Source organism: Saccopteryx leptura, chromosome 2, assembly GCF_036850995.1.
Source record: "Saccopteryx leptura isolate mSacLep1 chromosome 2, mSacLep1_pri_phased_curated, whole genome shotgun sequence".
NCBI lineage: Eukaryota > Metazoa > Chordata > Mammalia > Chiroptera > Emballonuridae > Saccopteryx > Saccopteryx leptura.
This window is the reverse complement of record NC_089504.1, coordinates 163,463,243-163,607,421: the sequence shown is the minus strand read 5'-3', so window position 1 is coordinate 163,607,421 and position 144,179 is coordinate 163,463,243. Positions and strand designations below refer to the sequence as shown.

Sequence of the window (144,179 nt, the reverse complement as noted above, 5' to 3'; positions counted from 1 at the left end):
TATGTATACATGTATATATATATAATTTTAGCAAGTGAGTGAGAGAGACAGAGACAGGAAGGGAGGAAGAGAGATAAGAATCACCAACTCATAGTTATGGTACTTTAGTTGTTCATTGATTGCTTCTCATATGTGCCTTGACAAGGGTGTGGAGGCTCAAGCTAAGCCAGTGATCTTGGGCTTCAAGGCAGCAACCTTGAACTTCAAGCCAGGGACCCTTGGGCTTAAGCCAGGGACCATGGGATCATGTTGATGATCCTGCACTCATGTTGGAGACCCTGTGCTCAAGCTGGTGAGCATGTGCTCAAGTTGGATGATTCCACACTTAACCCTGCAACCTCAGGGTTTTGAACCTGTGACCTCAGCATCCCAGGTCGATGCTCTATCCACTTTGTCACCACCAGCCAGGAAAGGCTGAGATATTAAACAGTAATAAAATGAAATTGTCCAGTCAAAGCTTAATATTACAAAATATTTTCTTAGTAGAGCGAACTGCATTTTTAAGCCATCTTGACCAAATAGATGAACATCTGTCTTGGTAGGAGAGAATTTTTATAGCTTTCTTCTCTGGTTGAAGATGCCCAATGATTTCTCGGTATCCTTAGCCCCTATATCAGTGTTTTGGGGGCTGCCATAACAAATGAGTATAAGCTGAATGACTTAAGAAACATGTTCTCTCATGATTCTAGAAGCTATAAGTGTGAAATTAATGTGACCACAAAGCCTCTAAAGCAGGGGTCGGGAACCTATAGCTCGCAAGCCAGATGTGGCTCTTTTGATGGCTGCATCTGGCTTGCAGACAAATCTTTAATAAAAAAATAATAACATTAAAAATATAAAACATTCTCATGTATTACAATCCATTCATTTCCTATCGCTCATGTTTATGGTTGCGGGTGGCTGGAGCCAATCACAGCTGTCCTCTGGGACAACACCAAATTTTTATTGGATAATGCATAACGTACACAGGTCATTGTTTGGATCTCATGGAATTACATTTTAAGATATGTGGCATTCATGGCTCTCTCAGCCAAAAAGTTTCCTGACCCTTTTAAGGCTCTAAGGAAGGTGTTTCTTGGCTTTTAACTATGTCACTGTCCAACCTCTGCCTTTATCATCACATGGCTGTCTTCTGTTTGTGCCAGTGTGTCTGTGTCCAGATTGTTTTCTTCTTTATCTTACAAAGATACCAGTCTTGGGTTTGGGTCCACTTCAGTCAACTATGACCTTATATTGATTATATCTGCAAGACTCTGTTTCCAAATAAAGTCACACTCACCAGTACTTGAACATCTTTTTGGAGGGCACAATTCAACTTACAACAGTCCCTATACATATGAATGCATACATACACATATATACATATAAAAACACATACACATACATATATACACACACATGCTGGTCATTGATTTTAGCCTCAATAAAATTAGCAAGGAATAGTCGACTACAGGGAGAGCCTGAGGTGCAACAGAAAAAATAACATTGCTCTGACCCTTGGTCCTTCCCAGTTCTCCAAAGAGCAGATGGGATGAGCTCTGAGAAAGATCAAAGACAACTTGGGACCAGAGGTCAGAGTGATGGGCACACTGGACACCAATAGGTTATAAATCACATCTAGTTGTTTTAAGTTGCTTCTTATGCCTTTTCTCTCCTACCACTCTTTTTTCTCCTTCCCTTAGCTTTTCTATTTTACATCCATTCTCTCTCTCAACCCAAAAGCAGAGGAGAAATATGTGATGTGATCAAAGAACTTCCAAAGGACACTTTGCATTTTCCCTATTAGGTTATAAGTGTTATATCTTTTACGAACAAAACAATCTAAATCCAGTATTCTGACCACAAATCATAGGGTAGAGTTAGTAAATGCCTTCATGCTTGTTGTTAGCCAAGGTTTGATTGAATTGATTTTTCTCATTCTGTCTTATCAAGTTCCACAGCACATGGCAGCAATTACAACATCTTAGTCAATATATAGATATAAAAATCAATTGAGAAAACAGAAAGGACATCTTAACATTTCCTGAAGAGCTGACTCATGGTATAGGTTTATCTATTCTGATTTTCTTTCTTTTTTTAAAAATTTATTTATTAAATTTAATGCAGTGACATTGATAAATCAGGGTACATATGATGAGAGAAAACATCTCTAGATTATTTTGACATTTGATTGTGCTGTATACCCCTCCCCCAAAGTTAAATTGTCTTCTGTCACCTTCTATCTGGTTTTCTTTGTGCCCCTCCCCTCCCCCAACCCCTCTCTCCTTCTTCACCCCCTCCCCCCTCCCCACCCCCCACCCCTGTTGCCATCACATTCTTGTTCATGTCTCTGAGTCTCATTTTTATGTCCCTTTTATGTATGGATTCATATAGTTCTTAGTTTTTATTTCTGATTTACTTATTTCACTCCGTATAATGTTATCAAGGTCCATCCATGTTATTGTAAATGATCCAATGTCATCATTTCTTATGGCTGAGTAGTCTTCCATAGTATATATGTACCAAAGCTTTTTAATTTACTCGTCCTCTAACAGACACTTGGGCTGTTTCCAGATGTTCGCTATTGTGAACAATGCTGCCACAAACATGGGGGTGCATTTCTCCTTTTGGAGCCGTTCTATGGTGTCCTTGGGGTATATTCCTAAAAGTGGGATAGCTGGGTCAAAAGGCAGTTCGATTTTCAGTTTTTTGAGGAATCTCCATACTGTTTTCCACAGAGGCTGCACCAGTCTGCATTCCCACCAGCAGTGCAGGAGGGTTCCCTTTTCTCCACATCCTTGCCAGCACTTATTCTGTGTTGTTTTGTTGATGAGCGCCATTCTGACTGGTGTGAGGTGATATCTCATTGTGGTTTTAATTTGCATTTCTCTAATGATTAGTGATGTTGAGCATTTTTTCATATGCCTGTTGGCCATCTGTATGTCCTCTTTGGAGAAGTGTCTATTCATCTCTTTTGCCCATTTTTGGATTGGATTGTTTGTCTTCCTGGTGTTGAGATTTACAAGTTCTTTATAAATTTTGGTTATTAACCCCTTATCAGACGTATTGTCAAATATGTTCTCCCATTGTGTAGTTTGTCTTTTTATTCTGTTCTTGTTGTCTTTAGCTGTGCAAAAGCTTTTTAGTTTGATATAGTCCCATTTGTTTATCCTGTTTTTTATTTCACTTCCCCGTGGAGATAAATCAGCAAATATATTGCTCCGAGAGATGTCCGAGAGCTTACTGCCTATGTTTTCTTCTAAGATGCTTATGGTTTCATGGCTCACATTTAAGTCTTTTATCCATTTTGAATTTATTTTTGTGAGTGGTGTAAGCTGGTGATCTAGTTTCATTTTTTTGCAGATTTCTGTCCAATTTTCCCAACACCATTTGTTAAAGAGGCTGTCTTTACTCCATTGTATTTCCTTACTTCCTTTGTCAAATATCAGTTGTCCATAGAACTGTGGGTTTATTTCTGGGTTCTCTGTTCTGTTCCATTGATCTATATGCCTGTTCTTATGCCAGTACCAGGCTGTTTTGAGTACAATGGCCTTGTAGTATAACTTGATATCAGGAAGTGTGATACCTCCCACTTTATTCTTCTTTTTTAAGATTGTTGAGGCTATTCGTGTTCTCTTTTGGTTCCATATAAATTTTTGGAATATGTGTTCTATATCTTTGAAGTATGTCATTGGTATTTTAATTGGTATTGCATTGAATTTATAGATTGCTTTGGGTAATATAGACATTTTAATGATGTTTATTCTTCCTAACCATGAGTACGGTATATGCTTCCACTTGTTTGTATCTTCCTTGATTTCTTTTATTAATGCTTTGTAATTTTCCGAGTACAAGTCTTTAGTCTCCTTGGTTAAGTTTAATCCTAGGAACTTTGTTTTTTTGGTTGTAATAGTAAAGGGGATTGATTCCTTAATTTCTCTTTCTGACTGTTCATTGTTGGTGTATAAAAATGCCTCTGATTTCTGAGTATTGATTTTTATATCCTGCCACTTTGCTGAATTCATTTATCAGGTCCAGTAGCTTTTTGACTGAGACTTCAGGATTTTCTATATACAATATCATATCGTCTGCAAATAATGATAGTTTTACTTCTTCTTTTCCAACTTGAATGCCTTTTATTTCTTCTTCTTGTCTGATTGCTGTGGCTAGGACTTCCAGGACCATGTTAAATAAGAGTGGTGAAAGGGGGCACCCCTGCCTTGTTCCTGATCTTAAGGGTATTGCTTTTAATTTTTGCCCATTAAGTATGATGTTGGCTGTGGGTTTGTCATAGATGGCTTTTATCATGTTGAGGTATGTTCCCTGTATTCCCACTTTGCTGAGAGTTTTGATCATGAATGGGTACTGGATTTTATCAAATGCTTTTTCTGCATCTATTGAAATTATCATATGATTTTTCTCCTTCTTTTTGTTTATGTGATGAATCACATTGATTGATTTACGAATATTGTACCATCCTTGCCTCCCCAGAATAAATCCCACTTGATCATGGTGTATGATTTTTTCCATATATTGTTGGATCCGGTTTGCTAATATTTTGTTGAGGATTTTAGCATCTATATTTATTCATCAGAGATATTGGCCTATAATTTTCTTTCTTTGTGTTGTCTTTGCCTGGTTTTGGAATCAGAATTATGCTCGCCTCATAAAAGGAGCTTGGAAGTCTTCCTTCCTCTTGAATTTTTTGAAATAGTTTGAGAAGGATAGGAGTTAGTTCTTCTTTGAATATTTAGTAGAATTCCGTTGTGAAGCCATCGGGCCCTGGACTTTTCTTTGTTGGGAGTTTTTTGATAACTGTTTCAATCTCATTTGTTGTAATCGGTCTGTTTAGGTTTTCTGATTCTTCCAGACTGATTTTTGGAAGATTATATGTTTCAAGGAATTTGTCCATTTTGTCTAGGTTGTCTAGTTTTTTGGCATACAGTTCTTCATAGTATTTTCTTACAATATTTTGTATTTCTGTTGTGTCAGTTGTTATTTCTCCTCTCTCATTTCTAATTTTATTTATTTGAGTCCTCTCTCTCTTTTTCTTGGTGAGTCTAGTAAAAGGTTCATCAATCTCGTTTACCTTTTCAAAAAACCAGCTCCTAGTTTCATTGATCCTCTGTATTGTTTCTTTAGCCTCTATGTCATTTATTTCTGCTCTGATCTTTATTATTTCCTTCCTTCTACTACATTTGGGCTTTACTTGCTGTTCTTTTTCTAATTCTTTTAGATGCAGGGTTAAGTTGTTTATTTGAGCTTTTTCTAGCTCCTTAAAGTGTGCCTGTAGTGCTATGAACTTCCCTGTCAGTACTGCTTTCACTGTGTCCCATAAATTTTGAGTTGTTGTATGCTCATTGTCATTCATTTCTAGGAATTTTTTTATTTCTTCTTTGATCTCATTCTTAATCCATTCATTATTTAACAACCTGCTATTTAGTTTCCATGTGTTTGAGAATTTTTGAGCTTTTCTGTTGTGGTTCATTTCTAGTTTCATGCCGTTGTGATCGGAGAAAGTGCTTCATATGATTTCAGTCTTCTTAAATTTGTTGAGAGCACTTTTGTGCCCTAACATGTGGTCTATCCTAGAGAATGTACCATGAGCACTTGAAAAGAATGTATATTCTGCTGCTTTAGGGTGAAAGGTTCTGAAGATATCTATTAAATCGAGTTGATCTAGTGTTTCCAATAAGTCTGCTGTTTCTTTGTTAATTTTCTTTCTTGAGGATCTATCTAGTGATGTTAGTGGGGTATTGAAATCCCCTACTATTATAGTATTGCTGTTGATCTCGCCCTTTAAATCCATCAAAGTCTGTTTTATATATTTGGGTGCTCCTATATTAGGTGCATAGATATTTATAATAGTTATATCTTCCTGTTGGATTACTCCCTTTATCATTATGTAGTGGCCTTCTTTATCTCTTACTATATCCTTTGTTTTTAAAGTCCAGTTTGTCTGATATAAGTATTGCTACCCCAGCTTTTTTTTCATTTCCGTTTGCATGAAATGTTTTTTCCATCCTTTTACCTTCAATCTATGTGTGTCTTTTGTTCTAAGGTGTGTCTCTTGTAGACAGCATATGCATGGGTCCTGTTTTCTTATCCATGCAGCTACCCTATGTCTTTTGATTGGATCATTTAATCCATTTACATTTAAGGTTATTATTGATATGTAGTTGTTTATTGTAATTTTCATCTTTAAATGTGTATTTCTTTTTTGCTATATTCTTTTCCCACCTTGATCTGTTTACAACAGGCCCCTTAACTTTTCCTGCAGCATTGGTTTGGTTGTAATGAATTCCTTGAGTTGTTTTTTGTCTGGGAAGCTTTTTATTTCTCCTTCGATTTTAAACGATAGCCTTGCTGGATAAAGTAGTCTTGGTTGTAGGTTCTTGTTCTGCATTACTTTGAATATTTCTTGCCATTCCCTTCTGGCCTCAAGTGTTTCTGTTGAGAAGTCAGATGTCATCCTTATGGGGGCTCCTTTGTAGGTGATAACTTTTTTTTCTCTTGCAGCTTTTAATATTTTCTCTTTATCGCTTAGCTTTGGTATTTTAATTATGATGTGTCTTGGTGTAGGTTTCTTTGGGTTTCTCTTTAATGGAGTCCTCTGTGCTTCTTGGACTTGTCAGAGTTTCTCTTGCATTAATTTAGGGAAGTTTTCAGCTATGATATGATTGAACAAAGTCTCTATCCCTTGTTCTTTTTCTTCTTCTTCAGGAATCCCTATGATGCAAATGTTATTTCTCTTCATGTTGTCACAGAGCTCTCTAAGAGTTTCCTCTGACTTTTTGAATCTCTTTTCTCTTTTCTTCTCTGCTTTCATGCCTTCATTCCAGTTGTCCTCTAACTCACTGATTCGATCCTCTGCTCTATCTATCCTGTTTTTAATTCCTTCCATTGTGGTCTTTATTTCTGATATTGTATTTGTCATCTCCGACTGATTCTTTTTTATACTTGCTATTTCTTTATTTAGGTTTTCATAATGACCATCCATTGTTGTTCTAAGATCCCTAAACATCCTTACAATCATTATTTTGAACTTCGCATATGGAAGTTTGATTATTTCCATATCACTCAGTTCATCTCATGAAGGTGTCTCTTGTGGTTTCATTTGGATTGCACTTCTTTGTCTTCTCATTGTCTGTTTTTGGGTGTTTTATTTGTAGAGTTGATTGAGTCTAGGCTTGGTGTTGTCTGCCTCCAGTTTTCAGTTGTGTTATTTCTAGGTCTTCTTGGGTTGGTATCAGCTGTTATCTGTAATCCACTTTCGGATTTGGGCAGCTTTGAAGTCTTGATTTGTTTGTTTTCTTAACAGGTGATTGTCTTGTTTACTGATCTCAGCAGGGGGCTTCCTTGAAACTGTATCCAGGAATGCGATGGGTGTAACCTGAGACTCTGAAGGCCTCTTTAGCCAGCTAATCTCACTGGGGGCAGGGTGTTTTCTCAGCTTCAGTAGGGGGAGGTGTATCTCAGATCTCCATGGAGACCTGAGTTACTGCCCCTCCTCCCCACTTCTTGTTTTCAGCTGTGTCTTGTTGTGCTGATTGGAGCTGGAGAGATGTCCGGAGATCTCTGATCCGGAAGCACTTCAGCTCTGTTTTGTGAAAGGTTCAGTCCCTCCCCCAGCTATGGCCACCTCCAGCACGGATGAGTAAGCTTTTTTAGTTCGTTTACTGCATTCCTTAGCCCCTCACAGTCTGTCCCTCTCCCTGTCCTTTCCACTTGGGAGATAAGCTGGTCTTTTCAATGCACCTCGCTCCCTGGTCACCAGGCAAGTGGCTGTGAGCAGTAGTTTCTGCTCTTTTCCCTCTGAGATCCTCTCTGGACTCTCAGCCTCCCCCCCCCCCCGTTCCGGTAAGCAGAGGAGGTTCAGGCACTCACTCCCAGGATTGTTGTGGTTTCTTCTTTGCTTCTTGGTTTTTGAGAGCTGTTCTTGCAGTTCAGAGTTGGTTTTTCATGCTGATTTTTCCTAAATTGATTTGTATTCCAGTTTGGTGGTGAGAGCTGGGCGTCTGTGCATCCGCCTACTCCGCTGCCATCTTTTTTCTCTTCTATTCTGATTTTCATGAGGCCTTTGATCCTATTACAAATATTTATAAAGTGCTCACTATGAACATAGGATTTTGCTAGAATTTGTGGATGATGCAGAAATAAATATGACATAGTCCCTGTTTTTAGTAAAATTTCTTTAAGATATTTTTAATTGATTTTAGAAAGAGAGGGAGGGCGAGAAGATGGGAGGGAGAGAGCGAGAGCAAGATCCTAGTTGCTTCACTTTATTTTATTTTATTTTTTTTGTGATGGAGGCAGAGAGAGAGAGACAGAGAGAGGGACAGATAGGAACAGATAGACAGGAAGGGAGAGAGATGAGAAGCATCAATTCTTCATTGCGGCACCTTAGTTACTCATTGATTACTTTCTCACATGTGCCTTTAGTGGGGGGCTACAGTGTACTGAGTGACTCCTTGCTCAAGCCAGCGATCTTGGGCTCAAGCTGGCGAGCCTTGCTCAAACCAGATGAGCCCAAGCTCGAGCTGGGGACCTTGGGGTTTCGAACATGTTCCTCTGTGTCCCTGTCCTATGCTCTATCCACTGCACCACTGCCTGGTCAGACTTCACGTTATTTATTTATTTATTTATTTATTTATTTATTTTAGTGAGAGGAAGGGAGGCAGAGACAGACTGCTGCATGTGCCCCTACCAAGACTCACCCTGGCAAAGCCCTCTACCAGGCAATGCTCTGCCCATCTGGGGCTGTGGCTCCGATGGTCACTTCTCCTGTGTACCTTGATTGGAATCGAACCCAGCTCTTCCAGATGCCATCTGATGCTCTATCCCTGAGCCAATGGCCAGGGCCTATTTGTTTATTTTTCAGTGAAGTAAGAGCCAGGGAGGCAGAGAGACAGACTCCCATATTCACCCCTTCCAAGATCTACTCTGGCAAACCCCCTACTGGGTGATGCTTTGCCCATCTGGGGCTGCTGCTCTGATGGTCGCTTCTCCTGTGTGCCCTGAATGGAATTGAATTCGAGACTTCCACATGCTGGGCCGACACTACCGCTCAGTCAACCAGCTAGGGCCATTTGCGTCACATTAGTTGTTCATTGATTGTTTCTCTTATGTGCCTTGACCGGGCAAGTCCAGGGTTTAGAACTGGCGACCTTGGTGTTTCAGGTTGATGCTCTGTCCATTGCACCATCACAGATCATGCCACAGTCCCTGTTTTTAAGAAGTTTCCAGTGTAGTGGGAGAGAGATTTATTACTTTGAAATAAGGTAAAATGGGGGAAAATACTGCATAAAATTCAGGTTCAGAGTGTTTGGTAAGGATTTGGGGAAAGAAGGATTAATTATGACTGGGAATGCTTTTAGTAATGGTAACAGAGTTTGTACTAGAATTCAAGAATGGGGAGTATGTCAACCAGCAGATATTCCTTGAAGGACATCATCATCGGAATACTTCAGTAGATGTGTTGAGGCAGAACAGAGCAAGGTATGCTCTGAAAGAATACCAACTGTACTGTGTAGTTAAAGGGAAGTAGAGTGGAAAATAGGCTGAAAAGAAGTTTAAAGATCCCAAAGTAAAAGCTTTTTCTTTGAATTCTAGATTGAAGTGTTTGGGCTTCATTCTGTGTTTACTGGAGACTTACTTAAGTTTCTCATCAGAGTACTAGAAGGTCTGTTAGAAAGCTGTTGAGCCTGACCAGGCGGTGGCGCAGTGGATAGAGCGTCATTGGACTGGGATGCGGAGGACCCAAGTTTGAGACCCTGAGGTTGCCAGCTTGAGCGTGGGCTCATCTGATTTGAGCAAAGCTCACCAGCTTGGACCCAAGGTCTCTGGCTAGAGCAAGGGGTTACTCGGTCTGCTGAAGGCCCACAGTCAAGGCACATATGAGAAAGCAATCAATGAACAACTAAGGTGTCGCAAGGAAAAACTGATGATTGATGCTTCTCATCTCTCTCTGTTCCAGTCTGTCTGTCCCTATCTATCCCTCTCTCTGTCTTTGTAAAAAAAAAAAAAGCTGTTGAGAAGGTTCAGGAATCAGGAAATAAAGATCTGACCTAGGAAAGGAACACAGGATATGGAGACTAGGTGAATTTAGATGCAGGTAAAAATGGAATCAAAAGAGTCTGGCAGCTGATAAGGTGTTTAAGATGAGGGAAAACATGGAGGAATTGGAGTCAGGCAATGCTATGAAAAAGACAGAAGCCTTGAAGAGACCGTTTCTTCAGGGAAAAGGGATGTGGTGAATGGGAGAGTGAAAATTCTATCTTGGTCTTGTGGTATTTTTGAAACGTAGATGTAGGGAAGTCGAGCAGGTAATGAAAATGTGTGCTTGGAGTTTTGAAGAGCAATCAGAGCAAGTGTTCCTGAGTGCAGAGATGAGCATTATTAACTAAGGAATAGATTTTATTTATTTACTTTTGGTTTGAGCTTTTTTTGTGTGTGTGACAGAGACAGAGAGAGGGATGGATAGGGATAGACAGAAAAGAAGGGAGAGAGATGAGAAGTATCAATTCTTCATTGCAGCTCCTTAGTCTCCTTAGTTGTTCATTGATTTCTTTCTCATATGTGCCTTGACCTGGGGCTACAGCAGAGCGAATGACCCCTTGCTCAAGCCAGCAACCTTTGGGCTCAGCCAGTGACCATGGGGTCATGTCTATGATCCCATGCTCAAGCCAGCAACCCCATGCTCAAGCTGGTGAACCTATGCTCAAGCTGGTGACCGCAGGGTTTTGAACCTGGGTCCTTTGCATCCCAGTCCAATGCTCTATCCACTACGCCACTGCCTGGTCTGGCTGGTTTGAGATTTTTTTTTTTTTGCATTTTTCTGAAGTGAGAAGCAGGGGGCAGCAGAAAGACAGACAGACTTCCACATGTGCCAACGGGGATCCACCAGGCATGCCCAACAGGGGCAATGCTTGGCCCCTCTGGAGCATTGCTCCGCTGCAGTCGGAGCTATACTAGTGCCTGAGGTGGAGGCCATGGAGCCATCTTCAGCTCCCGGATCAACTTTGCTCCAATGGAGCCTTGGCTGCGGGAGCAGAAGAGAGAGATAGAGAGGGAGGAGAGGTGGAAGGGTGAAGAAGTAGATGGGTGCTTCTCCTGTGTGCCCTGACCAAGAATCAAACCTGGGACTTGCATGTGCGGGGCCGATGCTCTACTGCTGAGCCAACTGGCCAGGACCCGGTTTGAGATATTTAATATCATAAATCAGTGTGTTGCCTGCCTCTCACTGCCAGGCCCTTTCTCTGTCCTTCTGTGCTTCTATTGCCTGTGCGAGGGCTTCCACCATCCCCTAGGAAGGATCCGGCACCAGCCTGAGAGGGGAGGTAGCAGCAGCTAAGAGTGGGGGAGGGGGAAGAGACAGAAGCTTGTGCATGTGTGTGTGTAGTGTGTGTGTGTGTGTGTGTATGTACGTACATGTGAGTACCAACTTACCTGTGTGAACACAGGTGAAGTGTTAGGTTTTCAGTTCCTGGCTCAGGAAAGGAGCAGATATAAGGCAAGGAGAAGTACATGGTTTCTCCCTGGTGCCCCAGCCTCGCCCTGTCCATGGAGTAAGTGGGACACCCATCACTGGACTAAGGGTGGAGTCACAGATCCAGTCTTTGTGGACCCTATGTCTGTCTTCTTTGCAAGCGCTGAGAGTGTGGGAAGGAAGAAGTGGAACTTGAGGCTGGCCCTGGCTGGTGGTGGTCTCTGCTGTCCTCTGGCTGCAGGGCCTCAGCATCCCTAGCATAGTGGCCTCCTCCAGCCCCCAACTTGAGTCTTCCCCATGGGGCAGGCCACACATGCTGAATGGAGCTGTTCTGGCCACTCCTGGAAACCCACTGATAGATATGAGTGTCCCCATTCTCCTGGCCTCCACCACAGGACTAGGGAGCCAGATGTGTCCTTCTCCACCCACTTGGGTCCCCTCTCTTTTTCGGTTCCTCCAGCAACCTGGGTTGCCTCCACAGGGGTGAGGAGTGGGTTTTTCTGGATTTCTGATTCTGTTGTGCTGGACTGTCCCTGCCTATGGTACAGGCCAGCGCCAGTGGGTGCCAGCAGCCAGCTGCTTCTGACTGGCCAGAAGCCATGCCACCACCACTCTATTTGGAACTAGGCACTGCTGGAGCATCGCAGCAAACCCAGAGCCTCTTGCAGCCGACTCGGTCTGTGTTTGGCACTCGGGGCTGGGTCAGGTCCTTTCGGGAGAGGGGCAGCCTAAGCTGAGGTCTTCCTCTTGGGCCCGTCCGTGCTATTATTGTACAGATCCATATGGTTTGAAGCAGAAAGGAGTCCCAGGAAGCCTTCCTCATCAACCCAAGAAGGATCGTGACTTCTCAAAGCTGCAGTTTGTTAGCAGACTGAAGGTAGAACCACAGGCCTGGGACCCACAAGGTGTGTCCCCACCGGCTCGGCTGCTCTCAGCACGATCACCTGTATCGCTTGCGCGTTACAGTCCCCAGCCTTCTCAAACCTAAGTCCTCTGACACCACCATTCCTCAGGGTTCTGCAGCACCCGTGAGAGTGTTGCTTTCACTGCTGGGAACATCGCTACTGCAGTGACTGGGAGCGGCTGCCTGGACCGCAGCCACCGCCTCTCTGCCCTCCCATGACCTAGCTCCTTATGTGAGTCCCGAATCCCTCTGGCCTGCCTGGCGCCATCCCCAGCTTGATGACCTCTGCAGACCTGCCTGTCGGTCAGTCCCCAGACCAGAGTCGTTGCTTCCTGCCCACCATCCTCCTTTCCCCATCCCCACCCCATTAACTAAGGAATAGATTTAGAGAAAAAATTTCTATACTACAGAAATGCTATGTTACTTACACTTAAAGTAAATGTATTACTTTGGGGAAACTCTTAGAAAAAAAAAGCATTACCATTTACTAAACGTAAGTGCATCTAAAGAGAAAATATATATCAAATAGAAAACAACAATGGATAAGTAAAGACTTAAGGATTCTAGGGAAAGAAGTATCTAACTACCTCAGGGCCTAGCTGAATGATTTGTTGATTGAAGGAAGTCTTGTTATTGAGGGATTTTACATTTTATAGTGGTTTAGAAATGTAGACTTACCTACATGAAAGTTATAATCTTAATATTTGGATATGACAGAATAGAGAGCTGTACAGGCAGCCAATTAACTGGAAAATAATCAGGGGGCATTTCTAGTATTTTTTTTTTTTTTTTTTTTTTTTAGTAACACACACACATATACACGTACATACGGACAGATAGACAGGAAGGGACAGAGATGAGAAACATTAACTCACTTGCTGTGCCATAGTTGTTCACTGGTTGCTTCCTCATATGTGCCTTGACTGAAGGGCTGCAGCTGAGCCAGTGACTCCATACTCAAGCCAGTGACCTTGGGCTTCAAGCCAGAGACCTTTGGGCTCAAGCCAGCACCATGAGTCATGTTCCCACGCTCAAGCTGGCAAATCCTTGCTCAAGCTGGTAAACTAGCACTCAAGCCAGGAACCTGGGGGTTTTGAACTTGGCTCCTCAGTGTCCCAGGCTGATACTCTTATCTATTGCGCCACTGCCTGCTCAGGCTCTAGTGTTATTTGAAGATAGATTTCCCCACAGTAATATGTACCCAATAATGGAACACGGTTCTTCAGGAGACCTTAAACTTCCCACTGAGGAAGTGTTCAAGAAAATTATGATTGGCCATCTGTTGAGGCAATTTCAAAAAGCACTTTTGCTTTGGGAGGGAAGTTGGCCTGGGAAGTTGGCCTGGATAGCACCCTAAGACTGCATGAGCTCTTGATACTACCTGCAGGATTAGAAGTTAAAGATTCTGTCAGCCACTGCACTGTTAGAGGCTGATTGTTGCCCCTGATTCTAAGCACTTTATTGCTGTAGAATCTAGAGTTGAAAGAAGCACAGGAGATGGTAAATAACCGTACTGCCTTTCATCTTTTCTCATGATTCTTGTTTTCTCACCTTTTAACATTTTCAGTTCCTGGGTGTTTATAGTAAGAATGAAATGTTTGAATTTCTAAGGTGGACTCGAAGCGAAGCTTTATTTCAAAATTATATCCTTAAAATTTATTTCAAGCTAACTCTTAGAGTTTAAATGGAAAAAAAGCTATCAAAGTTTATTTATGTTATAACTGAAGCCTTGGTATCAATACAAAATACTTTTAAATTTTTGAATTGACTGTATGTAACACTGGCAATTTTGTCTATACAGTCAATTATTTAACTTGTTTTTTCATTTGAATCTTTTTTATTATTATTTTTTTTAGATTAAGTGAGAGGAAGGGAAGCAGAGAGACAGACTCCGGCATGCACCATGACTAGGATCCACCTGGCATATCCCCTACAGGGAGATGCTCTGTCTATCTGGGGCTGCTGCTCCGTCATTCAGCAACCGAGCTAATTTAGCACCTGAGGGAGACTATGGAGCCATCCTCAGCCCCTGGGGCCAGCTTGCTTGAACCGTTCAAGCCATGGCTGTAGGAGGAGAAAGAGAGAGAGAGAGAGAGAGAGAGGGAGAGAAAGAGAGAGAGAAGGGGTGGTGGAGGGGTGGAGAAGCAGATGGTTGCTTCTTATGTGTGCCCTGACCAGGAATTGAACCCAGGACTTCCACATGCCAGGCTGACACTCTACCACTGAGCCAACTGGCTGGGGCCTCATTTGAATCTTAATTCCTTTTTTGTAGTATTTGGAATATGTGCTTATGCTTAATATTATTATAAAATTAATCCAATTGAACAATGCAAAAATGAAAATAACGTTTGTGAATCTTAAATAAAAACTGATGAAATATAACTACTTAGTAATTTCTCTCACTACAGTAGTGTTTTGTAATAGAATAAAATAAGTTTGCGGTTCTATCCATTGGTAGTTTTTATTTTTTTATTTTTCTGAATTGAGAAGTGGGGAAGCAGAGAGACAGACTCCCACATGTGCCTAACTGGGATCCACCCAGCAAGCCCACTAGGGGGCGATGCTTTGCCCATCTGGGGTGTTGCTCTCTTGCAATCAGAGCCATTCTAGCACCTGAAGCAGAGGCTATGGAGCCATCCTTAGCGCCCAGGCCAACTTGGCTCCAATGAAGCCTTGGCTATGAGAGGGGAGGGAAGAGAGAGAGAGAGAGAGAGAGAGAGAGAGAGAGAGAGAGAGAAAGGAAAAGGGGAAGGGTGGAGAAGCAGATGGGCACTTCTCCTGCATGCTCTGACTGAGACTTGAACCCAGGACATCCACATGCTGGGCCGACGCTCTACCACTGAGTCAACTGGCCAGGGCCCGTTGGTAGTTTTAAAGCCTGTATTCCAGTTTCTACTCATTAGCAAGAGTCCTAGTCACATATATGTTTTCACCAATAGATGGCACTATATACAGGCATCTCATCTGTATTGAACCCAACAGAAATTTTAATAGATGAGAGGGAAATGTAAGATATTCAAAATGTTAGAAAATCAGGAATTCACTTCTGATAAACACAACTGTGTTGGCAGCCATGTGAGATAAAAGTAGTTCTTGAGCAGGAAGACACATAAGGACATGAACATTGGTGCCTAAACATATGTGGTAGTTGGTTCTTCTGTTGAGGAGAACAATGAAAACTAGCACTCTTGGAGAATGTCTAACCAGAAAAATCTAATTTCTCAAAAAATATATATATTTTTTGAGAGAGAGACAAACAGGAAGGGAGAGAGATAAGAAGCATCAACATGTAGTTGTGGCACTTTAGTTGTTCATTGATTGCTTCTTACATGTGCATTGACTGGCGGGCTCAAGCCAAGTTAGTGACCCCTTGCTCAGGCTGGTGACCCTGAGCTCAAGCCAGCAACCTTGGGATTTCAAACCTGGGACCTCAGTGTCCCAGGTCAACACTCTATCCACTGCACCACCACCGGTCAGGTCCAAAATAAATTAAAAAGAATGGAACAAATTAAGAATTCTATTTGTGCATCTCACTGTAATACTGTCAGGGGTAGAAGATGTAGAAGAGTGTGGGAAGGAAAAAAAGAAGTTTAGGAAGAGAAAGATACTGCATTCAAAACTCCCCTCAAAAAGGGCAGTATGTACTGTTTGCCCCTTTCTTTCTATAAACTAAAATTCTGATGACCACATAGATGTCTAAGAAAATGTCCTCTGGGACCATGGAGATGAAGAATTGAGTATAATCCTAAGATATTTGTACTTAATTTAAAGTTTTCCATTTGCAAAGCTAGCACACATGAAACTTTTATTAAATTCCACATACAATGCATTGCAATTTGGGTGTTTATCAACAGATTGATACAAACCACAGTCAAACAAAAACTCTTCAAATAAGCTAAATTTAATTTAATAAAAATTAAAGCACATAAAAATCTAATTGCTATTAAGGTTTTTCTTTAAACAAATTTTTATTAAAATAAAAGCACAACAATTAAAGGATTCATTTAATAACTTAGTCTCCCTTTATTTATTTTTATTTATTTTTACTTAGTGAGAGGAGAAGAGGCAGAGACAGACTCTGCATGTGCCCCGACTGGGATCCACCTAGCAAGCCCATTAGGGGGTGATGCTCTCTGCCCATCTGGGGCTCTTGCTCAGTTGCAACTGGAGCCATTTTCTACTGCCTGAGGCAGAGCCCATGGAGTCATCCTCAGCACCGGGGCCAACTTGGTCTAATTGATTAATGGTTGCTGGAGGGGAAGAGGAAGAGGAGGAGGAGGAGAGAGAGAGAGAGAGGAGAGGGGGAGGGGTGGAGCAGATGGGTGCTTCTCCTGTGTGCCCTGACCGCAATTCAATCCCGGAACATCCACATGCTGGGTGGACACTCTACCATTGAGCCAAATGGCCAAGACTCTTTTTATTTATTTATTTTATATTAACTGTTGATTGTATTATGTGCCCATCATCCAAAGTTAAATCATTTTCTGTCACCATTTATTTGTCCCCTCCCCCTGGTAACCACTTAATTTTTATCTATGTCCCTCAGTCTCAGTTGTGGGTCTCCCTTTTCTTACTGGTAAAATATAAGAGCCAGATTATATTTATTTATTTATTTTTAAAGAAGTGTTGTTTTTTTTTAAAGCTTAGTTTTTTTATTTATTAGTTTTAGAGAGGAGAGGGAGAGAGAGAGAGAGAGAGAGAGAGAGAGAGAGAGAGAGAGAGGAGACAGAGAGAGAGAAGGGGGGGAGGAGCTGGAAGCGTCAACTCCATGTGTGCCTTGACCAGGCAAGCCCAGGTTTTATTTCCCTGGTGTCCTATGATATTGCATATAAGAACAATATATGACTTAGAGTAAGATTTAAAGAAATATTTACACCCAAGGTACAACTAAGTATTTATTATTAATGCTTTAAAGTTAATCCTTTAAATTTTTCCTACTAGTTGTAACTTGAAAAACTTATTTTGAATCTTTTCTAATGTCAAAATCATAGGCAGTGCTCTGGCTGGTTGGCTCAGTAGATAGAGCATTAACCTGGTGTGCGGACATCCTGAGTTTGATTCCCCTCAGGGCACACATGAGAAACAATTATCTGCTTCTCTTTCCCTCATTCTCCCCCTTCTCTCCCTTCACCTCTCACATCCAGTGTCTTGATTGGTTCTAATGCTAGCCTCAGGCACTGAGGATAGCTTGGTTGGTCTGAGCATTGGCCCCAGGCACTGAGGATAGCTTGGTTGGTCTGAGAGTTGGTCTCAGGCACTGAGGATAGCTCGGTTGATTCAAACATTGGACCCATTAGGGTGCATGTGAGAGTCTATCTCCCCTCCTCTCACTTAAAAAAAGAAATCAGGCATATAGTTCAGTTTAATTGTTCCTAGATTTCCATAGTCTTTGGAGTAAAAATATATTGCATTTGATAAGTTATAATATCCGTTTATGTTTAAAACACTCAATAAAATAGGTATAGATAGAAAGTACCTCAACATAATAAAGGCTATATATAACAAACCATCAGCCAACATCATACTAAATGGTGAAAAACTGAAAGCTTTTCCTCTAAAATCAGGAATAAGGCAAGGCTGCCCATTTTCTCCATTCCTATTCAACATAGTGCTGGAAGTTTTAGCCAGAGCAATCAGGCAAGAGAAAGAAATAAAAGGCATCTGTAATGGCAAAGAATAAGTAAAGGTATCACTTTTTGCAGATGAAATGATCCTGTATATAGAAAACTTCAACTCCACTGAAAACTATTAGAAACAATAAATAAATATAGTAAAGTCATAAAATGCAAAATCAATATACAGAAGACTACTGCTTTCCTATCTATCAACAATGAGACTTCAGAAACAGTTCCTTTTACAATTGCAACAACAACAACAACAAAATACCTAGGAATAAACTTAACAAAAGATGTGAAGGACCTTTATACTGAAAACTACAAAGCATTATTAAAAGAAATAGAAAAAAACATAATGAAGTGGAAAAATATTCCATGTTCATGGATCAGAAAAATCAACATAGTTACAATGGCCATATTACCCAAAGCAATATACAAATTTAATGCAATCCCTATTAAAATCCCAATGTCATTTTTTAAAGAAATATAACAAAAAATCACCTGATTTATATGGAACCATAAAAGACTCTGAATAGCCAAAGCAATCCTAAGAAAAAAGAATGAAGCTAGAGGTATCACACTATCTGACTTCAAATTATACTACAAAGCTACAATAATCAAAACAGCACAGCACTGGCAGAAAAACAGACATAGAGACCAATGGAACAGAATTGAGAGCCCAGAAATAAAACCACATATATAGGGACAAATAATCTTTGACAAAGGAGCCAAAACCACACAATGGAGAAAAGAAAGGTTCTTCAATAAATGGTGCTGGGAAAATTGGAAAGCTGCATACAAAAGAATGAAACTTGATTATAGTTTGTCCCCCTGCACAAAAGTTAATTCAAAATGGATCAGAGGCTGTAGAGACCATTTTATGAATTTGGTCCAAAGACAATTATAAAGGCAAAAATAAATGAAAGGGACTATATCAAACTAAAAAAGCTTCTGCACAGCAAAAGAAACTGAAAACAAAACAAAAAAGGGTGTCAACCAAATGGGAAGTGAGATTCACAAACAACAGCCCTATAAGGGGTTGATATCCAAAATACATAAAAAACTCACAAAGCTCAGTAACAAGTAAGCAAACAATTCAATTAAAAATGGGGAGAGGCCCTGAAGAGGAACTTCTCCCAAGAAGATATACAAATGGCCAACAGATTTTTGAAAAGATGCTCAGCTTTGCTAGCTATTAGAGAAATACAAATCAAAACTACAGTGAGATACCATGCCATACCTGTTAGATTGGCTGTTATCAACAAGACAGGTAATACCAAGTGTTGAAGAGGCTGTGGAGAAAAAGTAATCCCCATTCACTGCTGGTGGGAATGTAAACTGGCACAGCCATTATACAGTGTGTCCATAAAGTCATGGTGCACTTTTGACCGGCACAGGAAAGCAACAAAAGATGATAGGAATGTGAAATCTGCACCAAATAAAAGGAAAACCCTCCCAGTTTCTGTAGGGTGATGATGTAACACCGTGTATACAGCGGAGCAGCCCACGGCCATACCAGTCAAGATGTGGACGGTACAGAGGAAAGTTCAGTGTGTTCTGTGGCTCGCTAAATTCGAATCTGTGACCAAAGTGCAATGTGAATATCGGCACGTTTATAACGAAGCACCACCACATAGGAATAACATTATTCGGTGGGATAAGCAGTTGAAGGAAACCAGCAGTTTGGTGGAGAAACCCTGTTCTGGTAGGCCATCAGTCAGTGACGAGTCTGTAGAGGCTATACGGGATAGCTACCTAAGGAGCCCTAAAAAATCTGTGCGTAAGTCCACATTGAACTGCACTGAATAGGTATGAAACTGGGAGAGTTTTCCTTTTATTTGGTGCAGATTTCACATTTCTATCGTCTTTTGTTGCTTTCTTGTGACCGGTCAAAAGTGCACCATGACTTTACGGACACACTGTATATAGTCTTATTGATCAGTGTTACCCTGTACAATTTAATTTTCTTTTTTTTATTAAATTTTATTTATTTATTTTAGAGAGTGGGGAGAGAAAGAAAGAAAGAAAGAGAGAGAAAGAGAGGAGGAGCAGGAAGCATCAACCCCCTTATATGCTTTGACTGGACAAGCCCAGGGTCTTGAACCAGTGACTTCAGCATGCCAGGTCGATGCTCTATCTACTACACCACCACAGGTCAGGCCGAATTTAATTTTCTAAGAAAAAAATTCTTTATCTTTAACCTTTGGCATTTTAATTATGATGTGTCTTGATGTAGGCCTTTTTGGGTTCATCTTGTTTGGGATTCTCTGCACTCCATGATGTGAATGTTGCTATTCTTGATGTTGTCCCAGAAGTCCCTTAGACTTTGTTCATTTTTATTTTTATATTTTATTTATTTTAATTTTTATTTATTTATTTTTTGTGACAGAGACAGAAAGACAGAGAAAGAGAGAAAGAGATAGAGACAGATAGACAGGAAGGAAGAGAGATAAGAAGCATCAAGTCTTTGTTGTGGCACCTTAGTTCTTCATTGATTGCTTTCTCATATGTGCCTTAACTGGAGGGCTACAGTGGAACAAGTGACCCCTTTCTCAAGCCAGTAACCTTGGCCTCAAGTCAAATACCTTGGACTTCAAGCCAGTGATCTTTGGACTCAAGCCAGTGACTATGGGGTCATGTTTATGATCTACGCTCAAGCCAGCGACCCCTTGCTTAAGCTGGCGACCTTGGGCTCAAGCCAGTTACCTTTGGGTTCAAGTCAGTGACCATGAGGTCATGTTTATGATTCCACACTTATTCCAGTAACCCTGCGCTCAAGCTGGTGAGCCCACACTTAAGCCCGATGAGCCTGCACTCAAGTCAACGACTTTGGGGTTTCGAACCTGGATTCTCTGTGTCCCAGTCCAATGCTCTATTTATTGCACCACTGACTGGTCAGGCTTATATTTTTATTATATCTATCTATCTATCTATCTATCATCTATTTATCCAAGTAAGAGGAGGGGAAATAGAGAGACTGATTCCCACATGCACCCCGACCGGGATCTACCCAGCAACCTTTTTTGGATCTGATGCTCTGCCCATCTGGGGCCATGCTTGCAACTAGCTATTTTTAGCACCTGAGGTGAGGCTCCACAAAGCTGTCCTCAGCGCTCGGGACTGATGTGCTTCAGCCACACTGTTCATTGTTCATAGCTGCATCTACTGGGCCTCAGTGTACATGCAAGGGGCCAAGCTCTGTACAAAGGTCAGCTTCCTCCAGCTCTGAGCCATTGGCAGATCAATAAAAGGTCCAAGTATCCCTGAGGTTGCCTGGACCTCCTCCAGAGCCTTCTCAAGACCAACAGACCCTTTCACAAGCTGGAGCTTGTTAAAGTAGGGTTAGTCAGTCTCTTGCTTGTGAGCATGAAGTCAGTCACTCAATGGGAGGAGGGTATGGTAATTGGTGCCTACTCAGAGCCAAACCAGCCAGTCTCTGCCAGAGTCTCCAACCCTAGTTCCTCCAGGAGGAGGGCACCACAGGTTCAAGTTGGGTGCAGCCAGGTCTTCCCTCTGCAGGAGAAAGCTCATCATGGCAAAGCCACTGTGACTGAGGAGGACAGATCAAAAGAGTCTCCTGTTGGGGATGGTGCTGGCTGATCCTTCCCAGGGTGGGGGATGGTGGTAAAAGTATCCCCTCCCCCCCTTGTGCTGAAACGCGCATATGGGTAGTAATGTAAATTTCTGACATTCTTTAGTGTTTAGCTTTTAGGTTTATTCTGATTTTGATTATTCATCTTTTCTTTTTGGTTTTGTGATTTTTGTTTAGAAGCTCATATTTGGCGTATCTTTATATCTGGAAAACTTGCGGATATAAATTGAGAATGTTTATTTCTTCTGGAAGCCAGGGGTTTCACTGGACTCTTGAGTCCCTGGCTAAATCTTTGTGTCTTTATTTCAACTCCCCTCCCTTCATTTTTTTTTTTTTTGACAGAGACAGAGAGATACAGAGAGAGGGACAAATAAGGACAGACAGGAAGGGAGAGAGATGAGAAGCATCAATTCTTCATTGCGGCACCTTAGTTGTTCATTGATTGCTTTCTCATATGTGCCTTGACCTTGGGTCTTCAGCAGACCGAGTGACCCCTTGCTCAAGCCAGCGACCTTGGGTCCAAGCTGGTGAGCCTTGCTCAAACCAGATGAGCCCACGCTCAAGCTGGCGACCTCAGAGTTTTGAACCTGGGTCCTCCACATCCTAGTCCAATGCTCTATCCACTGTGCCACTGCCTGGTCAGGCTCAACTCCCTCCCTTCTTGGTGGCTATGTTTATATTAACATTTATCACTAGGGCAATGCAGTCCTTTATCTCTGTTTCTACCTTACATAGATAAATGCTTACTTTTTTTTTTCCCTTATAAGTTTACATTATGAATTAGAATAGGCTAGGCTACATAGTGTTAACAGACAATTAGAAAAGTCTCAGTGGTTTAAAACAGAAAAAGTTGATATTTCACCCACATTAGGCCTGCTTCAGGCCAGAATACCTGCCTGTCGAGGGCACCTGCCCTCCATGCTCTGACTAAGCAGCCCAGTTATCTTGTTCTTACAGTCCCACTGTCTCAGAGTGAGGCCTTTGCCTTCATGATATGAAAGGAAGAGAGAGCATAGAGAATTATACGTGACACCTTTATTCCATTAACTGGCAGTGATACCTGTCACCTGGCTCATATTTATTGGGGAGTTATGTGACTCCCTACCTCCCAGCTGCCGAGGACCTGGGACATGCTTTCTTCCACATGCCTGAGAAGGAAAGGAGAGCCGGACATTGGTGAGCCCTAGTAATGGCTACACATTTTAATTCCTGAAATCCTAGCAGTACAGCAAAATAGTATTTTATGTGAGTGCCTTTGTTCCACATTGAAAGGGCCTGTCTGACATCTAGACTGTGGCTCTGCTTGCTTGTGCCCTGAGATTGGAGGGCCACTAAGTCACAAATCCTACTTTGAGTGTTTAAAACTCAGTTTACTAATTTTGATGAGGTGTATGGAATAATTAGATGTTTCTTAATTTTATTTACACAAGAAGAAATACTTTTATTCTTTAAATGCAGTGAAATAGAATATAGTAGGTATGAGCTTGGATAGAGGCAGTTCAGAGTATTGCATATAAATAAAAAAGAAGATATTTGAAGAAATATAGGTCAAACAAGATTGAGAAAGGTAAGTGATTTTTGGAAAGATGTATAAGATACACAAGCTATCAAGTCACTATTGGTTCTTTGAAGCAACTGGTAAGTATCAATAATGCTACTCAATAAAATGATCAGGTTTGGAAAGTTTAGGATGTGTAACAGTACAATTAGTTCTTTTTGATTCTTACTAGAATGATTAATTTTTTGCTTCTTTTACTGATAAATTTTTTACTATTTGTTTAGAAATTAAATTTAAAGGAGTGACATTGGTCAATAAGAGTACATAGGTTTCAGGTGAACATCTTCATAGCATCTGAACTGTTGATTGTGTTGTGGATAGTTTTCTTTTTAACGTGGTGTTATAATGGAGAGCTTATATATATTTTTGTTTCTGAGCTCTGAAATGAGCTGAATGAAGAAGCATAATAAAATATGTCAAGATTAACAATGTTAACTGATATATTTTACTGCAGTTGCTAGGAAGATTTATTAGGATCTTTGTATCTAAGGCTAATGTGAGTTACAGAGTTTTGAGTAATTGCTGTGTATGCAGCTGGAAGAAGCAATTGAAACAGGAAAGAAATCTATTAGGTCACAACACCATTATGGAAACAAATATAGCATTACTAGTGTTGAAATCTATTTTCAGTATTGTAAATTATATGTTGCATGAAAATACTAAACTTGAAGAAGCCTATTGAGTCTCTAGTTTCTTTGAGAAGATGCCAAGGGCTAATGATTATAAAGGAGTATTATTATTGTTAATAATAATAATAATTAATAGTAAAGTTTATCTTAAAATGTGATGCTTTTAAAAAGAATATTGAAGATGACAAAGTGTATATATATTTTCCTCCTCAGTAAAGTTTTAGATTGTAAAACTACATTATAATTATTGTTTCCTATAAAACACATTGTATTTTAACTGGGATTATTTCTTGTAGTCAAGATATTTAAAAGGAATGCATGTGAAAAATGCACCAAACTCTTTGGGAAAAGAGGTGCTCTCTAAATAGAGAAAAAGATATCATTATCTTAATATCTATACTGATGACAAGGGAAAAGGACCAATCTGTTTCTTCCTGCAGTCATGAATGTTTGACTTCTCTAGAAGTTCATTTTATTTTTGAATGGCTCTTTGAGCTCAAAATTTTAAAATACTTTTTTTTTTATGATACATTTTGGTATGAGATTTTGCAAATTTTTCAAGTACTGATAAACACTTTTTTTCTTAGAACTTAATTGTGATGTAAAATGGCCAACACAAATGATACACATGCCAGGCACCTGAACTAGTACTCAGTATTCATGAGCTCACTGAATGTCCCCAGCAACCAAGGAGTGAGTCGCTCTACTTGATTGAAGAGGCTTGGAGATGTTAGGCTGTGGTGAGGTTTAGATTCAGAAGAAAGCTTCTGAAATGATTTATTAACTCTAATTTTACAAAGGAGATAAATTAAACCCAGAGACTTGAAGTTTTGTGCTGGATCTAGCAAAATACAACCCAGGTGTACTGACCCCTAGTGAAGCACTTTCTTTCGTCTAAGTCAAGATTTTCCTTTTTTTTTTTTTTTTTTTTTAAAAGTACACTATCTTGCTATTAGGCTTTAATAGTTTGGCATTCTAAATACAGACTAGCAAAAACAAAGGCTGCCTGTTAGGTTGTTAATGATGGAAGTCTTGTTTACTTCTTACCAAGTAATCATGAAGTATATTTCCAAACTTCAACGTTTTTTCTTACCTGTCGTTACTCATTCTTACATAATATGTATGCAGTTTCTCTAAATGAAAGGTGACCAGAGGGTGAATCTACTGCTTTTCATTTACAATAAGAAATGGTGATATTTTAAAAATGCTCTAGAATATACATGAAAATGTCTTCAGAAATGTTTTCCTTGTAGGTATCCTGTTGGAAGGTAAGAGGGACATCAGTTCCTTAGTTTGTGGTTATCAGCTGATAGCATGGTAACAATGTTTTGGAGGATAGTTTACACATCACAGTTTATATTCTATGTCAGTCTATTTAGTAGTAGCATTGTTTCTCTGGGCTGAATTGTAAGCAGCTTCTCAAACTTACCATTGCCCTGTCTCTAGCACCCTATGAGCCCTGCTATAGCTCATAATAGCTTTTCTCTGGCACTGGTCTGACTCCTCTGCGACAGCAGCAGTGCTGGGACTTGAGGGTATCTACAGCAGTGGCAGCAGTATGCCACAGGGAAATGCTTACCTCAAATCATGGAAGCCACACAGATATTACTAGTGTATGAACCCACATTTATGCTGGTTTTGGAATTGTGGGATAATAGGAAGACCAACAGCTGTGACAGCAGAGGGCCAGAATGACACAAACTTATGAAGTGCCTACTCAGTGCCAGTATTGTTTCATTCAGTCATTCAGATGTAAGTGATGGCAGTGGTCGGACCAGGCAGGTTTGCATTGAATTTGGGCAGATGGTAAAGGAACTGCGGAGCTGGAAAGTGTTGGGCCAGTCTCATTTATTGGAGGCTCGCAGAGATGGGCAAGCGAATAAGCAAAGGAAAACCACTTTTCTTGGTGGAGGGCAAGGGATCAGGAACACCGCCCCTCATGGTGGGGGCTGAGGGAATCAGGGAACCACACCTTGTGGTGGCAGGAGACCGATCTGGGGTAATCACCCCCAAGGGAAAGCACTCATAGCTTTTTGTAGAGACACACACGTGGTTTTCTGCCATGTGCTCAGACACTAATCATGCACAGTGCTTGCAGCCAGGAAGCCAGTGAGCTGTTTTCCCACAATGTATAAGCTCTGTTTTCTACAGTGCAAAATCCATGCCTGTGAGGTCAGGTTACTTGACCTGGGTTTTCTAGCTTATAGGAGCAAAACCGGGGCTTGATAGTATTGGTGTGGCTCACCTGGGCCTGTTGCCTGTGGCCTCTCATTGCTCTGCTTACCCTCGCAAGCTGCATTCCTAAGCTCCCATGTCAGGGGCTTCTACATCAACTAGCTTAAAAGAAGGTTCTGGTGGAGGTTGGGAGGGAAGGAAGAAGCCAGGGCATTTCTTTCTTCCCTCTCCTGCTGCTGCTCTGCCAGGCCTGCAGTGGGTCCAGCTCCCACCAAGAGATGCCGGGCTCCAATAGCATACTTTCCCCTAAAAGGGGAACTGTGAACTAAAAGTTCACAGTTTTGCTGGTGCCCAGGTTGCCTCACTTCACAGTTCTATCACCTCTGAACACCTCTCTTCCAAGTTCAATTAACTTTGAGGTTGATATTTGAAAAAAAAAAAATCTGAATTATGTCCTGGAGCTGCCCACTATCACCTGACTCCTTTTCTCTAAAAGTGAGTGAAAACTTTCTCCTTGGGTTGTTTGAGGCTGGAATGGGGCAGCAGAGAGGAAACTTTTGTAGTGAGATGTGTTGTTATTATGTGTTTCTGTCACTGAGGCTGATGACCCACACAGGCAAGAGCCCCAGACTTCTGTCTACAAAATCTTCTGTCTGGGGAGCTCCAGACATCTCTGCAGCCTGCAGGCCACCCACAGGTCCTCATCTTGGTTGTGTATGGGTGGTTGTGATGGGCAGGCAGTTAAGGAGAGAAGCAGCTTTATGTCAGTGGTTCTTGACAGGTAGTCCTCAGATGAGTGCATCAGCATGACCTGGGACTTTGTTAGAGATGCCCATATTTGAGTCCCACCTGGACCTGCTGAGTCAGGACTCTAGAGTGAGGCCTAGCCATCTGGCTTAACAAGCCCTCCAGGTGAGTCTGATGTCCGCTCAGGTTGGGATGTGGCAGAGGGAGGAGGGTGCATGTTCTGTACCCTCAGAGGGTTAACTGCCCCTTGCCTTTCCCTCCTTCCACCCCTGTTCTCCTGGGGCTAATGAATGGGCACCCCTGCAATCCCAGCCACAGTTCTGGGTGCTTTCTGTCCTGTGCATGCACTGCTTACATGGCTCTCCCAGTGGCTGTCTCTAGCAAGCCGAATTTGGACCTTGGGATGTTGAAGTGGAATTTATTTGTGCGGCACCTGGGTATTATGTACCCACTGCATGCCAGGAACCATGCAGGGCCCTGGGAATGCCCTCATAGATGGAGAAGAAGATCTCCGCCCTCATAGCACTTGCAGTGCAAGCAGAGACCACCAAGCCACTGAGTAGCTAAAATCTGCTACCACAGTGCTGAGGAAGAGCTCCTGCCCGGTGGGATTTCCAAACATGAGATCAGCACTGTCATGCTCCCAGCTCCCAGCGGGTTTTCTTTTTCACACAATGAAGGTAAGACACACGCAAGTGTCTGACAAAGGGAGGACACTCATTTCATTAGGTGTATAGTCATAAGGCTATGATGGCTTCAGGCCCTGAAAGGTCAGGACCTGAAGTGAGACCAGCAGGGAGGTTCTGGGTAGGAAAGCCCTGAGGGCGTTCCCTGGCTTGGGAATGCTTAGGTGGGTATCCCGAGATTTGGGGAGGCAAGGCCACAGGTCGTGCAGACTATGAGACTGACGCCTTTGTCTAGCAGGACATGTTTTCACTTGAGCAATAGTTAGGAAGGCCACTGTCTTCAAAAGTGCTGCACGACTTGGGGGACCTATTCTGTTTTGGGTAGTCGAGCCATTCGAAGTGGCGGTGCTCGCTCTCTCCACAAGAGGGCGCCTGTATTCTTTGCTTTCATTTTCCATCTGGCCCCAATAAACAGGACAGTGACTTAGGTTTTTTTGCTTTTTTGCAGAGCCGATTTCATGTAATCTTTAAAGTTTTATTACCTTCTAAGTGGTTACAATTTTGCTTTTGCATTGGTACTTTGGGATGTTAGATTAGCACGTCAGAAAAGTAAGGGCTGTGGTTCTCCTGACAGTATCTGTATGTTATGTGGACTCCATCTGTGAAAACGTTTCCTTCGTGAATACCTACAAATGAGACCTGTCAGTAAAGTAATAGTCTTCAAAATATGACCCTGCATGTTTCAAAGAATACCTACATAACACAGAAAACAGGAGGTTGGTCCATTTGAAATCACCAGTGCCACCAGTGAATGAAACATGTTATTATTGTTCACACACAGTTACAGCCTGTGGAGGCATAGAAAGTAGTAAGTTCAGGTGCTACACTTTCAGATCACACCCAGGAACTCAGAGGCGCTGGGGACATGTGTAGACCAACACACAGACTCCTTGCAGTGGCCAGAAAGGGTGTGTGGAAAAAGATGACTGTTAAAAAACTGTGGCTTCTGAACTGAGTGTGATGTTGAAGCAAAGATAATTAACCGAGCAGATAAGACAGTAAAAATTTTAATGACAGTAGACAAAAAAGTACACAAAAAGTGGGCCCTGTGGCCCAGAGGCTCAGCTGTGCCTGGTGGTCTAACCCACTGCCATGGGCCACTGTGCCATTTGTACGGCAGGTTCATGCAGTTTCTGTTTCCTGGGAGACAGTTCCCTCTCTGCCTCTTAGCTTCTGCTTCTGAACAATCTGATGCGGGGAAAGGGCTATCCAGGTCAAGCTCTGTGTTCTGTGTGGTTTTCTGCAGAGAGGAGATGCAAAAACTTCAGAGACTAATGATTTTTCTCAGTGTGCTCTGAGATTTTCTTTGTGAGAATGAAGAACAAAACAAAACCTTTCTATACCACTTTTATTACGTTCAGCATTTTCTCTGAAAGTCTCAAATGTAGATAAAAATTCCCAGCTCTTCAATGAATGTGACCGGTGTTCCCATGGCTGATTATGTCAACTCGCCTGCCTGTGGGAAGTTTATTTCTTTGGACATAATCAACAGAGACCATGAATGGGAGGACTGGTCGAGAAGCCCTGAACATGTCCAGTGTGCTCCGTGTTCTGTCATTATCTCGGGGTAATTGGAGTTGAGAGGGTAGGGCCTCTAATGAGCGGCTTCTCTCCCCTAATGGATGGGGGCCTGGAAATTAGCGCAGCTCCTGCTGTTCCCGTCTCTTCAGGAAGTTTGAGGCAACTGCCTAATGGTGGCCTCACTAATGGCAACAATTATGGAATAGCCTTTTTACTAAGACCATGTGCGTGGGTTAGAGACTAATCTCATTGAGTGACCATAGGCCGGTGGCAATGTCCATTTAGGGACTTCACCGTTGTTGTCCAGAAGTGGTTTTCGTGTCTCTTGAGAAAGCCAAACTAGACATAAGTGACACGGACCCCTTCCCCTCTGTGGAAACAATGCTGGAAGAGTGAGTGAGGGAAGAGGCAGGTTTTCTCTCAAAACCCATCTTCTGCCAAGGTGGTCCCTTTGGTATCCATGACATTTCATGTGACACATGCAGGGCAGTCAGGGGAAGCAGAGCCTTGTGCCTCCTGCTCCCTCTCCCCCCTTCTGATTTACCTGTAATGATGGTTCAGGAGGAGAAATGAGAGAACAAAAGGCAGAAGCGTGTTCTGGTGACGAGAATTTGTCTAGACAGCTGGACTTTCTCTAGCTGTGAGTCATGCTGTGTCACGTCATGAACCAGGTCACTGTCACAGGTTTTAACACCATGAGGGTGATAGAGTTGGGGCACCCAGGCCTGGCTGCGACAGGCACTGTACGTTAAGGTTACATGGTTTGGCTTTATCAAATCTGTTATAATGACCAGACTTGCCTACTCGTGGCAGCACAGACTTGACCCCGGGAAGCCCTGGATTTGGGGCAGGGAGTGCAGGAAGGGAACACTCAGGATGCCACCAGTGCAGGGTCAGCTCCCTTGAGTGCGGCTCTTTTAGCCTTGGCATCACAGATGACTCACCTGCGTCCCAGCCCCAGCCCCGAGAAGAGCCACTTTAGTTTTGATCACGAGCTCTCTTCCTCTGAATGACCTGATTATCTTGACTGAATTTAATACATTTGGACAGAATGAGGCATATGTAGATCTGTACACTAAACTCTTCTGTGTAGAAAGACAGGTGTGAAATGAGTCGCACGATATTTTTGAAATAGGAAAATTATGTAAGAAGAAAATTTAAGACAATAATCTGTTTACTGGGTGGATTCACAAATAATCTGAGTGTTTTTCATCACCATAATTTTTCTTGAGCAGAGTTGATGGATTCATGTCTGGACATTTTTGTCAGGGAAAAGAAAAATGAGGGTTTGTTTTAGGTTTCTTTGAATTTGTGCATGTGTGATAGCTGCTGAAGTGGTCATCTTAGAAAAGTGAGGACCAGAGGAAATGACAAACATATTTAGTGTCCAAAGTTTTAAAAAGCACTGTTGTTTTCCTGTTTTAGGGTTAAGCGTGTGTTTCAGCTGTAACATGCAGACACAAAATGGCTTGTAAAATATAATTTCACTGGAAGATGATCCCTTATCCAGTCAAAATGAGAGCTAGTGCTGAGTTCAGCTCACAAGTGACTGATTTAACTCACATTATTTGTGCGTGAAAGTGACTGCAGCTGCAAAAAGGGAGGGAACCTTGTAAATAGCTGGCCTCTGGTGTGCTGGGGCAGTCATGCCCTGTTAGGTTGGGTCCTGTAATGCTTCTTGTCTGCTTTGGTTGAGTCATACCCAGGACTTGCAGCTTTAAAGAGGAGGCAGCGCAAGGAAGAATACACACAGAACAATGCTTGAAATGAGAGTTTTCTATTGACTAATTTTATTCTTTTCATTGCAGAATTTAGGGAGAATGAGCAGTTCACAAAGCACCTGTTTCCCAGTTTGAAATACAAGTTGTGGTTTCCTACTTGTTCTACCTTTGCTATACTTGTAAGATGCTCTGTGTGAGAGCTGATAAAGGGTTTGTAGTGTAATGGTTGTTGAAGAGTTCTCACATTCCCTCATGGAACTAATTTTTTTGTTTCTTTTCCAATTAGAACAGGAGTCTGCCAAAGATGGCAGCGGTTTCTAAATCAAAAGTGGGTTTAGGATACGACGTCACTTTTCTGTGTGGTTTTGAGTTAAGAAGAAAAGTCCTTACTTTGAAGACTCAGACAATTGCTTTACTATAGAGAAATAAAGAAATGGACCTGGTAAATATCCTTGTCTCACACTGATTCAGTCTGTAGAGTGGGACTTAATCCATAACTAAATGGCACTGGTGGAAGGTGATAGGGTCAGGTCAGCAGACTGATTGCCAGCCATTATGATCAGGCCACAGAAACATGGAAACATGCCAATCACCGAGGAAGACAAACACAGCAATTTCTATACACAGATAACAGAGTGCATAGATTTTTAAATTTAGCACATTTTTGCTGCTCAATAAATACATAACAATAATTACATTTTTATTGGATACTGTGCACTTATGAGTGAGCTTGGTGGTCTCTTTGGGTCTCTGTCAAGGTCTAATGGAGCGTTGAAACCTTCAGACTTATTCAGATTCCTCTGGTAGGGTTTCCTCTTTCCTGCATAATCTGAGGAACAGCAGCAAACCTACCTACACAAAGGAAAAGTAATGGAGGTGACTTTTATCTGAGAGTCAATCTGCTCCCACATTTCTAAGCCAAAGACGTTATTTTAGAAATCACTGAAGTAGAGCAGGAAATAATCAGTCACTAAGGAAAAAAGTGTTAGCATTAGCCTTTTGTTCAAAGACTGGTTTTCTGATCCAAGTGTCAATGTCATTGACCTGCAATGCCAGATAGAATGGCTACTCATCAATAATGGCAGAGCATGGGCCAGGCACAAAAAATCCCCCTGTCTTTTAGAAACCAGAAGTGAGATACTGTTGAAGGCAAAGTTTATGCTGCACTATCAGGGATAATGCCTATTAAAAGCCTTGAGTGAGTGAGGACAATTTTGGAAAATAGTCACGAGTATTATTTTATAGAACTTGGAGGTATTTTCCCTGTGTTCAAGCAGATGGTTGTACAGTGTCATCACACATCCTGACAACCTGTACAATTGTGATTAGGAGAGGAGAATTTCATTTTGGGACATATACCTCACTTATCTGATATACTCCAACTTTGAACATAGAAAGATGAATGAGGAACATTCGTCCAGTTTGTCAACAAAGCTCTATTGAGCACCTGAGATGGACCTGCTTCCCACCTTGAACTCATCTGCAGAGCTCACACCCGGGTGGTGTTGGGAGCAGATCCTACTGAATATAAAGGGTGGAGAAAATCCAGAAATAACAGCGTCAGTTTGGAAGGCAAGGAAAAAGTGAAATAAAGAAATTACTATGAGGCCCTGGCCGGTTGGCCCAGCGGTAGAGCGTCGGCCTAGCGTGCGGAGGACCCGGGTTCGATTCCCGGCCAGGGCACACAGGAGAAGCGCCCATTTGCTTCTCCACCCCTCTGCCGCACTTTCCTCTCTGTCTCTCTCTTCCCCTCCTGCAGCCAAGGCTCCATTGGAGCAAAGATGGCCCGGGCGCTGGGGATGGCTCTGTGACCTCTGCCTCAGGCGCTAGAGTGGCTCTGGTCGCAACATGGTGACGCCCAGGATGGGCAGATTATCGCCCACTGGTGGGCAGAGCGTTGCCCCATGGTGGGCGTGCCGGGTGGATCCCGGTCGGGCGCATGCGGGAGTCTGTCTGACTGTCTCTCCCCGTTTCCAGCTTCAGAAAAATGAAAAAAAAATAAATAAATAAAAAAAAGAAAAAGAAATTACTGTGATTTAGTTAGCATGGGAAAGCAGTTGAAACTAGATTTATTGATGGCATTAATGTATATGAAGAGTTGTTATCTTGGAGAAGATGGTGACCATCTCCACTGAGGAGAGGAAACAAGCCAACTGCTAGGAAAGAAATCTTAATTTGAAGATGTGAAAGAACAAAATGTCCCTTCCTGTGGAAGGAACACCGAGTCTTCCATGAAACTGGTCATGAACTATCTTAAACAAAACTTATTTACCTGACCAGGTGGTGGCGCAGTGGATAGAGCATCAGACTGGAATGCAGAGGACCCAGGTTCAAAACCCTGAGGTTGCTGGCTTGAGCCCAGAAGGAGCTGGCTTGAAGCCCAAGGTCGCTGGCTAGAGCAAGGGGCCACTTGCTCTGCTGGAGACCCTGGGTTAAGGCACACATGAGAAAGCAATCAATGAACAACTAAGGAAACTGAGGAGCCTCTCTTTGTTCCTGTATTTCTGTCCCTATCTGTCCCTCTCTCTGTCATGCGCGCACATGCACACACACACACACACACAAGCACACACACACACAATTTATTATTAAACTATAGTTGATGTACAATATTATACATTTTTTATTGATTTTAATTTATGTTTACATGGATTCTAGTGTTGCCCCAAATGCATCCCTCTCCCCCATATTCCCCTCAAAATCTGCCTTGACCTCCTCCCCATAGTGCCCTACCCCCCATCCCTTCAGGTTTATCCCATCCTATCATCCCCTTTCCCTCTGTTCTCTTTTCCTCTGGTCCCTTTGATCCCTCCTCTGTCTCAATTTCGTTTCTCAGTTCTCATTGTTCATTGGATTCCTCAAATGAGTGAGGTCATATGATATTTTTCTTTTTCTGCCTGGCTTATTTCACTTAACATAGTAGTTTCCAGGTCCCTCCATGTTGTTGCAAAAGGTAAGATTTTCTTTTTTTTTCATGGCCCCATAGTATTCCATTGTATTTATGTACCAAGGCTTTTTAATCCATTTGTCCACTGATGAACACTTAGGCTGTTTCCAGGTCTTCACTATTGTGACAATGCTGCCATAAACGTGGGGGTGCATTTCTCCTTTCGGAACAGTGCTATGGTGTTCTTGGGGTATATTCCTAAAAGTGAGATAGCTGGGTCAAAAGCGGTTCGATTTCTAATTTTTTTTTTTTTTTTTCTGAAGCTGGAAACGGGGAGAGACAGTCAGACAGACGCCTGCATGCGCCCGGCCGGGATCCACCCAGCATGCCCACCAGGGGGCAACACTCTGCGCACCAGGGGGCGATGCTCTGCCCCTCCGGGGCGTTGCTCTGTTGCAACCAGAGCCATTCTAGCGCCTGGGGCAGAGGCCAAGGAGCCATCCCCAGCTCCCGGGCCATCTTTGCTCCAATGGAGCCTCGCTGCAGGAAGGGAAGAGAGAGACAGAGAGAAAGGAGAGGGGGAGGGGTGGAGAAGCAGATGGGCGCTTCTCCTATGTGCCCTGGCCGGGAATCGAACCCAGGACTTCTGCATGCCAGGCCGACGCTCTACCACTGAGCCAACCGGCCAGGGCTGATTTAATGTTTTGAGGCATCTCCATACTGTTTTCCACAGTGGCTGCACCAGTCTGCATTCCCACCAGCAGTGCAGGAGGGTTCCTTTTTCTCCACATCCTCAGCAGCACTTATTCTGTGTTGTTTTGTTGATGAGCGTCATTCTGACTGGTGTGAGGTGATATCTCATTGTGGTTTTAATTTGCATTTCTCTAATGATTAGTGATGGTGAGCATTTTCTCATATGCCTATTGGCCATCTGTATGTCCTCTTTGGAGAAGTATTTATTTATTTCTTTTGCCCATTTTTGATTGGATTGTTTATCTTCTTTGTGTTGAGATTTACAAGTTCTTTATAAATTTTGGTTATTAACCCCTTATCAGATGTATTGTGGAATATGTTCTCCCATTGTGTAGTTTGTCTTTTTATTTTGTTCTTATTGTCTTTAGCTGTGCAAAATCTTTTTAGTTTGATATAGTCCCATTTGTTTATCCTGTCTTTTATTTCACTTGCCCGCAGAGATAAATCAGCAAATATAGTGCTGCGCTAGGTGTTGGAGAGCTTACTGCCTATGTTTTCTTCTAAGATGCTTATGGTTTCATGGCTCACATTTAAGTCTTTTATCCAGTTTGAGTTTATTTTTGTGAATGGTGTAAGTTGGTGGTCTAATTTCATTTTTTTGCAGGTAGCTGTCCAATTTTCCCAACACCATTTGTTAAAGAGGCTGTCTTTACTCCATTGTATGCTCTTACCTCCTTTGTCAAATATCAGTAGTTCATAAAGGTGTGGGTTTATTTCTGGGTTCTCTGTTCTGTTCCATTGATCTATATGCCTGTTCTTATGCCAGTACCAAGCTGTTTTGAGTACAATGACCTTGTAGTATAACTTGATATCAGGAAGTGTGATACCTCCCACTTTATTCTTCCTTTTAAAGATTGCTGAGGCTATTCATGTTCTTTTTTGGTTCCATATAAAATTTTGGAATATGTGATCTATATCTTTGAAGTATGTCATTGGTATTTTAATTGGCATTGCATTGAATTTATATAAATTGCTTTGGTAATATAGACATTTTAAGAATGTTTATTTTTCTTAACCATGAGCATGGTATATGCTTCCACTTGTTTGTATCTTCCTTGATTTCTTTAATCAGTGTTTTATAATTTTCCAAGTATAAGTCTTTAATGTCCTTGGTTAAATTTACTCCTAGGTACTTAATTTTTTTTTGTTGCAAGAGTGAAGGAGATTGTTTCCTTAATTTCTCTTTCTGACAGTTCATTGTTGGTGTATAAAAATGCCTTTGATTTCTGAGTATTAATTTTTATCCTGCCATCTTGCTCAATTCCTTTATCAGGTCCAGTAGTTTTTTGACTGAAACTTTAGGGTTTTCAATATACAATATCATATCATCTGCAAATAATGATAGTTTTACTTCTTCTTTTCCAATTTGGATGCCTTTTATTTTTTCTTGTTGTCTGATTACTATGGCTAGGACTTCCAGAACTATGTTGAATAAGAGTGGTTAAAGGGGGCACACCTGCCTTGTTCCTGATCTTAAGGGGATTGCTTTTAATTTTTGCCCATTGATATGATGTGGCTCTGGGTTTATCATAGATCGCTTTTATCATGTTGAGGTATGTTCTCTGTATTCCCACTTTGCTGAGAGTTTTGATCATGAATGGGTACTTGATTTTATCAAATACTTTTCCTGCATCTATTGAAATACTCATGTAGTTTTTCTCCTTTCTTTTGTTTATGTGATGAATCACATTGATTGATTTACAAATATTGTATCAGCCTTGCCTCCCCAGAATAAATTCCACTTGATCATGGTGTATGATTTTTTTCATATATTGTTGGATCCGGTTGGCTAATATTTTGTTGAAGATTTTAGCAACTAGATTCATCAGGGATATTGGCCTATAATTTTCTTTTTTTTGTGTTGTCTTTGCCTGGTTTTGGAATCAGAATTATGCTCGCCTCATAAAAGGAGCTTGGAAGTCTTCCTTCCTCTTGAATTTTTTTTTTAATTTTATTTTTTTAATGGGGCGACATCAATAAATCAGGATACATATATTCAAAGATAACATGTCCAGGTTATCTTGTCGTTCAATTATGTTGCATACCCATCACCCAAAGTCAGATTGTACTCTGTCACCTTCTATCTAGTTTTCTTCGTGCCCCTCCCTCTCCCCCTTTCCCTCTCCCTCTCCCCCCTCCCCCTGTAACCACCACACTCTTATCAATGTCTCTTATTCTCACTTTTATGTCCCTCCTACGTATGGAATAATGCAGTTCCTGTTTTTTTCTGATTTACTTATTTCACTTCATATAATGTTATCAAGATCCCACCATTTTGCTGTAAATGATCCGATGTCATCATTTCTTATGGCTGAGTAGTATTCCATAGTGTATACATGCCACATCTTCTTTATCCAGTCTTCTATTGAAGGGCTTTTTGGTTGTTTCCATGTCCTGGCCACTGTGAACAATGCTGCAATAAACATGGGGCTGCATGTGTCTTTACATATCAATGTTTCTGGGTTTTTGGGGTATATACCCAGTAGAGGGATTGCTAGGTCATAAGGTAGTTCTATTTGCAGTTTTTTGAGGAACCGCCATACTTTCTTCCACAATGGTTTTACTACTTTACATTCCCACCAACAGTGGATGAGGGTTCCTTTTTCTCCACAGCCTCTCCAACATTTGCTATTACCTGTCTTGTTAATAATGGCTAATCTAACAGGTGTGAGGTGGTATCTCATTGCTGTTTTGATTTGGATTTCTCTAATAACTAAAGAATATGAGCATCTTTTCATATATCTGTTGGCCATTTGTATTTCTTCCTGGGAGAAGTGTCTGTTCATGTCCTCTTCCCATTTTTTATTGGATTGTTTGTTTGTTTGTTGTTGAGTTTTATGAGTTCTTTGTATATTTTGGATTATTAGGCCCTTATCTGAGCTGTTGTTTGAAAATATCATTTCCCATTTAGTTGGCTGTCTGTATATTTTGTTATCAGTTTCTCTTGCTGTGCAAAATCTTCTTAGTCTGATGTAGTCCTATTCATTAATTTTTGCCTTCACTTCTCTTGCTTTTGGAGTCAAATTCATAAAATGCTCTTTAAAACCCAGGTCCATGAGTTTAATACCTATGTCTTCTTCTATGTACTTTATTGTTTCAGGTCTTATGTTTAGATCTTTGATCCATTTTGAGTTAATTTTAGTACAGGGGGACAAACTGTAGTCCAGTTTTATTCTTTTGCATGTGGCTTTCCAGTTTTCCCAGCACCATTTATTGAAGAGGCTTTCTTTTCTCCATTGTGTGTTGTTGGCCCCTTTATCAAAAATTATTTGACTATATATATATGGTTTTATTTCTGGGTTTTCTATTCTGTTCCATTGGTCTGAGTGTCTATTTTTCTGCCAATACCATGCTGTTTTGATTGTCGTGGCCCTATAATATAGTTTGATGTCAGGTATTGTTATGCCCCCAGCTTCATTCTTTTTCTTTAGGATTGCTTTGGCTATTCGGGGATTTTTATAGTTCCATATAAATCTGATGATTTTTTGCTCCATTTCTTTAAAAAATGTCATTGGAAGTTTGATGGGAATTGCATTAAATTTGTATATTGCTTTGGGTAATATGGCCATCTTGATTATATTTATTCTTCCTAACCAAGAACAAGGAATATTCTTCCATCTCATATCTTTTTCAATTTCCCTTAACAATGGTTTGTAGTTTTCATTATATAAGTCCTTTACATTCTTTGTTATGTTTATTCCTAGGTATTTTATTTTTTTTGTTGCAATCGTGAAGGGGAATATTCTTTTGAGTTTGTTCTCAAATGTTTCATTGTTGGCATATAGAAAGGCTATTGACTTCTGTATGTTAATTTTGTATCCTGCGACCTCACTCTATTGGCTTATTGTTTCTAGTAGTCTTTTTGTGGATTCTTTCGGGTTTTCGATGTATAGGATCATGTCATCTGCAAAAAGTGATACCTTTACTTCTTCTTTTCCGATATGGATGCCTTTTATTTCTTTGTCTTGTCTGATTGCTCTGGCTAGAACCTCTAGTACCACATTAAATAAGATTTGAGAGAGTGGACAACCCTGTCTTGTTCCTGATTTAAGGGGGAAAGCTTTCAGTTTTATGCCATTTAATATGATGTTAGCTGATGGTTTATCATATATGGCCTTTATCATGTTGAGATATTTTCCTTCTATACCCATTTTGTTGAGAGTCTTAAACATAAAATTGTGTTGTATTTTATCAAATGCCTTTTCTGCATCTATTGATAAGATCATGTGGTTTTTGTTCTTTGTTTTGTTGATATGGTGTATTACGTTAACTGTTTTACCTATGTTGAACCATCCTTGAGATTCTGGGATGAATCCCACTTGATCATGATGTATTATTTTTTTAATATGTTGTTGTATTCGATTTGCTAGTATTTTGTTTAGTATTTTAGCATCTGTATTCATTAGAGATATTGGTCTGTAGTTTTCTTTTTTTGTGCCATCCTTGCCTGGTTTTGGTATGAGGATTATGTTGGCCTCATAAAATGTGTTTGGAAGTATTGCTTCGTCTTCAATTTTTTGGAAGACTTTGAGTAGAATAGGAACCAAGTCTTCTTTGAATGTTTGATAAAATTCACTGGTATAGCCGTCTGGGCCTGGACTTTTATTTTTGGGGAGGTTTTTAATGTTTTTTTTCTATTTCTTCTCTAGTAATAGGTCTGTTTAGGCTTTCTGCTTCTTCTTGACTCAGTCTAGGAAGGTTGTATTGTTCTAGGAATTTATCCATTTCTTCTAGGTTGTTGAATTTAGTGGCATAAAGATTTCATAGTATTCTACAATAATTCTTTGTATATCTATGGTGTCCGTGGTGATTTCTCCTCTTTCATTTTGGATTTTGTTTATATGAGTTCTTTCTCTTTTTTCCTTGGTGAGTCTTGCCAAGGGTTTGTCAATTTTGTTGATGTTTTCAAAGAAGCAGCTCCTTGTCTATTAATTTTTTCTATAGTTTTTCTGTTCTCTATTTCATTTATTTCTGCTCTGATTTTTATTATCTCCTTTCTTTGGCTGATTTTGGGTTGTCTTTGTTCTTCTTTTTCTAGTTCCTTAAGGTGTGAAGTTAAGTGGTTCACTTGGGTTCTCTCTTGTTTGTTCATATATGCCTGAAGTGATATGCACTTCCCTCTTATCACTGCTTTTGCTGCATCCCATAGATTCTGATATGTCATATTGTCATTTTCATTTGTCTATATATATCTTTTGATCTCTGCACTTATTTCTTCTTTGACCCATTCATTTTTTAGAAGTATGTTGTTTAGTTTCCACATTTTTGTGGGATATTTTTTCCTCTTTTTTGCAGTTGAATTCTAGTTTCAAGGCTTTATGATCAGAAAATATGCTTGGTACAACTTCAATTTTTCTGAATTGGCTGATGGTCAGCCAATTTTGTGGCCCAACATATGGTCAATTGTTGAGAATGATCCATGTTCACTGGAGAAAAATATATACTCAGTCACTTTGGGATGAAATGTCCTGTAGATGTCTATCATATCCAGGTGCTCTAGTGTTTTGTTTAAGGCCAATATATCTTTGTTGATTCTCTGTTTGGATGACCAATCTAGAGCCATCAGCGATGTATTGAGGTGTCCACGTATGATTGTATTTTTGTCAGTTTTTGTTTTAAGGTCAATAAGTAGCTGTCTTATATATTTTGGTGCTCCTTGGTTTGGTGCATATATATTAAGAATTGTTATGTCTTCTTGATTCAGTGTCCCCTTAGCCATTATGAAATGGCCATTTTTGTCTCTGAGTACTTTTGCTGTCTTGTAGTCAGCATTATCAGATATGAGAATTGCTATGGCTGCTTTTTATTGGATGTTATTTGCTTGGAGTATTGTTTTCCAGCCTTTCACTTTGAATTTGTTTTTATCCTTGTTACTTAGATGAGTTTCTTGTAGGCAGCATACAGTTGGATTTTCTTTTTTAATCCATTCTACTACTCTGTGCCTTTTTATTGATGAGTGTATCTGTTTATATTTAGTGTAATTATTGACACTTGTGAGTTCCCTATTGTTATTTTATACATTGCTTTCTGTTAGTTTTGTGTCTTGTTTGATCCTTCTCTTTCATTTTTCTATCTTTTGTTTTTATTTGGTTGTATTTCATACATCTTTCCTCTGTTGCTATCTTTTTTAAAATCATGTGCTTCTGTGGTGGTTTTTTCAATGGTCGTTACCTTTAAGTAATGAAAAGGGTTCCTACCCTGTTCATTGTAGTGCACTATTTTATGAGTACTTTTGCACTCCATTGTCCTTTGCTACTGTTAATCTCCATCCTCCCCCCTTTCTCTTTGTTGTTGTCACAGTTTAAATTTGGTTTTATTGTGTTCTTCTTGGAGCTTTTACTTGTGGCTCTGTTTTTTTTTTGTTCTTTGTATCTGATTGGAGAACCCCCTTTAGTAATTCCTGGAGTGGGGTTTTTCTGATGATAAATTCCCTCATCTTTTCTGTATCTGTGAATGTTTTCATTTCTCCTTCATATTTGAAGGATAGCTTTGATGGGTATAGTATTCATGGCTGAAAGTTCCTCTCTTTCAGGACTTTAAATATTGGGGTCCACTCTCTTCTAGCTTGTAGAGTTTCTGCTGAGAAATCGGATGATAATCTAATGGGCTTTCCTTTATATGTTGTATTCTTCTTTTCCCTGGCTGCCTTGAGAATTTTTTCTTTGCCGTTGATTTGTGCCAGTTTCATTATGATGTGCCTTGGAGTAGGTTTGTTGGGGTTAAGAAAACTCGGAGTTCTGTTTGCTTCTTGAATTTGAGGCTTTAGTTCTTTCCACAGGCTTGGGAAGTTCTCATCTATTATTTGTTTGAGTATGTTCTCCATTCCATTTTCTCTCTCTTCTCCCTCTGATATACCTATTATTCTTATGTTATTCTTTTTGATAGAGTCAGATAATTCCTGTAGGGCTATCTCATTTTTAAAAATTTTTGTGTCTCTTTCTTCTTCTCTCTGTTGTGCCTCAAGTTGCTTGTCTTCTATTTCACTAACCCTACCTTCTATCTGGCCTGTTCTATTAGCTAAGCTTGTTTCCTCATTTTTCAGCTCATGAATTGAGTTTTTCATCTCTGGTTTGTTTTTATAGTTTCAACTTCCTTGGAAATATATTCTTTGTGTTCATTGAGTTGTTTTCTGAGCTCCCTAAATTGCCTTTCTGTGTTTTCTTGTATATCTCTGAGTATTTTTAGGATTTCTATTTTAAATTCTCTGTCGTTTAACTCCAAGGTTTCCAATATATTAAATTTTTTCTCCATAGATTTTTCCTCATCTATCTGTGTTACCTCTCTTTCTTTTGTATCCATGATATTCTATTTTCTCATCTTAATGGCTTCTGAGGGTGGTTTTCTTGATAGTATTAATGAGATTTAATAAAGAATAAAGAGTTAAAAAAATAAAAAAATCAAAGAGTTGTTTTTTTGAAATTAATAATTAAATAAATAAAAATAAAATGAAATAAAAATTAAAAAAAAAGAAATTATTCCCCCCCTCCTTTTTTCTTCTCCTCTCCTTTCTTCTCTTTTTTGAGAAAATCTTATGATGAACTGTGAATTATATTGTACTAAATAGAACAAACAATGCTTGTAATGGAGGGCCTGAATTGTGGAGAAGTAATAAAGGGGCAAAAAAAAAAAGGGGGTAATGACCCACAAAAAGCAAATAAGAAAAAAATTTGGGTCAAGAATAAAATGATTTACTTTTAAATGTTGGTTGACTAAGAGTTATGATGAGAGGAATAACAGGGAAACAGGAAAATGGGGGACAAATTAAAAAATTACTATTGTATTTAGTGGAACAAGAACTAGATAAAATGGAGAGCCAGGGATGGGAGCACTGCTAGTGAGTTAAAAAGGTGAAGTAAAAAACCCCCAAAATGCCAGAAACATAAGTTTGAGTCCCAGATAAGATAATTTGTTCATTATTGAGGTTTGAATGAGAGGAGACATAAAAGAGAAAGAAAGAAACTAATATGGAGGGAGAATAGAAAGAGAGAGAGAGAGAGAAAAAGAGGGAACCACTAGAAGAAGAAAAAAGAAAAAAGGAGAGAGAGAGTGTTAAGGGTTTTGGAGTGCAACCCTCATAGAGAGAAAGGAAGAAGAAAGAAAAGATAATGGGAGATGTAACACTTATGGGTAGTGTAGTTCAAGGAGAGGAGAGAGTAAGACTGGCAGAGAGTTAAACGACCAAATTTTAGGAGGAAAAAAAAAAATTAAGAATGAAGATAAGAGAAAAAAATGAACAAATATAATAAAATGGGATAGGTTATAAAGTCTGTGGATTATTCTTGATTTTGAGAGATTATCTTCCTGCTTTTTCTTTTCTCTCCCTCTTCCTGGTCGGTGACTCTGTACCCAGGTTCTTCCCCTTTGGCACGCTCAGTTAGAGGTTTGCAGTTGATAAGTCTCTATGGCGATATCATGTATTGTGCTTCAGTCTCGTTGGCAGTCGAGGCTCATTAGCATTTATAGGCTCCGATAATGAGAGAGTCCGTGTTCCTGGAGCCTCTCTCCTAGTCTTTCCTTCCTGAATTAGTAGCCTGATAATCCAGCTATGGGGTTGCTGCTGCCTCTGCCTGGATAGTACGAGGCTCAAAGAGCTGGCAACTCCCTTCTCTATTCCCATTCAGCACAGGGCTCTGGGTAAGGCTCAGTCAGTCAGAGTTGCTAGCATAATCCGGCGGGGCTTCCTCCCAATCAAAGACCTCTGGCTCGCCCTGGCCGGTTGGCTCAGGGGTAGAGCATCGGCCTAGCGTGCGGAGGACCCAGGTTCGATTCCCGGCCAGGGCACACAGGAGAAGCGCCCATTTGCTTCTCCACCCCTCCGCCGCGTCTTCCTCTCTGTCTCTCTCTTCCCCTCCCGCAGCCAAGGCTCCATTGGAGCAAAGATGGCCCGGGCGCTGGGGATGGCTCTGTGGCCTCTGCCTCAGGCGCTAGAGTGGCTCTGGTCACAACATGGCGACGCCCAGGATGGGCAGAGCATTGCCCCCTGGTGGGCAGAGCATCGCCCCATGGTGGGCGTGCCGGGTGGATCCCGGTCGGGTGCATGTGGGAGTCTGTCTGACTGTCTCTCCCTGTTTCCAGCTTCAGAAAAATGCAAAAAAAAAAAAAGAAAAAAAAAAAAAAGACCTCTGGCTCTGCCACTCTGTTCAGGAACACGGGTGTGTGCCCACTCCTGGGGCGCATGAGGAAACTCTTGCTCACTATCTGTGCACAGACCAGGATATCAGGCCAGCAGTCTCACACTGTGAGAGAAACCCCCGCCCGCACGGAAAAGTTCCAGTGTTGGAATTGGCTCTCGCTCCCTCCCCATGCGTGACTTTTCCAGGGCACTGGGGTGGCCTGAAGATTCCGCTTTTGGTCCACACAGAGGCCTCTGACTCTGCCCCTCTGTAGGATAACATGGGCGCCCACTCCTGAGGTGCTCGGAGGAATCTCTTGCCCACTCTCCGTGCGCGCCGACCAGGATATGAGGCTGGCCGCCTCACAGTTTGAATGAATCCCCCACCCGCACGGAAAATTTCCAGCGTTGGAATTGGCTCTCGGTCCCTCCCCGTGCGTGGCTTTTTCAGGGCGCTGGGGCGGCCCGAGATTCCACTTTTAGCCCACAGAAAGGCCCCTGACTGTGCCCCTCTATGGGATAACATGGGCGCTCACTCCCGGGGCTTTCGAAGGAATCTCTCGCCCACTATCTGCGCGTGCCGACCAGAAGATCGGGGAAAATGGCTGCCCCACTTGTCTTTCTTTGTCTGGGTTTGTCGCGAGTCTTAGCTTGTATTGCCTGGGTTGCCCCAGGCACAGTTTTTCTTCGGCTTGGATCTCCGTTCCACAGCCTGGTTCGGCCGTTTGTGCCGAAGCCTGGATCTATTCACCCCCTTTGCCCGCCTTAGTTTCTATATTCTCAGTTCCCAGTGAAAGCAGCTGTATTTATGTTAGTGAGGAAGGTGGAGCATTTCTTACTCCCTATTTCCTTCGGGGTTTGATTATATATTTAGCCAATTTTTTGCTCAACCATACCTTCGGGTGTATTGTGAAACATCTGGAGGCTCCAAGGATAGGTTTTTCTGTTTCTGGTTGAAGATCTTGTTGAGTTTTGGGGGAGATTTATCGGTATCGCTTCCTACCGTGCCATTACTCTGACGTCATCTCTCTTGAATTTTTTGAAATAGCTTAAGAAGGATAGGAGTTAGTTTTTCTTTGAATGTTTGGTAGAATTCACCTGTGAAGCCATCGGGCCCCCGGTTTTTGTTTGTTGGGAGTTTTTTGATAACTCTTTTGATCTCATTTTTTGTATTCGGTCTGTTTAGGTTTTCTGATTCTTCCAGATTGATTTTTAAAGATTATATGTTTTAAGAAATTTGTCCATTTCATGTAGGTTGTCTAATTTTTTGGCATACAGTTCTTCATAGTATTTTCTTATAATCCTTTGTATTTCTGGTGTGTCAGTTGTTATTTCTCCACTCTCATTTCTAATTTTATTTATTTGAGTCCTCTCTCTTTTTTTCTTGGTGAGTCTGGCTAAAGGTTCATCAATCTTGTTTACCTTTTCAAAGAACCAACTCCTTCTTTCATTGATCCTCCGTATTGTTTCTTTATCCTCATGTCATTTATTTCCACTCTGATCTTTATTATTTTCTTCCTTCTGCTACCTCTGGGCTTTACTTGATGTTCTTTTTCTAGTTCTTTTAGATGCAGGGTTAAATTGTTTATTTGAGCTTTTTCTATCTTCTTAAGGTATGCCTGTTATGCTATTAACTCGCCTCTCAGTACCGCTTTTGCTGTGTTACATAAATTTTGAGTTGTTGTATGCTCATTATCATTCATTTCCAGGAATTTTTTATTTCTTCTTTGATCTCATTTTTAACCCATTTGTTACTTAATAACATGCTATTTAGTTTCCAAGTGTTTGAGTATTTCTCAGTTTTCTGTTGTGATTGATTTCTAGTTTCATGCCATTGTGATCAGAGAAAATGCTTGGTATGATTTCAATCTTCTTAAATTTGTTGAGACCACTTTTGTGCCCTAACATGTGTTCTCTCCTAGAGAATGTACCATGAGCATTTGAAAAGAATGGTGAAAGGTTCTGAAGATATCTATTAAATCAAGTTGATCTATTGTGTCTTTTAAGTCTGCTGTTTTTTTGTTAATTTTCTTTCTTGAGGATCTATTTAGTGATGTTAATGGGGTATTGAAATCCCCTACTATTATAGTATTGCTGTTGATCTCACCCTTTAAATCCATCAAAATCTGCTTTATATATTTAGATGCTCCTATATTAGGTATATAGATATTTATAATGATTATGTGTTCTTGTTGGATTGCTCCCTTTATCATTATGTAGTGACCTTCTTTATCTCTTACTATATCCTTTGTTTTAAAGTCCATTTTGTCTGATATAAGTATTGCTACCCCAGCTTTTTTAGCAAGCAATACTTTTTTATTTTATTTTATTTATTTCAGAGACAGAGTGAGAGTCAGAGAGAGGGATAGACAGGGACAGACAGACAGGAACGGAGAGAGATGAGAAGCATCAATTATCAGTTTTTCATTGCAACACCTTAGTTGTTCATTGATTGCTTTCTCATATGTGCCTTGACTGCGGGCCTTCAGCAGACCAAGTAACCCCTTGCTCGAGTCAGCGACCTTGGGTCCAAGCTGGTGAGCTTTTTGCTCACACCAGATGAACTCACGCTCAAGCTAGAGCACGACCTTGGGGTCTCGAACCTGGGTCCTTCTGCATCCCAGTCCGACACTCTATCCACTGCGCCACCACCTGGTCAGGCTACCCCAGCTTTTTTATTATTTCCATTTGCATGGAATACTTTTTTCCATCGTTTTACCTTCAGCCTATGTGCATCTTTTGTTTTAAGGTGTGTCTCCTGTAGGCAGCATATGAATGGGTCCTGTTTTCTTATCCATGCAGCTACCCTATGTCTTTTGATTGGATCATTTAATCCATTTACATTTAAGGTTATTACTGATATGTAGTTGTTTATTGCCATTTTATTCTTTAAAGCTGTGTTCCTCTTTTGCTATATATTTTTTCCCCTTTGATCTGTTTACAACAGACCCCTTAGCATTTCTTGCAGCATTGGTTTGGTTGTAGTGAATTTCTTGATTTTTTTTTTGTCTGGGAAGCTTTTTGTTTCTCCTTTAATTTTAAATGATAGCCTTGTAAGATAAAATAATCTTGGTTGTAGGCTCTTGTTTTGCATTACTTTGAATATTTTTTGCCATTCCCTTCTGGCCTCAAGTGTTTCTGTTGAGAAGTCAGATGTCATCCTTATAGGGGCTCCTTTGTAGTTGCTAGCCCTTTTTTCTCTAGCAGCTTTTAATATTTTTTTAAGCTCTTTATTACTTAGCTTTGGTATTTTAATTATGATGTGTCTTGGTGTAGATTTCTTTGGATTTCTCTTAATGGAGTTCTTTGTGCTTCTTGAACTTGTGAGATTTTTTTTGCATCAATTTAGGGAAGTTTTCAGCTATGATCTGATTGAACAAAGTCTCTATACCTTGTTCTTTCTCTTTGTCTTCAGGAATCCCTATGATGTAGATGTTATTTCTCTTCATGTTGTCACAGAGCTCTCTTAGATTTTCCTCTGACTTTTTGAGTCTCTTCTTTTTTCTGCTCTGCTTCTGTGCCTTCATTTATCTTGTCCTGTAACTCACTGATTCGATCCTCAGCTTCATCCATCCTTTTAATTCCTTCCATTGTGATCTTAATTTCTGATACTGTATTTGTCATTTCTGACTTATTATTTTTTATTATTTCAATGTCCTTTTTTATATTTGCTATCTCTTTCTTTAGAAGTTTGTAATGACCATCTATTGTTGTTCTAAGATCTTTGAGTATCCTAACTATTGTCATTTTAAACTCTGCATCAGGTAATTTGGTTATATCTGACTCATTCAGGTCCTTTCCTGGGGATTTCTTTTGATTCATTTGGGTTGTATTTCTCTGCCTTTTCATTTTGTCTGTGTATAAGAAGGGTTTGGCCACTGGAATCCAATGGGTGTGGCTTCTTTGTTCCCTAGGTGTGGTCTGTCCGCAGGCCCACTACCCCCTTTGCTGCTGCCTAGGGTGTTCAGGTATGGGCATTGCCTGCAGTGGCCTGCTTCAGCTGTCTCTGTGGTTTCTGCCTCTCCTCCATGGGAGGGTCTGCATTCGAATGCCTGGGTCTGTAAGCCTCAGCCAACCTTGGCCTTCGCCCTGCCCCCATGGGTGGGGTTTTGCGCCACGCTGTGCTGCAGGCCTCTGCACCACAGGCAGGGGTGAGCACCTTTGCTCAGCTGCGGGTCTCCACTTGTTCCCAGGCCCCTGACCTTCCCCCACTGGAGAAGCTGGCTTGCAGGTTGGCTGCAATCCTTGGCTCTGTGGGCCAGACGGGGCTATGCGCCTACTCTCAGTTGCCGGTCTCTGCCTGTTACCAGGCTTCTACCCCGCCCCTGTGGGAGGAGTTGGCTCGTGCCTTGGGCTGCAAGCCTCTGCTCTGTGGGCTGGGTGAGGCTGTGCGCCCTGGTGCACTTGCTCATAATCGGGTCTCCACCTGTTCAGGGGCTCCTGCCCTTCCCCTGCAGGCAGGATTGCAAGTGGGCCTGCAGCCGGACTAGACTGCTATCGCTTGTCCCTTCTATCCCCACTGGGCAAGACTGAGCTCACACCCGGGCCTCAGTCGTGGCCAACCAGCTTCTGCCCTTGCCAACGGAACTGCGCTTTCATGTCCCGCTGCCGCCTGACCTCCAGCGAGCCCTCAGCCATGTGGGTGGTGGTGCTGCAGTTCAGATTCTAACACTCAATACTGTAGTCCTGAAAGCTCCCTCGTTCTAAGTGACTCTGCTCTGAGTGCCGTGGGAGAGCTTGTTTGGCTGGTGTCCTGCTTTCCTTTGCTAGTATTACTGGTTCTAGGGGAAATATTCACTTCAGATTTGGGGAGTAACTCAGTCCAGGGGTTAGGGTGGCTGTCCCTCAAAGTGTTTCTCCCTGTGCCTCCTAGATTACACTCTCTTCCGGCTACTCCAGTCCTCTCCTCTCTCCCCATCTCCTGGAGCCCCAGGTGAGTGGTTGTGAAAGAGGTTATCTGCACAGTCCCTTTAAGAAGAGTCCTGGGTCTGAGAAATCTGTCTCTTTCTCAGAAACAGTATCCTGACTTGTTTTCAGGTAAATACTGTTCATATGCCTCTTCTAGGCTCTGGGGCTGCAGGCTGGGCCTTTGTTCCTGGGGCTCAGGACCCTCCCCTCTCTGCTAAACTCACTCCTGCCACGCGAGTCTCTCCGGGCTACCATTTGCTCCGGGGAGCTTGGCAGCCCTCTCCATGTTTCTGCTTTTCCTACCAGTTCAGTGTGGCTTCTTCAGTGTTCCTTGGTTGAAGAGTCCTCTTAGTTTAGTCCAGAGTTGGTTTTTCCAGATGATGGTTCTTAAAATTAAGTTGTAATTTACTTTGGTTCTGGGAGGTGGAAGTTGGTATGTCCGCCTACTCCAGTGCCATCTTGCCATCTTGATGTACAATATTATATTAGTTTAAGGTGTACAACCTTGTGTTATACATTTATATAACCCATAAAGTGATCGCTGATAAAGCTAGCATTCCTCTGACAGTATATATAGTCATTACAAATTATTAAATATATTTCCTATGCTATACTTTACATCCCTGTGACTATTCTGTATAGACCAATTTGTACTTCTTAATCCCTTTTCACCCATTTCCCAATACTCCTCTCATATGGGAACTGTCAAATTGTTTTCTTTAGCTATGAGTCTGTTTCTGTTCTGCTTGTTATTTTGTTTTGTAGATTCCACATATGAATGAAATATGATATTTGTCTTTCTCTGTCTGACTTATTTCACTCAGCACAATACCCTCTAGTCCATCCATGGTGTTGGAGATGGGAAGATTTCATTGTTTTTTATGGCTGAGTCATATTCCACTGTATCTATGCACCCTTTCTTCTTTATCCATTAATCTGTTCATGAATACCTAGGTTGCTTCCATATCTTGGCAATTGTAAATAATGCTGCAATGAACATATGGATGTATATGTCTTTTCAACTTATTGCTTTGGGTTTCTTTGGATTAAATACCCAGTGGTGGAGTTGCTGAGTCCTTGTTTCTTGTTACAGCCTTTGTTTTCAAGTCTGTTTTGTCTGGTATAAATACTGCTACCCCAGCTTTTTTGTTTTGTTTCTATTTTAATGAAATATATTTTTAAAGTCTTTTACTTTCAGCCTGTGTGTATCTTTCAAGCTGAAGTGAATCTCTTGTAGACAGCATATGTAAGGGTCTGTTTTATTATTCAGTCAGTCACTGCATGCCTTTTGATTAGAGTATTTAATCCACTTCCATTTAAAATTATTGTTGATATATATTTGTTACCATTTTATTATACATATTTTTTATCTTCTTCCTCCTCTTCCTCCCCTTTTCTCCCTCTCCTTTCCTCCTCTCCTTCCCCCTTCCTCCTTATCTCTGCCTCCCCCCTCCTCCTTACCTCTGCCTTCCCCCTTCTCTTTTTCTTCCCTCTCCTCCCCCCTCCTTCTACTTCTTTCTGACCCTTTAACATTTCTTGTCATGCTGGTTTGGTGATGATGAACTTGTTTAGCTTTTTCTTATCCTAGAAGCTCTTTATCTGTCCTTCATTTCTAACTGATAGCCTTGCTGGGTAGAGTAATCTTGGTTGTAGGTCTTTGCTTTTCATCACTTGGAACATTTCAGGACATTCTCTTTTGGTATGTAAAGTTTCTGTTGAGAAATTACCTGACAGTCTTATGGAAGCTCCCTTATAGGTAACTAACTGCCTCTTTCTTGCTGCTTTTAAGATTCTCTGTCTTTAGCCTTTGGCGTTTTTAAAAAAGATTTTATTTATTCATTTTAGAGAGGAGAGAGAAGAGAGAGACAGAGAGAGAGAAGGGGGGAGGAGCAGGAAGCATCAACTTTCATATGTGCCCTGACTAAGCAAGCCTAGGGTTTCGAACCGGCGATCCCAGCACTCCAGGTCGATGCTCCATCCACTGTGCCACCACAGGTCAGGCACCTTTGACATTTTAATTACAGTGTGTCATGGTGTGGGCCTCTTTGGATTCATCTTGTTTGGGACTCTCTGTGCTTCCTGGACTTGCATGTCTATTTCCTTCACCAGGTTAGGGAAGTATTTTGTCATCATTTTTTCAAATAGGTTTTTAATTTCTTGCTCTTGCTCTTCTTCCATCATCCCCTTCATGCGAACGTTGGTACAGTTGAAGTTGTGCCAGAGGTTATTTAAACTATCATTTTTAAAATTTTTTTTCTTTTTTGTTGTTCTATTTGGGTGTTTTTAGCTTCCTTATATTCCAAATTGCTGATTTGATCCTCTGCTTCATCTATTCTACTGTTGACTTCCTGTAATTTATTCTTTATTTCAGTTAGTGTATCCTTCATTTCTGACTGGTTCTTTTTTATGGTTTTTATGTCTTCATTTAGTTCCTTGAGCATCATTATAACCAGTGTTTTAAACTGTGCATTTGATAGCTTGAGGACCTCTATTTCAGTTAGTTCTTTTTCTGAAGTGTTTTCCTGTTCTTTTGCTTGGTACTTGTTTCTTTGTCTCCTCATTTTTTCTGCTTCCCTATGTTTGTTTCTATCTATTAGGTAGAGCTTCTACATCTCCCAGACTTGGTAGAGTGGCCTTGTATAGTAGGTGTCCCACAGGACCCAGTGGCACAGCCTCCCTAGTCACCTGAGCTGGTGCTCTAGGTATGCCCCTGTGTGAACTGTGTGCACTGTCCTATAGTAGTTGAGCCTTGTTTGCTGTTGATGTCACTGGGAGGGATCAGTTGGCTGTGAGAACCAGCTACTACAACTACAGCAGAGAGGCTGCTGTGCAGGAATTGACCCTATGGAGCAGGACCTCAATTCTAAATGCAAGAAATTAAAACCTATTTGAAAAGCTTTAGTGGGGCTTTGGTGCTCACTGACTCTGCCCCTTGAGTGTGTTGCTCATGGAGGTGGCAGAGTTGTAATCCAGTGTGGTCTGAAGCTATTCACTGGGTGCACTGCTTCTGGGACCTCCTAGGAGGATCAAGTTTAGCCACCATGTGTGCCCTTCCTGGTACCACCTGGCATGATCTACAGAGTGATCTGCAGGTGGCTGGTACTTCTGCTGGCCTTAGAGGTGTCCAGGAGAGGCCACACTGTGAACCAAGGCTGGCTGCTGCTAGTGCTAAGCCTGGGGCCACTTAGCAAGAGGTCAGGGTACACAGAGGCCTGATGCTGCTTGAGAGATTTTAGGAAAGTCTGAAGTGTGAGATAAGAAAGGTCATTTGTATGAAAAAGCCACTGAGCTCACAAGTTGGGCTGGGTGGGGTCTCAAGGAATCACCAGAGTGGGGTGAACAGTGTGAACCAGGTTGATGGAGACTCAGAGATAGCACCCTCTATTGGCTTTGTGGGGGGTGGGCTCAGAAAAGGAACACTGACTTCTGCTAGCACTTCTGTCTGGCAGAAAGCTGTTCTTCAGTTCTCATCCTGAAGCCAGACAATCTAGTTCCTCCCTGTTGGTCTCTGGTGCCTTTTTAACTGCTGCCCCAGTCCTGGAGCTCAGAGGGAGTGAGTCCTAGTGAGTTCATTTGTGGTTCATTTAAGAGGAACTGTTTGGGACTCTAGCACCTTGTGTCTCACTCAGCCTCTGTCCCTGCTGGTTTTTACAGCCAGACGTTAGGGGTCTTCTCTTCCTGGCTCTGGAACCCTGGGCTGGGGAACCTCATGTGAGGCTGGGATGCCTCACTTCCCAGGGGTGACCACCACAAACAGTATATCCCTTCTGAATTTATACCACTACATGTGAGTGTGGGACTGGCTCATTCTGTATCTCTACCCTTCCTACAAGTCTCAGTGTGGCTTCTTCATCATATCCTTAGTTGTAGGACCTCCTGTTCAGCTAGATTTCTGGCCGTTCTGAATGATGGTTGTTCTGTAGTTTAGTTGTAATCTTGATGTGGTTGTGGGAGATTCTGAGTACCATGTTTACTTATGTTGCCATCTTGACCCGAAGTCCTGTCATGAACTGTTTTGATGCTTTATTTTTCTTTAAAACTTGAATCATCCATTAACATAATGAGAAATTATCTTACAGAGAGAAACACAGATTAGTTCTGAACCATACACAGGCCCATACGCTTGAGAACAAAGCTTGCACAGAGGGAACACAAGTGGTGTGACTAGGACATGTGAGGCTGGTTTGTCACTTCTAGGCACATCGTATATAGTATATGCACACCACATCATCATACCTCCACATGCAACCCATGTGTATGTAATAGATGTTTGTTGTTTATCATTTTTTTCAACACATATAGTCAACATATTAACATGTCATTCAGAGAAGAAAGGGTTAAGTGTTCCTAGATTGATTTCATCTCTTGAAAGGTAGGCAGGTGCTAAGAGAGAAGAGGGCATAACTAGTAACAGCATAGGTCAAGATCAGGATCTGGTGAGACCATCACACCTGCCTCTGCTCTCCCTCTGCTCTTTGTGACTATTACTAGATTGGCACTTTGATGGTATCATTGAGGTCAAGGGCCATATCTCATATACTGTTGAATCCTAGCATCTAGCACAGGGCTGTGTACTTGGTAGGAGCTCAATCTGTGTTCATTGGATGGACTTGAACATTATAAACAGGAAGAAAGGCTCAAAGAGAGAGCTATGATGTCACAGATTTTGCTGGGGGCTACTGCTCAGGGCTGGTCTGTCTCTGTCTCCAGGGCATGGCTTCACCTTTCCCCAGCATGCACCCCATGTCATACAAGGAGGGGCTAGCATCCACATGAACTGCATTGAGTTTGAGGAAGGTTCATTGTGGCACTGTCTATAAGACTGACAGTGCAGACATCCATCAAACAGGAGGAAATTGTTTGATGATTCTGTGGGAAATGAAGGGGTACATGTCTGTGTGTTCTGACCGAGGAGGGTCCATAGTATAGCACTAATTTTCAAAAAGTTTATCAACGTGTAATTTGTTCTCATTTAAAGAAACAACCCTATACCTATATGTAGGTACTTAAAAGAGGTCTGGAAGGATACACTAGTGAGCGCTTATGAGTGGATGGAGAGTTTTAAAAAAATTTTTACTTCATATAATTCTGAGTTGTTTGAATGTTTCCCAGCAAGCTTGTGTTGATTTTTTCAGTAACATTTGTGTTATGTATGTATGTATGTATATATGTACATATATATAACAGGGACTTGTCTTCTGCATGAGAACTGTTGGGCTCTAATAGCCAAGAATTAACATATAATTTACATATTAAGTACTTATTAAATTATTATTATTATTATTTTTCTGAAGTGAGAAGCAGGGAGGCAGAGAGACAGACTCCCACATGCACCCGACCAGGATCCACCCGGCATGCTTTGTCCATCTGGGGCATTAATCTCTTGCAACCAGAGCCATTCTAGTGCCTGAGGTAGAGGCCATGGAGCCATCCTCAGCACCCAGGCCAACTTTGCTCCAATGGAGCCTTGGCTGTGGGAGGGGAAGAGAGAGGTAAAGAGAAAGGAGAGGGGGAAGGGTGGAGAAGCAGATGGGCGCTTCTCCTGTGTGCCCTGGCTAGAAATTGAACCTGGAACTTCCACATGCTAGACTGATGTTTTACAACTGAGCCAACCGGCCAGGGCACTTATTAACTATTGATTTATCCTTGGGAGCTGAAGCACAACAGTCTTCACAAGGGAGAGAGACCATGCTTTACTAGGAAGAAATTTCCATTTTCTGTGACTGAAAGTCCTATCTTTCCGTTGGGCTTGTATTTCTTTCAGTGAGGAGTATAGGACAATGTCCCTAACGCTCCTCTCTGAATGTGTGTCAGAAGGACTTTTTCCTCCTTATTATGAAAATTCTTATCTCCGTGACCTAGCTAACCCTCTGGCATGGGCTCCTGGCCATGGGAGACTTGTCAGGTGCTACAGTTAGAGATGAGATTGTTACAGTCAGGTTGAAGACCACTGACTGGACCCTCAATCTGGACTGCCATCTGGGAACCTCACAAAAATGCACCCATGTGGGCTCCACCTAAAAATTTCAGTTTACTCAGAAATTTTGAGGGTTGTGCCTGGCTCCTCAATGATCCCAGTGGTCACCCAAGGTTGGGAACCACTGAGGAAAACTAAACGAGGGAATAAGAACCATCAGAAAAGCCACTGCAGGTGAAACAAGCCAAAGATGTCACGGCACTGCAGAACCCTCCAGGTGTGAGCTCATTGACGATACCTGCAGTCACTTGAGTTACACATTAAAAATGTGAATGTTTTGGTCCCATCCCAGACATACTTGATCTCAGGGATGTGCATTTCAAACAAGGATCCCAACTCATTTTCAAGTCAAGTTCTGGGGCCCCTGGTGCCTAGACCTGGCTGTGAACTTGGCAGCCAGTTACAGGGAGCTCTTCATGTGGCAAGGAGGGCCTTTGATGCGTAATTGAAACATGATTGAGTTATGTAGAAAAGTTAACTCATCAACCTTCCCAGTAGAGGTGATGCATCTCAGTAAGTGCTTTTGCCAAACAAAAGGAAAAATTTCTGCTTATGTTGATGACTGTAGCTGTAATGCTGTGGCTTCAGAGTTTGTATCGACATGGTACCTTTGACCCTATTATCTCAGTGTATTTTATAGGCATTCTTCACCTCATGGTTTTGACTGTTTGTAAATGTTAGGGTCCTCGCTTTTCAGTCCATGAGTAGCAGATTCATAATTAAAAGTCACCTCTTGGAAATAAGAACTAGTATTTCTGTGGAGTTGGTTGCAGTTCGCACACACCAAATAGTACCAGAAGAATATTTTTTGTCATGAATATCAGAGCTTTAAACTCTAATGGGGTGGCATTCTACCTTTAAATATTGCTAACAGGTAGATAGATGTATTATACATTTATTTATAACGATTCTGAAAGGCTGGTCCCAGACATGAAGTTAAAATCAATACTCTAATTGTTTTACTTTTTTTTTCTTCTCATTTTTCTGAAGCTGGAAACAGGGAGAGACAGTCAGACAGACTCCCGCATGCACCCGACCGGGATCCACCCGGCACGCCCACCAGGGGCGACGCTCTGCCCACCAGGGGGCGATGCTCTGCCCATCCTGGGCGTCGCCATGTTGTGACCAGAGCCACTCTAGCGCCTGAGGCAGAGGCCACAGAGCCATCCCCAGCGCCCGGGCCATCTTTGCTCCAATGGAGCCTTGGCTGCAGGAGGGGAAGAGAGAGACAGAGAGGAAAGCGCGGCGGAGGGGTGGAGAAGCAAATGGGCGCTTCTCCTGTGTGCCCTGGCCGGGAATCGAACCCGGGTCCTCCGCATGCTAGGCCGACGCTCTACCGCTGAGCCAACCGGCCAGGGCTGTTTTACTTTTTTTGTGTAACTTTATAAATGATGTTATCAAAACTTTCTCTAATACTGAACTTTATTTCAGAGGTGGGAAACAGTAGCTATGAAAATACTGTTTCTGAAATTGTAGGCCTGTTTTTTATTTTGAATCATAATTTGCATGTTCAGTCACCCTCCCTCCCCCCTTTTTTTTGCATTTTGCTCTGGGCATATCTGAATAAAGCAAGTCAAAAGTTTGAGTAAAGCTCTAGTTCCGCATTCTCACCAGAAGTGGAGGGAAATCCTAGCGGTAAGTACATGATGTGTCCCAACAACTACTTTATACTGAGGAGCCATAATTTTGAGACTTCCTTGAATGGTAACACTATTCTGTGTAATATTGCACTAGACAGCTTTAAATGTATAGGCTTGGATGAGTAATGTTTCAGGGTACTATAAGAATTCACTGATACAATGACAGAGCCTATTCAATGGTATTTAGAAAACTTTTCCATGATCCTAAACACTCTTTTGCCTCACCAAAAAATAAATAAAAAAATAAAAAAATGGTTTATGTATCTCAGCATGGGGCTGAATTAGTCTTTTAACTGATTTCCATTTATTTATTTAAAATTTTTTTCCAAAGTTAGAAGTGGGGAGGCAATCAGACAGACTCCCACATGCGTGCGATGGGGATCCACCCAGCATGCCCACCAGGGGACAATACTCTGCTCATCTGGGGTGTTGCTCCATTGTAGCCAGAGCCATTCTAGCACCTGAGGTGGAGGCCATGGAGCCATCCTCAGTGCCCAGGCCAACTTTGCTCCAATGGAGCCTTGGCTGCAGGAGGGGAAGAGAGAGATAGAGAAGAAGGAGAGACGGAAGGGTGGAGAAGCTAATGGGCACTTCTCCTGTGTGCCCTGGCTGGAAATTGAACCCGGGACTTCCACACGCCTGGCCGATGCTCTACCGCTGAGACAACCGGCCAGGACCCTGATTTTCTATTAATGAACATTTAACTTATTTGTAATTTTTCTTCCTTTTGGCTGGTGTAGGGAAAAAAATCTGTGTTAGGCTTGCTTGCTTGGACTTAGCATGATTAGTGTTTGAGCACGTGGCAGAAAGCCACGTGTGTGTGTATGTAGGCTATGTAAAACTATGGGAACTTTCCCTTGGTGCAGATCACTTGTTTGTCTCTTTGAGACTATTAAACAGGAATGGCTCAATGCTTTCTAGCTCCACAGTTCCTCTCCCCTCTGCCCAATTCCAATGTGAACCTGCCTGGCCTTGGCTACTGGCATTACAGCTGCTGTCTTTATTTTTTTATTTTTTTCTTCAATGAGTGTGTGGGTGTCAGTGTATATGCCATATATTTGGCAAAACATTATTCTGGGTGTTTCTGTGGGGATGGTTTTGGATGGGGCTAACATTTTTTATCAGGGTATGGAGTAAAGCCGACGGCCTTCCAGGAGGAGCCTCATCCACTCAGCTGAGGGCCTGGATAGAACACAAGGCCAACTCTGCCCTAAGTAAGAGAGCTTTCTGCCTGATGGCCTTCCAAATAGGACATTGGCTTGTGCTGATTCTACAGCAGCTTCCAGCCTTTGGACTTGAACTGGGGCATGGGCTCTGCAGATTTTGGACTTCCCAGCCGCTATAATGACATAAGACAGTTTTCTATAATAAATCTTCTATTTATGTATATTTCTCTCTCTCTCTGTGTCTCCCTCTCTATTATATATATAGACTCACACACACACATATCACATTGATTCTACATCTCTGGAGAACACTGAATAATACAATGGACAATGAAAAACACATGATTTTTAGTGTATTTTTACACTTTTTTAAAGTAGGTACAAAGCTTTTATTATTGCTATCATATACAAGCCAATGAAAAGTACAGTGGTTCCTCGTCTTTCGTGGAGGTTAGGTTCCAGAACCCCCCGCGATAGGTGAAAATCCGCAAAGTAGCGACTTTATGTTCATCATTTATATATATTTTAAGGCTTTATAAACCCTCCCTACACTCTGTTATTAATCTTTCCCACACTGTTATTAATCTTTCCCACACTTATTTTGCTTATTTTACTGCAAAAACAATTAATAAATATATAAGAATACCTATATACCTCAAAATTCCATGATATAGTGAAAAACCCGTGATTCAAAATTAGATATATACAATTTAAAAATCCATGATACAGTGAGACGAAAAGTGAATTGTGATATGGCGAGGGACGACTGTACAGCCTTTTCTATTCTAAATTATAAAACTGCTTATTTTATGGATCAAAGACCTAAATATAAGACCTGAAACAATAAAGTACATAGAAGAAGACATAGGTTCTAAACTCATGGACCTTGGTTTTAAAGAGCATTTTATGAATTTGACTCCAAAGGCAAGAGAAGTGAAGGCAAAAATAAATGAATGGGACTACATCAGACTAAGAAGTTTTTGCTCAGCAAGAGAAACTGACTACAAAATAAACAGATATTCAACTAAATGGGAATTGATATTTTCAAACAACAGCTCAGATAAGGGCCTAATATCCAAAATATATAAAGAACTCATAAAACTCAACAACAAACAAACAAACAATCCAATAAAAAAATGGGAAGAGGACATGAACAGACACTTCTCCCAGGAAGAAATACAAATGGCCAACAGATATATGAAAAGATGCTCATTTTCATTAGTTATGAGAGAAATGCAAATCAAAACTGCAGTGAGATACCACCTCACACCTGTTAGATTAGCTATTATTAACAAGACAGGTAATAGCAAATGTTGGAGAGGCTGTGGAGAAAAAGGAACCCTCATTCAGTGTTGGTGGGAAGGTAAAGTAGTACAACCATTATGGAAGAAAGTATGGTGGTTCCTCAAAAAACTGAAAATAGAACTACCTTATGACCCAGCAATCCATCTACTGCAGCGGTTCTCAACCTGTGGGTTGCGACCCCGGCGGGGGTTGAACGACCAAAACACAGGGGTCACCTAAAGCCATCGGATTGAGAACCACTGCTCTACTGGGTATATACCTCCAAAACTCAGAAACATTGATATGTAAAGACACATGCAGCCCCATGTTCATTGCAGCATTGTTCACAGTGGCCAAGACATGGAAACAACCAAAAAGCCCTTCAATAGAAGACTGGATAAAGAAGATGTGGCACATATACACTATGGAATACTACTCAGCCATAAGAAATGATGACATCGGATCATTTACAACAAAATGGTGGGATCTTGATAACATTATACGAAGTGAAATAAGTAAATCAGAAAAAACCAAGAACTGTATTATTCCATATGTAGGTGGGACATAAAAATGAGACTAAGAGACATTGATAAGAATGTGGTGGTTACGGGGGGGGGGAGGGAGAGGGAAAGGGGGAGGGGGAGGGGCACAAAGAAAACTAGATAGAAGGTGACGGAGGACAATCTGAGTTTGGGTGATGGGTATGCAACATAATTGATTGACAAGATAACCTGGACATGTTATCTTTGAACATATGTACCCTGATTTATTGATGTCACCCTAGTAAAATTAATAATAAAAAACCCTGCTTATTTTAGAGAGTAGAGTTGCTCCAATAAATCACTTCCAGTGAACCCCAGTCATGATAAACGATCTAGCCTCTGAGTTTCATTAGTTGGCTGTCACCATCTTGTTAATAGGCAAACTCCACCATCTCCATTTTCCATAGAATAAAACTGTAATAAGTGTTGGTCATTTTCTAGTTCAATCTCTGTGCCATGCATTTTGGACTCATATGACAATGGAAAGTCTGACACTCTAACTTTGAGAAGAGGTGACAGCAATCCTTTTGCCTTGAATTGTCATGGAATCTGGCCCTTGTTTCTCTAGTAGGACTTTCTGATCAAGGTGATTAGGATCTTTTATCTTCAGTATTAGTAGCTGCTTTCTGAGCAAAAATAGTTGTTGTAGTTTGAGTTCCCCATCCTCAAGGTGCACCATATTTGAGGCAGAGTGACTGGCATCTGGACTGGGGTGCCAGGAACTCCTCGTTTGGCCTGTTTCTGTCTGGATCCTGATGCCCACCCGCCTTTTTCTATTCATTTCCAAATGCTTTCCCATAGTCCAGCTTAGCCAAATGCCTCTCCTCTGGAAAAGTCTTACATTTGTTCAGGGTCTCCAACTGACCAATCTTGGTGATAATGAACTGGTGGGTGGTCTCCACTCTGCTCCCCTCAGTCAGGGTTTTGTAGCAGGACAAAGCATGCAAACTCTGAAACTCATCCAGCTTGTTGATAAATGACTGTTGCGGTATCTGATTGTCACTAACAAGGTATACTGGGAAGGAAGCATTGATGTGTTGTGCCCCATCCAGCACCTGGGAAACGTAGAGAAGACATCTCAGTGCCAGAAAGGATTAGTTGTTCTGATCTGGGTGGATAAGCTATTAGAGGCAGTTGATTTTCATAAATTAATCGATTAGAGGAAAGGTCGAACAACTTGCCCATATTTAGAATGTCAGCTGGACTTTCTGAAATGGAAAGATTGTTAGACTCCTGGAGGACCAACCACCTAGTGGCATGCCAGAACAACTCGGTCCCTGTTATTCCTGTTTGGTTAAGGACTAAAACCATGAGTGTAAAAAACGTTCTGGTTTGAGGTGGTAAGCCAGGGGGAAATTCCAGTTTATTTTCACTGAGGTGAAGGATTTCCAGGTGTCTGAGCTGATGAGCAATATCTGTCGACAGCATGGGTTTTTTTTTGTTGACAAATCTGCATTTCAAATATTAGGACATTCTTTGGCAATGTCTTCTTTGTCATCAGTACAATTTATTGCACATTTCCTCTAAAAAAATTCTTGTAACTGGGGGACCTGAAGATGGCAGTGGAGTAGGCAGATGCACAGACTCCCAGCTCACACCACCGAAATGGATTATAAACTAATTTATGAACAATCAGTGTGAAAAACCAAATCTGGACTACAAGAACAGCCTTCAAAAATCAAGGAGCGCCTGACCAGGTGGTGGCGCAGTGGATAGAGCGTCGGACTGGGATGCGGAAGGACCCAGGTTCAAGACCCCAAGCTCGCCAGCTTGAGCGCGGGCTCATCTGGCTTGAGCAAAGAGGTCACCAGCTTGGACCCAAGGTCGCTGGCTCCAGCAGGGGGTTACTCGGTCTGCTGAAGGCCCACAGTCAAGGCACATGTGAGAAAGCAATCAATGAACAACTAAGAAGTCGCAACGCACAACGAGAAACTGATGATTGATGCTTCTCATCTCTCTCCGTTCCTGTCTGTCTGTCCCTGTCTATCTCTGCCTCTGTAAAAAAAAAAAAAAAAAAAAAATCAAGGAGCAAAGAAGAAGCCACAATAAACCTGGTAGGGAGTGCCTGAATATCCCCTGCTTACAGGAATGGGGGGGGGGAGGCTGGGCTCTCACTCCAAGGAAAAGAGCCGTAAATACGGCTCACAGCTATTTGCCTGGTGACCAGGGAGCGAGGTGTGTTGAAAGGGCCCACTTGTCTTCCAAAAAGAAAGAAGAAAGAGAGAGACGGATGGTGAGGGGGAGAGGAATATAGGTGATGACATAAAAAGCTGACTCATTCAGTGTTGGAGGCGGCCATAACTGGGGGAGGGGCTGATCCTTCCACAAAGCAAAATACAAAAGTACTTCCAGGTCACTGAGATACAGACATCTCTCCAGCTCCAATCAGCGCAACAAGACACAGCTGAAAACAAGAAGTGGGGAGGAGGGGCAGTAACTCAGGTCTCCATGGAGATCTGAGATACACCTCCCCCTACTGAAGCTGAGAAAGCAACCTACCCCCAGAGAGATTAACTGGCAGAAGAGGACTTCAGAGCCTCAGGTCACACCCACCGCATTCCTGGATACCGGTTCAAATAAGCCCCCTGCTGAGATCAGCAAACAAGACAATCACCTGTTAAGAAAACAAACAAATCAAGACTTCTAAGAAGCCCGAATCCTAACGCAGATTACAAATAATAGCTGATGCCAACCCAAGAAGACTTAGAAACAACACAAGCAAAAACTAGAGGCAGACAACACCAAGCCTAGATTCAACTAGCTCTACAAAGAAAACACCCAGACACCCAGGCACAATGACAAGACAAAGAAGTGCAATCCAAATGAAACCACAAGAGAGACCTTCAGGAGATGAACTGAGTGATATGGAAATAATCAAACTTCCGGATGTGGAGTTTAAAATAATGATTGTAATGATGCTTAGGGATCTTAGAACAACAATAGATGGTCATCATGAACACCTAAATAAAGAAATAGCAAATATAAAAAAGGATATTGAAATATTAAAAAAGAATCAATTGGAGATGACAAATACAATATCAGAAATGAAGACCACAATGGAAGGAATTAAAAACAGGATGGATGGAGCTGAGGATTGAATCAGCAAGTTGGAGGACAACTGAAATGAAGGCATGAAAGCAGAGAAGAAAAAAGAAAGACTCAAAAAGTCTGAGGAAACTCTTAGAGAGCTCTGTGACAACATAAAGAGAAATAACATCCGCATCATAGGGGTTCCTGAAGAAGAAGAGAAAGAACAAGGGATAGAGGCTTTATTCAATCATATCATAGCTGAAAACTTCCTTAAATTAATGCAGGAGAAACTCTCACAAATTCAAGAAGCACAGAGAATGCCACTAAAAAGAAACCCAAAGAAACCTACACCAAGACACATCATAATTAAAATACCAAAGCTAAGTGATAAAGAGAAAATATTCAAAGCTGTAAGAGAAAAAAAGGCTATCACTTACAAAGGAGCCCCCATAAGGATGACATCTGACTTCTCAACAGAAACACTTGAGGCCAGAAGGGAATGGCAAGAAATATTCAAAGTAATGCGGAACAAGAACCTACAACCAAGACTACTTTATCCAGCAAGGCTATCGTTTAAAATCGAAGGAGAAATAAAAAGCTTCCCAGACAAAAAAAACTCACGGAATTCATTACAACCAAACCAATGCTGCAGGAAATGTTAAGGGGCATGGTGTAAACAGATCAAAGTGTGAAAAGAATATAGCAAAAGAGGAATACAGCTTTAAAGAATAAAATGGCAACAAACAACTACATGTCAATAATAACCTTAAATGTAAATGGATTAAATGATCCAATCAAAAGACATAGGGTAGCTGCATGGATAAGAAAATAGGACCCATACATATGCTGTCTACAAGAGACATACCTTAAAACAAAAGATACACATAGGTTGAAGATAAAAGGATGGAAAAAAACATTTCATGCAAACGGAAATGAAAAAAAAGCTGGGGTAGCAATACTTATATCAGACAAAATGGACTTTAAAAAAAGAATATAGTAAGAGATAAAGAAGGCCACAACATAATGATAAAGGGAGCAATCCAACAGGAAGATATAACTATTATAAATATCTACGCACCTAATATAGGAGCACCTAAATATATAAAGCAGACTTTGATGGATATAAAGAGTGAGATCAACAGCAACACTATAATAGTAGGGGATTTTAGTACCCCACTAACATCATTAGATAGATCCTCAAGAAAGAAAATTAACAAAGCAACAGCAGACTTAAAAGACACACTAGATCAACTGGATTTAATAGATATGCACAGAACCTTTCACCCTAAAGCAGCAGAATATACATTCTTTTCAAGTGCTCATGGTACATTCTCTAGGATAGACCACATGTTAGGGCACAAAAGTGCTCTCAACAAATTTAAGAAGACTGAAATCATATCAAGCACTTTCTCTGATCACAACGGCATGAAACTGGAAATCAACCACAACAGAAAAGCTCAAAAAATTTTCAAACACATGGAAACTAAATAGCAGGTTGTTAAGTAATGAATGGATCAAGAATGAGATCAAAGAAGAAATAAAAAATTCCTAGAAATGAATGATAACAAGCATACAACAACTCAAAATTTATGGGACACAGCAAAAGCAGTACTGAGAGGGAAGTTCATAGCACTACAGGCACACTTTCAGAAGCTAGAAAAAGCTCAAATAAACAACTTAACCCTGCATCTAAAAGAACTAGAAAAAGAACAGCAAGTAAAGCCTAAATGTAGTAGAAGGAAGGAAATAATAAAGATCAGAGCAGAAATAAATTATATAGAGACTAAAGAACAATACAGAGGATCAATGAAACTAGGAGCTGGTTTTTTGAAAAGGTAAACAAGATTGATGAACCTTTTACTAGACTCACCAAGAAAAAGAGAGAGAGGACTCAAATAAATAAAATTAGAAATGAGAGTGGAGAAATAACAACTGACACAACAGAAATACAAAGGATTGTAAGAAAATACTATGAAGAACTGTATGCCAAAAAACTAGACAACCTAGATGAAATGGACAAAGTCCTTGAAACACACAATCTTCCAAAAATCAGTCTGGAAGAATCAGAAAACCTAAACAGACCGATTACACCAAATGAGATCAAAACAGTTATGAAAAAACTCCCAACAAAGAAAAGTCCTGGGCCTGATGGCTTCACAAGTGAATTCTACCAACTATTCAAAGAAGAACTAACTCCTATTCTTCTCAAGCTATTTCAAAAAATTCAAGAGGAAGGAAGACTTCCAAGCTCCTTTTATGAGGCGAGCATAATTCTGATTCCAAAACCAGGCAAAGACAACACAAAGAAAGAAAATTATAGGCCAATATCCCTGATGAATATAGATGCTAAAATCCTCAACAAAATATTAGCAAACCAGATCCAACAATATATGGAAAAAATCATACACCATGATCAAGTGGGATTTATTCTGGGGAGGCAAGGCTCGTAGAATATTTGCAAATCTATCAATGTTATTCATCACATAAATGAAAGGAAGGAGAAAAACCACATGATAATTTCAATAGATGCAGAAAAAGCATTTGATAAAATCCAGCACCCATTCATAGTCAAAACTCTCAGCAAAGTGGGAATACAGGGAACATACCTCAACATGATAAAAGCCATCTATGACAAACCCACAGCCAACATCATACTCAATGGGCAAAAATTAAAAACAATCCTCTTAAGATCAGGAACAAGGCAAGGGTGCCCCCTTTCACCACTCTTATTCAACATAGTCCTGGAAGTCCTAGCTGTAGCAATCAGACAAGAAGAAGAAATAAAAGGCATTCAAGTTGGAAAAGAAGAAGTGAAGCTATCATTATTTGCAGATGATATGATATAGTATATAGAAAATCCTAAAGTCTCAGTCAAAAAACTACTAGACCTGATAAATGAATTCAGCAAGGTGGCAGGATATAAAATTAATACTCAGAAATCAGAGGCATTTTTATACACCAACAATGAACAGTCATAAAGAGAAATTAAGGAAACAATCCCCTTCACTATTACAACCAAAAAAATAAAGTACTTAGGAGTATATTTAACCAAGGAGACTAAAGACTTGTACTCGGAAAATTATAAAACATTGATAAAAGAAATCAAGGAAGATACAAACAAGTGGAAGCACATACCATGCTCATGGTTAGGAAGAGTAAACATCATTAAAATGTCTATATTACCCAAAGTAATTTATAAATTCAATGCAGTGCCAATTAAAATACCAATGACATATTTTAAAGATATATATCACATATTCCAAAAATTTATATGGAACCAAAAGTGAACATGAATAGCCTCAGCAATCTTGAAAAGGAAGAATAAAGTGGGAGGTATCACACTTCCTGATATCAAGCTATACTACAAGGCCATTGTACTCAAAACAGCCTGGTACTGGCATAAGAACAGGCACATAGATCAATGGAACAGAACGGAGAACCCAGAAATAAACCCACAGCTCTATGGACAACTGATGTTTGACAAAGGAGGTAAGGAAATACAATGGAGTAAGGACAGCCTCTTTAACAAATGGTGTTGGGAAAATTGGACAGAAATCTGCAAAAAAATGAAACTAGACCACCAACTTACACCACTTACAAAAATAAACTCAAAATGGATAAAAGACTTAAATGTAAGGCATGAAACCATAAGCATCTTAGAAGAAAACATAGGCAGTAAGCTCTCCGTTATCTCTTGCAGTGATATATTTGCTGATTTATCTCCACGAGCAAGGGAAATAAAAGACAGGATAAACAAATGGGACTATATCAAACTAAAAAGCTTTTGCACTGCCAAAGACAATAAGAACAGAATAAAAAGACAAACTACACAATGGGAGAACATATTTGACAGTATGTCTGATAAGGGGTTAATAACCAAAATTTATAAAGAACTTGTAAATCTCAACACCAGAAAGACAAACAATCCAATCAAAAATGGGCAAAAGAAATGAATAGACACTTCTCCAAAGAGGACGTACAGATGGCCAACAGGCATATGAAAAAATGCTCAACATCATTAATCATTAGAGAAATGCAAATTAAAGCCACAATGAGATATCACCTCACACGGTTAGAATGGCGCTCATCAACAAAACAACACAGAATAAGTGCTGGCGAGGATGTGGAGAAAAGGGAACCCTCCTGCATTGCTGGTGGAAATGCAGACTGGTGCAGCCTCTGTGGAAAACAATATGGAGATACCTCAAAAAATTGAAAATTGAACTGCCTTTTGACCCAGCCATTCCACTTTTTGGAATATACCCCAAGGACACCATAGAATGATTCCAGAAGGAGAAATGCACCCGCATGTTTATACTAGCATTGTTCACAATGGCGAAGATCTGGAAACAGCCCAAGTGTCCATCAGAGGACGAATGGATTAAAAAGCTTTGGTACATATATACATGGAATACTACTCAGTCATAAGAAATGATGACATCGGATCATTTACAATAACATGAATGGACCTTGATAATATTATACAGAGTGAAATAAGTAAATCATAAAAAAACTAAGAACTATATGAACCCATGCATAGATGGGACATAAAAACGAGACTCAGAGACATGGACAAGAATGTGATGGTAACGGAGTGGGGTGGAGGGGTGGGGAGGGGGCGAGGAAGGAGAGGGAGGTAGTGGGGGGAGGGTAGGGGCACAAAGTAAACCAGATAGAAGGTGACGGAGGACGATTTGACTTTTATGGGGGGTATGCAGCATAATCAAAGGTCAAAATAATCTGGAGATGTTTTCTTGGAACATATGTACCCTGATTTATCAATGTCACTGCATTAAAATGAATAAAAATAAGATTTAAAAAAGTTAAAAAAATAAAAAATAAAAAAAGAATAAATTAAAAAAAAAATTCTTGTAACTTGCATGGCTGACTTTGCTGTTTTATACCAGTCTCAAAACTAATAGTTTCCAGTTTTGTTACCAGTTGTAACAATTTGCTCTTTTTCATTTTCCTCCATCATTTTTTTTTTGTGTGTGTGTGTGACAAAAACAGACAGAGAGAGGGACAGATAGGGACAGACAGGAAGGGAGAGAGATGAGAAGCATCAATTCTTCATTGCAGTACCTCAGTTCATTGATTGCTTTCTCATATGTGCTTTGACCCTGGGGCTACAGCAGAGCGAGTGACCCTTGCTCAAGCTAGTGTCTCTGGGCTTCAGGCCAGTGACCTTTGGGCGCAAGTAAGCGATCATGGGGTCATGTCTATGATCTCACGCTCTGGACACAGACCCTGCCTTCAAGTTGGTGAGCCCATGCTCAAGCTGGATGGGCCCGTGCTCAAGCTGGTGACCTTGGGGTTTTGAACCTGGGTCCTCTGCATCCCAGTCTGACAGTCTGTCTACTCTGCCACTGTCTGGTCAGGTATCTTCTTTCATCTTTTAACACATAGTGGTTCTTTATTGCAGTAAGAAAGCTCTATTCCAAAGTTTACTCTGCTTGGACAGTATTAAAGGATCCTCCTGCTGGGTGCCTGCATTTAACATACCCGGTCCCCTCATGGCTTCTGTCATGCTTGCCTCTCTCTCTCTGGGGATTGTTTTATTCTGCTCCTGACCAGAGGCTCATACTCACTTGCTCTGAACTTCAGTGCTGGGACACAAGCAACATACGGTGAGGAACTGAGCTGTCCGACATTAGGATGTGGACTAGAGGGCCATTTTATCCCATACAGAAGTGCTGGCAGAGGCCATTGTTCTTTTTCTGAGCCCATGCCCACAGAGCTGACAGGAAGATGCCATATTTGAGTTTCCATTAACTGGGCCAGTGATTCCCTGAGACCCTCCTCAAACTTTTTTTTCAATGTCAAATATATATTGGATTGTCAACAGGAAAACCTAGCTGTGTAACTTGTGTTACATGAGAATTCTATGGTTACAATTTAGAAGATTTTCTCTGACTCCATTTTTTTGAGGTGAAATAGAATTTGAAAGGATCAAGTGATATTTAATGTAAATTCAGTTAATGAATAAGTGAAAATTGCCTGACCAGTGGTGGCGCAATGGCTAGAGTATCCTATTGGGATGCTGAGGTCCCCAGTTAGAAGTTCTGAGGTTGCCAGTTAGAGAGTGCAAGCTCATTGGCTTGAGTGGGGGCTTGCCATCTTGAGTGCAGGATTATCAACATGATTCCTGGGTCACTGGCTTGAGCCCAAAGCTCCCTGGCTTGAAGCCCAAGGTTGCTGGCTTGAGCCCACAGTCACTGGCTTGAGCAAGGGGTCACTGGCTTGGTTTAAGCCTCCCAGTCAAGGCATGTATGAGAAGCAGTCAATGAACAACTAAGGTGCTGCAACTACGAGTTGATGCTTCTCATCTATCTCCCACTTCCTATCTCTCTCTCTCAAAATGAAAAAAATAAAAAAGTAAAAAGTGAATAAATCACTTGACATATATTATTTTAAAAATTAATACCATACAGTATGTCTCACAGTAAACAATAGTATTGTAGACACCCTATACATATGATTATATTTAAAGCTTTAGTAGTTTAACTGTAACCAGTAGCAATAAATCTCAGAACATTAAAATTTTTAGATATTTAGAAAGTAGACATATTTTCTTTAAAAATCACTAAAAATCCTTGCATAATTTTAAAGGGTAATTTCAGCAAAGTCTGGCAACTAATGGTTAACAAAATTTATTTATTTATTTATTGAATTTAGAGATAGAGAGGTAGAGGTAGGGCAGAGACACACAGAGAGAAACATCAGTTTGTTGTTCCACTTATTTATGAAAACATTCGTTGATTCTTGTATGTGCCCTGACTGGGGAATGAACACGCGACCTTGGTCTGTGTGTGAATGATGCTCTAACCAACTGAGTTACTTGGCCAGGGCAAGGTTAAGAATATCTAACAAGCTTTTTTTTCATAATAGATCTAGTTTTTGAGGATCTTGATTGGAATTTATGATAGAATTCTCACTAGTATGATCTAGACCAGAGTCCTTAACCTTGGCACCATGGGCATTTGGGGCTGGATAATTCTTTGTGTGGTCCTATCTTGTACATTGTAGGGTATTCAGTGGCACTTTGGCCTCCACCCTTTAGATCTCTGTAGCCCTCCCTGCTTCCTACCCCCACCCAATTGTGTCAACCAACCAACCAATGTTTCCTCTCATTGCCTACAGTCCCCTGGGAGGCAAAACTGTCCTAATTGAGGACCACTGGGGATTAAGATACATATGGCATGAGTGAGGCCAGCTATGTAAATAAGTAAAGGACCATAGCCTAAAATAAATTTAAATAAGAGATTGTCTAATAAAAATAAAGTTCAACAAAGGACAACTGTCACAAAACATTTGGAGCCCACAGTGTGGGACACACAGCCAGTCTCTACCTTTTGTCTACTGACATTTGATGTTATGGTGAATGGGAAGTGGATTTTGCTTTTCATTGACTTTTCTAATGCCCCCCTCTTTTGGCTTTGACCAAGATTAAAGCAGCAGCCTGCCCAAAATAAGAATATTGTCCTAATTGGTCAAGGCATTCAATAGCTTTTTTTTTTTTTGACAGAAACAGAGAGACAGAGAGAGACAGATAGGGACAGACAGGAAGGGAGAGAGAAGAGAAGCATCAATTCATCATTGCAGCACCTTAGTTGTTCATTGATTGCTTTCTCATATATACCTTGACCAGGGGGCTTACAGCAGAGCAAGTGACCCCTTGCTCAAGTCAGTGACCTTGGGCTCAAGCTGGGGAGCTTAGCTCAAACAAGATGAGCCTGCGCTCAAGCCAGTGACTTTGGGGTTTCGAACCTGGGTCCTCTGCATCCCAGTTCAATTCTCTAACTACTGCGCCACCACCTGGTCAGGTGGCATTCACTAGCTTTTAAGTTTCAGTAGTAATGACCCGGAGTTATGAGTTGATGGTGGTTGAGCTTGGTGTAACTTTCCAGTCCACCCAAGTATTGTGTCAAGCTGGCTTGGGGAAGGACGATGGGGTGCAGATCGGATGGTGTTTCCCAAGTGTGCTCTTTTTGGTGGGGTCGGCAGTAAGCTGAGATACTGGTGGCTTCAAGTAAACTAGAAAGTGGAACATAAAGACTGGAATGTTGAGTGATTGTGAAGTTGGATGTATCCACTTGGCTAGGCTACAGACTCCAGTTCTTCAGCTAGATGCCGCTAGGTGAACAAGATTATCCTAGATAAGTGGGTGGGCCTGATCTCATCAGTTTTATGGCATTAAAAGTGGAACTTAGGCTTCCCTGAGGTAAGAGACATTCAGAGTCTAGCATACACGCCTGCCCTACAGATTTTGAATTTGCCCTGCCAGCCTCCCCAGTTCCTTGAAGTATATCTTTCTTTCCTCCTCCCATTCCCTTTCTGTTTCCCCTTAAGCTTTAATGAACAAACTGATTTACAACAGGAGAACCACCACCATTGTTAGCATTAAGGGACATAATGAGAACTGGGGCCCTGTCGAATTTATTTTGTGACCTCCCAGAGTCTGGCATGAAGCTCTTGATAAGTAATGAATGGAATGAAACCATTATTAGCAATCATGTGAAACAGCTCTGGAGTCTATAGAACAGTATTTTGAATGCCTCTGCTAAGGAGGAGGTAATGATTATGAGGAAGGGCATCATTTAGCTTTCAAAATTCAAAAAAAGTGGATATTTTTTTCATTATATAAATAACATTAGGTGCACTATTGAGTATCTGACAATAAAGGACAAAAACATTAGTGAGTTTATGATCATCAGCCCTGATGCCAGCATTTTGGTGTACTTCCTCAGGCCCTGCTCCCCAACCCTCAACCCATGCAAATATAGTTTCTGTATAATAGTAATGATATTGTATTTAAGTTTTTTTTTTTCCTGCTTTTCCCTTTGTTATCACTTAGTCTTTATAAATACTATTTTCCAGTGGTGGGATTCAGCCAGTTCACACTGGTTCAGCAGAACCAATGCCTAATCTTTTGTTGAGTTTTGCGAGTTGTTACAATGGCACTTGTAATCAGGGTTCTCTCTAAGGTGTGGGTCTGGGCAGTCACCCAATGTGTAAATCAGACAATTAAATTCCTTATTGTTTTGTAACATTCATCTGCACAACAGCGTATTCTAAGCGCCTGTAGTAATGTTTATTCTGTCCATAAGTGAAAAAAATAGCAAGTGAGGATGCCAATCAAGAAGCAGTATGGAAATATCTTAAATAATGATTTTATTGTTTTTTTTGTCAGGTATTATTTAATATTTTTTCATTAATATTTTAAAAGTTCTTATTACCTAGTTTTGTGTACCTCTTTTATTGTTCTTATTTAAGTATTAAATGCATGAAATAAAAAACTACCTTTCGGTATATATTTATTCTTAAAATGGTCATTAGGGCAGAGAACCTGTTGTTAAATTATTTGAATCCCATCATTGCTATTTTCTCTTTATTTTTCCCCATTGAAAATGCTTTACCATTTAGGAAACATTAGTTTATGCTCACAAATAAAATGCACTTTTAATGAGCTCTTTTTAGGTACCAGGCATTTGACCTGGTCTGTCTCTTTTTATCCTCAAAGCAGGTGTGTTGCAGGTATTATTATCATCCTTACTGTACAGATGAAGAAATTAGTCCTGGAGCTGCTGACAGGCCTCCCCAGTCTGGCCACAGAGCCTTTGAGGGATCTGCTTTTTTTCTGCTTTGCTGTACTCTCTTGCTTTGCACATTTCCATGGTACCTTTTCTTTGATGGATAAAGGGATTCATGAATTGTGGGACAGCATTCCCTTTCATCTTGTTCTGTGGGAAAGAATTTTGCAAAGGCCCAGTGGCTGGCTCCATGTTGTAGTATGCAGTGTGTTTTCTAAAACTCAACAGAGGGATCCAGGCCTTTTTTTCTTTCAAGTACATGACTATCGATGCTTATGCTTTCAAATTTATTTATTTTTTTAAATGTTTATGTTATTGATTTTAGAGGGAAGGGAGAGAGCAGGAGAGAAACCAGAACATCTGTTCTCGTGTGTGCCCTGATCGGGGACTGAACTGCCTCAGGACGATGCTCTAACATATGGAGCTATCCAGCCAGGGCTATGTTTTCAAATATAGTTCACATTCCATCATTCTAGGCTTTGGTTTGGTCACTAGTAACCAGCCCACTCAAGATCCACATAGTCAGGTACATACTGGAAAGTAACAGAAAAAGTACTGTGTGGTTCTCTGACCCAACTGGAAGGCTGAGAAAATAAATAAGTGAGTAAGAAAGGTGGTAAGTAAAACCCTGCTATCATTCAAGACATGTTCAAGGATTCAGACCACCCATTGCCATTGGATCTGCTGGGAGTTTTTCATGTGAGAACTGATTCAAAATACAGCATTCTCTCCCTATAGTTGGGCATGCTCAGGCACCTAAGAAATTATTTTTTGTCCTTTTAGTGTGTGTTAAACATGATGTAAACAAGACCACACTGAATATCCCCAGATATGGTCAGTCAGTTAAAACACGTCAATAATCCAGTCACAGCAGAGTGAAGAAGGAGGCATCACCACTGTCAGCATTTTAAAACATGCTTTTGCTTCCTTTGCCCTCAAGGAGCTCCTGTATATTGAAAATAAAAATGCCTCACCAGTCGTAACTGTCCATAGCGATTTGGTAGGCCAGGCGTGGCCACCATTCCATAGCTTTCTCTGAACTCATGCTATTTAATCATTTTTTATATTAACAGGTCTTCTACTGGCCTAGCTGTTTTGTGAATAAGACCCATTCCTTTCTCCCCTCTGATTTTTTAAAAAAAATGCATTATTTTTTCTTTTATTTAGAAAATTAAATTTAACAGGGTGACATTGATCCATAAGAGGACATAGGTTTCAAGTGAACATTTCTGTAGCATTAAAACTGTTGATTATGGGCCCTGGGCAGTCGGCTCAGTGGTAGAGCGTTGGCCTGGCGTGTAGGAGTCCCAGGTTCGATTCCTGGCCAGGGCACACAGGAGAAGTGCCCATCTGCTTCTCCACCCCTCCCCCTCTCCTTCCTCTCTGTCTCTCTCTTCCTCTCCTGTAGCCAAGGCTCCATTGGAGCAAAGTTTCCCTGGGCACTGAGGATGGCTCCATGGCCTCTGCCTCAGGCGCTAGAATGGCCCTGGTTGCAACAGAGCTATGCCCCAGATGGGCAGAGCATCGCCCCCTGGTGGGCATGCCTGGTGGATCCCGGTTGGGCACATGCAGGAGTCTGTCTGACTGCCTCCCCGTTTCCAACTTCAGAAAAATACAAAAAACCTCCACAAAATAACCCCCCCCCCCAAAAAAAAAAAACACCTCTTGATTATGTTGTATACCCATCACCCAAAGTCAGATCATTTTCTGTCTTCTGATATTGGTGCCTCTTCACATGCTTCCCCCACCCCTTCCCTGATATACCCCTCTCCCTGATAACCACTTCGTTTTTATCTATGTCCATGAGTCTCAACTTATATCCCACCTATGTGTAAGATTGTATAGTTCTTAGCTTTTTCTGATTTACTTATTTCACTCAGTATAATGTTCTCAAGGTCCATCCATGTTGTCATAAATGGCACTATGTCATCATTTCTTATGGCTGAATAGAATTTCATTGTATAATTAATGAGAAGTTTTGGGCATAGGGACTTTCTGGATGTCCTTCAGAGGATACCAGCACAGCTGAACAGCAATGACTCTGTCACAGCAAAAGGAACGTTGTTGAGTTGCTACAACTGTCTAGAAGAATCTGCTTAAAGATGTTGCACAAACACAGCTTTAAAAGGCCAGCCTGATAGAGCCATCCAGAGGGATGGCAAGAACAAACACATCTTTCCAACTCTGTCACATTGAGAAGCCAGCATAGTTTTCTGGAGGTGAGTTTATATATAGAGCCATCCAGAGGGATGGCAAGAACAAACACATCTTTCCAACTCTGTCACATTGAGAAGCCAGCATAGTTTTCTGGAGGTGAGTTTATATATACCAGTATATTCATAGAATTAATGTGCCAGGAGGTTCACATAAGGTATGATTTTACCGCTATATCTATCCTTAGAAAAATTTGGAACATTATTTTTGATTTTGTGTTTTTTACCATTAGTGGAAAATGTTGTCTGAGGCGATTGTTCCATAAGTGTTGTAAACCCACCTGAATAAAGATCTGAAATGGTGCTTCACTGATAATTTTAAATCTTATCTTGAATCTGTCTGCCTCATGCAGGCTTGTAAATGAAGACTAACAAGTCAGTTGTTGTAGACTGTTGTTTAGCCCGGTGACTAGGCAACCATTAATTTTTGTCCTTAAATTAGAGCGTAGACAATTTAGGTCTCCAAAGAACTTGGTCTCCAAAAGGCCTTTCCTGTGGACAGTCATGCCGAGGTAGGTAGTAGGTCTTCAGAGAGTCAGATACCCTATTTTGCCTATGTCATGGCTTTGGTACAAATTTAATTGAGACAGTAGATGTGTAAGACTTTTGAAAACTAGAAAACACTATGAAATGGAGGTAGAATCCTTGATATAGTAATTCTTATAATTTCAAAAATAAAATATGAAACAGGTTGGTAGTTCTACTGCAACAGTTAGGAAAAACTGGAGACATTACAAATATGTTTGTGTGTGTGTGTGTGTGTGTGTATTTAGAAAGGAAGGGAGAGACAGAGATGAGAAGCATCAACTCATAGTAGCTTCACTTTATTTTTATGAAATTTTAAAATTTATTATGCTAACATGGATTCAAGTATCCCACTCAATATAACACCTTCACCCCCCAACACCATGCCCCCATTACACCCACTTTACGTGCCTCCTCCTGACTCCTTCCTCTCTTCCCTCTGGGATTTGCTGTTCTGTTATCCGTATCTTTGTGTTATGTATATATAGTTTCACTAATCCCTTCACCTTCTCTAATCGTATCCCCTCGTCCCCCTTCCCTCTGACAGCTGTCCCTCTGCTCCCTGTGATCCCGCCTCTGCCTCTGTTCTGTTCTTAGATTCCACATATAAGTGAGATTTTATGAGATTTGTCTCTGCCTAGCTTATTTCACTTAGCATAATAATCTCCAGGTTCATTCATGCCATCACAAAAGGTAAGATTTCTTGCTTTTTCACAGCCATGTAGTATTCCATTGTGTATATGTACCACAGCTTTTTAATCCACTCGTCCACTGATGGACACTTGGGCTGTTTCCAGATCTTGGCTATTGTAAACAGTGCTGCAGTACATATGGGAGGGGGTGCATATCTTCTTTTGAATCAGTGTTTTGGGATTCTTAAGCTATATTCCTAAAAGTGGGATAGTTGTCTCAAAAGGCAGTTCCATTTTTTAATTTTTTGAGAAAACTCCCTACTGTTTTCCATGGTAGCTTCACAAGTCTGCATTCCCACCAACAATGCAGGAGCGTTTCCTTTTCTCCACACCCTCGCCAGCACTTATTGCGTGTTGTTTTGTTGATGAGCACCATTCTGACAGGTGTGAGGTACTATCTCATTGTGGTTTTGATTTGCATCACTCTGATGATTAGTGATGTTGAGCATTTTTTCATATGCCTGTTGACCATCTGTATGTCATCTTTGGAGAAGTGTCTATCCTGTTCCTTTGCTCTTTTTTAAAATTGGATTGTTTACCTTCCTGGTGTTGAGGTTTAGAAGTTCTTTATAAATTTTGGTTATTGATCCCTTATCAGACAAAACAGTGAATACAGTGGTCTCTTGTCTATCGTGGGGGTTAGGTTCCAGAACCTGCTGCAATTGGCAAAAATCTGCAAAGTAGCAACCTTATATTTATTTTATAATTTATATAAATTTTAAGGCTTTATAAACCCTCCCCACACTCTTGTAAACCTTTCCCACACCATTATTAACTTTTCCCAAACTCTTATAAACACTTCCTGTTCTCTTAAACACTTTCTATACTATTAAGTCTATGTAAAATCTCGCGATATAGCGAAAAATCCACGATACAAAATTAGATATATACAATTTAAAAATCCCCAATACAGTGAGTCTGTGAAAAGTGAACCGCAATATGGTGAGGGACGACTGTATGTTGTCCCATTGTATGGGTTGTCTTTTTATTTTGTTCAAGGTGTCTTTTGCTGTTCAAAAGCTTTTTTGTTAGATATAGTCCCATTTGTTTATTTTGACCTTTATTTCATTTGCCTGTAGAGATATATCAGCAAAAATATTGCTATGAGAGATATCGGAGAGTTTATTGCTTATGTTTTCTTCCAGGATTTTTATGGTTTCGCAACTTACATTTGAGTCTTTTATCTATTTTGTGTTTATTTTTGTGAATAGTGTAAGTTGGTGGTCTAGTTTCATTTTTTTTTATGTACCTGTCCACTTTTCTTAACACCATTTATTAAAGAGACTGTCTTTACTCCATTACATACTTTTGCCTCCTTTGTCAAATATCAATTGACCATAAAGGCATGAGTTTATTTCTGGGTTCTCTCTTCTGTTCCTTTGATCTGTATGCCTATTTTTATGCCAGTACCAAGCTGTTTTGATTACAATGGCCTTGTAGTATAACTTGATGTCAGGAAGTGTGATACCTCTCACTTTATTCTTCATTTTCAAGATTGTTAAAACTATTTGTGATCTTTTTTTGTTCCATATACATTTTTGGAGTATTTGTTCTAGATCTATTAAGTATGCCATTGGTATTTTAATAGGAATTGCATTGAATGTATAGATTGCTTTGGATAATATGGACATTTTAATGATGTTTATTCTTTCTATCCATGAATACGGTATATGCTTCTACTTGTTTCTATCTTCCTTGATTTCTTTTTTCAATGTCTTATAATTTTCCAAGTACAAGTGTTTTGCCTTCTTGGTTAAATTTATTCCTAGATAGTTAATATTTTTTTTTGTTGCAATAGTGAAGGGGATTGTTTCCTTAATTTTTCTTTCAGAGAGTTTATTGTTGGTGTATAAAAATGCCATTGATTTCTGAATATTAATTTTATATTCTGCCACCTTGCTGAATTAATTTACCAGGTCTAATAGTTTTTTGACTGAGACTTTAGGGCTTTTTATGTGCAATATCATGCCATCAGCAAATAAAAATAGTTTTACTTCTGCTTTTTCAATTTAGATGCTTTTTTATTTCTTCTTGTCTGATTGCTGTGGCTAGGACTTCCAAAACTATGTTGAATAGGAGTGGTGAAAGAGGGCACCCCGACCTTGTTCCTGATCTTAAGGGGATTGCTTTTAATTTTTGCCCTTTGAGTATGATGTTGGATGTCAGTTTGTCATAGATGGCCTTTATCATGTTTAGGTATGTTCCCTGTATTCCCACTTTGCTGAGAGTTTTAATCATGAATGGGTGCTGGATTATATCAAATGCTTTTTCTGCATCTATTGAAATTATTGTGTGATTTTTGTCTTTCATTTTGTTTATGTGATGAATTACCTTTATTGATTTATGAATATTGTACTAGCTTTGCCTCCTTGGAATAAATCCTACTTGATCATGATGTATGAGCTTTTTAATGTATTGCTGGATCTGGTTTGCTAATATTTTGTTGAGAATTTTAGCATCTATGTTCATCAGGAATATTGGTCTCTAGTTTTCTTTCTTTGAAGTGTCTTTACCTGGCTTTGGAATGAGGATAATGCTTGCCTCATAAAATGAATTTGGAAGTCTTCCCTCCTCTGGAGTTTTTTGGAAAAGCTTGAGAAGGATAGGAGTTAGTTCTTTGAATGGTAAATTTCACCTGTGAAGCCATCTGGTCCAGGACTTTTGTTTGTTGGAAGTTTTTTCATGACTGTTTCAATTTCATTTGTTGTAATCTGTCTGTTCAGGTTTTCTGATTTCTTCCAGATTGAGTTTTGGAAGATTGTATGTTTCTAGGAATTTATGCATTTTGCCTAGGCTGTCAATTGTTTGGCATGTAGTTCTTCATAGTATTTTCTTACAATCCTTTGTATTTCTGTGGTGTCAGTTGTTACTTCTCCACTTTCATTTCTAATTTTATTTATTTGGGTCCTCTCTCTTCTTTTCTTGATGAGTCTGGTTAAATGTTCATCAATCTTGTTTACCTTTTCAAAGATCCAGTCTTTGCTTTCATTGATCTTTTGTATTTTTTTTTTAGCCTCTATGTCATTTCTTTCTGCTCTGATCTTTATTATTTCCGTCCTTCTCCTTTCTCTGGGCTTTATTTGTTGGTCTTTTTCTAATTCTTTTAGGTGTAGGGTTAGGTTGTTTACTTGAGCTTTTTCTTCTTTTTTGTGTGTGACAGAGACAGAGAGAGACAGAGAGAGGAAGGGACAGATAGAACAGACAGACGGGAAGGGAGAGAGATGAGAAGCAGCAATTCTTCGTTGTGGTATTTTAGCTGTTCATCGATTACTTTCTCATATGTGCCTTGACAGGAGGGCTATAGCAGACTGAGTGAACCCTTGCTTAAGCCAGCGACCTTGGACTCAAGCTGGTGACCTTGAGGTTTCAAACCTCAGTCATCTCCATCCCTACTGATGCTCTATCCACTGTGCCACTTCTTGGTCAGGCTTTCTTTCAAGGTATGCTTGTAATACTATGAACTTTCCCTCTCAGAACTGTTTTTGCTGTGTCCCACAAATTTTGGGTTGTTGTATGTTTATTTTCAAGGAAATTTTGATTTTTTTTCCTTGATCTCATAGTTAACTCATTTGTTATTTAATAGTTTGCTATTTAGCCTCCAAGTGTTTGAATATTTTTCAGTTTTCCTATTGTAGTTGATTTCTAGTTTCATTCCATTGTGGTCAGAGAAGATGGTTGATATGATTTCAATCTTCTTAAATTTAATGAGACTTGTTTTGTGTACTAACATGTGGTCTGTCTTAGAAAATGTACCATGAGCCTGACCAGGCAGTGGCACAGTGGATAGAGCATTGGACTGGGATGTGGAAGACCCAGGTTCGAGACCCCAAGGTTGCCAGCTTGAGAGTGGGCTCATCTGGTGTGAGCAAGGCTCACTAGCTTGGACCCAAGGTTGCTGGCTCGAGCAAGGGGTCACTCGGTCTGCAATAGCCCCCGATCAAGGCACATATGAAAAAGTAATCAATAAACAACTAAGGAGCCACAGTGAAGAATTGATGTTTCTCATCTCTCTCCCTTCCTGTCTGTCCCTATCTGTCCCTTTTTTTGACTCTGTCTCTGCCACAAAAAGAAAAAAAAAAAGAAAAAAGAAAATGTACCGTGAGCACTTGAAAAGAATGTATATTCTACTGCTTTTGGGTGAAAGGTTCTAAAGATATCAATTAAATCCAGTTGATCTAGTGTGTCATTTAAGGCTGCTGTTCCCTTGTTAATTTTTCTGGAGGATCTATCTATTGATATTAGTGGGGTATAAAATTCCCTACTATTATAGTATTGCTGCTGATCTAGCCTTTTATGTCCATGAAAATCTGCTCTATATATTTAGGTGCTCCTATATTAGGTGCATAGATATTTATAATGGTTATATCCTCCTGTTGGATTGCTCTCTTTAGCATTATGTAGTGACTTCTTTATCCCTTACTACAGTGATTTTCAACCTTTTTTGAGCCGTGGCACATTTTTTACATTTACAAAATCCTGGGGCACACCACCTACCAAAATGACACAAACTGACACTCTAACACAGTACATATTATACATATAGTTAATAATATAGTTTCTAAATGTATTTATACTCACTTAGTGTGAAACCTGGGCCTGTTTCGATGAACACAAAAGGGATATCCTGGCAGGAATGGTAGAAAGACACACATGAAGCTCTTCCTCAACAGTTCTCAGTCTCTCTCTGTTTTTAGTCTTTATTGCAGTCAAGCTTGAGAAGCTCAGCTCACATAGATATGTGGTTGAAAATGGGAGCAATGTCAAAATAGCTTTGTTGGCCAGAATGGGGAACTCCTTGGCAACAGATAACCAAAAATTGTCCAAAGGAAGATCAGCAAACTTTAGCTTTAAACCACAATCTTGTTTCAGTTCAATGAGTTCCTCTTGCTCCTTTAAAGTCATGTCCTTTCCAGCAACGGATACTGAGCTGTATGGGTCCCTAACCCAGTCAAGGCATTCTGTGAAGGCTGAAGAGAAATGAAATGACATCTTCTCAAGAGTTTTCAAATGTCTGCCAATCACCTCGCACATTGCAGCAGTGTTGCCATCATGCTGTTTCTCAGTGAGCGGGAACATCTCAAGGTTGCCACGCTGCACATGTTGTTGCCAGAGCTGCACCTTTAAACAGAATCCGTTCATTTTATCAGTGCTTATAAGCAGGTTTTCATTTCGGCCTTGCATCCGTGTGTTCAGTTCATTCAGATAATGAAATATATCAGCCAGGTATGCCAGCTTTGCACACCACTCATCATTTGCAAGCAGCTTTGAGTAATAGGACCTCTCGTTTGTCAGAAATACTTTAAGTTCCTCTCGCAACTCATACACACGGGCCAGCACTTTGCTGCGCGACAGCCACTGACCACCAATGAAAGAGGTGCCCCTTCTGGAACTGCGGTGGGGGCCGGATAAATGGCCTCAGGGGGCGTAGTGAGTGCACGCATCCTGTGCTCCTGGAGTACTGTATGTGGTGGCGCCGCCGCAAAGCGCAGAGTCGCTTATGTACAGTACTACTTTCGATGACGCGAGACGCATGCGTCACAGCTCCGGAAACGCGTCATATCACTTGTTACGGCTAGCAGTGACAAATATGGAACCAGACATTGACCATCTCATTAGCCAAAGGCAGGCTCATAGTTCCCATTGAAATACTGGTCAGTTTGTTGATTTAAATTTACTTGTTCTTTGTTTTAAATATTGTATTTGTTCTCATTTTTTTTTTTTTTTTTACTTTAAAATAAGATATGTGCAGTGTGCATACGGATTTGTTCATAGTTTTTTTATAGTCCAGCCCTCCAATGGTCTAAGGAACAGTGAACTGGCCTCCTGTGTAAAAAGTTTGGGGACCCCTGCCTTAGTTGTTCATTGATTGCTTTCTCATATGTGCCTTGACCGTGGGCCTTCAGCAGACAGAATAACCCCTTGCTGGAGCCAGCGACCTTGGGCTCAAGCTGGTGAGCCTTGCTCAAACCAGATGAGCCCAAACTGGTGACCTCGGGGTCTCGAACCTGGGTCCTCTGCATCCCAGTCCGATGCTCTATCTGTGCCACCGCCTGGTCAGGCTTTGGTGAGAGTCATAACCTCTTGTACAGTCACCTCTTGTTGGTGACTGAGGCCAGGCAGGCTCATATTGGATTCTGGCAGATGGTAGAGGAACTGCAGAGCTGGAAAACTTTGGGCCATTCCTGTTTAATAGATTCTCTCAATGGTGGACAAAAAAACATGCAGGGAAAACTGCTTCTAACGGCAGCAGGCCGATGAACAGCAAAATGGCCCCTCACAGTGATGGGCAGGCACTCTGCAATCCGCCCTGAGGGAAGCTTTACGTAGTTCCTACACATGTGGCGGTGCCACGTGCTCACGCACTAATCATTCAAAGTGCAAATGAGCAAGCCTAACACAGCTGTTTTTCCAACACCTCTCAGCCTCAGTTTCCTTAACCTTAACAGGCAGAGAAAATAATGTTTAATTCATAGCAGAATGAAGTTTAAATTAAAGGATGTATGCGAAATTCTTGCTATATAGTGAATGTTTGATAAATATTGTTCTTGTTATTTATATCACATGTATATTCTAAAAGTAGGGAAATAGGCAAGAAAAGTTAACCCTTTGAGTAGTGAGCTTTTGTCATGTTTGCTGACCCCTGGGAGTGAATTTTTTTTCCAAAAAATGAAATTAGTCCCAGTTCCAGTTTTATTGACTTAAAATCATGTTTGTTTGATAACCAATTTATAGAAACAAGAAGAACATACATTTTCCTTTTTTAAAATGTTGCCTTACACATTTTTAAAATAAAATTTTTTGTATGATTGTACTCTGCATGGTCAGGAGGCACAAGGACATACATGAACGTTCGAACTACTGAAAGGGTTAAAATGAATTATGCTGGAGTGACCTAACGAAAGGTTAAGAAAACATAGAGAGCAGGGATGGTCATATTAGACAGTTGGGTAGTTTTGCTGGCCACAGGGTGAACCTGGAGTGGGAGGCAAGGTGTTTTGAACCAGCAATGTGATGTAACATTGGGGACAATCATAAGTGAAGGAAGTCCCAGGGTGTTCTCAGTGTAATGCCAATGGCCGAGGCCAGGCAGGTTCACATTGAATTTGGACAGACAGTAGAGAAACTGTGGAGCTAGAAAGTGTTGGGCCATTAATGTGTAATTAAGTCTCACAATGGTGGACGAGCAAATAGGCAGGGAAAATTGCTTCTCACAGCAGTAGGTGAACAAACAGCAAAAAAAGGGCCCTCACAGTGGCAGGCAGGCAATCTGCAACGTACAATCTTCAATCCACCTTGAGGGCAAGCTCCTATATCCTTAAGTACACATGTGGCAGTGCCACGTGCTCATGCACCAAAGTACAAGCGAGCAAGCCTAACACAGCTGTTTTCTCAATACTCAGCCAAACTTTATGAGAAACAGGAAGAGGCAAGAAGGTAAAATCGACAGGACAAAAGCTGGACATGGCTAAGGAAAGACAAGAAATACAGGGAAAGAGATAGACAGGGGCGGCGGCTTATAGAGTTTCCTTGGAGGGTGGATGAGTTTGACTTGATTGCATTTTCAGTGACAAGTCAGTTTGTTGCAGGTTGGCTCATGTGGAAGAAGGTGGCCCCTAAATCCAGCATTTTCTACAGCTACTCTCAAGATTGTTGCATCACACACTATATTTCCAAATAGTATCCAAAGAGGTATATGTAGTTATTTTTAAAAATCAAACTGTGTTTATGTTTTAGTAAATAAATACTATATTCATTTGGTTGATAAAGGTAAGAAAGTGCATATAATTAAAATTCTCCCTCCTGTCACTTGCCTCTCAACTATATAATTTCTTTTTCTGTAGACAACTAAATCTACTAAATTTCTTACATATATTTCTAAAGATTTTTACTTGTATGTATAAATATAAAACTTTAGGATATAACATACCATATTTCCCCATGCATAAGATGCTTCCATGTATAAGACTCAGCTTAATTTTGGGGCTTGAAATTTGAAAAAAATGTATTACATGAAGTAAATGTATTATATAAAGTTATTGAGCTCAAGTTTTATTCAACATAAAATTCATACAACTCCTCATCACTGTCAAAACTTCCATCCATTAGCTTGTCCTCATCTGTGTATTATGACAAATCACTATCTCCATATAGTGCCTCATCCTCAGTTTCATCTATGACATTTGAAATGCCACACTTTTTTTTTTTTTAATTTTTCTGAAGTTGAAAACGGGGAGGCAGACAGACTCCTGCATGCGTCTGACCGGGATCCACCCGGCACACCCACCAGAGGGCGATGTTCTGCCCATCTGGGGCTTCGCTCTGTTGCAACCAGAGCCATTCTAGTGCCTGAGGCAGAGGCCACAGAGCCATCCTCAGCGCCCGGGCCAACTTTGCTCCAATGGAGCCTTGGCTGCGGGAGGGGAAGAGAGAGACAGAGAGAAAGGAGAGGGGGAGGGGTGGATAAGCAAATGGGACCTTCTCCTGTATGCCCTGGCCGGGAATTGAACCTGGGACTCCTGCATGCCAGGCCGACGCTCTACCACTGAGCCAACCAGCCAGGGGAAATGCCACACTTCTGAAATGATTTGACAATGATCTAAATCTTGATATTATCCCAGGATCATATGCCCAGTGTGAAACAATGAGCGTAAAGACAAGTGTGAAAAAGCGAGAAATGCAAGTAAAAAAATATACAACCACTGTATAAGATGCACCCAGTTTTTAGATCCCAAATTTTTTTTTTTTAATAAATTTTTATTAATGATAATGGGATGACATTAATAAGTCAGGGTACATATATTCAAAGAAAACATGTCTAGGTTATTTTGTCATTAAATTATGTTGCATACCCCTCGCCCAAAGTCAGATTGCCCTCCGCCTCCCTCTATCTAGTTCTCTGTGCCCCTCCCCCTCCCCCTAACTCTCTCCCTCCCTCCCTCCTGAGTCCTCCCTCCCCCCACCCCTGGTAACCACCACACTCTTGTCCATGTCTCTTAGTCTCGTTTTTATGTTCCACCAATGTATGGAATCATGTAGTTCTTGTTTTTTTCTGATTTACTTATTTCACTCCGTATAATGTTATCAAGATCCCACCATTTTGCTGTAAATGATCTGATGTCATCATTTCTTATGGCTGAGTAATATTCCATAGTGTATATGTGTCACATCTTCTTTATCCAGTCTTCTATTGAAGGGCTTTTTGGTTGTTTCCATGTCTTGGCCACTGTGAACAGTGCTGCAATGAACATGGGGCTACATGTGTCTTTACGTATCAATGTTTCTGAGGTTTTGGGGTATATACCCAGTAGAAGGATTGCTGGGTCATAAGGTAGTTCTATTTGCAGTTTTTTGAGGAACCACCATACTTTCCTCCATAATGGTTGTACTACTTTACAGTCCCACCAACAGTGTATGAGAGTTCCCTTTTCTCCGCAGCCTCTCCAACATTTACTATTACCCGTCTTGTTGATAATAGCTAATCTAACAGGGGTGAGGTGGTATCTCATTGTAGTTTTGATTTGCATTTCTCTAATAACTAATGAAGCTGAGCATCTTTTCATATATCTGTTGGCCATTTGTATTTCTTCCTGGGAGAAGTGTCTGTTCATGTCCTCTTCCCATTTTTTTATTGGATTGTTTGTTTGATTGTTGTTGAGTTTTATGAGTTCTTTGTAAATTTTGGATATTAGGCCCTTATCTGAGCTGTTGTTTGAAAATATCATTTCCCATTTAGTTGGCTGTCTGTTTATTTTGATATCAGTTTCTCTTGCTGAGCAAAAACTTTTTATTCTGATGTAGTCCCATTCATTTATCTTTGCCTTCACTTCTCTTGCCATTGGAGTCAAGTTCATAAAATGCTCTTTAAAACCCAGGTCCATGATTTTAGTACCTATGTCTTCTTCTATGTACTTTATTGTTTCAGGTCTTATATTTAGGTCTTTGATCCATTTTGAATTAATTTTAGTACACGGGGACAGGCTGTAGTCGAGTTTCATTCTTTTGCATGTGGCTTTCCAGTTTTCCCAACACCATTTGTTGAAGAGGCTTTCTTTTCTCCATTGTGTGTTGTTGGCCTCTTTATCAAAGATTATTTGACCATATATATGTGGTTTTATTTCTGGGCTTTCTATTCTGTTCCATTGGTCTGAGTGTCTATTTTTCTGCCAATACCATGCTGTTTTGATTGTCGTGGCCCTATAATATAGTTTAAAGTCAGGTATTGTAATGCCCCCAGCTTCATTCTTTTTCCTTAGGATTGTTTTGGCTATTCGGGGTTTTTTATAGTTCCATATAAATCTAATGATTTTTTGTTCCATTTCTTTAAAAAATCTCATAGGAATTTTGATGGGAATTGCATTAAATTTATATATTGCTTTGGGTAATATGGACATTTTAATTATATTTATTCTTCCTATCCAAGAACAAGGAATATTTTTCCATCTCATTGTGTCTTTTTCTATTTCTCTTAATAATGCCTTGTAGTTTTCGTTATATAGGTCCTTTACATTCTTTGTTATGTTTATTCCTAGGTATTTTATTTTTTTTGTTGCAATCGTGAAGGGGATTATTTTTTTGAGTTCGTTTTCTAATATTTCATTGTTGGCATATAGAAAGGCTATGGACTTTTGTATGTTAATTTTGTATCCTGCGACCTTACTGTATTGGTTTATTGTTTCTAATAATCTTTTTGTGGAGTCCTTCGGGTTTTCGATGTATAGGATCATATCATCAGCAAAAAGTGATACCTTTACTTCTTCTTTTCTGATATGGATGCCTTTTATTTCTTTGTCTTGTCTGATTGCTCTGGCCAGAACTTCTAGCACCACGTTAAATAAGAGTGGAGAGAGTGGACAACCCTGTCTTGTTCCTGATTTAAGGTAGAAAGTCCTCAGTTTTATGCCGTTTAATATGATGTTGGCTGATGGTTTATCATATATGGCCTTTATCATGTTGAGATATTTTCCTTCTATACCCATTTTGTTGAGAGTCTTAAACATAAAATTGTGTTGTATTTTATCAAAAGCCTTTTCTGCATCTATTGATAAGATCATGTGGTTTTTGTTCTTTGTTTTGTTGATATGGTGTATTACGTTAACCGTTTTGAGTATGTTGAACCATCCTTGAGATTCTGGGATGAATCCCACTTGATCATGATGTATTATTTTTTTAATATGTTGTTGTATTCGGTTTGCCAGTATTTTGTTTAGTATTTTAGCATCTGAATTCATTAGAGATATTGGTCTGTAGTTTTCTTTCTTTGTGCCATCCTTGCCAGGTTTTGGTATGAGGGTTATGTTGGCCTCATAAAATGTGTTTGGAAGTATTGCTTCTTCTTCAATTTTTTGGAAGACTTTGAGTAGAATAGGAACCAAGTCTTCTTTGAATGTTTGATAGAATTCACTAGTAAAACCATCTGGGCCTGGACTTTTATTTTTGGGGAGGTTTTTAATAGTTTTTTCTATTTCCTCCCTGCTGATTGGTCTGTTTAGGCTTTCCGCTTCTTCATGACTCAGTCTAGGAAGGTTGTATTGTTCTAGGAATTTATCCATTTCTTTTAGATTGTTGTATTTGGTGGCATATAATTTTTCATAGTATTCTACAATAATTCTTTGTATATCTATGATGTCTGTGGTGATCTCTCCTCTTTCATTTTGGATTTTATATTTGAGTCCTGTGTCTTTTTTCCTTGGTGAGTCTTGCCAAGGGTTTGTCAATTTTGTTGATCTTTTCAAAGAACCAGCTCCTTGTTTTATTGATTTTTTCTATAGTTTTTCTGTTCTCTATTTCATTTATTTCTGCTCTGATTTTTATTATCTCCTTTCTTCGGCTGGTTTTGGGTTGTCTTTGTTCTTCTTTTTCTAGTTTCTTAAGGTGTGAAGTTAAGTGGTTTACTTCGGCTCTCTCTTGTTTGTTCATATAGGCCTGAAGTGATAGGAACTTTCCTCTTATTACTGCTTTTGCTGCATCCCAGAGATTCTGATATGTCGGATTTTCATTTTCATTTGTCTGTATATATCTTTCGATCTCTGCGCTTATTTCTTCTTTGACCCATTCATTTTTTAGAAGTATGTTGTTTAGTTTCCACATTTTTGTTGGTTTTTCCCCCTCTTTTTTGAAGTTGAATTCTAGTTTCAAGGCTTTATGATCAGAAAATATGCTTGGTACAATTTCAATTTTTCTAAATTTACTGATATTGTCTTTGTGGCCCAACATATGGTCAATTCTTGAGAATGTTCCATGTACACTAGAGAAAAATGTATACTCTGTCGCTTTGGGATGAAGTGTCCTGTAGATGTCTATCATATCCAGGTGTTCTAGTATTTCATTTAAGGCCACTATATCTTTATTGATTCTCTGTTTGGATGACCGATCTAGAACCGTCAGCGGTGTATTGAGGTCTCCAAGTATGATTGTATTTTTGTTAGTTTTTGTTTTAAGGTCAATAAGTAGCTGTCTTATATATTTTGGTGCTCCTTGGTTTGGTGCATATATATTAAGGATTGTTATGTCTTCTTGATTCAACTTCCCCTTAATCATTATTAAATGACCATTTTTGTCTTTGAGTACTTTTTCTGTCTTGTAGTCAGCATTATTAGATATGAGTATTGCTACACCTGCTTTTTTTTGGGTGTTGTTTGCTTGGAGTATTGTTTTCCAGCCTTTCACTTTGAATTTGTTTTTATCCTTGTTGCTTAGATGTGTTTCTTGTAGGCAGCATATAGTTGGATTTTCTTTTTTAATCCATTCTGCTACTCTGTGCCTTTTTATTGGTAAGTTTAATCCATTTACATTTAGTGTAATTATTGACACTTGTGGGTTCCCTACTGCCATTTTATAAATTGCTTTCTGTTAATTTTTGTATCTTGTTTGATTCTTCTTTTTTGTTTTTCTATCATTTGTTTTTGTTTGTTTGTGTTCCATACTTCTTTCCTCAGTTGCTACCTTTTTTAAGTCAAGTGTTTTTGTGGTGGTTTTTTTCAAGGGTGGTTACCATTAAGTAATGAAAAGGGTACCTACCATATTCATTGTAGTACCCTATCTTATGAGTATTTCTGCACTTCATCGTCCTTTGCTACTGTTAATCTCCATCCTCTCCCCCCTTTTTTTCCTTTGTTGTCACAGTTTAAGTTTGGTTTTATTGTGTTCTTGGTGGAGCTGTTACTTGTGGTGTTGTTTTCTTTTGTTCTTTGAATCTGATTGGAAAACCCCCTTTAGTATTTCCTGGAGTCGGGGCTTTCTGCTGATAAATTCTCTCATCTTTTCTGTATTTGTGAATGTTTTTATATCTCCTTCATACTTGAAGGATAGCTTTGATGGGTATAGTATTCTTGGCTGAAAGTTCTTCTCTTTCAGGGCTTTAAATATTGGGGTCCACTCTCTTCTAGCTTGTAGAGTTTCTGCTGAGAAATCTGATGATAATCTAATAGGCCTTCCTTTATATGTTGTACTCTTCTTTTCCCTGGCTACCTTGAGAATTTTTTCTTTGTCATTGGTTTGTTCATCTTTATTATGATGTGCCTTGGAGTGGGTTTGTTGGGGTTAAGAAAACTTGGTGTTCTGTTTGCTTCTTGAATTTGAGGCTTTAGTTCTTTCCACAGGCTTGGGAAGTTCTCATCTATTATTTGTTTGCGTATATTCTCCATTCCATTTTCTTTCTCTTCTCCCTCTGATATACCTATTATTCTTATGTTATTCTTTCTGATGGAGTCAGACAATTCCTGTAGGGCTTTCTTGTTTTTTATTATTTTTGAGTCTCTTTCTTCTTCTCTCTGTTGTGCCTCAAGTTGTTTGTCTTCTATTTCACTAATCCTATCTTCTATCTGGGCTGTTCTGTTAGCTAAGCTTGTTACCTCGTTTTTCAGCTCGTGAATTGAGTTTTTCATTTCTGTTTGATTTGTTTTTATAGTTTCAATTTCCTTGGTAATATATTCTTTGTGTTCATTGAGTTGTTTTCTGATCTCCCTATATTGCCTTTCTGTGTTTTCTTGTATATCTCTGAGTATTTTTAAGATTTCTATTTTAAATTCTCTGTCATTTAGCTCCAAGGCTTCCAATATGTTAAGTCTTTTCTCCATAGATTTTTCCACATCTATTTGTGTTACCTCTCTTTCTTTTGTATCCATAATATTCGATTTCCTCTTTCTTATTGGCATCTGAGGGTGGTCTTGTTGATAGCACTAATTAGAATTAATTAAGAGTAAAAAGAAAGAAAAAAAAAAGGTAAAACACCCCACAAAAAAAAACAGTAATAATTTATTATTTCCCCCTTTTTTCTTTCTTCTCTTTCCCTCCTCTCCCCTCCTCAGGGAAATATCATGATGACCTGTGAATTATATTATGCTAAATGGAACAAAAACTGCCTATAATGGAGGGCCTGATTTGGGGTGAAGAGTTCAAGGGGCAAAAAAAGGGAGTAGGGACCTACTAAATGCAAAAAAAAAAAAAAAAAGGAAGAAAATCTTAGACAAGCATAAGATGATTTGCTTGTAAGTGATGGTCGACTAAGAGATATAATGAGAGGGATAAGAGGGAACCAGAAAAAAGGAGAAAAAAAAAGAATAATAAAGAAAAAAATAAAAATAATAAGTAAAAATCTGTTGTATTAAGTGGAGCGAAGACTAAATACAATGGAGACCTTGGGTTGGGAGGAATGCTAGTGAGTTAAAAAGCAACGTAAAAAGTACCCAAAGTGACACAAAAACAAACAAACAAACAAACAAACAAACAAAAAAACAAAAACAAAAGCGAAAAAGAAAAATAAAACCAAAAAAAACCCCTTGAGTCCCAAATTAACTAATTTGTTCGTGATTGAGGATTAAATGGGAGGAAAAGTAAAACGAGAAAAGAAAAAACGAATAGAAAGGAAAAAATAAGAAAAAGAGAAAAATGAAGGAAGAAAATATATTGTTAGTATATATATTTTTCTTTCAACACTATAATATAAATGTGATTCCACTCTTTTCTTGCTTGCATTATATCTGAAGAAAATTTTGGTATCATTCTTACCCTTATTCCTCTAAAGTAGGGGTCAGGAAACTTTTTGGCTGAGAGAGCCATGAACACCACATATTTTAAAATGTAATTCCATGAGAGCCATACAACGACCCATGTAAGTTATGCATTATCCAATAAAAATTTGGTGTTGTCCCAGACGACAGCTGTGATTGGCTTCAGCCATCCGCAACCATGAACATGAGTGGTAGGAAATGGATTGTAATACATGAGAATGTTTTATATTTTTAACGTTATTATTTTTTTATTAAAGATTTGTCTGAGAGCCAGATGCAGCCATCAAAAGAGCCACATCTGGCTCACGAGCCAGAGGTTCCCGACCCCTGCTCTAAAGTTAAGATTTTTTGTTTTTTCTCCTCTGACATTTTTCAAGATTTTTTCTTTGTCTTTGGTTGTCTATATTGTAGATATGAAATATGTGTTGAATGTGATATACAGTGTATATTTTTTGTAATTTATCCTGCATAGTATTCTCTGGGTTTCCTATATCTGTGGCTTAGAATCTGTCATCAATTTTGAAAAATTCTCAACCATTATCACTTCTAAAATTTTTCTTTTTTCTTTTTCCTGCTCTTTCTTCCTCCTGATAGTCCCATTTTGTGTGTTACATCTTTTAGTACTATCCCACAGTTCTTGGATATGCTGTTCTATTTCTTTCTTTTTGTGTGTGTGTGTTTTTATACCATTTTTTTTTAATTTAGACATTAAATTTAATGGGTGACATTGGTCCATAGGAACACATAGGTTTCAGGTGCACATCTCCATAGTAATGTGAACTATTCATTGCATTGGGTGCCCATCACCCCAAATCTTTGCATTTCAGTGTGAGAAGTTCCTATTGATGTATGGTCAGGCTCACTGGTTCTTTCCTTGGCTGTGTCCAGCCCACTGATGAGCCCATCAAAGGCATTCTCCTTTGTTGTTATAATGTTTTTAATTTCTAGCTTTTCCTTTAGAATCTTTAGTCTTAATCTGTTTACACAAACCATTTGTAATTGTGCTGTCCACTTTTTCCATTAGAGTCCTTAGCATACTCATCATGGTTTTTTCAAACTCATGGTATGAGAATTCCAAAATTTCTACTACATCTGAGAGTGGTTCTGATGCTTGCTTTGTCTCTTTAAACTGTGTATGTGTGTTTGTTTACCTTTAGCATGCCTTGTATTTTTTTATTGAAAGCTGAATGTGTGATGTATTAGGTAAAAATTACTGGGGAAAATAGGCCTTTATCTGGCTATAAGTTAGGCTATTTTTACTGTTTACAGTAGCTGTGGGGTCAAGAGCTGAGATTTCTTCCTGTGTCCTTGTTTTTGTCTTCCCTGTTGTCTCTCGATTTCCCTCAAGACTCCTTAAATAGAGTCTGAATCTTTTGATTCTTTCAGCTCCAATTCCTGTTATGACACAATAGCTCTATGGACATGATGCTAAGGTGTGGGGACAGTGGAAGTGTTATGTAGTCCCTTGACTACCTCTCAGTCTCTTAACGAGCCTGCCTTCACTGGGGAGTTTCCTTCATCCACACTGAGGGCCAGAGGGGACTAGTATTGGATTTTTCCCTTCTTACCATTTCGTTAGGTGCTGGTGGTGAAATAATTTCTCTTGAGAAATGACTTTGTTAAGGAGAACAAAGCACTCTGGGCATATTTCAAAAATGCTTACATTTCCCCTACTCCTGAAGGAAGCAGAAAGAGATTTTTCTCATATTTTCTTTAAAAATTTTTTTTCAATTACACTTTACATTCAGTATCACCTTGTGTTAATTCCAGGTGTACAGCATAGTCTCGGATTTTTTTCATTGAGAACCTGGCAGAGCTTCTGGAGGTACATCTCGGGAGAGCCTCTTTGGAATGTTTAAATCTCAAGCTTGGACACACTGAGCTCCCAGCAGTCCATCAGTTACAGTTAAAGCGTTCCTGCTGACCCTGGTGCCAGCTGTAGCTGTCTAATCTAGCGTAGTAAGCTGTGATTCTCCGGGTTGTCTGTCAGTCACTCCAGCTGTCAGGATAGCAGTCTGCCCTCTGACCTCAATTCTTTGATAGATCTAAGTTTGTTCAAATTATTTCTTGCACAAGAACGAGGACTTCCAAACTCTTTATGTGTCATACTGGAAACTGAAATCTTATATTAATGAAATAGTTCTTTATTTTGATGTGAGATGCACAGTTTTATATTTTGTCCCTTATCTTTTGAATTTGTGTTGTTCTCCAATGCAGTTAAATAAATGTGTGTGTGTGTGTGTGTGTGTGTGTGTGTGTTTGAATTTATCATTACTGCATTTTAGGCATTTGAATTCTGTTGTACAATTACAGGTAACGCTCATTTTACTGTGCTTTGCTCAACTGTGTTTCTCATATAATCTGTTTTTTTTTGTTTTGTTTTGTTTTGTTTTTTTTCATTTTTCTGAAGCTGGAAACAGGGAGAGACAGTCAGACAGACTCCCGCATGCGCCCGACCAGGATCCACCCAGCACGCCCACCAGGGGCGACGCTCTGCCCACCAGGGGGCGATGCTCTGCCCATCCTGGGGGTCGCCATGTTGTGACCAGAGCCACTCTAGCGCCTGAGGCAGAGGCCACAGAGCCATCCCCAGCGCCCGGGCCATCTTTGCTCCAATGGAGCCTTGGCTGCGGGAGGGGAAGAGAGAGACAGAGAGGAAAGTGCGGCGGAGGGGTGGAGAAGCAAATGGGCGCTTCTCCTATGTGCCCTGGCCGGGAATCGAACCCGGGTCCTCTGCACGCTAGGCCGACGCTCTACCACTGAGCCAACCGGCCAGGGCACATATAATCTGTTTTTTATCCATTGAAGACAGGACCCTCCACCAGCAAAAAGACTATGACTCACTGAAGGCTCAGAGGGTGGTTAGCATTTTTTAGCAATAAACTATTTTTAATTAAGTTATAGACATTGTTTTTTAGACATAATGCTATTGCACATTTAATAGACTACAGTGTAGTGTAAACATAAGTTTTATAGGCACTGGGAAACCAAAAAGTTCCTGTGACTTGCTTTATTGCAATACTCGCTTTATTATGGTGGCCTGGAACCAAATCCACAGTATCTCTGAGGTCGTCTTGTAGTAAGGCCTTCACAACTCAGTTTGTAAACAAATTCTGCCATTGTTTCTTTTAGTACTTGTTGTGATTTATTTTTTATATTTGAATATTTGCTCCATTTATGTTTTAAACTCAAGGAAAGTGAGAAGATTAGGTACTATTTCCCCCACCCCCAGTTGTCTATTCAGTTGTTTCAAAACCATTTACTAGTTCATTTTCCCCCTTATTGATTGGTTATCATGTATTAAATTCAAATAGGGCCTGAGCAGGCGGTGGTGCAGTGGATAAGAGCATTGGACTGGAACGCAGAGGACCCAGTTTCAAAAACCTGAGGTTGCTGGCTTGAGTGCGGGGTCGCTGGCTTGAGTGTGGAATCATAGACATGACCCCATGGTTGCTGGCTTGAGTGTGGGATCATAGACATGACCTTCTGGCAGCTGGCTTGAGCCCAAAGGTTGCTGGCTTGAAGCCCAAGGTTGCTGTCTTGGGCAAGGGGTCATATGCTCTGCTATAGTCCCCCCCTCCTCAGCACATATGAGAAAGCAATCAATGAACAACTAAGGTGCTGCAATGAAGAATTGATGCTATTCATCTGTTTTCCTTCCTGTCTGTCCCTATCTGCCCCCTCTCTATCTCTCTCTGTCACACACACACACACACAAAATTCCAATATGTATTTGGGTTTATTTCTGTAATCTTTTCTGTTATTGCTTTATCTCTTTTTCATATGCTAATGTGAATACTTCATATGATAATACTACTGTTTTAGTATAGCTTTATCTTTAAAAATATTGTATGCCTAGATACCTCTTTATTTTTTCTTATCAATTTTAAATGTTATTTTGTCATTTAATTTTTCATATAAAATTAAGCAGTTTCTTAATTAAAAACTTGTTGGTATTTTTATTGTGTTCACGTTGTTTTTATGTTAATTTAGAAATTAGTGCATATTTATAAAGTTGAATTCTTTCAACTCTAAGAACATTGTATTTCTTTGTTTGTTCCAAATCTTCTTTAGTGTCTCTAGAGAGCTTTAAACGTATTTCTTTATATAGATCTTGTACACTTTTATTAATTTTGTTCCTAGCAACTTTATCTTTGTTTTCTTCTTTCCCTTATTATAACTGGGGTCTTGATTCCTTCGTTATGCATCTTAACTGGTTGTGTGTATATATATTTATGTTTATATTATATATTTATTTTATGGAAACATGCTATTTATAAAAATTTAAAAGTATATGCCCATTGTAACAGAGGGTAGTGTTGCACAATGGGGATCTGAAGTCTATGAACTTGGCTGCACCATTGATTAGTCCTGTGGCAGTAGGCAAGGTACTTAATTTTTATAAGCCAGTTTCCTCCTGTGTCAAATAGGATTATAAAGGACCTACCTCATAAGGCAGTTTTGAGGATTAAAAAGATAAAGCAAAAAGATGCTTAGTAGAGTTCCTGGAATGTGGTCAGCAGTGAGTAAATGCTGGCTATAGTAGTTCTGTGGTCTTACTGTTAAAGCTTAAATCTAGTGCATGAGATGTCAACCTTTCCAAATACCTTTCCTCCAGCCACACTTCTCAGTTCCCAGACAACAGTCCTGGACTGAGAGGTGCAGAGTAGGGGTTGGGGAATGGAGGAATGGAGACTGGAAGGCCGAGGCCCAGTTATACCTTGTTGCTGTAGGAAAAGAGTAAAAGGGTTCAATGGTGACTGGATGTGTCAGAGGAGGAGACACATGCTAATGAACAAAGCAGTGGGAGTGAACAGAGCACTTTTTCAAATTGTCACCTTAAACTGGAAGGAACTCGATCCTGACCAGGCAGTAGAGCAGTGGATAGAGCATTGGACTGGGACACAAAGGACCCAGGTTCAAAACCCTGAGGTTGCCGGCTTGAGCGCAGGCTCATCCGGCTTGAGCATGGGGTCGCTGGCTTGAGCATGGGATCATAGACATGACCCCATGGTTGCTGGCTTGAGCCCAAAGGTTACTGGCTTGAAGCCCAAGGTCAACGGCTTAAGCAAGGGGTCACCTGCTCTGCTGTAGCCCCTGGCCAAGGCACATATGAGAAAGCAATCAATGAACAACTAAGGTGCTGCAACAAAGAATTGATGCTTCTCATCTCTCTCCATTCCTGTCTGTCCCTTTCTCTGACTGTCTCTCTGTCAAAAACAAACAAACAAACAAACAAACTGGAAGGGACTCCATAGCCTACAGGCCATTTATATGTACTTGTACCATAAATGTGTCTTCCAGCTGCCCCTTGGGTCTGTGAGGGAAGGGCTCAAAATCACAGGGTGGTAGTCCAGGAAGCCGCCAGGTCCAGATCTACGGATGGGCGTATGCTGGTGCTCATTCCTCTTCACATCTCTCTACTTCCCTTGTCATTTATTACCATCTGGGCCTAAGTATTAAATTGCCAGCAGAAAAAACAAAGGACAAACTGGAAGAAGGGAAAACAGGAAGGATTAAAGTATTTTGAGGATAGCTTAAGAAAGTCTGGGAGTTGCAGTAAAGAATAGTATTTGCTGAATACACCGTGTACAGAAATTCCTGCAGAGCTATGTTAATGTTAGGACTAGTGTAATAATAGCAACCATGTTTTTAAGTGTCTGTTGTGTGCTGCCTGTTTTATGTGCATCTTTTCCTTTTATTCTTAACAACAATCTTTGAAGGCAGGTGTTATTATGTCAGTCACGCCACATGTCTCTAGAAAGCCAGGCCTCAGTCTTGAGCATAATATCTATATACTGATTGAAGAATAGTTGTAAAACACACTACAGGCATGTACATAGGAGCTCCTGATAATCATAGCAGAACTTGGAGGGAATTGTGAAGAAGTCAGCCCTACCCAGTGGGGTAAGCTCCCAAGAAATGTGATGTGTGCAATGAAAGGAAGGACCTTGTTTCTATGACTGTAATAGGAAAGCAGGGACAGAAACCGGATAAGTTAATGCGGCAAGAAAGCAGGGAAGCCTTCCTGCAGCTGGAGTTAGGGATGCAGATGGAATGTGCACTAAGCCAACTGCAGTAGAAGAGGGATGCCCAGGGGAGGTTGTCTTTAAGTGGGAGAATGCTCTATCAGCTACTTAGTTGCTTTTCCGTTGCTGCATTGTTTTTTAAAGTGACAGTCACGAGTCTTCAGGGTTCCTCTGCGGAAAAGGTCTCTGCTCATTGGCTGACAGTCTAAATTCAGATGGAAGGAATGTGGTGGAGACAGCTGGTTGGAGATGCCCCAGTCCTGCCTTCAGTGGAAATGTCCACGTACTGCTCTGCTGTCTCCCTGATCAAGCTTCTCCCCCTCTTCATCTCTGTTTGTCTCTCATACATCATTAGGGTTCGTAAAAATTAACCACCAGGCGCGTTGTACCCAAATGGTTGAGGCATACCCATGCTTAACCCAGCGTTGCTGGCTGCTCCCGAAATGAGTGTGGCCTATTCGGGTGGTTTATGAGAAATGCCACTTGCTCCCCAGCTTCTTGTATACACCACGGAGAAGTTAATGTGAAAGCCCACAGTGGATGTGAGTGCTGGAAATACCGCTGGGCGGGGAGCTGGTGCTTCACGAACATATGAGCAGGACACATAGAGGCAGCGCCGGACACTCCATGACCCGAGACTGCGGCAAATGGGTGTGGGAATGGGAAGAATGGAGGATCACCTCGTCCCTGTCCTTGTTCCTTGCCCGCCCGAGAACGTCTTACACGCGGGACCAGGGTGAGGTCGCCCGAGAATCTGCAAATTCATCGTCGCCTTTCATCTCTACAACCTTCTGTCCGAGGGGGCCAGCCTGGCCCTTCCCCTCTAGCCCCAGGCTGCTGTTAAGGCGGGCCCGACTTCTCCCCTAAAGAGCCTCCGATTCCCGTTCCCGCCGCAGGGGTCCAGTCTCGGCTCAGACTTTGCTTCTTACTGCACTCTCCGCAGTCTAGGGCTGCGCTCAAGTCTCGCTAAGTTTCTTCATCCTGACCCGAGAGTCGGGCCCTTTCTAGGACAATGTGAACAAAGAGGAGCGGGAAGAGGGGCCCGCAGGCGGCTGCGGGGCGTGTGTGTGTGTGTGTGTGTGTGTGTGTGTGTGTGTACGTGTGTGCGGCGTGTGTGGTGGGGAACCACCGCGGGGACTCATGCGGAGCGCGCCTAGTCTGACGCCACAGGGCCCCTCGCGGCCCAGAGCGGCGGGTTGCTTTGTCCCGGCGTAGGCAGGGCGCGGAGGCCCTCGGCCGCGAGCAGGAACCTGAGCCCGGCTCTGGAGCCCAGGTTTCCACATTGTCTCCCTGGTGGAGCGGGAAGCCCAACGCCCCTAGCCCTCCCTCGGGCTCCGGAGGTAGAGGGGACACTGTATTAGCCTCTCCTAGTCCCAGCTCGCCCGGAGTAGTGTGGTCTAGGAACGGAGGGACCCTTTGGAGCTCTCCCCGCCCTGATTCTCCGCGAACGCGCGCAGACCCAATTCGGGGGCGGAGGCGGGTCTTGGGCGCCCCCCGCCGCCTGTGCTGCAGCCGCTGGGACTGCGCGGGCGGGACCTGAGCAGCGCCCACCGGAGATGCCCCGCGGAAAAACCGGTCAAAGTCGACCGGAGGCACATTTGCATGTGTGCCTGTGAGTGCATGTGTGTGCGTGTGACAAGGGTTGGAGTCGCGTTCGTCCGTCTCACCTGCAGTATCGTTCCCTGGGCAGGGGAATGAAGGAGAAACGGCCATGTCCATTCAGTGTCATTACATTAGCCCTACTTCCCTCCAACTCTCAACTAAAGTTGTATTTTTAACTCAACATTAGAATCTACGCAAAACTACTTTTCCACTCCAGTGTGAATCTTCATCACTACACCGAGCCAGGCATCGGAGTCCGGGACCCTGTTTTGCAGGAGACCTTGAGAGTCTCGGGGCTTGCGTCCCCTGCCTCTGTTTGGGCGTCTTTGTAACGCGGGGTCCCCCGGCGTTCCCAGGAGGTCGCGCCTAGCTGGCTGCCCTGGGCCTGCCGCAGCGCGTCGCGGAGGGGCAGGCGCTAGGACCGCGGGACGCGCGGGCGGTGCGGCGCTACCTTAAACCCGGCCCAATGCCGCCGCTGCGCCACTCTGCGCGCCGGCGGGGCTGCGCAGGACTAGCGCTCCGCCCGTCACCAGGCTGGAGCCCGCGCGGCAACACCTGTTCGCGGCCGCAGGGCGCACGCGATCTCCGGACGCAGCTCCCTCGCTCGCCGCCGCCCGCCCGCGCTGAACCAATGGACCTCCGCCGAGCTGCCGCACTCTGGATTCCGGCTTTGGATGCCTAAAGTTTTCTTCTTTTTGTTTTATTATATTATTATTGATTTTTTTTGGGGGGGGAGGGGGGACCGGGAGGGGAGAGCGTAGCAGCCACGAACGTGAGATTTTTTTTTTCCACCCTGGAAGGATTCCTGCTGATGTCTGCAGAGTCGGTTAGAGTAAAAACGGCGCATGCCTTTCCCGGAGTCAGGACCCGTGGATTCTGACGTAGCCCGTGCATCTTAAAAATCCTATAATAACGCCTAGGCATTGAAGTTGCTATGGTCATTCCGATCTGGAACCAAATGGAGAAACTACGGAATTATTATACCCGTATGACGGCCGGCTGGGATGCAGACCTTCCTGCCTGCTAGGAGCCGGGGCCCTATCCATAGAGATACATAGATGTGTTTATCAGTATGTCAGTGTGTGAGTATACGGCTCTGGTTTCTTAGGCTGTTAGTGGTTTGACCTTGAACCTGTGCTAGTGAAACGGCAGATTACTTTTATTTATGCATTTCATGGATTGAAGAAAAGAACATTTCCCCCCTCTCTTTCTCTCTCTCTCGCTCTCTCTCTGCAACCGCAGTAAGGGAGGGGAGTTGGATATACCTCGCCTAAGATCTCCCGGGTTGGCACCATCATTATTGTTTATCCCTGTGCTCCACAGCCCAGCCTTCTGATGGCTCCCTTAGGTGAAGTTGGGAACTATTTCGGTGTGCAGGATGCAGTACCGTTTGGGAATGTGCCCGTGTTGCCGCCGGTGGACAGCCCGGTCTTGCTAAGTGACCACCTGGGTCAGTCCGAAGCAGGGGGGCTTCCCCGGGGACCGGCAGTCACGGACTTGGATCATTTAAAGGGAATTCTCAGGCGGAGGCAGCTCTACTGCAGGACTGGATTTCATTTGGAAATCTTCCCCAATGGTACTATCCAGGGAACCAGGAAAGACCACAGCCGATTCGGTAGGTATACCATTAACACCCTGGTGTCCTCACCGTGACTGGTCGGGATTATAACTACCAAGAAGGGGGTGGCTGGACGGGGGTTCGGGAAGGGTTTCTCTCTCTTTCTGCCTCTGTCTTGCAAGCCAAAAAAAGAAAAAAAAAAATAAGAAAAGGCCTCCGGAATTGCAGGTCTGCGGCTGGCACTGATGCAACTCTATAGTGAAAGGCTTTTTTTTTTTTTTTTTTTTTTTTTTATAAAAAAAGACATGCTTTATAAATATCACACAAATCCTTCCTTCCTTTGTAGCAGATACCTGGGAAGATCGGGTTTAGGAAGGTTTTGTTTTTTCTTTATTTTTGGATGGACCAATCCAGGAATTGAAATCTTTAATCAGTAACTACTGAGAATTTAAAAGGGCATTTTCCTGAAGGCAGGGGTTGTTATAATCTGGCGCCCCAATGAAGTTTTTGCCCTTCCCCTCTTTCCTCAAACAAGTATCCTGCTTGAATTGTAAATGTAATTTATTGATTACCACTGTGAGGGTCTGAACCCCTTGGGTGAGGCTTGCTGGCTGAGTGCTCTATTGGGAGGATTGAAGTCACATACTAGATTTGGGAAGGGGCAGGTTGCTCACTTGGGCGCTCTTGTCCTTCTAGCCATCAAGTTACCACCGGTGCTCTGCAATTTCCATAGTGGTTTACTGCCTGCATGGGATTCCTGAGTGGTTTACTGGTGTGTCTGCGCGAGTGCAAAAGCTGCTAGTTAATTCTAAAGAGCATTCAGTTCTGAGGGTTTCACTCCCCCAGGAGGGTACTTGTGACTCAGCATGGAGGCTGCAGACCCGGAGGGCTGGTGACCCACCCTTTCTGCCTGCACACACGTGCCCTCTGGGCCACCCTGAGCCCAACAGCCAGCACAGTCCAGGTGGTGGTCGGAGACTCTGGGTTTTTTCCCATACACAAAAGAGGAAAAAAATTAAAACAAGAAATAAAAAGCGCCAGTTTGGGCAACCAGACTGTTGGAAGGAGTTAACTTCTGAGTGGACCCACCTGACAACACTTAAAGTGGGTCGTAAAAAACAAAGTCCCGCGGTGATTTTCTCCCTCAAGCTTTCGTGCCAGATGTTGACCACAATCTAAACTATCTGTTTTAGGTTCAGGGGCTGTAGATGAAGCCAGACGGCGAGCAGGATTCAGGCCTGGGATGGGATGGCCTAGTATTTTCTCCCTTTGTCCCCAACCCCACCCGAGCCTCAGCCCCAAGCTAAACCTACTACTGCATATATTCCTGGCCGTCTTAAAACAAACAAAACCCAAAAAGTCTTGGCTTTGCAGTTGTTCAGTCAAAATATATTACCCCCCCCCCCCCCCCGCAACCCTTCCCCCGCAAGCGGACGCAGCTCCGGTAGTTGAACAGCGAAGACAAAACTTTATAAGTTGCCTTGGGGTGCTGTAGGGGTTGCCACCGTGCCCAACGTTCGCGCGAGGACGGGAGGACACGGGCGATGGGTTCAGTGGGTGGGACCACAAGAGTGTCAGGGTCGCAGCGGCAGCCCTGTGTCGGGCCACGCCTGCTGGGGCGAGCGGCTGGGGCAGGCTACTCCGAGCGCCGGCCAGTCAAGCGAAGTCCTCGCGCTCTCGTTCGGCAGGTGTCGGCTCCTTAGCCTCAGCCGGTGGCGCTTTCGACGGTCGCCGGGCCAGCTCCGCGCGGTCCTAACGCGCTCCACGTCCGGCACTCTCTCTGGCTGGTGCGCCCTGCGGTGTGCGGGGACTTTGGACTCTTGTCCGGGCGCTGCGAGCCGTGGCTCGAGCTCTTATGGCCGCATTTGGGGAACCAGGTTTTTGGCCCACGTTGAACCCCTTTGTTTCTTTGTGTGTGTGTGTGTGTGTGTGTGTGTGTGTGTGTGTGTGTGTGAGAGAGAGAGAGAGAGAGAGAGAGGTGGGTCCGCGGGGTTCACAGTTGCCGCCCTGGTTGCGCGGTGATTTTTGGTGTGGGAACCGCTGGAGGCGCGCGCCGCAGCGAAAGTGTTGGTGGCAGGATTGAGGACTGGCTGGAGATCGGAACCGGACCTCCCCCGTCCTGTCCCGGATATTTCAACCTCTTTTGGAAGCATACAGGCCGGGCTCGGAGAGTCGCTGGGCTCCGCGGTGGTCCGGAGGTGGGTCGGGCCCCAGCCCTGCAAGGCCGGAGCACCAGGAAAAGGGTGGGGGACAAAGGCCAGCAGAGGCGGGCGGAACGGCGGAGAGCTATTGTTAACTGTTTCCCGGAGCCCAGCTTACGGCTAGCGTTCCAGCGCCCGGGTGGGCCGGCCTCCTGCGTGGAGAGCCTTGGGCGCCGCGGGGGTACACCGGCGGGACAGGGCGGGCTGCATTGTATGAACTGGCTAGCCAGGTGTTGGAGGGGCCCCTTGGCCCGGTGTGAAGAGAGTATGGGATGTGCCGGTGGGGCTCCCCGACACTCCCAGCCTTTTATTATTATTTTAGTGCAGTTACTTTTAGGGTAATATATTTACTGCATGCAGTCGGGCCATTAGAAATACAGAAACGGCCACTGGGAGAAGAAGATGCAGAGGAGGAAAGGTGGGGACCACGAGGGTGGCGAGGACCCAGAAACGCGTTCTGAGGTCTGCTGACAAGGACTGCTGGTGCAGCGGCTGAATAAAGACCTTAAAACAACAACAAAAAACACTAGACCTTGACACTCCCCCTCATCCCCCATCTTAGAGGTTGGAGAAAGGTGTCGCCAAGGAAATGACATCTCTACTTTTTAGATTCACTGGGCACTGTTGGCCCGTTTGGCAGGGGTATTGTGTATGGGAGGCGGGGAGCGGAGGCCGCAGAGGGCAGGGATCCTGGTGGAGGGCACGGAGCTGGGAGCCGGAGGGTCGGCAGGAGCCGTTGGCGGGGGAAGGGCGCGCCTGGCCCTCAGCAGTGCCCCCCCCCCCCCCCTCTCTCGTTGGCTTGGATGGAACTGAGTGGGTGGTGGTGCGCAATGGGGGCAGGGAGAGAGGGTTATTTAAATCTTCCATCGGATTGCAGTGAGAACGGCCTCTGGGGTGACAGCAGTGCTGCGGTCTCCCGCTGCTACCGCTGCGGCAGGACCCAATATTAGCAACCTCTGCAGCGCGGTGGTGCGAGCAGCGCCTCCTGCCAGGTTGCGCAGCCCCGCCCGACGAGCCCAGCGGCGCTAGGACCCCGTGGCGGGTGGGCGGGTGGACGGGTGGGGGGTGGGGGGCTGCGGCAGCGCGTCACACCTGGCACCCGCTTACCACCTCTTTGAGCCTTGGTCCCACTCCCTTCAGGGTACAGCGTCTTTACCCTCAGTGCCTCCTCCCAGCCGCTAGAAAAAGAGTAGCCATGGGGTAAGGGTGGGCCGGTGTATACCTCTATAAATAGAGAAGGTGCATCTTCCACTTGGATAAATGTGCTAGCAAGTGACCTTCCCCCTCCCCGCAGGTGACTGCGGTTTAGGACAAGCCTGGCGGTGACAAAGCATCGGCAGTGCAGGGGACATGGGGGCTGGGATCTCACCGTTATCCCAGCAGTGGCTTGCTGTGGTGACAATTTAGGGGAGATCTTCGAGGAGCGCTATGTTCCTCTCTTTGGGGGCAGTGGTGTAGAGATAAGGAATTAGGGATTATGTCTGTGGAGTCCAGGGTGGGGGAGCCGGACATTTTATTTCCTATCTTATTTTTTTTCTCTTTAAAGCACTTGCTAGGCAAAGAAACAAACAAACAAAGAAACAAACAAACAAAAAACCAGAATATCACTTGAGAAAATGGTCACAGAGAAGAGTAAGAAAGTGAGCATTGGGCCCCATCCTCTATTTTACTTGCACAGGGAAGCAAGCCTGAGTGGTTGACACTGGCCGTGGCAGACAGATGGCCGCTTCTCTGACTGTGCCTTGTGGCCTGGCATGGTGGCCCTGCAAGGACCCCGGATAAACACCCGAACTGGGGCTATACTTCAAAGGAGCCAGGTGTCAGGTGGAAGTTGGTACTAGAGGGAAAAAACATAATAGCATGATTAAAAAAAGAAAGAGGTTAAAGCAATCTTATTTCCAGGATTTTTGCACTTAAAAAAAAATTCTGTTTATCTGCCTCTTCAACATATCACTAAGGGAAAGACTTATTTAAGGAGTGGTTTTCAGGATTGGCCAAGATTCTTGAAAAATTGGTGGGATTATAGCTGCCACTCAGTCATTTCTTAAATAACTTTGGGATTTGCTTGAGTTGCGGCTGACTGAACTTTCTGGGATGTAGGCCCTGAGATGAATGACTGGGAAGCCCTGGTGTGGGCTACTGGCTGAGCAGAGAACTCTCTGTAGTATGGGTGGTGGTGGGGGGCTTCATCTGTTTTCAAAAGCCTCATGTCATGCTTCTCTCCACAGTCTGCACACATTCTTGTCCTCTGAAGAATGCAGCTGTTAAGTGTTGGGCCTTTTAGGCTAGAGGGCTGTTTAACATGGGCTGTAGTGAAGCAGGCTCTGCCCACCCTTCCACTGCCCAGGACTGGCCTTGTTATGGCCTTGGAGGTGAGGCCCAATGCAGGCTCTTGGGAACTGGGCCAGCTTTTGGTTAATTGTCCATTCACCCAGAGTTCTGGGGCTGATCACGATTACCTACTGAGTCTGGAGCCAAGGGTGAATGTCTGGTGTGATCTTTTCCCTGAAATGGTCCCAGGAACTGACCTGACCTCTTGTGGACCAGGGATGACCTTGGACAGCATAAGACCCTCTGGAACCCAGGGAGCTCATCCTCATTGGGAACTCTTGACTGCTGTGAAAGGGAATTGCCTAGAGACACTAAGCATGGACCTGTGCTTCCTGTGTACCTCCATCAGTACTCATTACTTGCAGATGTATAACTAAGAGGAGAGACAGGCCACCATGATGTACATGGGAGGGTCACAGTTTTAATTTTAAGTACAAAGGTACAATGCTGTCATTTCCTCCCTCCTTCCCTCCCTTCCTTCTCTTCTCTCTCTATTCTTTTTATTCAGTGAGAGGTGGAGAGGCAGAGAGGCAGTCTCAGGTACGCACCCCAACTGTGATCCATCCTGCAAGCTCACTAGGGGGAGATGCTCTGCCCATCTGGTGCATTGCTCAGTTGCTCAACAACTGAGCTCTTTTTAGTGCCCGAGGCTGAGGCCATGGAGCCATCCTCAGTGCTTGGGGCCAGCTAGCTCCAATTAAGCCATGGCTGTAGAAGGGGAAAAGAGAGACAGAGAGAAGTGAGAGAGGGGGAGGGGTGGAGAAGCAGAGGGTTGCTTTTCTTGTGTGTCCTGACTGGGGATTGAACCCAGGACATCCACACACCGGGCTGATGCTCTACCACTGAGCCAACCAGCCAGGGTCTCCTATTCCTTGATTTTTTCTTCTTTTCCTTCTCTCCTGTTGATCATTAAGTATTTTAATGTTTCTATACAGAGACCTTTTCCTGAGCCTGCTATGTGCTGCATACACATACAAACAGATAACAGGGGTAAGGGCTGCACTCATTTTTGGCTCTGGCTGAGGCCCATAGACAGGTAAATTGACCTGGCTGAGGTTATAGGGTTCACTGGGGACAAGATAGCACTATAAATTAGTGGTAAGGATTCCAGTCTGGCTTGTGTGTGTGTGTATATAGATCTTGTTGCCAGGTGGCCAGGTGTTTCTGACCTGGGGGAGTGGCCGTGACTCAAATGTTTGGGTGTTCCACTGGCTCTCAGAGTGCTGAGGTGACCTCATGAAAAGCTGGGCTGTTTTTTTGAGGCCTTTACTTTCTGAGGAGCTGCAGAGATATGGATGGTGTTTAAGGTCATAAAATCTTTCCCACCTGGGTCACTAGATAGGCAGTTCTTTTTCACATGGTGAGCGCTTCGGAGGCTTGTCCTAGGTCCTATTTCTTTAAGGAAGCCCCTCTGACTTCCCTTCCTAGCCCCATCTCTGAACACTGACCATTCCCTAAACAGCTGCTTTCACTGCATTTACCACATTGCTATTATATTCACCTGCTTATTCATCCTTCCTGCCATGCAATGAGGCCTTTGAGGTTATAGGGCCTGGGCTGTATCTTACTCATCCTTTTATACTAAACAGATGGCCTGGTGCTTGGCTTACAATAGTTACTAACAGTTTGTTGATTGAATAAGTCAAAGCAATGAATTACAGTTATCTTGAGAGAAAAGAAACAAGATAGGTACCTTAATAGTTTCATTTTCAGAGTATGTAATAATAACCTCAGACCTTAAGTACTTTAATGGAAGTTATGTACACATAAATGATTTGAGCAAATACTCTACACCAGTGTTTTTCAACTGCCAGTCCACCAGAAATTTTGTGCCGGTTGGGGAAAGAGTTAATCACCCTGAGGTCATATGAAGATTATAGACCCCCACCTGCTTATGCTCAGGGTGATGGCCACTTATCAGCCTATATCATCAATGAAAATACTACTGAAGTTGTCTTGGATATCTTTGGAACTTGCAGGCTTGTTTGAACTACTTTTTACACCATGCAGAGCATTTACAAATCATGCACAATAGGCAAAAAGCATTTGGGCAAACTGATGTAATATTCAATGTGTCGTACATGTGGAGTTCAGAAATCAAGCACCAGCTTGTGCTGTGTGGCCCTGTTATGTGTGGTAAGATAAAACTTTATCAGTTGCTTGTTTCCATTTCTGGCCAGCTAGGTCACCGGTTCCTAAGTGTAAAAAGGTTGAAAACCCCTGGTCTACACACATGAGACATACCTACCTTCCTAAGGGCTGTGTGAGGAGAGACACAGTCCCAGTGACTCACCTGTACTCAGTGCTTCTGCCGCTCCTTGTTCTGCCCATGGAGTCTTTGGAGTTTGACCTAGGCAGCATCTTCTAGTCACTAGTCATGGAATAAAGATATAAAAATGATACAGAAATCATGGATCCATGAAAAAAAAAGGTAAAACCAATGGTAAAATGTGTGTAATAGATGAGTAGAGAGGTTTTGGAATCTGGTTGTTTGGGGGCAAGTTATTTAATACCCTTAAACCTCAGTGTCCCCGCTTGTAAACTGGGGATTAAAATATTGTAATGAATGGGGCTAGTCTGAGGATTGAATGAGAAAAGGTCTCTCATTTGGCACAGACTAAATTCTCAAGTGGTCTGTTAGATTGTCATTGTTATTATTCTCACATGGTTTTGTGAGGTCACATACACCCTGTTTATTATTGGGCCTGATGATCACCATTGGCCAATATTCATTATTAGTTCTCAGAGCTGCCTCCTGTCTAGGGCAAGAGGAAAGGTCACTAGATACCTTTTTAAGATAAGTATTTTTTAGTTTTGTGATTAAGCCTTTCCCTGTTTCCCTAATTGGCCAGCCTTCCAAGGGGACAGAATGTTTCTTGTCTTTTATTTTATTGGACAATTGGACATTAATGAGTTCCTGACACTAATTTTAAGATAACTGTGACATATATTGTGATGTGTTTTCAAGTAGCTAAAAGAGATTCAAACGTATGTGACTCCTAAAAGTAATTAAATGCTACAATTTAAATTATTTTCAACCATAAAAGTTAGAAATAGTACAATAAAACAAACTGATTGCATCAATAAGGGTGAAATGAGTCTCATGGAAATATTGCCTTATTTATCTTTCCATTTGCTTTGTGAGGTAGGAAAGTCTATTAATGAATTTGTTTATTTTTGGTGTATCTTTCATGATAGAGTCACAGTATCAGATCCAAAGTATAATTTTTAATTTTTCTTTCTATTTTTCCATACCATATTTCTCATTCAATGAAAATAAATAGTTTTGCAGGTCCAGAAAAATAATCTGTGAATTGTAGACACAAGCTATTTGTTGCATTCTGTGTTTATAAAATAATTAGGAATAGCCCTTTATTAAGAAGTATCTCTGGTCTTTCACATTGCCTTGCAACCCTTTGCTTATTATATTCATTTAGTTCATGTGTTTGTTTTTAAATTGACTTCATTAGGGTGATGCTGGTTAATAACTTTCTATAGATATCAGGTGTACAACCCTATAACATATCACCTGTACACTGTGCTGTGTGCTCCCACCCAGAGTCTAACCTCCTTTTGTCACCATGCGATTGTCATGTCCTCTTTTCATTGCAGCACAGCCTATTTTAGGACTTGAAAAATTAACTGTTTAAAAAAATCCATGTAAGTGTGCTTTTTCATTAGTCACATGAGACTAACTATAGGCCAATGTTATTCTTGATTTTTTCTAAACTAAAATTTTTCAACATTTGAAGATTTAAAAAACCCCTCAATATTTGGTATGCACTATTGCGAGGTTTTTACAAAGTCTAACACTTTTAACAAAATTTAGAAAAACAGGTAAGCACAAGTGATACTAGAATTGCCCCAAATATCCTTTTGGGTAATCATGTTAAAACAACAATATAGTTAGAGAAATTGAAGCTGCTGTTCTATGGTCACAAAATTCTGGATTTATGCCCAGCTTAGGTGTTGTTACTCTTAGTGAGGTAAGTAAGTACAAAGAAGGATATAAAAAAGATCATTATGTTGATTTGTTTTGGGGATATGGTTTATTCCATGACTATTTTAAGTCAAGAGTATTTTTTTTGGAACCTGCATTTTTCTCCCCAAGAATATTGTGTTATCCTAATTGCTTAATTACCTCCATGAGGCTTAGATAATTACAGCAAAAATAAATACTTTGTTTAGGCAGAAATATTTGGGATGTGTGTAGGCTATTTTAGTGTTCTAGATTAAGTGCAATACAGTTATACCATAGTGAACTGACAACTTTCTGTGTAAACCAAGTTAGCACCTCATACTCTTACTTTGGGGGACATAAGGCCCTTCCCTGAAGAGAATTTTTCCCTAGTCTGTGCCCAAACAGAAATGCTCAATTTCACTTTTATCAACTGGAAGTAAAACTGCATGATTGTTCTCTTAATTATGCTTTTTTAGGTTAATTAAAACATGCACACCAGTTTTATGTCATATCCCTTCCCAGCATGTCTATGTAAATGCTAGCTCTTTATTTTTAAAACGTTGTGCATCATGTTGATATGTATGTTTTGTGCCGTTGTCGTAAGAGTCAGTTCTTTGAAGCAGTGGTTTTTAAGAGAAGACACTTCCTTGAGGAGTGTGAGATTGTCCAGCTGGGAGCAGGCTTGGTCCTTCCTGAAACCTGTAGTGATGCTGAGACTTCAAGGCAATTTCTCTGTGCGCTGACCTGTCCTTCACCCTCTGCCCTTTGTCTCCCAGGCATTCTGGAATTTATCAGCATAGCCGTGGGCCTGGTCAGCATTCGAGGCGTGGACAGTGGACTCTACCTCGGCATGAATGAGAAGGGGGAGCTGTATGGATCAGTAAGTACAGGAAAAGACGTCCCACCCTTCATGTCTCACGTTGGCTTGAGTGTACTTTCTCTTGGTTCTTAATAGCCCAGATGAGACCCAGTCTGTTGGGGAGGAGAGTGTAAGCTTTTGCTTTTTCTCTTGAAGCATATCATCTTGTTTTTATTAATAGATATCAGTCCTGGATTATCACTAGGATTAAAATTTCTAAGAAAATGCATTATTCCTATGCCAAACCATTTTTGTTATCAAGCATGTAAAAAAAATATTTACGTGTGAAAAATATCATCGTCTTATATGGATTGGTAGTTATTTTCAAAATGAGTCAAAATTATCTTCTCCCAAGCTTTGCTAAGCATTGTAATTAAAACTAAAAATAGACCAGGTAGGGATACAAACCCTTTCTTTGCGCTACATGAGATTTTCATTGTGGGGACAGAATGGAGATAGAAATTGTCGTCAGAGATCCTTGTATGTGAATAAGAGTATAAATATATTATAATTCTTTACAAGGATTGAGTTTCTTTTTTCCCCTCACTTCTCATCTCCATGGGTGGTGGGCTGCTTGGGGGAGGGCAGTATTGACGGGAGCTGCCAGGTGCCAGGCACTGTTCTAAGGACAGCAGTGTACCAGACAGTCTCTGATTCTGCTTCGGTTTCAGAGGTGGCAGCTTTATATCTTTTTACTGGTGCTGGCACAGCATCTAAAACACAAGACAGTGGGTATTTAATACATTTTTGCTAAGCACATGAATATGAATAATAGATTATGAACTACTCTATACTATATACATGAGTTTCAACACAAAACTTGTAGTGAAGTCAACCTTTAGTTTTTCATTCCCCTTATGGATGGTCATGTGGGAATTTTAGTCTACATTCCCTGCCATATGAGAACTTGGATTAGAATCTACAAAAGGTTGGAAATGAACAGAAACCCAGAGTGGGAGAAGTTCTGTAGTCCTCTCTCGACAGAAATGAAGGGCACATGCATGTAGGACTAGGAGAAATTTTCTGTAGATAGCTCCTTTTCCGTCCACATACTGATAAAGATGTATGTGTGTGTGTACAAGGGTTGGAAATAGTATCAAACTTTCACCCAAAAACTCCAGATGATGATAAAATATGGCCTATGTACTTTGAATGTAGTACACGCCATTTTTTTTTTTTTTTTGTATTTCTCTGAAGCTGGAAACGGGGAGAGACAGTCAGACAGACTCCCGCATGCGCCCAACCGGGATCCACCTGGCACACCCACCAGGGGGCGACGCTCTGCCCACCAGGGGGTGATGCTCTGCCCCTCCGGGGGGTCGCTCTGTTGCCTGGGGCAGAGGCCAAGGAGCCATCCCCAGCGCCCGGGCCATCTTTGCTCCAAGGGAGTCTCGGCTGCGGGAGGGGAAGAGAGAGACAGAGAGGAAGGAGAGGGGGAGGGGTGGAGAAGCAGATGGGCGCTTCTCCTGTGTGCCCTGGCCGAGAATCGAACCCGGGACTTCTGCACGCCAGGCCGACGCTCTACCACTGAGCCAACCGGCTAGGGCCTAGTACACGCCATTTTTAATGGCACAAGGCTGGTTTTCCTATCCTGGTAAAATTTGAATCAGAGTTGGTTGATTTTGTTAGATGTTTAAGTCTTTTTTTTAAAAAGTGCTTCCTGGAGAGAATAGATTATTAAAAAAAAATTTTTTTTTTTTGACAGAGACAGAGAGTCAGAAAGAGGGACAGATAGGGACAGAAAGACAGGAAGGGTGAGAGATGAGAAGCACCAATTCTTCATGTGGCACCTTAGTTGTTCAATGATTGCTTTCTCATATATGCCTTGACAGTGGTACTAGAGCAGCGTGAATGACCCCTTGCCCAAGTCAGCAACCTTTGGTTCTAGTTAGCGACTTTTGGGCTCAAGCCAGCGACGGTGGGGTCTTGTCTGTGATCCCGTGCTGAAACCAGTGACCCCACTCTCAAACTGGTGAGCTCATACTCAAGCTGGATGATCCCGTGCTCAAGCTGGTAACCTCGGGGTTTCGAACCTGTGTCCTCTGTGTCTTAATCCAATGCTCTATCCACTGTGCCACTGCCTGGTCAGGCTAAATATTTTTTTAAGTGAGAGGAGGGGAGATAGACAGACTCCCACATGTACCCCAACCAGGATCTACCCAGCAACCCCTGTCTGGGGCTGATGCTTGAAACAACTGAGCTATCCTCAGTGCCTGAGGCTGATATGCTCTGGCCAATCAAGCCGCTGGCTATGAGAGGGGAAGAGGAGGAGATGGGGGAGAGAGAGGGGGAGAGAAGCAAATAATTGCTTCTCCTGTGTGCCCTGACTGGGGATCGAACCCCAAACGTCCACATGCTGGGTCAACACTCTATCCATTGAACCAACTGGCCAGGGCCTAATATGTGTTTTTAAGCAGAGGATTCAGTTTAGCTTTTAAAACACAGTTTTTGATTTTGATAAAGTTATTTATTTCCTAAAATACTTTTTGTGAACACTTTAAGTGCAAAGATACAAGATCTAAGGAAGCTTTTCAATATTTAATTATAAAGTGATGTTCTCTTTTTGTCCCGCCTCAATTTTTTTTTTCACTTTCAAGTATATAATGTGGATTTAAATCTGTCACAGTTGAATGTGTTTTTTGTTTGTAGGACACACAGTCTGACCTTTGTTGGGTGGCAGGGACTGTGGTTTATCACAGTGATCTCCAAACTTTAAAATCATATACCACCACCAAAAAAATGTTTTTGGGTATGGATTTCAACAATGCCTATTAAATTGTTTCACAATTGTTTATGTAAGATATAGTTCATAGGTGTGTTAGTTTATAAAGCACGAATTAAGGTAAATATTTTTCAATGATGCGATGATCAAGTCAGCACAAATGAGGTCCAGACTGTTTGTCCCCTGCTCTGGGAACTGCCTTGCACACCCCTCCAGAAGTCCCTCGCCCCCACCCCATCCCCCGTAGAGAGAGGACCTGTCTTTCAGATGAGATGATCACGTGCAGCCCCTGGTTTGCAGGTTGACTATGAGCAGATGGAAGTGTGTCTTCAGCACAGGGTCCTCTCGTTTGTTGTCCTTGTCTCTTCTGGAATCTTCCAGTGGCTTCCTCACCTCCCTGTCCTCTCATCCAGCTGCCCTTCTGCCTGGGTGGCCCTATCTGTAACACGGGCTGGGGGCAGAGTGAGGGCTTGGGCGCGCAGTGAATACCAGGGACAGGAGCACCTGAAAAGGTGGCCAGGGGTAGAAAGCTGGAGACCCCATGGTGGCAGGTTTTCTGTGACTCCCACCTACTGCGCTTAGGGCTTTTGGAGCCCATGGAGGATGGGGTTTCTCACTTCCATTGCTCCCAGCCACATGGCGAAACAGCTATAGGGCTAGCTGATAGTCCCTGTCACAGCGAAGGGAACAATTGAGGCAAAAAATGCTCTTTTTCCTTCTGTTCTTGAGAAATGCATACCTTCTTATGTGTGTCCCCTGCTTGGAAAAAAGTGTGTCAAGGAACATGTTTCCACACTGTGTTTTCCTTTGTGGGAAAGTATCTTAGGTGGCTTCTGCCTCTTCTGTCTCCAATTCATTCTCCACATGAATGGGAGAATTACATCCAAAATCCAGAGGCCAGTGTCCTTTTCTGCTCAGACCCCTCCCAGCGCTGGCCTTTGAAGGTCAGGGCCTGCATTCCTCAGCGATGCTGTCAGTGCTGTCCCAGATGCTGTGCCTGTCCCTGCACTTTCCCTCCTTCCCCTGGACTCAGAGTTGTCTTCTTGCTAATCTGTCTGATTTGTACATGTGATCAGGTTAGCCCCTGCCCCTGGCACATCTCTCTTCTCCCTGCCTGGTGAAGCAGCGTTCTTTCTTTAAGATTCGATGAAGGTAATTGCCTTTTCTGCAAAACCTTCACCGCACCTCCTAACTCAAACCTATTACTTGGGTTAGCAGTTCTGGTGTTTTCCTTTGGGCCCCTGTAGCACTGCCTGCGTTTCCAGGGCCACTCAAGTAACAGTGAAATGTGCAGTGTAGCTAATTGTATTTCATTTATTTATTTATTTATTTATTTATTTATTATTTTTATATTTTTCTGAAGTGAGAAGTGGAGAGGCAGAGAGACAGACTCCCACAGGCACCCAACTGAGATCCTCCTGGCAAGCCCACTAGGGGGTGATGCTCTGCCCATCTGGGGCATTGCTCCATTGTAACTGGAGCCATTCTAGTGCCTGGGCCAACTTTGCTCCAATGGAGCCTTGGTTGTGGGAGGCGAAGAGAGAGATAGAAAGGAAGGAGAGGGGTTGGGGTGGGGAAGCAGATAGTTGCCTCTCCTGCATGTCCTGGCCAGGAATCGAACCCGGGACTTCCACACACCAGGCTGATGCTGTACCATTGAGCCAACTGGCCAGGGCTACTAATTGTATTTCTATATTCCCTAATGTTGCCTAACATATAACCATGGCCCTGTACACTATAGGTGCTCAATAAATGCTTGTTGGATCGAAAGGAACAAAATATTGTGCTTTTCTTCTTATGTTTCATTACACATATAGGTATGGCCCTCATTGTGTGGTCAATGTATACTTAGGGCTCTCCTGGAAGGAAGAGTCGCTATCTAACAGTGCCACGCTGGGTTTGATGGTGACATGTCATCCTTGGTGTGTCCAGGCCCAAGGGGATATGGCTGAGCCTCAGATAAAGAAAGTGTGGTCGTAAGAGCACTTGAACAGGACTCAGGAGACCTAGGTTCTCATTCTGTTTGCTGCTAGTGAGGTGTTGGTCCTTGCTCTCATCTATAAGATGAAAAGCTTGGCTTAGCTGTCTGGGATGTCTCTTTCCACTCAGCATCTCAGGGACTTATGGTCTGGCTTCTTCAGGTTCACTTAAAAGTTTTGTTTGTCTGACCCGTGATGTTCTGTGGGCACATTTCCCTCCTACACATAGAGCTGAGGGGCAGCTCTGTGGGCAGCCAGGTTGCTTTTTATGTGGTCTGTACCTGATGCATGCAAAAGGAAGAATGAGGGTGACATCCATGCTGTTCTGTGGCCAGGGACTGCATTGTCCATTGACCTTTGGGTCACATGCATAGTGACCCAAATATCATATTTCATTGTGATCAGTCTCAAAAAAGGAAAGGAAGAAATGGGTAATTATTCTCTATGAAACTAAGAATTGTAGCTCAAAGAATTTTCACCTGTATGCAATTGTGTCATGCTCAATAAACTCAAGTGGAGCTTTTGTTTCTAAATATTGGGGAAACCTTGACACATCTGATCTCATGTGAAAGAAGGTAAATAGGAGATCTGGACAAATAGCCGTTCACTTGTATGAAGTAAATGTAAATGTAGGAAAAATTAATTAAAAATGTGATTGGACATTTGGGGTTGTTTTTTGTCTTTATTTATGTAGTTCTTTTACTTCTAGGTTTACCTTGGGAATAGATTTAAAAGGTCATAGGCGAATCGGGATATTGCGTCAGAAAAATATACATCTAGAGTTTCATTTTCCTATTAGAATGTGGATGTAGGGAAAGCTATATCGCTACTATGGGCCATGATGTGTGATTTAAGGAAAACCTGAATATTTCTAGGTCTGGGGAGGAGTTGGATTATTGTATCTTATGTTAATCATCCATTCATTCATTTTGTTCATTTATTTACAAACATACCTACTGTCTTTTAAGTGCATAATGATGCAACAAGTATCTCAAAGTTTGGTAGGAGAAATACACTAATTATTAGTTCAGTGCAATGTGAAAGACATTCTAGTAGAGGAATGCAGAAGTGTCTTAGGTGCCCAGAAGAGTATTTGAGTAAAACTGCTTGGGGAACTTGGGTGGTAACACTTAAACTGCATCTTGAGGGGTGAATAGGAGTCTCAGAAAAGGAGTGTTAGACAGTTTAGGCCCGGCCTAAACTTTAGGGCACAGAAGCCTTCAAATTTAAAGATTAGGATATCTTACCTTGGTGAATTTAGGGAGGTTGTTAGATTTCTCTCTCTCTCTCTCTCTCTCTCTCTCTCTCTCTCTCTCTCTCTCTCTCTCACACACACACACACACACACACACACATTCACACACACATACTCATCAAACAGGTGCACAGTTGGCCAGAGGATTAAAGTATTAGAGTATGTTTACATTTTTTTTTAAAATATAGAAATTAAATTTAATGGGATAACATTGATCTACAAGAGTGCATAGGGTTTCAGTGAATATCTCTATAGCCTTTAAGCAGCTGACTGTGCTGCATACCCATCACCCAACATCAAATTCTTTTCATCACTGTGCATTTGTTCCTCTTTACTTCCTTCCTCCCTCCCCCACAACTCCCTCCCCTTGGTAACCACTTCACTTTTACTATGTCCACGAGTCTCAGTTTTATATCCCACCTATGTGTGAAATCACGTAGTTCTTAGCTTTTTCTGATTTACTTACTTTACTCAGTATAATGTTCTTAAGGTCCATCCATATTGTCATAAATGACAATATGTCATCATTTCTTATGGCTGAGTAGTATTCCATTGTCTGTATGTCTACATCTTCTTTATGTAGTCCTCTATTGAGAGGGGTAGTTTGGTTGTTTCCATGTCTTGTAAATTTGCCACTTTTATTCTTATCAAAGAGACTATAAGTAAGGCTCAAATAGTTACTGTTAGGGACTTAATCTAAATTAGCTGAGTGTTATCAAGACACTTCAAGAATAATTGACTCATAAATATCTCATTAAAAAAACACCAAGAAAAAATCAATTTCCTTCAAAAAACTTGCATTTAGTGCAAAATGTTTGACCTTTTCACTAAGAAAGGGCAGCACATTTACTAACACTGTAATGCTGTTAGAAAGTATGACATAAAAGGACAATGCAGGTTCCTGTTCTGTGTCCCTTTTGTTGTACTATATTCTGTCCAGAAACCTGAATTCCTCAGTCTTTCCCACTGGATTTTTTTTTTTTTCCTGGAGTCAGAGTCTCTGTCTCTATAATCTTTCCATTTCTTGACGGCCCAGCAGTGCACAGATGGGCGGTTGGCACATGGTTTGTTGACCCAGAGACTCAGCCTGTCATGGCCTCCACGTGTGCGGGGTCCTGCTGTATTCGAGTTTCATGTGTTCATATGTGACCTAGTATGTGGTTGTCCACTTAACAGAGCTCGGTGTTTCTATAGGAGTGATCTCATTTAACTAGTAAAATGGAAAGAGAGAGGTTGAGTGACTTGCTCAAAGCCTAGAATTCGTAGGTGGTAGAATAGGGACTCAAACTAATTCTTCAAGGAACCTGACCACTATTTCAACAGAGATGCTTGTCAAATAGATGCTTGCTAGTGGGCTGTTGGTGACATTTCCAGAGATGTAGTTGGTCCCTGTTTATGGAAATTCATGTTACCAGTAACCAAAGTTTAGTGGGTTTTGACTGCATTTGCAAAATGTGTAGTCTTAGAAAAAAATTTATTAGTTGAGGTGGTTGTTTTTACTGGCTAGAGGTACATGAGCCCACCAGCTCCTTGAGCAGTGTTTCCGCAATGTTGGGGGGAAGGGAACCCTGGGTGATATCCACCCCTTTAAGAGGAAAAATATCTCAGATCCTTAGAACCCCAAATTGAATGAAATGATTTTATTATATTGTTTGAATATGGCAAACACAAACTCCTTCTACCTCTTTGGCAATGGCAATTCAAAACCTATATTGAAATCCGCACTAACCTATTAGACCAATAAAAGCCAAATTGGCATGATTGGTTTGGTGAGGAGGTTGCTGTTATCTATGGGGAATAAGGTGCTACCACACGGTTGGGTGCCTGTCATGCTGGGGCCCAGCATACCTGGCCCCGGGCACCTCAGGAAAACATTTTGTTAGAGGGACTTCCTGTGTCAGTGACTAGGGGGCCAGACAATATCTTCTGGTCTTCACTGATGTTCCCTGTATATTGTTTCCTTTTCCTGTCAGCCCTGAAATCAAGTTTAAGTCCAGTTGACCTCGTGGATGGCCGTATCTGGTGATGGGAGGTCATTGGGGAGTCTAGGATAGCCTTAAAGCTATCTATTAATTTGTTCATGAAATGGGAAGGCCTAGTGAAAATGCTCTTGTAGAAACCTTGTAGCCCCCGGATTAGGTCTTTTGTCTTCCTGGGATCTGCAGAGGCTGATTTTGGACACCATGTGGTGGGTAGGAAGCCCTAGCGAGGAGGGCTTATGGTGTCCTGCAGGCAGCATAGCCACGGAACCCTTTGGGAAGTGTGGCTTCTGTTAGGTGCTCTGCAGTGGCAACTGTCTGTGACCTTGGAACCAGCAGAATTGAGGCCCCGGGTGCAGAAGTAAACATTAGGCCCCTTAGAAAAAGAGACAGGGAAAATAAAAATACATGTTAACTATATTTTTAAATTAAAAAAATGTTATATACTATTAATGTTTTTTTGTACTATTAATGTTAAAATTGCACATATGAAACCAAACTTGGTGTCATTAGAAAAAAGCGTGAAGTTGAGGTTTTGTGGGACCCTTCAGAAGTCAGGGCCCAGGACGTGTGCACCTGCTGTTAAATCTGCCTCTGAGCAGAATAAACTCTGTGTTGGTGGTACAGGACCCAGGGCACATGGTATGCACTCCAGACTTAGCGGTATGTCAGGTGTCATAGTGGGTGTCCCTTCAGATGACTTTGACAGTAGTAGATGTCCGGGCACGTTCTGTACACAGAGTCTCTGCAGAATGGAATTCATATACAGGAAATGGAGAGGGCCGTTTGTTTGCTGGACAGCAGGCGTGCTCAGAGGACACTGATTTTAAGCACAAATGTTGGGTAACAGCACTGTTCTATAACATTGCCGACTACCAAAGGATTAAGTAATCTCTGATGATGAAGAGGGCAACACCTTAGAAGAGCGTTTTCTACCATATGATTTGATTTTGTTCATACAGTGTCCTTGTTTTAGAGATGAGGAAAGTGACTGTGTAGTGGCTAGTGAATTAACTGAGGCCACACAGATAGTAAATGACAAATTACGATTTGAACGTGGCTGAATTAGTAAACCATGTCCAATATATACATATGAGTGGACATACATTTTTTTGAATAAAAAATTATTATTATTTTTTTTGCCACATATTAGAGCAGGATTTTAGTACTTCCTTCACAGAAATGATTTGGGACAATTTTTGTCTTTCTAGTGGCCTGGTTTTTGTTTGGTGGTTCGTTTACTCGTCTTGAGCATCAATACCGCTGGCCATTATTTAGTGGACATCATCTTTTAGATAATGTATTTGATTTTCACTAACTTTATGTTGTTTAGTGGGGTAGCTACATGTACTGACTGAGGCATGTTTAACATGTCCAGGTCAATAATGGCCAAAGTCATAAGACACAGGTCTGATGAGCTTACAGGCTCAGCAAAAGGAAATAGTTTTAATAACTAACGGCTCTGTGGGTGCCCGTCATGCCCTTTGGTGGCAGGAGGATGCTCTCGGCAGCAGGTAACATGCTCAGGGGTGTCTTTCTTCAGTATCTGGAGTCCTGGAGCAGAAATACCCTCTAGGTGGGCACAGCATGTACATGTGACCCCCGTTCTCCCCCCTTCCTGCTTGAGCAGGTTCTGCACTGCTGCCTGCTCAGAAGGCCGCTGCCAGAGAGGTCTGGTGGGGAAGGCGTGGGAGTGGTTTGGGGAAGCCCTAAGTCAGGCACTTAGGAAATCTCTTTCTTGCAGTGGAAACTTGGTGGGCACCTCGTTCTTCTCTGTCCCTAATAGAAAAACTACCTTCCTGAAAGGTAGTTCTGCAAAGGGAGGGCCATGCTCACTCTCATTTCCTGTGGAACTTAACGTCCCAGTCCTTAAATCTTGTCTTGCATGCCAATGGCACTGAGTAAATATTTTTTGTTTTTGCACAAAAGAGTGACAGACAGACAGGGACAGACAGGAAAGGAGAGAGGTGAGAAGCATCAACTCATAGTTGTGACACCTCAGTTGTTCATTGATTGCTTTGACTGGGGGGGCTCCAGCCAAACCAGTGACCCCTTGCTCAAACCAGTGACCTTTGGGTTCAAGCCAGCAACCTTGGGGTCATGTCTTTGATCCTACACTTAAGCCAGCAACCCCACACTCAAGCTGGTGAGCCTGTGCTCAAGCTCCATCTGCCTTCACTCAAGCTGACGACCTCTGGTTTCAAACCTGGTACTCAGCGTTCCAGGTCGATGCTCTATCCACTGTGCCACTGCCTGATCAGGCAGCACTTTGTAAATATTGACTGTGTGACTGTGTTGTCAGTGGGATCCCAGATTACCTATTTCTCGTTTTCTGTAAAAAGAAGAGCAAGCAGATGTCGCTCACAGTAGCTAGTTTATGAATAGATACCTGAGGCTAGAGGAGGGGACACAGAGACCAATGTGGTTCCTGATCATTTTGCACGTAAGGCTCCCTTTTTGATAGAGTTTCAGGGAGTCCCACACAATAGTAATTGAACTAGTGTCTTTTAGTTAAAAAATACCTTATGACAAAAACTCCTGTGAATCCATGTGACATTTTAAGTGACTTAGTTACAGAGCCGATCATGTATACATTTGAAAAGAACAGTCTGTTAGGTGACATTTCCTTTATAAAGTTTACTAGCTGTGCAGACCCCTGGTTTCCTGTTTTGAGCCTCGCTGCACGCTCGACATCCAGTGAACTTGTGAGTTGTGGACGTAGTCCCACCCATAGAAAACAATGTGTGAGGCAGCCGGCCCCAGCTCCCTGCCCCCTGGTGCTCTCTGCTTCTGCCTCCTCTGATTATCTGCACTGCTGAGCTCCTGGGACCACCTCTCCTCACCTACCTCCACCTCACCACTTAAGTCACCCGTTTCTCAGAATAGACTGTTGGTCACATAGAGCCTGCACGCTCCTCAGCTCAGCTGATTTTGTGGACTTTTCTTTTTTTATTGATTAATTTAAACAGGAAGGGAGGGAGGGAGAGAGAGAGAAAGAGAAAGAAACACTGATTTGTTGATTCTTGTATGGGTCCTGACCAGGGATTGAAACTGCAACTGAGCTCTCCAGCCAGGGCCCGTGGCCCTCGAAGAATTGCAGAGCTCCCCAGTCCCTCCCATTAATGCTGTTGCGAACCTGATCCAGAAGGGGATGTGCTCTCCAGTCACTCTGTCACCCATGCATGCTTGCTCACACCCAAGTACTTGCTCACTCGCTTGCATACTTAGTCTTCATTTGCACACTCACCCCTTCATTCACTTGCATACTCAGTCACTCTGAAACTCACTAACTCATTTGTACACTCTTACACTCACTGGCACACTCACTTTCACTCTCCAGTCAGCCACTCACACACTCTTCATTCACTCACCCTGCCATTCACTCACTTGAGCACTCTTTGACTCACTTGCACACTTACTTTTACACTCATGGACACATTCACTGTCTTTCACTTGAACACTCCTTTAGTCACTCACCAGTACACTCACTCCTCTATTCACTCACTTGCACACCAATGCTTGCTTGCTTTCGCCAAGTCCACAAACATGACTGATGTTGTCTCTTACTAACATGTGCCGGGTAGTAGGTGCTAGACACACAGTTGATCCCCATTAGTTGCTGATTGTGTATTGCCATTTCATCTACTAACCCTAAAATGTTTCCTGTGGTGCTTTTTTGGTCATTTGCAAACATGCACAGAGAAGCCAAAAATGAGTTGCCAGGTGGGCACCTCTCCACGGAGGTCTAGGAAGGTGACCTCTACCTTCTTGTTCCAGCTCTCTGATAAGCAAGTGTCCTTTTTAGGATCAAGTCAATGCCACGTTTTTGTGTTTCTGTTGGTGACTTTGTGGCTTGAACACCCCTGCCCCCCCCAGTGTTGTGCTGAGTGCTGTCTGTTCCTGAGTGCAAGGAGGCTGTCATGTGTCTCATGGAGCAAACACATCTATCCTTTCAGGCACGAGTTGCAGTGCTGTCGCCTGTGCATTTATTGTCATTGAAACAACATTAACCTAAACAGAAACACACACAAAACAGGGCTATGTATTGATTATCTGGCAAGATGTTGTGGTGAGAGGCTGACAGGAAGCTAGGGCTGTGTTTCCCTCAGGAGCAGTGGTTTGGTATTTGCTAGTTCCATGTTTGTGGGGTCTCTGGAACAGAACCATCATGATAATGGGAATTGACTAGACTTAAAAAATGCAAATGATGCCTCCTTATGTGATTCAAGATGAACTGGTAACTTTGTTGGGGAGTCAGCTATGCAAACCAAGAGTTATCATTCAGTACGATAAATTTACCATAGAATTTATACAAAAAGGGGTTTGGAGGGCTTTGAGGAGGAAGCTCAGTTCTAGGGGTGGAAAAGAATGTCAGGGTCTTTCACAGTGGGAACATAGGCAGGTGTTCTCAGGAAAGAAGGCAGCTTTGCTACAGGGTTTGGAAATGGGCTGCTAGATGTTTCCTGAATTTGTCATCTTTACTTCCACTGCCTGTCACAGTCCTGCCTCTGCTGCTGTCTCTCCCAGCTGCTGCTGGAGGCTATATTGCTGACATTGGGAGGCTCCTCCCTTCTCATTTGCCATTAGGAATGGTGCTGCTAAGTTGCTGTGTCCTGGCCTGGGAGGTGCCCTTGAGCGCCTTTGGGGCCAAGTGGGAGTAACTGATCTGGAGGCAATTTCCGCAATGGCCTGGCCTCCTCATCCTCACCTCCCATGATGAGCAGCTGTTGACCTGGTGGCCTCAGCCACATCTCAACAGGTGCTGAGAACACTGTTGGTAGGCGTTCCTGAAGTGTCTGTTTCAGAGGGCTTCCCCAATGTCAGAAAGGTGACAGTGCTAGGTGGGAAACAGGCATAGAGCTATCTTCCTTAGTGCTCTCTATATGTGCTTCAAATCCTGACCTAAGTTGATCCTCTCCTTTCTTACTTTCTTTTTCTTTCTTTCTTTCTTTCTTTCTTTCTTTCTTTCTTTCTTTCTTTCTTTCTTTCTTTCTTTCTTTCTTTCTTTCTTTTTCTTCTTCTTCTTCTTCTTTCTTTCTTTCTTTCTTTTTTTTTTTTCTTCTTCTTCTTCTTCTTCTTCTTCTTCTTCTTCTTCTTCTTCTTCTTCTTCTTCTTCTTCTTCTTCTTCTTCTTTTTTGCTGTTGTAATTCTTCATTGAATCTCCAATGTGATTTGCCTTTCCCTTATGATGAGGTACTCAGAGCTCACTGCCGTATTCCAAGAACAGATTTGCCAGAATCATGCCGAAGACACCTCTGTCCCTGTGAGGCATCTTGTGTTTGCCTTGCTGGAGTAGAATAATCTTTGCCTATTTAGCTGCCACATTGCACCATGCACTCTCACATAATTGCTGTTTCCTCTCCACTCCAGGTTTTTTTGTATTCTCCTGGTCCTCCTCTCCCCTCCTTTCCCTTCCTTCCCTTCCTTCCCTTCCTCTACACCAGGGGTAGTCAACCTTTTTATACCTACCGCCCACTTTTGTATCTCTGTTAGTAGTAAAATTTTCTAACTGCCCACCAGTTCCACAGTAATGGTGATTTATAAAGTAGGGAAGTAACTTTACTTTATAAAATTTATAAAGCAGAGTTATGGCAAGTTAAAGCATATAATAATAATTACTTACCAAGTACTTTATGTTGGATTTTTGCTAAGTTTGGCAGAATAAATCTTTATAAAACAACTTACTGTAGTTAAACCTATCTTTTTATTTATACTTTGGTTGCTCCGCTACCACCCACCATGAAAGCTGGAACACCCACTAGTGGGTGAGAGGGACCAGGCTGACCAGCACTGCTCTACATTCTTCTCACCCTCCCTCCATTTTCCATACGAGCTGTTGTGTTTCAGGCACTGTTGTTTTCTCTTGGCTTGTATGGTTTCTCTCTCTATCTTCCAAGTTGATTTTCAATTTGCTCTGTTTTGATGGAGTAGTCAAGCCCATACTTGCATTTTAACCTGGTTGAACTTGACGTTGAAGTGTCGAGTGGTGTCAACACAAGGCTCACAATCCTAGCTCTGTCGCCCACTAGCTGTGCACTCTTGGGTAGTCTGCTCAAACCTGCTGAATCTTAACTAGGTAACTGGGCTGATGAAGGCACCTTGTGGTGTTGCCGTGTACACAGGGAGATGGTGTCTGTAAAGTGGCTTAGCAGGCAGGGTATTCAGCTCACCATGGCTGCTCAGTACTGGCTTTTGCCTTTGTGTTCCTCCTGGGTGACTGTGACAAAAACGGGAAAGCTGTCCCGTGCAACCTTTGGGACTCCTTACTGGGCAGGAGAGGCACGGGAATGATGTTTCATGCCAGTTTGAATTCTGAGATAAACATTTATGACATTCTATAAAAACAAACAAAAATTTTTCTTCCAGTCAAAAAATGGCAACCCTTGAATTATATTTTAAAGTGTTAACCATAAAGTTTTATTTATCAATATTAATTTTATTTATTTATTTTAAATTATATTTATTGGGTGACATTGGTTAATACCGTTATTTAAGTTTCAGATGTACAATTCTATAATACATCTTCTGTATATTGCATTGTGTGACATCACCCAAAGCCTCATCTCTTTCCATCACCATATATTTGACCACTTTACCCTTTACTACCTCCCCCTTCTCTCTGTTGTCTGTGTCTGTGAGTTTGGTTGTTCATTTGATGCTTTCTATTTAATGTCCTACAAATGAGTGAAATCATATGGTTCTTGTCTTTTTTGTAGTCTGACATTCGCTCAGCATGATATTGTCAAGACCCACCCATATTATTGCAAATGGCAGTATTCCATCATTTTTATGGCTGAGTAGTATTCTTTTGTGTGTGTATATATATGCACCACATCTTCTTTATTCAGTCATCTATTTATGGACACTTAGATTATTTTCCAAGTTAAAGAAATGTCTTCTTTTGGGATTTAATTTATTTAGTGATTGTTATTATTATTATTATTTATTTATTTTTTAAATTTTTCTGAGGTTGGAAACAGGGAGGCAGTCAGACAGACTCCCGCATGCGCCCAACTGGGATCCACCCGGCATGCCCACCAGGGGGCGATGCTCTGTCCATCTGGGGGTGTCACTCTGCCTCAACCAGAGCCATTCTAGCACCTGAGGCAGAGGCCACAGAGCCATCCTCAGCACCCGGGCAAACTTTGCTCCAATGGAGCCTTGGCTGCGGGAGGGGAAGAGAGAGACAGAGAGGAAGGAGAGGGGGAGGAGTGGAGAAGCAGATGGGTGCTTCTCCTGTGTGCCCTGGCCGGGAATCGAACCCGGGACTCCCGCACGCCAGGCCGACGCTCTACCACTGAGCCAACCGGCTAGGGCCATTGTTATTATTATTAATGTTCACATGTCATTGAACTCGCTAGGCTGTCACCAGCACCTGAAATATCTGCCATCAGCATAGGCTCTTCAGGGTTAAGGCTGTTTAAGAAAAGGGCACATGTCATCATGTGAGCTTTGTGTCTTGGAGGAGGGAGTTATTAGTCAGTGGTATCAGCCCTGATTGGTATGGGAAGTGGGCTGTTATGCTCCAGCAGAGAGAGGGGCCCTGAGAGAATTAGACATAGTCACTGAGATATTGTAGAGAGGAAAGGGTGGCAGCCCTTGTCATTTTCTAGGAGACCAGGGTCATTTATGTATCACACATTGGGTCAGGCAGAAGAATTTGGGTCCAGACCGATTTGAGCTGATAGAAATACAGTTGGTGCTAGGAGTTGGAGACCCGCAGAGTAGGGAGGATGTTAGAGACCAACTCTATCTGCCTGCAATTTTATTTGGCTTTATCCATGGGTGGTGGGCAGAAGTGGGTGCAGAGTGGTTGTCAACACTGGCTGAGGGTATTTGAGAATTTCACGAGTTCTGGTGTGATTTCTTGTTGGTGGTGCATTTTATGTGCCTTGTGCCAGTGTCCAGCTCTCCCTTCAGGTTTGAGAGCTCTCTGATATTTGTTTTCTTAAAGGATTTGGTGTTTCTTTCAAGTAAGTTCTTGTAAGGGTAGCTCATGAGGTAGGGTTTGTTGTCAGGCACACATTTGTTAATGGGCCGTGTTGACAGCAGCCAACTAGGAAAAGGACAATGGCAGGTCCCAAATGCGAAGAAGTGGTAGGCAAGACACCTTTCAGGAGTGGATGGCTCTAATGATCTCCCAGGGAGGAGAGAGAAGGGGAGCCTTGTGCCAAAGCAGCATCTTCTTCTCTGTCCTTCTTTCTTCCTGAAGGAGCAACCTCATTCCCTTGGCTCCATTTCCCATAGGCTGCTCCAGCCCCCTGCTGTGCATAACTGACACAACACATTTTGTTTGATTCCAACACTACTGAAGTTTCTTTATCCATTTCCTGTACAGAGTGCCCTTCTAGAGTGGTTGTGGGTAGCTCTGCTCTCCATATTTTGACATTCTAAAACCGAATCATTAGAACCGTATACTGAAAGAGACCTTAGACATTTCTTGGTTTAAGTCTCTATTTTCCAGAGAAGGGGGTTGAAGTCTAGGATTGTTAATCAGCCCACCCCCAGTGACCAGGCTGTGTGTGTGTGTTTGTGGAAGGTTGATACTCCTTTACTAAGAAGATGGTGAGAATTACTGAGGTCTTCGAAAAAAATTGTCTTTGGGTTAATATTGTTATTTTATTTATTTATTTATTTATTTATTTAAGCACAAGGGAGAGAGAGAGAGAGAGAGAGAGAGAGAGAGAGAGACAAACAGGAAGAGAAAGAGATGAGAAGCATTAACTTGTAGTTGCAGCACCTTAGGATCCACTGAGCAACCCCATCTGGGGATGATGCTTGAGTTCTGAGCTATTTTTAGTGTTTGAGTTTGATGAGCTCCAATGGAGCTATCCTCGGCACCCAGAGCCACACTTGTACCAATCCAGCCACTGGCTGTGGGAGGCAAAGAGGGAGAGAAGGGGGAGAGGGAGGAGAAGAGAAGCAGATGATTGCTTCGCCTATGTGCCCTGACTGGAGATTGAACCCGGGATGTCCAAACGTCGGGCCAATGCTCTATCTGCTGAGCCACTGGCCAGGGCAACATATGATTTCCTTTTAATAGGGTGCTCTAAGATCCTAAAAGAAACTCTGTAAAGTTTTTCTGTCATGTTCTTTGTGGAAGAATTACATTTGCATTGTCTATACATTTACATGTGTGAAAACATTTTTTAAGGTGAGTATCACACTTCTCTGATTTGAATTCTGTTCTATTCTCAGCATGGTTTTCTTCCCCCCTGTGGCAGGTTTTTCACTGCCTGTGAAAACATGTAGGAAGTCTACAAGCTAATATGATTTGCTGAACAAATGTCTGTGTCTGTAGGCAGCTTCTTAGGAAGGCCCCTAGTTGTCTAGCTTGTCCTGTGGCAGTGTACGGGTCTGTCCTTGATGTCAATGACGGTGCCACAGGGCCGGTGAGTGCACAGCGCCACAGATGTTTGCGGGGGCTGTCGCATTCAGAGCGTGCCTCAACTTTGGGTCTCCAAATACCTAAGTCAGCAGCTTCTGGAGGGGAAGGTATTTTCTGATTTTTTAATATTGTTGTTTTGTTTTTGTTAGGTTTGGTTCGGTAGGAGAGAAGTTGATATGATAGGAACTCTTAACTTTCTATATATTTTGAGGAGACAAATGAAGATGTTTCTACCTCATTGCTTCTTGTTATTTACATTGACTGGACACAGTTGATTCAGTTGTTCCCACAACTCTGGTGGCAGTCCTGGTGGCAGTCCTGGTGGCCAGGATCATGGCTCTGACAGCAGGCCCATCTGGAATATTGGGGATTTTAAAGAGGTTTTGAAAAGTGGGGCTTATGGTGAGTTATGTTGAAGGCACAGGGGTTCTGATCAGAACCAGAGTTGCTACTTCTTTTTTTTTAAATATTATTTAGAAAATTAAATTTAGCAGGGTGACATTGAACAATAAGTTGTCGGGTTACAACAGTCTCGATATATGATATTTCGAGTTTATGATGCTCACTCCCATAAAAACTTAAAAAAACTGAGATGTAAGTGTTTTAGCTTATGCCATTAGCATTGTACTTATGGTCTATTTGGGAGAACTAGTTTGTATGTGGTGGAAGAACATGCAGTAGTGCGGAATATGAGTGAAGGAGCTGGCGGTCCCTGTACGCTCACCTTCGCCATTTTGGACTGTTAACAGCGCAAGTGTTCCGTTTGTATTAGGCTAGGTTTCGACTTATAGCAAAATTTGGGTTATGTTGCTGTCATAGGAACAGAACTGTGTTGTAACCCAAGGACCCTTTGTACATAGGTTTCAGGTAAATATTTCTACAGCCTTTGAACTGTTGATTATGTTGCATACTTATCATCCAAAGTCAAATCATTTTCCATTGCTGTACATTTGTCCCTCTTTATGCCCCTCCTCCCCTGCCCGCCTCCCCCACAACCTCCTTCCCCTGATAATCACCTCTCTTTTATCTATGTCTATCGTCTGTTTTATATCCCACCTATGTATGAAATCATACAGTTCTTAGCTTTTTCTTTTCTTTTTTTCCATAAGTGAGTAGCAGGGAAGCAGAGAGACAGACTCCTGCATGCACCCGACCGGAATCCACATGGCAAGCCCACTATGGGGTAATGCTCTGCCCATTTGGGGCCATTGGTCCATCACAGCTGGGGCCATTTTAGTACCTAAGGCAAAGCCATGGAGCCATCCTCAGCACCCAGGCCATCTTTGCTCTAATAGAGCCCTGGCTGTGGAAGGGGAAGAGAAAGAAGAAGAGAAGGAAGAGGGGAAAAGGGTGGAGAAGCAGATGGTCGATTCTCCTGTGTGCTCTCCTGGGAATCGAACCTGGGACATCCATATCCTGGGCTGATGCTCTTATCACTGAACCAACCAGCAAGGGTCAGCTTTTTCTAATATACTTATTTCACTCAGTATAATTTTGTCACGGCCCATCCATGTTGTTGTAAATGGCAATATGTCCTTCCTTCCTTCCTTCCTTCCTTCCTTCCTTCCTTCCTTCCTTCCTTCCTTCCTTCCTTCCTCCCTCCCTCCCTCCCTCCCTCCCTCCCTCCCTCCCTCCTTCTCTCTCTCTCTCTCTCTCTTTCTTTCTTTCTTTCTTTTTTTTTGTGACAGAGACAGAGAGAGGGACAGATAGACAGGAAGGGAGAAAAATGAAAAGGATAAATTTTTCGTTGTGGCACCTTAGTTGTTCATTGATTGCTTTCTCATATGTGCCTTGACCAGGGCTACAGCAGAGCAAGTGACCCCTTGCTCAAGCCAGTGACCTTTGGGTTCAAGCCAGTGACCATGGGGTCATGTCTATGATTTCATGCTCAAGTCAGTGACCCCACGCTCAAGCTGGTGAGCCCACACTCAAGCCAGATGAGCCCGCACTCAAGCCGATGACCTTGGGGTTTCGAACCTGGGTCCTCTGCGTCCCAGTCCAATGCTCTATCCACTGTGTCACCACCTGGCCAGGCTGTCATCATTTCTTACAGCTGAGGAGCTAATAAAGCAAGTAATAGTGCTGCTTGCCTGTTTTCTTTCTGTGTTATTGCTATCTGTTTGTCTTTCCAGGAGAGAAGAATTCAAAGACCTGTCTCCTTATTAATGGTCCCTTAGTTGTTATATTCAACCACCCTGATCCCTGTGACAACTCCCATTAAGATGCTACTGCTAGTTTATCAATGAGGAGGACTACACAAGCATGGGTAGTTGTGGTTCAGGGAGATTGAAATGCCATGACTGACACACAGCACATAAGGGAGCTAGTTATTATGTCAGATCATTAATTTATAAAGCATTGAATGCTCAAGCTGGATGAGTCTACACTCAAGCTGGCGACCTCTGAGTTTCAAACCTGGGTCTTCTGAGTCCTAGTCTGACACTCTATCTACTGTGCCACCGCCTGGTCAGTCATATATGTATTATATGTATTTATACATATATGTTTTAAAATAGCATCATGATAAAGTTTATTCATTTTCAATGGGACTGAGTGAGTCTCAGATTTTGAAAAATTCTGATTTCAGTTTTTAGCTGGCTCCAAATAGGAACTGGGCTTAGCAAAGCCCATGTGGATGACATGGTTTTGAATTGTCTAATATTTTAGATTATTGTCTGTATGAGTTTATTCTTCTAACATCTCTAAACATTCTCTGGAGTGTACTGTAATTTTCACATTATCTCATACTTTGTTTTTAATAGGATTGGTAAACAGTTTGGAAGTTTTAATTTGTTTTCCTCTACCCCCAAAGTTTGATGACACAAAATGAAGAAGTTTTCATAGTTGCTAACATTCACCAGATTTTGTTCCAAAGCAAGGGCTTTAGTAGACTTTTGAATTAAATCCACATTCTTCACCCAAGCCTAGTGATATAGTCCCACAGTTCAAAGATAGGTATGCCATAAACAGCTATAGGAAAGTAATCTGAAAAAGTTGAAACATGGAAATACTATAAAACAAGAATTGATCACGTTATAGTGGAATACTCTATAAACTGTCTGTATTGGAAACATCTGGTGAGTTTTTAAACATCTGACTTCTATCTTTCTAAAGTGTATAGTTTATTTGAAGGCAGAAATTTTTCTCCTCTGCATATATTTTTATAAGAATATAGGTTAACATTTTTTGCTGTTTCAGTTTGCTTTTGTTTACTTATTTATTTTTAACTTAGAAGAATCACTTTGGAGTACAAATGCATTACATTACTAACTATCTCAATTAAATATTTTATTACTAAGTACTAAAGTTTAAGTATAAAGAGATTTATTCTGTAAATCTTGCTGCTTTTATTGATCTGTGTAAAACAAAAATCACGCATTAACATAATCCCCAGTAAGAGGAAGAAATTATTTAAAAGCAGATACATGGTACAGCAAAGTCACGGGGTCTTTAATTTTTAATGATTATTAAACGTTTTAAGGTATATAAGCTTACCTGCATAGCATTACACCAGCGGTAATACTACAGAAGCTGAAAGGCCCCAGTGGTTTTGCGATGCAATGTCCACACAACCCCATTGAACTCTTGAAGGGAAGTCCCAGCCTGGCCATGTATTAGACATTTAAACTCTTAACCATTACAACAAATGCTGGCCTTAGATTATACTTTTTGAAACGGAATATTTTCTGGGTTGTCTAGAAAGTTATAATGTGTGTGTATGTAAACAATGCTAACCTAGCCTGCTTGGGGAAATATAATACATCTTCACTGAGTAGTGAAAAGGCCTATTCAAGTTCTTAGCTTATTCAACTTAAAAAAAAATCTTTTTTTAAAAACTAAACAGCAAGACCCAGAACATGTAAAATGAGAATTTTTTCTTCCTAAATACTGAACATAAATGTGTTCCTTGTTAGATTGTGGTATCACTACCATGGTAGAATTTTGTTCATGATTGGTTTTCCTTTCATCCATACACATTCCTCCTGCAAAATAGTGTTTTTAAAAAGTTACATTTTTGAGGTAAAGAAAGAAGGAAGCAGGTTAGGAAGAGTGGCTGCACAGCCCCAGTGCCCCCCCCCCCCGACAGACTGACGTGCGGGGTCTGGAGGCATCACACTGCTTAGTGACCCTTGGAGAACAGAGGGGCCTGCGTCACCAGGGGGACCTCAGAGACTTCTAGTGGCATCATTACTGTTACAAGATCCTGTGACATAGATGGGGGGCTGATCACTTCAAACATGTTTGATGGGGAAACTTGCACCAGCTGTCTCCTTATGGCTTGTTTGAGCTCTGAGTGGCCATGTTATTAACTTAAGCTCTCTCTCTGGAGGGTTTCCTGTGTGACTGGTAACATTTGCTGCATGACAGTTGTCTCTCTTGATCCTTATTTCTCACCTGCTTTCAGGGTGGGCTCCTGAGATGTGGGAGGCTAATATGTACTTGTAATGCCCATGGCCAGTGAGGAGGGGTGGAGCTGGGGTCTGCATGGACCTCTGACTCTGGAGCTATTGGGCACGCCAGCTGTCTCCTGCTGCGGTTACCAGTGCGTGTTCCTCATGCAGGACAGGCTGGTGTGCACAGCTAAATGTGACTTGTGCACAAGTGAGTGCCCAGCTCATGTTCCAGAAGGAGGAGGGAGAGTTCTGTTCTTTAAGGAAAATGTCTGTCTCGCATGATGTGAGAAGGAGAAAGATCCACGTCCTTTGTAGAACAAAAGGTTCATCATACACTCCTATCTAGTTTGGTCCACTTGGTGACGTTAAGAAAAAGTGAACAAACTCTGTTTAGGAAATTGAATTATCACTGCAAACCCAAACCAGACAACTTTGCCATGAACAATCTTGTCTGGGAAGACAATATTTACCATACAGATGGAAGAAAGGATGGAAATAGTCATGTCTTGAACACAATTTTTATTCGCCAGTTTTGATAGAAGTTCAGCCTCATTTCCCTAGTGCAGAAGGTGCAGGGGGCTGTCACCTCAGAAGAATATGCCTCTAGTTTATGTGCAGAGAAGGCAAAGGGCCCCTTCCTGTAGGGCACAATGTCTGGCATCCCACATGGGAGTGGTCTTGTGGAGGGGGGTGTGGATCATTTCTTGTTTCCTGTCATCCATCTGTCCCCATCCACTCAGCATCAACAGCTCAACATTCTCATCATGTCTGTCCTTGCCAGATGTTCTCAGGTTTTGTTTTACCCTGGTCCCCCTCACTTAGCAGAAACTTTCCAGTGAGATAACATTTTGTTACAGACCTAACCTATTGCTTTCTGATCACCTGGAGGTGCACCCGTCAGGAAGTGCAGGAACCTGTGTGCTTTTGAGTGGGTTTTAAAGCCTTCAGTTAGTTAAAGGAGACAAGAAGGTGCCCTTAGTAGGACTGCTGGTTTTGTCAGGCTCCCTACCTTCCTCCCCTTCTTGGCTCTCTTGACTTACTCCGCAGTAGATGGTGAGAATAGATTCTGCCCAGCTGATACCTGTGACCTCAGTGTCCTAAGTATTGTTCTCAGGCGTGTACACGTGAAGTGAATGTCTGCATTTTTGGGCTGTAAACTTTGTTATCTGCCCTCTGGGTTTGGGTGATAGAATAGGAAGCATGTTAAATATCTTGATCTGTTCTGCTGTTTTAACTCAGGTGTGGACCTGTATTTGTTTGTTTTCTTGTATATGTAAGTGCCAGGTGGGTAAGAGAAAGGGGGAAACTTTAAAAAGCCATTTTTGTGTTTTTTCTATTTGTTTTTTAGGTGAGAGGAGGGGAGATAGTGAGGCAGACTCACATGCACCCCCACTGCAATCTACCTGGCAATTCCAGCTGGGGCCAATGCTTGAGTACCAAGCTATTTTTAGTGCCCGAGACCGATGCCCTTCAGTGAAGCTATCCTCAGTGCCCAGGGCCATGCTTGAACCATTTGAACCACTGACTGTGGGAGGGGAAGAGAGAAAAGGGGAAAAGGAAGAGAACGAGAAGCAGACGGTCGCTTCCCTTGTGTGCCCTGACTGGGAATTGAACCTAGGACATCTACATGCCAGGCGGATGCTCTACCTTTGAGCTACTGGCCAGGGCTCATTTTTGTGTTTACTTTTTTAGAAGTGCTACCTAGGAGGGTATTGATTTTAAAAGTGTAGGTTTAGAGTGAGAGAGCAGAGAGGCCATTCAGCCTGTTGCCCTTTTTCTCCAGGTGCCAGGTGAGCAACTTGAGGTTGTGCATGGAGCACCATTCATGGCTCTGGGATGTACCATGCATGTTGTTTCTGGTCACAAACCCGGACCATGACAGGCAGTTCAGGGGCCCCAGACTATGGGGGAGGGGGTAGGAGAGAAGTACACCACATTTATGAAAATGTTGGACCTTTTGCTTTAGGAATATAGGAATGAGGACAGCCCTCTCCTGGTAGCCATGTTCGCCTGGGAATATGGCTTTTTAAGTTCGGGGGGTGGATCTTCTTCCATCAAAGTTCAGGGAAATGGGAGGGCTAGAACATTTTGTTTTGACTTCATTTATGAGCAAAAACATTATATCTTAAAATGTGAACCCAGGAATATCTGCATCAGAGTTGCCCCAAAGGTTGTCATGAGTGCGTATTTCCAGACTTTCTGGACCAGAATTTTAAAGGGTCGGGGATTAGAAATCTGCATTTTATTAGTAAAAAGTGTCTGAGGTGACTCCTGTGTAGACTGAGGTTTGAAAACCACACTTATGGATGAATAAGTGAACAGACAACACCTGACATCACTGGCGATGCTGGTCTATGTAGCAAGGAGTTTATGGAAAATATAGAAAAGGTGAAACAGTCTACCTAACCCTTTGACTTTTTCTGGGATGGTCACTGCCCAAATTGCTATAGTAAGAAAGAGAATTGCTTATCTTGTTAGTTGTCCTTTGTCTGTCTGAACCATTCTGATAATTGGTGGGAGGAAAAGTCTTAACTAGAAGACACTTGGAAGCTTCTGTGCTTCAGTTGTTCTGAAAAAAAAAAAAGAGAATGTGTGTTAAATTTATAGTTATACAGTTTTTGCAAGATGTGTTAAAATGATTATAGTGGGTTAGAATCACCATTTTCTTGCCAGAATTATATAGTGGGTCACATTTGAATATTGTTTTAAATATAGAAAGTCGCTAATTTTGCAAAAAAAATACTTATTTACTTTTTTTTTTTAAACAGGAAAAACTAACCCAAGAGTGTGTATTCAGAGAACAGTTTGAAGAAAACTGGTATAACACATACTCTTCCAATCTCTATAAACACGTGGACACTGGAAGGCGATACTATGTTGCGTTAAACAAAGATGGGACCCCAAGAGAAGGAACGAGGACTAAACGGCATCAGAAATTCACACATTTTTTACCGAGACCAGTGGACCCCGACAAAGTACCTGAACTATATAAGGATATTCTCAGCCAAAGTTGACGAAAGACCACATCTCTTCACTTGAGCCCTTAAAAAAAAGTAACCACTATAAAGGTTCTGTGCAGTGGGTTCTTAATTGATTAGCTGTGTCATCCCATCCGCTCCACTGTTGCCAAACTTTGTCGCATGCATAACATAAGGATGGAGGCTTGGATGAGGACATGCTAGTTTTGTCTTGCACTTACAGGCCTGTTTTTGGCGGGGATCCTGCCTGTGCCCACTCGATTTATTGTGCAGAGGTGAGCAGACAAGGGTATGTGTGTGTGTGTGTGTGTGTGTGTGTGTGAGTGTGTGTGCGCGTGTGTGTGCATGTGCATCTGTGTGCACGCACGCAGCAGGGAATGGAAGACAGGAGCAAAGTAAGAGGACAATGGCCCGATGCGTGCTGGGAACAGACACACTCTCACATGTCCAATCTGTTGTCTTTTAGCCCATCTCAGCACAGTGATCACACTTCGGCTCATTGAGTTCTTGGTTGGTGGTCTGTGTGAGGGTACACTGCATTTTCAGAGGGCATGGAGGGTGCAGTCTTACTTAAGAGACCTTTTCAGTTAATTCTCGCTGGTGCCATCCCAGTGAATTGAAAGCAAAGACCTCTTAGTATATAAAAAAAAGTTAAATTTATTTATAGAAATTCCAAAGGCAACATTTTATTTATTTTATATATTTATTTATTATATAGAGTTTATTTTTAATGAAATATGTACAGGCCAGATAGGCATTTTGGAAGCTTTAGGCTCTGTAAGCATTAAATGGGAAAGTCAGCTATGAACCTGTGGTGAATTTCATGCAAGGTTAATATAACTTTGCATGGATATGAGAAGTTCTGATGACCCTTAATAATGTACCGAAGGCGACAATCTCTTTTTGTGCCCATATTATTGTAAACTTATGCACATCATTCATGACACTGAGTATTCACTCTTCAGACTGCTTGTTTCATAGCTTATCCCAGAGGATTAAAGATAAACTGGGTCTCAAACTTTTATTCCGTGTCCGTACTATTTACTCTCTCATAAGTGTTCTGATGCCATCCTCGTAATGTCATGGTTGGAAAATACGAGGGTCGGTGGACCTCCAACTTGTCTAAATCTGTTGCAGAATATATCAAAGCCAAGAGGTAGCCATGCTCTTACTTAAATTGGTCTGCACACCAGCAGAGTGAACATCAAACATTGTGTTGATTTAGAATTCTCAAAAATGGTGGGGGGGTGGGAAGCTTACATAGCTCAGATTTTTTTTTCTAAAAAAAGGAACACCTGAACCAGATTAGTGGGATCATTCTCACAAAGTTTTTATTTGTGCATTTGGTTATCAAATATGAAATTATGCAAGTACTGTAGGGGTCATTGTAATATCTTTTATAGAAAATTGCTTTTGGTGTGAACTGTCATAGTATGTGGTAATAGACCGTTCAAGTAAAACTTGCAAATCAAACTCAAATCTTCATCAATTATAACAATAAGGGGGAAGGCATTACACTTGTTGACTGTGTTTTGTTTTTCAAAAGGTCTTCACGAGCACTCAGCTTTTTTAGAGGGGAGGTTACTGTACTGCTCACAAAGATTAAGGGATATTTCAAAATTAATATGAAGCGATAAAATATCCCTTAATTTTTTTGAGAAGTTTATATAGAATATCTTTTACAAGGCTTTTATAAAACATTTTATGCTAAAAAGCATAAGAATACCTATTTCTTTAGTAGCAATAATTTTGGAACTTGCCCTTGGGCAAGGGGGACTATTCCTTACTATATCTAAGGAGAAAAGAGCCAAATTCTTAAAGCAATATTTAAGAAAAAGGAATTTATAACAAATTCTCATACTACAGAGAAGAGTTTCTAGTCAGTTACGTTGAAAAATGGAAAGTGATAGTGAAAAATGTGTTTTGGGATTTGTGTAGTTAATTTTAAAATTTAATATTCCAACATTTGTTTTGCTCTGATGCACATTTCTATGAAAAATAAAAGTATGTCACTGGTGAGTTAAAGTTGTTCTGAAGTAGAAGCCCATGACTTATTGCCATGAGCACATGTGGCCCTCGACAGCAGAGCCCTCCGGCTCATGGGCATTAAGGGAAAACGAAGTCCAACATTTGGAATTAAGAAATATTTTTGGGGGAGGGGACCGAAGCAATGTAAGATAGTTGATTTATGATAAAGGTCAGAATGTTCTCTTCATTTATTTTTTTGTTTTTCTTTTAACTTTCTAAAGAGAAACTGCATTTAATCCCAAGATGTAATAGCCTTATTTATTACTTTAACCCTTTGCTGCTGCTAAAATGTGCACATATTCAGACTTTAGTTTTTCCAAATGACATTGAATATTTTTGACTGAAAAACATTTAAACATCTGACCACAGGGAAGATTCAAGTTTCTAGGAAGTCATAGGTACGGTACTTGGCACTGAAAAAAGAAATTAATTTTGGGAGATAACCAAAAGTAATCTTAAAGTAGCATGAGGTGCTAATTAGCCCAAAAGAAAGAAAACAATTTGTGAAAAAGATGAAAAGCTCCATGCATTCCTAGAAAAATGCTACTTTAATGTCTACATTTGGAGTTACTTTTTTTTGGTTCTGTTTTTTTTTTTTTTTTTTAAAGAAAAAAGATGTTATATGTTTTTGGCAATGAATACAACAAACTGTAATGGTCTGTAAATAAATAAATATTGACTTATGCAATTTATGTAAATAAGTGTTCTGGGTGGGGAGCTGGCTCAGGGGATTAGTGGGCATTGTCCTGTTGGGCAGCAGACCGAATTATTCCCAGTGCATGGGTTTACATCTGGTTCTTGTCCTAAGAGACCCAGAACCCTTTGGACGGCAGCCCTGAGCTACTGTGGAGTGGGTGGTCCCAGTTTTCACAAACAGAATGCTGGGACAGCCCACCACTATGTTACTGGTGCCATCACATGCACCGTGGTTAAAGACTTAAAAGGCAAGACTGAATCACTCTCCTGTTTGTCATGTGTCATGTGACTATCCCAGGCAGTGTAGAAGGATGTGCCAGGTTGGGGAACCTGTCCCCACCAGGTCCTGTTGTGAAGATTAATGAATGGATTTGGTGTATGGTGTTTTAATTCTGTCTCATCTCATGAACACTACAACCTTGCTGTGATCTCCTTGATAATCTGTAATTGTATGTAAATACATACAGGATTATGTAATTTGTGTAAATACATAATTACAGACTTTGGAAAACTGGTATTTTTTTTACTTGATGTCCATTTTGGAGCTGCTTCAAGTTATGTGCCTACCAATGGAATTTTAAAAACATGCTCTTCTTGCTCTTACAGCTGTTGCGTGTGTGTTGAAGGGGTGGGGGTAGGGACGGAGGGGGAGGTGCAAACATAAATGGATGCCTTTTCTTTCTGTAAGCGATAGATGGAGAAACAGGTAACCTTCCGGGACAGACATTGTTGGAGTCGCAGCAAGGACAAAGTGTGCACATCTACGTGGATGGGTGAATGGACAAAGTCACATTGTTTGAGGTCAAATTCTGTTTGCTGAATCATTTGACCTTGATACGCCGTATTGTATTTAGATCCACTGTTTTCTGTCACTTGAATAAAAGAGTAGTGCAGTGGTGGTGGTAGTGGTGGTGGGGGATATGCCAGATGGATTCAGAAAATGTGTTGGCCACCAGTCACCTCTGGAGGGCATGTGTCTGTATGTGTGTCATACATGTTATATAATACTCACGTGTGTCCATAGACATTGAGCATTTTATTTAAAAATTCATTTATATTTTTTGCCACTTCAATCATTTTGAGTTTTGGTAAAACTTCTGAGAGCAAACTGTGGTGTGGTAGCATAATATCTTGGCATTACCATGAAATTTTAGAACATATTCCTTGAGCCTCAAAGTATTCCTACACAATTTAGGACATGCATTGCTTAAATTTTTTTTTTTTTCAGAAGCAGAGAGAGAGTCAGAGAGAGGGGTAGACAGACAGGAACGGAGAGAGATGAGAAGCATCAATCATCAGTTTTTCGTTGCGACACCTCAGCCATTCATTGATTGCTTTCTCATATGTGCCTTGACAAGGGGGGGGCTACAGCAGACCGAGTGACCCCCTGCTCAAGCCAGTGACCTTGGGTCCAAGCTGGTGAGCTTTGCTCAAACCAGATGAGCTTGTGCTCAAGCTGGAGAGCTTGGGGGTCTCAAACCTGGGTCCTCCAGGTCCCAGTCTGACGCTCTATCCACTGCACCACCGCCTGGTCAGGCTACATTGCTTAATTTAATTTTTATTTTTTATTTCCGTCCCGCACTCCTCCACTTTGGCAACCATCAGCTTGTCCTCTATATCTATGAGTCTGTTTCTGTTTTGTTTATTCATTTAGATTCCACTATAAATGAAATCATACGGTATTTGTCTTTCTCTGACATTTCACTTAACATAATAATCTCCGGGTCCATCCATGTTGTCACAAATGGCAAGATTTCATTCTTTTTTATAACTTTTAGTCATATTTCATTGCGTATATGCAGTACATTTTCTTTATCCTCTCATCTATAGATGGGCACTTGGGCTCCTTCTACAGCTTGGTTATTGTAAATAATGCTGCAATGAACATAGGGGTACATTTATATTTTTTCAAATCAGCATTTTAGGTTTCTTTGGATAAATACCCAGAAGTGGAATTGCTGGGTCATTAAGTAGTTCTATTTTAAATTTTTTGAGGAATCTCCATACTATCTTCCAGAGTGTTTGCACCAATCTGCATTCCCACAGTGCATGAGGGTTCCCTTTTCTCTACATTCTCACCAGTACTGGTTGTTGATTTATTGATGATAGCCATTCTGACAGGTTTGAGATAATGTCTCAATAGTGGTTTTAATTTGCATTTTCCTGATGATTAGTGATGTTGAGCATATTTTCATAGGTCCATTGGTCAATGTATGTCCTCTTTGGAGAAGTGTCTGCTTACATCCTCTGCCCATTTTTTCAATTGGATTGTTTAATTTTTTTGGTGTTGTCATATGAGTTCTTTATATATTTTGAATATTAACCCTTTATCAAATGTATTATTTGCAAGTATGTCTTCTGATTGAAGCCTTTCATCCATTTACATTTAGAGGAATTATTGGTAAGTATGTACTTATTACCATTTTGTTAATTGTTTTTAGGTTGTTTCTGTAGTTCTCAGTTACTTTCTTCATCTCTTTCCTTATGGTTTGTTGTTTTTCTTTAGTGTTTTGTTTAGGTTCCTTTCTCTCTGTTCTTTGTACATCTTTTGTAGGTTTTTGGTTTGTGGTTGCTATGAGGATTGTGTATATCATTCTTTGTCTATAGCAGTCTATTTTAAGCGGATAGGTGTTTAAATTTATATATTCTATAAGGACCACATTTTTACTCCTCTTTTAAGCTTTATGGTATTGATGTTATGTTTTAGATTTTTTTTGTGTTATATATCTAACTACTTATTGTAGTTTGGGTTACATTTGATACTTTTTTTCTTCTAACTTTTGTAGTTTTTAAATGTCAGATTGCTGTATTTATTGAATGTTTGGATTTTTTCTTTCATATATATATTTCATATATATATTATATATATATTTCATATTTATATATATTTCATATATATATATATATATTTTTTTTTTCTTAAGTGAGAAGCAGAGAGACAGACTGCTGCATGCACCCGACCAGGATCCAACTGGGGAAAGGCCATTAGGGGGTGATGCTCTGCCCATCTGGGGCTGTTGCTCTGTTGCAACCCGAGCCATTTTAGCACCTGGGACAGAGGCCATGGAGCTATCTTTAGTGCCTGCACCATCTTGCTCCAGTGGAGCCCTGGCTGTGGGAGGGGAAGAGAGAGAGAGAGAGAGAAGGGATAGGGAGAAGGGTAGAGAAGAAGATGGGTGGTTCTCCTGTGTGCCCTGATCGGGAATTGAACCCAGGACATTCATACACCGGGCCAATGCTCTACCTCTGAGCCAACTGGCCAGGGCCCTCATATTTTTTTAAAAAATTCTGATTATGGCCTTCCCTTTTCTTTTCTTTTTTTTTTTTTTTTTCTGAAGCTGGAAACGGGGAGAGACAGTCAGACAGACTCCCGCATGTGCCCGACCGGGATCCACCCAGCATGCCCACCAGGGGGCGACGCTCTGCCCACCAGGGGGCAATGCTCTGCCCCTCCTGGGCGTCGCTCTGTCGCGACCAGAGCCACTCTAGCGCCTGGGGCAGAGGCCAAGGAGCCATCCCCAGCGCCCGGGCCATCTTTGCTCCAATGGAGCCTCGGCTGCGGGAGGGGAAGAGAGAGACAGAGAGAAAGAAGAAGGGGAGGGGTGGAGAGCAGATGGGCGCTTCTCCTATGTGCCCTGGCCAGGAATTGAACCCGGGACTTCTGCACGCCAGGCCGACGCTCTACCACTGAGCCAACCGGCCAGGGCCATGCTTCCCCTTTTCTACTGAAAGAGGACCCTTTATTATTTCTCAAAAAGCTGGCTTAATGGTGATCAAGTCCTTTCATTTTTGCTTGTCCCAGAAAATCTTTATCTTCCTGTCAATTCTGAAGGATAACCTTGCTGGGTTATCCTTGTAGGGTTATAGGGTCCTTTCACTGAGGACTTTAAAGATGTCTTGCTACTCCTTCTAGATGGTAAAGTTGCTGATGAGATATCAGCTTAGATAGTCTTCCAGGGTTTCCTTTGTACATAACTTATTTTTCTTTTAAAGATGGTCTCTTTAAGTGTTACCATTTTAACTACAGCATGTCTTGGTATAGATGTCTTTGGGTTCATTTTGTTTAGAACACTCTGGGTTTCCTGGACTCAGATGTCTGGTTTTTTTCCCAGGTTAGAAAAATATTTAGCCATTATTTCCTTTTTTTTTTTTTTTTTTATAAATAATTTTATTTTTTTAATGGGGCGACATCAATAAATCAGGATACATATATTCAAAGATAACAAGTCCAGGTTATCTTGTCGTTCAATTATGTTGCATACCCATCACCCAAAGTCAGATTGTCCTCTGTCACCTTCTATCTAGTTTTCTTTGTGCCCCTCCCCCTCCCCCTTTCCCTCCCCCTTTCCCCCCTCCCCCCCGTAACCACCACACTCTTATCAATGTCTCTTAGTTTCACTTTTATGTCCCACCTACGTATGGAATAATGCAGTTCTTGGTTTTTTCTGATTTACTTATTTCGTTTCGTATCATGTTATCAAGATCCCACCATTTTGCTGTAAATGATCCGATGTCATCATTTCTTGTGGCTGAGTAGTATTCCATAGTGTATATGTGCCACATCTTCTTTATCCAGTCATCTATTGATGGGCTTTTTGGTTGTTTCCATGTCCTGGCCACTGTGAACAATGCTGCAATAAACATGGGGCTGCATGTGTCTTTACGTATCAATGTTTCTGAGTTTTTGGGGTATATACCCAGTAGAGGGATTGCTGGGTCATAAGGTAGTTCTATTTGCAGGTTTTTGAGGAACCACCATACTTTCTTCCATAATGGTTGTATTACTTTACATTCCCACCAACAGTGGATGAGGGTTCCTTTTTCTCCACAGCCTCTCCAACATTTGCTATTACCTGTCTTGCTAATAATAGCTAATCAAACAGGTGTGAAGTGGTATCTCATTGCAGTTTTGATTTGCATTTCTCTAATAGCTAAAGAAGATGAGCATCTTTTCATATATCTGTTGGCCATTTGTATTTCTTCCTGGGAGAAGTGTCTGTTCATATCCTCTTCCCATTTTTTTATTGGATTGTTTGTTTGTTTGTTGTTGAGTTTATGAGTTCTTTGTATATTTTGGATTATTAGGCCCTTATCTGAGCTGTTGTTTGAAAATATCATTTCCCATTTAGTTGGCTTTCTGTTTATTTTGTTATCAGTTTCTCTTGCTGAGCAAAAACTTCTTAGTCTGATGTAGTCCCATTCATTAATTTTTGCCTTCACTTCTCTTGCCTGTGGAGTCAAATTCATAAAATGCTCTTTAAAACCCAGGTCCATCAGTTTAGTACCTATGTCTTCTTCTATGTACTTAATTGTTTCAGGTCTTATGTTTAGATCTTTGATCCATTTTGAGTTAATTTTAGTACAGGGGGACAAACTGTAGTCCAGTTTCATTCTTTTGCATGTGGCTTTCCAGTTTTCCCAGCACCATTTATTGAAGAGGCTTTCTTTTCTCCATTGTGTGTTGTTGGCCCCTTTATCAAAAATTATTTGACTATATATATGTGGTTTTATTTCTGGACTTTCTATTCTGTTCCATTGGTCTGATTGTCTATTTTTCTGCCCATACCATGCTGTTTTGATTGTCGTGGCCCTATAATAGAGTTTGAAGTCAGGTATTGTAATGCCCCCAGCTTCATTCTTTTTCTTTAGGATTGCTTTGGCTATTCGGGGTTTTTTATAGTTCCATATAAATCTGATGATTTTTTGCTCTATTTCTTTAAAAAATGTCATTGGAAGTTTGATGGGAATTGCATTAAATTTGTATATTGCTTTGGGTAATATAGCCATCTTGATTATATTTATTCTTCCTAACCAAGAACAAGGTATATTCTTCCATCTCATTATATCTTTTTCGATTTCCCTTAACAATGGTTTATAGTTTTCATTATATAAGTCCTTTACATTCTTTGTTATGTTTATTCCTAAGTATTTTATATTTTTTGTTGCAATCGTGAAGGGGATTATTCTTTTGAGTTCATTCTCAATTGTTTCAATGTTGGCATATAGAAAGGCTATTGACTTCTGTATGTTAATTTTGTATCCTGTGACCTTACTGTATTGGCTTATTGTTTCTAGTAGTCTTTTGGTGGATTCTTTGGGGTTTTCGATGTATAGGATCATATCATCTGCAAAAAGTGATACCTTTACTTCTTCTTTTCCGATATGGATGCCTTTTATTTCTTTGTCTTGTCTGATTGTTCTGGCTAGAACCTCTAGTACCACATTAAATAAGATTTGAGAGAGTGGACAACCCTGTCTTTTTCCTGATTTAAGGGGGAAAGCCTTCAGTTTAGTGCCATTTAATATGATGTTAGCTGATGGTTTATCATTATTTCCTTAAATAGAGTTTCTGTTCCTTTTCTCTTTTCTCTCCTTCTGGAATCCCTATAATGCGAATGTTTTGATTGCTTGATGTTATTTATCCCAGATGTTTCTTAAACTATCCTCACTTTTAAAAATTCTTTTTTTTCTTTATGCTGTTATGATTAATTGATTTCCACTAGTTGTCTTCTAGGTTTCTTATTTATTACTCTGTGTTTGATAATCTGCTGTTGATTCCTTCTAATGTGTTTTTCACTCTTATATTCTTATATTCTTCAGGTCTGCTAGGTTCTTTCTTTTACTAAATCTTTGCTGAACTTCTCCCTCAGTTCTTGAATTGCACTCTTCAATTTGGTGAGCATCCTTATGGCCATTTCTTTGAATTCTTTACCAGGCAAATTACTTTTCCCCCCATATCCTTAGGGTCTACCCCCCAGTCACCCCACCCTCCAGGAACTTTTCTTGTTTCTTCATTTGAATAATATTCCTATATATTTTTTGAATTCCTAAACTTTGTTTTTAAGTTTTGTTTGATGTTCTATGATATATTTTTTTTCATAGTTTGTTTGTATGAATTAGAAAAGATAGTTCTCTCTTCCAGTGCTGAACATTTGGTCTATATGGAGGTGGTCTCGGTGTAGACCATGTGCTGGGTGGTTTTGGCATCGTGCAGGTTGGTAGGAGTCAAGCAAGTGCTTAAGGCACCTGAGGCACTGGTCTGTTTAGCTGGAGTAGCTCCAGGTGGAGAGGCCAAGTATGTATAGTAATGCCCTATTGATTCTGCCTGTTCCCTGCATTTGGGCCAAAAGGGGCTCAGATAATGTGTTCAGGAACATACTGCAACTACCTTGCAGGCAGGCCAGAGCAGCTGCATAGAATCCCGTCCACCCTATGGACATGGAGGTGGACATAAACAATGCTGGAGGGCTCCTGTGGCCCCCAGCATCTCCATGTGGTCTTTTTCTCTTGTACATTGTCAGAAGCTGTCCATTCAGTGCTCAGTCGTCTTAATAGAAGTAATGTTGCCTATGCATGTGTGTATTTGAGTTTGCTCACAAGGGAGGACGGTCAGCATCCTTTGACTTGGATGCCACCTTCTTGAACCTCCCAACATTTCACACTTTAAAATTGATTATTTTTTTTGTTAAAAGTGGAACAGGGAGGAATTATAAGAATAAACTGTGCCTACCACCTTCAGTATATAGCCCCAAATTCTGGGACTCAGGTTTGTAGAATGAACCCTGGCCACAACAGGTTGGTTACAAAGGCATGAGTAGTGCCTTAGCATGTGATTTCTGCTTTTTATCTAGTGGCTACCTGGTCTGAGGTCTTTAGAAGAACTACTTCCAGTTTATTGAGATGGACTTGACACACATTCTTTTATAAATGTAAGGTATACAGCATAATGGTTTCACTTATATATATATTGTGAAATGAGCAGAGTTATGACAGTTAACACCCATCATCTAGCATAATTTCTCCCTCCCTCCTTCCCTCCCTCTTTCCTTCCCTTCCCCTTTCCCCTTTCCTCTTCCTCTTCCCCTTCCCCTTCCCCTTTCCCTTCCCCTTTCCCTTTCCCATTCCCTTGCCCTTCCCCTTCCCCTTCCCCTTTCCCTTTCCTCTTCCTCTTCCCCTTCCCCTTCCCCTTCCTCTTTCCCTTTCCCTTCCCCTTCCCTTTTCCCTTTCCCATTCCCTTGCCCTTCCCCTTCCCCTTCCCCTTCCCCTTTCCCTTCCCCTTTCCCTTTCCCATTCCCTTGCCCTTCCCCTTCCCCTTTCCCTTTCCCTTTCCCTTTCCTCTTCCTCTTCCCCTTCCCCTTCCTCTTCCTCTTTCCCTTTCCCTTCCCCTTTCCCTTTCCCTTTCCCATTCCCTTGCCCTTGCCCTTGCCCTTCCCCTTTCCCTTTCCCTTTCCCTTTCCCTTTCCTCTTCCTCTTCCCCTTCCCCTTCCTCTTTCCCTT

The 144,179-nt window shown here is 41.7% G+C and overlaps 1 protein-coding gene and 1 pseudogene across 1 annotated transcript; one reads left to right on the top strand and one right to left on the bottom strand.

The window, feature by feature from the left end:
* Nucleotides 1-59,244: 59,244 nt before the first annotated feature.
* On the bottom strand, nt 59,245-97,684 carry LOC136391648 (tubulin-specific chaperone E pseudogene; annotated as a pseudogene).
* A 400-nt stretch (nt 97,685-98,084) lies between these two features.
* FGF9 (fibroblast growth factor 9) lies at nt 98,085-136,493 on the top strand. The gene is made up of 4 exons (XM_066369186.1): nt 98,085-98,655; nt 98,897-99,188; nt 108,401-108,504; nt 132,969-136,493. The coding sequence occupies exons 1-4, from the start codon at nt 98,632-98,634 to the stop codon at nt 133,212-133,214; spliced, it is 666 nt and encodes a 221-aa protein (XP_066225283.1). The 5' UTR covers nt 98,085-98,631; the 3' UTR covers nt 133,215-136,493.
* Nucleotides 136,494-144,179: the final 7,686 nt, after the last annotated feature.

Coding starts and splice junctions, on each gene's coding strand:
- FGF9 (XM_066369186.1), top strand. CDS start 98,632: ATGTGTTTATCAGTATGTCAGTGT. Junction 99,189..108,400: donor GAAAGACCACAGCCGATTCG/GTAGGTATACCA, acceptor TTTGTCTCCCAG/GCATTCTGGAATTTATCAGC. Junction 108,505..132,968: donor AGGGGGAGCTGTATGGATCA/GTAAGTACAGGA, acceptor TTTTTTAAACAG/GAAAAACTAACCCAAGAGTG.